We start from the raw sequence: 125564 nt of genomic DNA, 5'->3' as shown, positions 1-125564 counted from the left end.
TTGTATTCATGCCATGTTATTTTACATTTCAGAGAGTCAGCAAGTTTGTTTTGCATTTACATTTTTCTAATTTCATCTTCCATCACTGAGTTTTGTTGGTGAAAACCTATTTTTATGTAGATTACAATGTGACACTGAATGAAACACGTGAGGACTCTGCTGCTTCTGGATCTGCTTTTCATTTATTAAAATACAAAAAGCTTTCCTGGAAAGATACATAATAAAGAATTATTTTTTGTCAATAAACGATGATGTGTATCTGATGAATTGCTGTATATAAAGTCATTTCTTTCAATTGAGTTGTTATTTTTGTCTGTAGAGATGACTGCAGGGCATGAGTTCACGAGCATCAAAGTTTTTCTTTTTAGTTACTTAAGTGAATATTTAAGCTTAAAATTCAAAAACACTTTTTCAGAATGTGCAGAAATAAAAAAAAATTGTACAAATATGAAACAAATATCTATGAAGAAAACAACCTAAGGATACTACTTTTTTTTTTCATTTGTTGTCCGTACCTTTTTAAGTTGCACCCTGTCTGATTTACAACTTTTATCTGACTATAAAAAGATTTTTCCATGACTTCTCAGTGAGAACTAATGATTTGTGATCAGATTTTTTTAAAACCCTTTCATTATTTTATTCAAAAACACAACAACCTGTCATGTTTTTGCACGATGGGTAAAGTGAATAGTTGTCATGTGTTCAAAACTGTCACCGTCATCAACAGATTTTGAAAAAAAAAAACTAATCAAAACTCTGACTGAATCACCAAGAACCCTTATCATCAGAAGTAACCAGAGATAAGTGTAGAGGTTGAAACATCATACATATATTAAAAGCCCAATATTTACTCAACCATCCAGAAATGTTTATTTTATACAGTAAAAAGTACAACCTTGGTTTTTACAATATTTTAAATATGTTTCTGTTTCAGTCATGTTGCTACAACATCCTTACCTCTGTTTTTTTTTCGTAATGACAGACAAAGGGCTTCACAGTTTTCCTTTTTTTACATAACCCCCTTATTTATTCCTTTTGGTTGGCATAATGAATGAAGATCCCTTTAAGTCTGACTGGACTTTAAATGAGGTTAAAAGGTATTAGAGCAGGTTTTAGGATGATAAAGAGCTGTTGAAGGGCTTTGTGGTACATGTAACCTCTGCTCAGGGAAAACAATTAATGCAGCTTCTGCTTTCTGTTCCTTTGTTTTGTACAAAGCTAAACTGTACCTAAATGGTCCTGTGCTCCGCTCGAAGAGTGTCAGTGTGAGTGTTCTGAGTTGGATATGTTCTGCACAGATGGAGCTGAATCCAGTCCCAGCAGAGTGCCCAGGTAGGACTGTTCCCGGGGATCCAGCATCTGATCGGGCCTCACAGGGTGCACGATGTTGGCTGGCTGCGGGGTGAGAGTGTACTTCTCTAAGAAGGCCAGGTCGGAGGACGCCTGGTAGCTGGAGCTCTGCTGCTGTCCCTGAGCCTGCATGCTCGCAGAGCTGTGAGTAGTGGCTCTGTGAGCATTCAGGTTAACTGGTGCACCCCCCGCCATCTGGACAGGAACCAAAGTTACGGGCACACACACACTGGCATGAGAAGGGGAGCTCAGCGCTGACTTTGCTTCCGCACTGTATGACTTTGAGGGTTCTTCAAAGGGGACAGAGACTATTTTGACCTCTCTGATGGTGTGCACGTGATCCACATGGTACTTGAGCTTATCTTTTCTCTTGAAGGTGGCACTACAGTGTGGACAGTTAAACGGGCGAGCGTCTGAGTGAATCACCATGTGCTTCGTCAACGTCTTCTTGATGCGAAAGGTCTGGTTGCACTCAGGACACCTGTGGGGTTTCTCACCTGTCACATGAACATAAGAGACTGTTAGCCTGAGAGGATCAAAACACCTCTATTAAAAACTCAGTGGCTGTTTTCCAAAAGGCCTACTTCACTGCAGTGATACTGATGTGGTGGATATTTAGTTTGTAGTAGGTGAAAAACAACAAAGTCTGTAGTATGCCATATATTCTGGATGATCCTGGAAAATATGCATCGGGCCAGTCTACCTCACATACTTTATCCTACAATCCATGGCGTTAATGTTGTTTGCCTTCTTATGAATAATTGTTCATAACAAGACCCTGAAATCTCCCCCTAAGTTTGTTGTTTTTATGCATGAATTTAAAATATTCTTTACACTGTTGGAAATATTAAAAGGACCAAAAAACACACACAAAAAAAATAAATATATACAACACTTAAAAGAATTCCTCACTGAAGTATAATAACTATGCTCCACCACTGATTGAGCTAAATAAAATGCTCCATCTGGCAATCTCTTTGCATATTTATAACTTAAATATTGAGATGTACCCATGGTTTGTTTTGTATATTTATAATTCCTTGCTCCCCAACAGAACAGTCATATTACATACTGCGTTTAAAAGCAGTGGGCAGTATGCAGTGTCTGTACCTACTGCATTTATGTATAGTGTTTAGTAGACGGTTTGGAAAACAGCTACTGACTCAGGTCCATCATCATGGAGCCTGTAAATGTCCATCAGCAGAAAAATAAAGGTAACAAGTGTACCAACAGGCAATGATAGGAGCAGAAATAAGTGAATGACTAGTTAAGAAACTCAACACTGATGGTCTATCAGTGAGTCCCTGAGTCTATCCACCTTTTGTAACCTTTTATCCTGTCTCCACTGATCATATCTAGCAACTATTGTTTCAGTTATACCCAGATTATTAAACAGAGTGTCAACATGGTCTCCTGAGATTAAGGGTGAGCGGCATCTTATGAAATCTAAAACAGAGTTTAAAATTCTTTTTCTAATCAACAAAGCTCTTAAAAGTAATGAACTATCCTATCTTAAATAGTTCATAATGCCTTTTATTCACTGTGTCCTCAGTGTGCAGGCCTGCTCATTGTACTAACAGTCTCTTAAAGAAGTATAGTAGGTGGACTCTTCAGCTATCAGGCACAATGCTTGAACCCCATCTATACTCACCGTTGCTGAGTCTGGCATACTTTTTGAAATCGATACAATAATAATGTTCATATTTCACTTAGCTACAAGCACCAGCAGCAAAACAAGCCCTGAGAGCTTCTTCTGCACCAAGTCCTGCAAGTAGGATCCTCCTTTTTTGGCGCTGAGTTTTTTAAGTCATTACACTTGGGCTGAAATGTTTCACTTCCTACCCATACTGCCTAGCATCTATAACACAGTAAGGGAGGGGCATGGCAAATTTCTAAATGATCACAACACTTGAGATCCCTGAGTGTCCCACACACCAACAGATCTGTCTTCTCTCCCTAGTCTCAAGCTGAAAACGAAAAGCAAAAAGGGGCTCCACTGGCATGCAGCCCCGGCTCTGTTTGTTTCCTTACCAGAGTGAGTCCTGAAGTGCATTTCCAGGCTGGACTTTCCTTTAAACTCTTTCTTGCAAACCTCACACTGATGAACAGCAGTTTTGTATCTATGACAAAGAAATCACCATTAGCAGAGACAAAAACCAAGATCACTGACAAGTGAAAAGGTATTTAGCAGGACATGAAACCCCTTCAATGACAGAAAAATGATGACCTCACTTTTGCCAAACTTTCTCTCCCAAATGAATGCTCTTGTAGTGGACCGTCAGATGATCGTGGCGCCTAAAGCACTTGCCACACTCTTCACACTGGTGTGCTTTCTCACCTGTAAGAAACAGGCCAAGATGAGAACAAACTGACAAACATTCAAGATGACTTACTGTGCTTTACAGTGACAGGAAACAAACTGAAGGAAACTTGAGGGCTCAATCCCAAACCGCCCCCAACAGACTCTCCCTTCACACTAACCCTCCGCTCTGTTCACCACATTGAGTGCCGTCCCACACCACGTAGTGCAGAGGGGGAGTGAATCGTTCAGCCCTTAAAAAGCGAGCCGGCATCGATGCACACTTTCAGCGACTTTAACAGTAAGTGCATCAGCGTAATGGAGGAGAAAACGATATATAAATATAAGGGCTGCATGTATCAAATATTTTCCTCACACCTTTGTCACACTGAGAGATGATCACAAAAAGCGTGGTTTAAAAAGATTACACACAACAAGCAAATCTTACTCTATGCTGACGTTCGATTTGATCGTGCAGCCCTGGCACCTGAAAATGTGAGCACAGCTGGCAGCATTGATTGGAAACACCAGATGGTAATAGGACTGAAAGACATGGAATCACTTAAAATTATGAGAAGTATACTGTAGCTCCTGTCATTGTAATGGCTTCTGATTTTATCATTTTAAAATAGAAAAAAAAGGAGTCAGCTAGTGCAGCTCCAAACTGAGAATGATTCTCATTTCACTCACACAGGAGGCAGGGGAGCGGGTATCTGCCCTATCTCAATGAAATCCATGTGTTTCACTGTTATCTCTGTGTCAATCTAAGCGTCATTTTGGAAACATGCAGCTGATATCAGTGCTGTGCAGCAACCCTAGTGACTCGCAATCTGTGCCACAGAGCAACAGCCATACACAGGGAGCTTCTTTCTGTTTTCGCGGCAACAAGGTTTTCCGTTTTCCTATGTAGTGAAGAGGGCCTCCCATTCCTGCCCATCATATGGATAATCCCCTCCTTCATTTAAAGTGCGGAATGACATTCGGTAGTGAAGGGGTAGTGTGTAGGGGGGTGGTTTGGGATTTAGCCTACTACAACAGAGGACATGAGAGTAAACATAAGAGTAAACATGACAGTACTGTACCAGAGTGTATTTTCTGATGTTTGGTCAGGTGATCATGGCGTATGAAGGTTTTCCCACATTCGTCGCACTCGTAGCGCTTATCGTCATGGTGGACTCGGAGGTGAAGTCTGTCCAAAGATTGATATAATCCAAAGTTTGATCATTGTGAGTAACTTTTCGCTGGCCATACTTTTTCCCAGCACTTTTTCGGACTGGATCGGACTCACCTGTAGGAGCTGCCGTGACGGAAACTCTGGCCACAGATGCTGCAGAGGTGAGGCTTCTCCCCACTGTGGATCCTCATGTGCTCCCTCAGTGTTGTCCTATAAGAGGAACAAAACAGCCTCTCAATAAAGCAACACAACAGTACATTACAGTGTAAAATACTGCACATTACATACTTATAAATACAACTTGACAAAGCAGCACAGGAAACTAAGACGTACCGCTCTCTAACAGATTTCCCACAAACGAAGCAGGTCCACTTTCTCTTGCCTCCATGTGTGCACTCAATGTGTCTCTTCCTGTTACCTGTGTCATTAAACTGACGACCACAAATCTCACAAGGAAAGGGACCTGACAACATACAGAATGCACATGATTTCAGAAAACTCAAAGGCTGCTGACAAATAACAACAGTGACGCCACCTTTTCATTGATTGCCGACTGTTTTCATCTGGTGAATTCAATATTTTAAGGAAGGAATTTTGGTTTTCCACTATAAGTACTAGCTTTGTGGGATTAGCCTTCCACAATGCAAAGAAAGCTGAATTAGATCTTTTTCTACTTACACATGTATAGGACAAAATAAGCAAATCAGCCAAGTTGATGAACTACATTGTCCACAGTGTTTGCCAAACTGACACAAACTGAGAGTTCCTAAGGGGAGCTGTAAAAATGTATCTCTCCTGGCCATTTCTTACCTAAGTGGTACTTTTCTTGGTGCTTCAGCCTCGCAAACCTGGACTTAAAGTATTCGTCACAGAAGGAGCATTTGAACGGTCGGTCCTGGGTGTGCAGGATCATGTGCTCCTGCAGATGAGGCCTTCGGCTGAAGATCTTCAGACAAATCTGTGTCAGAGCGTTGAAAAGTTCAAGACTGTCCACCTCATTTCAAAAAACTTGCTCTGTCACTCAGAAAGGGTTTGAATATTTTGTACAACGATGATCATTCACCAACACTCAAGATGGAAGACATTTCTTACAGCACATTTCCAGCCCTCGCTCTTCCTCTTCCTCTTGGTAAGGAACTCTTGGATGTGATCTGGATGAAACCTGACATGACAGTGAGAGAGATGAACAGGTCATTACAATTATGCAACAAAATATTTCTGAAGACCCCAAATGGGTTTCTTCACTGATCTCTCCTCAGTTTTGTAAATCTATTACCAGTATTCATTCAATCATTTTCTACCACTTATCCTCCTATAACCAGTATTCTGTGACAATATAAGTAGACTAAAAAAAATCGATCTCAATCGATAAACAAAGACCTCACCTCCTGACATGTTTGGCGAGGGTTTTCTTGCTTGCATGGAGTTTGCTACAGAAGGGACATTTGTGCTCCTTCTTCTGGAAGGGGGCGTCGCTGGCGTGCTTCTTCTTGTGAACGGTCAGGTTTGACTTAGTGGAGTAACGCTGGAGGCAGATGTCGCACTGGAATGGTTTCTCTCCTGTGTGTACTCTGGTATGACTCTCATACTTCCCTAATGAAATGTACATAGGTTATAATATTGTGTCAGAAGTTAACAAACATGTCAGTACTTGAGGTTAAAAAAACCTGAGGAGTGAGAGGACAGAGGAAATTAGGAGGAGTGTATTCTACAAAACAAAGACAAACTCAGCTTTAAGTGAATGTCTCTGACACAGGTTACAGGTGACAGACCAAAGGAAAAAAAACTAATTCTATTAATTTTTACTTTTTGTTTAAATTCGTAATCAATAATTGATAAGTGAGTAGTTCAACAACCATTGGTCATAGTTGTTACTCTGTTTTTTGAAGTTTCAAAAAGATCACTGAAAAATAAAAGATAAACCAGATTAATAACAAACAGGATTTTTCAGTTCAACATCCAAAACTTGTATATCTGTCCATCTATAACACCACTTAATGACTTCCATCAGTGGTTCTCACCTGCACGGTCAAAGGTCTTGTCACATTTAGGGCACTTAAGAGTCTTCTTGCTAGAGGTCTGAATGATGACAGGAGCCAGACCCTCAGGGTACACCGGACCCTGACTGGAGCTTCCTGCTGTTGACGCTCTAACCCCCACCTCTTGAGTGGCTTGGCTCTCTGCTCTTTCTACAGCTGAACCTTGCTGCACTGAAATCTCATCTGCTGAGAAAGTATCATCAGCGTTCCTGTGAACGACCACCTCCTCACTCATGTCCCCTTCTTCTTCCCCTCCCCCCTCGTCCACGACATCTCCAGTAATTGTTTTAGGCATGTCCAGTTTGGGCACTTGGTCCTCCACAACTGTTTCACCCAATGCTATAACTCGTTCCTCATTTTGAACCTCTGTTGGTTCAGCCCTCTGTTTTCCCTCAGGAGTGTCCTTCACTTTGTCTTTCTGGTACTTTGTGGGTGTTCTCCTCCTTCGAGCCGATCTCCGTGTGGTAGCAATCTTCTGTCCAGCCATCCTCTCTGGCTCATTCGGGCCTTCCTGTGCTATAACGGTGTGACTTTCATCCAAGTTGTCCAGCAAAGAGTTTTCAGTGCTGAAGTGCTGACCTGGGGGACTCTGAATATCTGTGACATCTGCTGGTGAGTCACTTGGGGTCACTTCCACCTCAGGAGAGACTCTTACCTCACTTTGTTCCTGGGTCACTTGAGTTGGGTGGTTGTACCCTTCCTCACACAGCAGCTTCAGTATGTCCATCATGTCCAGGAATCGAGCTGCTTCTAGTAAAGCCGGAAGGTCCTTTTCAGCCACTGCACACTCAGAAGTGTACAACAAACCAAGCAGGTGCTGGAAAATAGAGTTCTCCACATGATCTAGAGTCACCTGTGCTGTTGCAGGGTTCTTGGAAAGTTCTGCATGGAAGTAGCTGCTCCCGTGGGCCAACACCACCTTATGGGCATTGTAAAGTGTCCCACCCACAGACACGGACACATCACAGAACCTCTGTCGACTTCTGTCCTCGTCCAAGAACTTGAGGAGGTTGTAACCATGTCGCTGCATGGACAGTTTTCTTGTTTGTGAAGTGGATTCTGGGAGATTTTCAGAGGTTGGTGGTGGGGTATTTGAAGCCGGGATGGTGCCTGGCCCTGGTGCACACTCATCGCTGGCACTGAACTGCTTGCTGCGTTTGGTGCGTAGGAGATTACACTGCTTCCTCTTCATGGTGTCTGTTTGGCTACTACAAATATCTGATGAATGAAACAGAGAGAGCAAAAAGCTCAAATGAACAAGCCCTTAGTTGGCTTTCATTGAGGTTTAATAGAACTGTGGTAATCAAGAGGGTTTGGAAATACATGAGCTGGTTAATGTGTCCTAGTTTCAAATCCCAATAATAGCAGTAAAAGCATTAAACTAAACTGGACAGATGGTGTAGAAAAGTTATCATGCAAAGGGAATACAGAGCATGATACAATGTTAAATGTACAACTGCTTCTATTTACGACTTTTGTGTAGGATAAATGGTTTAAAAACACAACAATAACAAAGATATCAAAGCTGCACCGGTTATCATAACTGCTCTTTTAAGCTAGTAACCGTGTTGGTATGCCTGACGTTTCTTCAACATCGCTCTCCACCTCAAGGACCCCCACCATCATGTTCCCTGTCTGACGGGTGGCCCCCCTCCGAGGAGAATGTTGACAAACGACCCTCAATGCTACTCAGGATAATAACGTTTATAATGAGACGTCGTCTTGAAAATCTTACCTCAGACATACGTGAAGGGTTTCGACAGCAACCTACATTTCATCAGACATGAGTAATGCGTTTTATTCACGAAGGAACATCAATTTCCTACATATTCGTTACGCCACCCCTCATCCCTATACCAGTAATGTCGGACACCGTAATAAACCGTTCGCCCATTGGCTGCTTTAGCTTATGTCCTTTCCGTCTATTGAATGGTGTGTACGAGCAAGACACGAACTCAGAAGGAAAATTAGTTCAGAGATAAGACAGAAACGTAAGCGTTTTTACTGTAAATCGCTCCTGTAACCCACGAAATAACAAACTTAACAAGAGTTCTCGTCCTATAGTCGTCTCCAAAGGTTCACGCGAGATTTCATGCATCCAGGGTATTATGGGTAATGTAGGATTAGCGCCCCTAACAAAATGTCATGCCTTACCTAGTTTTTACGTGATATTTACTAATTATTTTTTATTGTCATTGAGTTCAAACCAAAGCACCGTGGTGGATGCTAATCTCCTTGAAACGCGAATCACAATTACAGGAAAGAGAAAATGTTTTCAATGGTTTTCTTCCTTTCTTTTGAATAAAAAAAATGTTGGCCTACATTTCACCTTCGTGACAAAGTAAATCTTCTAGGATACAAAATATATGCAATTGAAGAAAATACTTAAAAACGCTTAAATCAGCACAAATTATTTGATAATATGATATTGGCATTAAAAATCGAATTCTGATTAAGGCTACAGTTGAAGTTATGCTGAGCTTAGCATTTCAAGCGCCTATTGATATATCAATCATGGGCTTACAAAAGTCAAGGGCAGCAATTCAGGACCTCAACTTAGCTCAGTTAATAAAGTCGAGTTAAAGTTTATTTTACTAATATTGTATCATGGCCCTATATGCAATAGCAAAAACACAGGTAGTGCTTTTTACTACAACTAGCACTAAAGTAACAGTCTGTCCATGTGCGCAACTTGAATGCCCACATGGACATGAAGAGAAATTACTAGTGGGGACAAGAGTGACGTTTTAATGACAGAGATAGTTAATGGATTAGAATCATTGACCTAAGTTTTCTTTTTAAGTCTGGGCTTTAGTCCAGCTCGGCAGGAATTCAACTGGGCAACTGTTGTAGTGCACGTGTGCCTGAATGTGCACCCATGTATTTAAAGTCAATGCCATTTTTTAAGAAACTGTTGCTTATTCTTCAAATGACTCAAGTTGTAGACAAGGGACAGTACGTTTTAGTTCAGGTTGGGTATGTCATCACATCCTTATTTTTATTTTTTATTCAGGTGGGCTTTGTCACTTACATAAGAGTACAACTGAGGTCTGTCTAGTGAAGGTGTTTGGACTTGCTCAAATTAGCCTACTGGATGAACTCTCCCTTCCCGAACACATTTAATGTGTAAGACATTGTAAGTGCATTAGCTTAATCCCTCCTATCTCTCTTGCAGTGCTTGAAGAAGTTCAGTTAAGGCATGCATGCACAGTGGAGAAGAGCCTAAGATGGAGCTGCACACGCATCGATTTCCCATCTGCCTTTGACTTTACATGAAGATACTGCCAAACATCTCAATATTTGGAAAACTTGTCAAGGACAATGTTGAAATTCAGCTTGCGCGTTTGGGTGCTATGGTGGCTCTGTGCAGGTAATTTTATGTTGCATTATTTTTTATTTGGGTCGTATCTCTGCTAGCTGGAACTGTTTTGCCTATTTCACTACTTTGTACACCACTGTAACACATATTTACTTTCAGATTGTGTCTTTTAAGCCTCATAATTGCCACATTATTTTTACAATCAATGTATCATGAAATGGTCTGAATGTGTTAGTATTGCTGCCTTGAATTCTGGCCACTTTAGATTCAGCCAAACTTTAAAATAAGTCATCTTCTATAGTTTTCTATTTTTTGTTTTGTATCATCTCACATGTTATTGACCTTGTGTTGTACTCCAGAGAAGTATAAATTTGTCTTTGTTGTTTTGGATTGTTTTAAGAAGTGTTGGTTTTAATTTGTCTCACCAGGTGCACTCTCAAAGACTTTAACAGGATGTGAACAGCAGCCCTGCCAAAATGGTGGTGTGTGTGAGAGTCACGATGGAGGTTTCCAATGCCTTTGCTCCAAACAGAGCCTAAATGGTCGTTTGTACGGAGGAGAGAACTGCACAATTGCACTCTCAGGCTGCGACAACAACCAGTGTGAAAACGGAGGAATATGTTCTCCCTTACTTGTCAACAATCAGCACAATTACACGTGCTTCTGCCTTGCTGGCTTTACAGGCTCTCGTTGCCAGACCGCCACCACTTTCTCATTTGAGTCCAGAGGCTACATGTACATAGAAACTCAGCTTCTGGACCCAGAGGCTCCTCTAAATGTGACATTCAGCTTCAGGACAGCAAGATCAGTTGGCACACTTTGGCAGCACAGAGTGGATGACCTGCTCCTCAGAATCGAGTTAAAAGATGGACGTCTGAGCCTCCGCAGCCTCAGAGGTCAAGGCCCCAGCATCCTGGTTCAGGAGCTGCCAGAGAACTTGTCAGACAGCAAGTGGCACACAGTAGAAGCATCTCTGGGTGGCGAGGTCAGCCTCATCAAACTGCTCTGCACAGAAGGGAGCTGCACCAGAGAATTCAGCACTGATGTCCCGCTGCTAGAGCAAGCCTCAGCCCTCCCTGATCCAGGAACGGTTCGTCAAGGCCTCTTCATAGGTGTAGTTGGGAGGAATTGGGGTTTGAGCAGTGCAGAGGATGAAGAAGAAAACCCTCCTGCTTTTCTAGGTTGCTTTAGGGATGTGTTTGTAGGTTCACATCTGGTTTTGCCCGTGGTTCCACCTGAAGAGTCAGATGCCCAGGCAAATATCACTGTGGGCTGCAGCGACAAAGACAAGTGCGATGAAAGTCCGTGTCAGAATCGAGGGCGCTGTGTGAGCCAGGGCTGGAGGAGCTACACGTGTGAGTGCCAGAGGCCATATGAGGGACAAAACTGTGGTGAAGGTAAGGAAACACACTTATATTCACACCTAAACACCACTGCATGTTATTGCTTCTTTCACCTGGTGAAAACCCTGATCCCACAACAACCAAAATTACTTGTATAGTTAGGATTTAGTCACTGTGACTGTGTGATGAATAATTTTCAAAGGGTGACTTTTTCCTTAACAATACCTCAAGATTGTTGGCTGGCTTTTGTATCTTCTATAAATGCACCATTTAAATTACACAACTAATAACAAAATCACAGCAAAAAAAAACACAAAAGTCAAGTCAAGATCAACCCTTGTCACTTCAATCATGGAATCCAAAAAGAGAGAGCCTCCCTGCAGGACGTTAAAGTTAGTCAGTAGACATGAAAGAAGCTTACAGAGCTGGTGGAAATAGCGCAGTTATATAATTAGGAGGCATCCAGCAACACCTGGGCTGAGGATTAGAAAAACGTGTGTTTTAGTAGCTCAGCTGAAGCTCCTTTACTTTGAAAAATCAGGAGTCACGCTAAGCAGAGTTCCTTGGACCGCAGGTGCCCTAAACTGCCTTCTCTTTGAGAGTGAACACACAACACAGTGCATAACGCCACCTGACAGTCAGGACATGCTGCTTTGTCAGGACTGGTGACTCCTATTGCGTAGTGCATAGCTTAGCCTAACTTGACAGGGAAACATGTCTGTTTACCTTCAAATTTAAAAAAATACACCCGTCAGCACCTTCTAGTCTTATACACGAACATTGATGGGGTTGTGTCATTGTCATGTTTGATGGTCCACCAGGGGTCTAGATGTTATTTGGAAAAACTAAAAATATCGAACTGTTTATTACCGCCTGTAAAAATGTTGGCTGCTTAATTTTTTTTCCTCCTGTACAGAGCCAAAAATAGCTTCTTTTTGTTATGCTAAGCTAACCTTGTGCTAGCTATAGTTTTAAGGTATAAGGGCAGAAGCATGCATTGTGGCACTCTCCTCTGCTAACTCTGAAGATATTGTTAGCCTCGTAGCATAGTTGCCTAAAAAAAATTATAATAAAATAAACCAAATATATAAACAATCAAAATAAAACTGGCATAGAAATCAGATTATTAAGAGTGATAAATAAAAAAAATACATAAGACCGTGTTTTTTTTTCTTCTTTTCTGAAATTTTTAAAATGAGGCTAATGATACGTAATATGCACATTTCCCTTATTTTCATGACAGTATATTACTAATGAATTTATGTATCAAGGTTGTGTTTATGTTTTAACTACATTTGACTATCATGACCACTGACCGCGCATGAATACACATCATTTCACAAAAAGTGGTGCTAAAATAGCACCTGTTTCAAGAACACTTAATGTTGGTGACATTTTTTGGAGCCTGCCAAACATAATACACATTAAACTTACTATCAAAAGACTGCACTTTACAGTCTGACAGCATCTTGTTTGCCTTAATCTAAACACCAACAGCTATGAAAGATCTTTACTCTTCGTGTACGCCGCGAGGGCTGCTCTTACTAACAGTTGTTTACTAAATTTGTAAACAACTCAATCATTATCTTCAAATTTTGCGGAAGAAAATAAGAGCTCGTGAAAAAAATCAACATTAAAAAAAATCATGTATTGAAGTCATTTGGTTCAGGTGTATCGTGATTCAAAGGTATGGCCTTTGTACTGTTACATGGAGGAGGCAGGCTGTATGACTAATGCTGCAGTCAGTCAGAAGAGAAGGTCTTATTATTTTGGCTTCATTTTTGGTGGTCTGTTAATTTTTTTTCCCCTCCTGGTGTCCACACAGAGTACGTCACTGCAAGATTTGGAAACAAAGACCAGGAGAGTTACGCCCTCTTCTCATTAGACGATGTCCCGGGTGACTCTGTGACTGTTTCCATGTTTATTCGCACCAGACAGACCAGTGGCATGCTCCTCATCATGTCTAACACCACCAGCCAGTACCTCCGTCTGTGGCTGCAAGATGGCAAGGTCCAAGTTCAAGTCAACAACTTTGAGACCTTTACCGGCCGGGCTTCGGTCAATGATGGCCATTTTCATCTAGTGACTGTGAAGCTGGAAAACAAGGAGGCCATCCTGTTCCAGTCTGCCCAGATCCAGGGCTCCATGCCCATACGGCCTGTCCATGCTCATCATGGGGATCTGGTTTTCGTTGGGGGGCTGCCCGACTCCAGGGCCTCTGCCTCGTTTGGTGGCTACTTCAAAGGATGTGTCCAGGACCTGAGAGTAAACAGCAAACGACTGCAGTTTTACCCAATTGCATCTTTTGTGGAATCTTACAGCCTGGAGCAACTCATCAATGTTGCCCAAGGGTGCAGCAGTGATAACGCCTGTGCTGTGAGTGACATCAGTGCCGTCCTGACCAGGGATTTGTCTTAAGTGACATTTTCCAGCTGCACTAAAAACATTGTAAAACTGACAACTTTTTCTCTTCCACAGATTAACCCTTGTCTAAACGGAGGAGTATGCTACTCCATGTGGGACGATTTCATCTGTAACTGCCCCCCAAACACTGCAGGGCGACGCTGCCAGGAGGTGAAATGGTGTGAACTGTCGCCCTGTCCAGCAGCTGCTGTTTGTCGACCTCGATCCCAGGGCTTTGAGTGTGAGTGTCCTGAGATGATCACTATTCGAAGCCAAGAAAGAACATTAACCTAAAAGTACTTGACTGTGTGATTCAGGCGTCTCAGACCTCTTAAAAATGTGTTATTGTAATGTCATTACAGCCATCATTGTTGTTCCTATCCAAAACTCAAAGCACTGCAAGAAAAAGACTTCACAGTAAATATGCTGGCCTTCTTATGTAGTGTCTTATTTCTGCTGAGGGTTTGTATCTACTTAAGGGAACTCTCAGTGGTGGGGAGTCCCTTTAGGACACTCTGCTGAGGCACTGATTAATTACAGGTTGGCTGATTACAGGAGGGAACAGAGTTAAAGCAGGGATCTTACATGGGATTCCTCTAAGACATGCTAAGCCCAGGTCAGATTAAGTCCACCGCCACATGCCTGCAGAAGTTCAAGACGACAAGTCTTCCTGGAAAAAAAAAAAAAAAACATGTTCAGTTGGACAAGTTATGGTCATTTTTATTGTTTGCGTTTTTCATTTTCTTGTCTGGTTTTGAGTTGATATAAGCTTGGTTAGTGAATACAAAGTGTCATAATCAGCCATTTTATATTAAGAATTAAGTAAAATTTATGATAACGCATGCTGGAGGTTGTTTGGAAATTTCAATCTAAATTCCACTAAACAGGCAGTTCAAATTATTAAACACTTGCTAAGATTTAAATTCTTATATTCAGACTCATATATATATACATAAATATATATATATATATATATATATATATATATATATATATATATATATATATATATATATATATATATATATATATTCTTTTATTTGTAGTTTGTTTACTTGTTTCTAATCTCTAATCAAGAGGAGAGCAGAGCGTGTAGCTTCGCAAAACATGTAAATATGGGTGACACCTACAAACAAAGCAGCATCAAGATCAGCATCTTTATTTTCCATTTGTTTTTGGGCAAAAAAGTTTGATTCAAGTATTAAACAAAGGTAAGAACGTCTGCCAACATGACAAATGGACAAAATAAGGCAATTATGAGGCTTCTGATAAAAACACTGAGTAGTTTATCAATACACAGATCAATCATATTTGCCAGATTTGGCTAAAATATGATACTAACACCAAATTAAGAGCTGTTTGGGAGCCACAACAGCCAGCTCTTCGTTGGGAGCTGGGCTAAATGAACCAGCTCTCTTAAAAAAAATAAACTTCCCATCAGTGCCCGTTAGAATTAGTCCATGTGTGATATTTGACATTTGATACCTTGAAGTTTTTTGGATGAGACAAGAGACTGTGTCTCTTATTAGGACAATTTCACTCAAGAATATGTCAAAAGCAGTCTCTATTTCAGTTTTTGTGGTGTTTTTTTACTTTTTGAGTTTATAAAGTCTTAATATGAATGAAACTGTCTGACCTAAAGATTAAGTGTTGTGCACTTGATGTTGCTGATCTCATTGACACAGACAGGTGCTGTTACTATAATGGGTACTACACTTTGGTACTAGTGTAGATTAAACACAAAATGAAACTGTAAAAAGTAACTCGAAGTTTGAGTTCATCCAAGATCTTTCTTGTCTCTCCTCCAGGTTTGTCCAATGTGACTTTCCGGACAGGAAGCAGCGTTTTGCAATACCGAAGCAATGGGAGGATCAAGCAAAGTCTCAGGAGCGTCTCTCTCAGTTTTCGGACAAGACAGAACGCTGCCACCTTGCTGCACGCGCAAAAAGACTCAGACTACCTCACCATATCCCTCCAAGACTCTAATGTGGTCATGGAGCTCCAGGCTGACAAGTCTAGCAAGACCACAATTCAAAGCCAAGGCCCCATCAATGATGGAGAGTGGCACACTGTGGAGCTCAGCATGGAGAAACCGTTAACCTCAGCCTCCAGGTGGGTCATGGTTATAGATGGAGACAAGGAAGAGCTCAGTGTGTCTGAAACAGCTGCAGGGAACCTGGACTTTCTGAAGCGAGGGGCAAACATCTTTCTGGGAGGACTCGGCTTGGATGCTGGACTCAGCATGTCTGGATGTCTGGGCACAGTTGAGATTGGGGGTCTTCCTCTTCCCTTTCACTCGGACACAGAGCTGAACCTACCCAGACCTCAAGAGGATCAGTTTGTGAGGGTCAACGCAAACGCCGCCCCACATCATGGCTGCTGGGGATCCAATGTGTGTCTCCCAAACCCTTGTACCAACGAGGGTGTGTGTGAAGACATATTTGACCTTCATCACTGCAAGTGTCCTTCAGAGTGGACAGGACCGTTGTGTCAAGACCCAACAGATGCCTGCATCTCCAGCCCATGTGTCAACGGCAACTGCACCAGCCTACAAGGTGGATTCAAGTGTGTGTGTGAGCTGGGGTACAGCGGTGACCTGTGTGAAACGGAGGTTGATATGTGTGAAGACAGCAGTTGCAGTGAAGGAGCCACATGCATCAAAGGACTAACAAGCTACGCATGTCTCTGTCCTCAGAATATGACCGGCCAATACTGCGAGTGAGTTCTTAGTAAATTAACATCTTTTTAACAATAAACCAGCAGCATCAAAAACATCTGGAGAGTAGGAGGCCCTGAATTGTACTGATCTGCAAACTGGTGTCTTCCACAGGGAGAAAATTCCTGACATTCCCTGGTACATCGAGGCGAGCCCGTGAGTACTTTTTTAATCTGTCTCTATACAAATCAATTATTCCAACAGGTGAAAAAAGGTGTGAACGTTTATCACTCATCAAAACCTACACAGCTGAATACGGTTAAAATAGTGTTTTCTGACCCTGCCTGAACATGGTCTGTGTTTTTCTGGGTGGTCAGACTTCCTCAGCTGCCTACATCAACATGCGCAGGAACAAGATGGGCCTACAGCTGCTATAATGGTGGGAACTGCTCAGACACAGACGACACCTGTTACTGCCTGCCTGGTTTCACTGGACTGTGGTAAGAAACACTTCACGATACTTATTACTCCTTGCTTTCCGCAGGTCATGAACCTGATGTTTATTGGCAAAGGGGATCAGCCCCAAAGAGCCCCACTTGGGGTTATAAGAAATACAGGATTCATAAATTGTCTGAAGACAATTTTAAAATTTGGAACAATTTGTTATTTTTAAAAGTAAGAAATATCTCAGTTGTTTTTTTTAAGGAAAACTTACCAAAATGAGAATAGATAGGAGCCGCTATGGTCAATATTCTTAGATAGTCCTTGTATCAAGTTTCAGATTTAAAAAGTTTTGCTTTGGCAAACTAAAGAAAGCCTACATTTTATTGTCCTTTAGTTTGTACATTTTTAGTCTTCAATGTTGTTTATGAAATGCATATTAGGAAGCTGTCAAAAGAAGAAATAATGAACTAGCTATTAATGACAGAAATCTTTAAGCAGTTAAAGAGAATATTTTAGCTGCACTTCATAAACTGAAATCTAAGTGTTTGTGTATTATTTTTAATTGAAAAGAGTCTCATTAGACTTTATATAAGCCACACTCACCTGACAATTCCAGAAAAAATCTCTTAATTCAAATTTATAAAAAGTTTTATTGGAAAGACAAAAAAATCATACCTGAACAGCTCAATAATTTATAACAGAAAATCTCCCAAAGAGGTGAGTTTAAGGTTGTCAAGTTTCTTGAATTCATCCATTCTCAGTAAAGGAAACTTAACAAGTACATTTTTTTCATACCTCATTGCCAGTTTTTATTTTACTTTTTACTTTTTACTTTTTACAAGCAATGTGGAAGCAATTTTTTTTGTTTTAATATATTGAAATGAGACATTTTGTGAACTTGACATGTGCATTTAGCTCATACGTGTAATAATAAATTACTTCATAAAAATGAGATGGTTTAAATTGCTTAGATTTCAGTTTTTGCAGTGTGTAGTTGACAGAACAGACTGAATATTGGGCTAAAATTCATGAGGTGGCTGAAAGCATCTCTCAGTGCCCTGTTGTTTCTGAAAGTGAGGAGGACTCCACTGCCCCCTTCTGGCCAAAAATGTGCTACTGAAGTTAAAGTTTTGAGCTGAAACTTTGAGTTGATAAGTGTGCAATAAAACACCGTTAACAGGTGTCCCGGAGTAATCATAATCATCATTCACCCTTGTAGTTTAACCAAAGTACATCTTAGTGATGGAAAAATGATTTCAAAACTTTTTTCTTTTAGTTTTACAATCTGTCCTTTACCTTCCAGGTGTGAGCGTGATGTGGACGAATGCGCCTCGGCGCCGTGTATGCACGGAGGCTTCTGTATAAACTACGTCAACAGTTTTGAGTGTGTGTGTGAGATGAATTACTCAGGGGTCCACTGCCAAATAGACGTCAGTGATTTCTATTTATACCTCTTCTTGGGCCTGTGGCAGAACCTCTTCCAGCTGGTGTCCTACCTTGTGATACGCCTGGACGATGAGCCAGAAATTGAATGGGCATTCCATGAGAACGAATAGACCTCTCCTACGATGAATAGACCGTTCATATGTTACATCCGATACAAACTGTAAGGCTAAACTTGGCACCTGAAGGTCAAACGCGGCCACTTCTGAAAAATGAATGCATGGACTTTATATTATAGCAGGGATCTCCAACTCCTACCCTGGAGGGCCGGGAGGCTGCAGGTTTTCTTTCCGACCAAAAACTCCACCAGCTGATTTCACTGATTACCTCACCTTCAAACGGGGAGCAGGGACTAATCAGTGAAATCAGCTGGGTAGGAGTTGGAGATCCCTGCTTTATAGGGACGAGAGAGACACTCCATCTACTCCACTGTTTTGTCTTTCGATTGGTATGAATCACTTTAATGATTTTCCCTGACATTAGGAGGAAACACATTAAGGTACATTGTGTAAAATGGGGATATCTAGCAGACAGACTATAGACTAAAATGCTAGCTCACCTGATATGTTCCACAAGCAATGGTGGCCTTTGAGGACGAGAAGCTGCTGCTTAACTTTTTAATTTAACTCAAATTCTTTTGCACACAACCACTCTTTTTCATCTTTTAAAAACAAAAACGGCATGTAGCCCTTACTTTGACTCATATATAACTTTATTCTACAGAAAAAGAAATTTGTCACAGCAAATTTCTGCTAATGTTGACTTAACACGACAGACTGTACCTTCAGTAGATTTATGGTCTGAGTTGGAGGCCTCTGGTCATTGAGGTGGATCTTACAGGTATGTATCTACTAGAAATTAAATAGCACCTCAATTACAAGAACAGAGCTCTAGCTTCATTCAGAGCCAAACGACTGTGTTTCAAAACTCGGACGATCAGAAAATGGAGTTCAATTCAATAAACATTTTATTGAATTCCTTCACTAGATCTAAAGAAACAGGGGCTAGTTTTAATAAAGAAACACAAACATATTTTATTGTACTCAGTGTTCTGACAAGGTCAGAAATGTGTCTGTTGTGAACAAACTTGTGAAACAGTGAAAACTGCATCATAGCATTACATGAAATTTGTTTCTACCTGGTTCTTGTACTGAAATGAGCTCAGCGGAGAGCCTTTGTGCCTTATGTTTCCACTTTTTCTCCAGAGCACTGCGTTCTAATCAGTGAATGTTTTGTAACTGTTCAGGGATTCAGTATTATATAATTATATAAAGTTATATCTTGGGTATTTATAAATATGTGTTTAGGAAGCTGTGTAATTGGAAATATGTTTGTAACAAATATAAAAAGATAAAGTCTGCTCTTCATACATCTTATTTTGAACCTGATCAGTACAGCTATTTAATGAATAAATTCTTAAATCATTTGTGAAGTTTACTCGATTTTCATTCTGATTTCTGTAATTTGCAAACTTTCCAACCTTAAATAACCCATCTTCCTTACAATGATCACACAGGGTCCATTCAGTCATCTGATGAACTTATCTGAATGACGCAAAAGTGAGCTTCACATGTGCTAATAAAGTAAAGAGAAAATGGAAAAACTTCAACACACACAGTATGAGCTCAGATCATATGTGACAGGAGCTACATTCACGGCCCTGTACACATGCGGACTCCAGTCAACAAAGCTGTTTTAATATAACTCTTATACAAGGACTGTGAAGAGTCAGTGCACCTGATAAAGACTGACATACTCCTAACAAGGTCCTTCAGTGTCACCCACAGTGCATTTCACAGTACAGTAGAGCTGCTTGCACCAACTAGCGGTCTCCTTCCTGGACCAGAGCAGCACATGTCAGCAGTTCATACTAACACACAGCTTTGTGCGTTATTTGTCAGCCTTGTTCGTGCAGCTTACATTCACAGAGCTCTTTGTAGATCCTTTTGCGAATTTTTGGTATGTCCTTCTGAGAAAACTGCACAGCTTTGTCCAGGGCAAGACATCTGGAATACTGAAAAGGAGAAAAAAGTACAGTGTGAAAATGTATGACAAAGCAATTCAAATCCCCAGATCTGAGAATAACTGTGTGAAAATACAAAAGCATGATGGTACCTCCAAGACAAAAACTCCACAGTCGTTCTCATTGGACTGTAGCGGAACTTTCTGGAAAGGACAGCAGGGGGAGTCGAGAGACAGTCAGTGAGTGTGTCAGGTGCTCTTGTTGTCCATCAATAACAGGTCATCATAGAAATACATTTGTAGAAAGTACCTCATCAGAAGACACCGCCCAGCCTTTTTCAAACGCTGTTTGTTTTCTCTCCTTTGCTTCTGTCATTAAGTATTTCAGGATGTTCTGATCAAAGCATAAAGAAAAACATGGTTTTAATGAGCTTCATGTGGAATTAAAGTCCCTTCAATACATGCATGGTACTGCTCAACATTTCTTGCTATTGTAAAAAGTAGGAGTAGGATGCAATGAGTGTAAAAGCACACATCGACACTTTAAGCTAAGGACACCCTGGAAAAAAAAAAGTTCTTTTCACATCGGGATGAGACAGTGTGCAGACACATATGCTATGACCACGGTACAGTTCCTGCAATTTAGTTTTAATAGTCTAATAACATCAGTTGTGCTGAGCAGAGTTTATTTATGATCTGTCTTATAAAGTCAGCACATTGTATTTGTCTTGTAGGAAACGTCCTTGTACATGTTTTCATCAAAACACAGTAACACTCCTTCTGCTCTTAATTGTAAATAACCAAAAACACACACCAAAAACCTGACAGAGCATTTTGAGCTGTGAGATCACACCCAAGAATTAACTAAACATAAATAGTCCAAGTGTGAGGGATTCCTCAGAACAAATGAGGACAATGCTGGAATGATATTCAAATCTGCTTTTACCCTTGCAATCTTCTGAAGTGCATGCCCTGTGGAGTCATACATGCAGATCTTCTTTCGGACAAGGTCAGCTGTCACCAAGCACCAGTGTACTTCCAGGTGGATTGGCACCAAAAGCAAATTCTTCGAAAACAAATCCACCTGTGCAAGAATGATGAGGTTGAAGCCCAAAACTCTGCTCTGACTTGGAGTTTAATTCTACGTTTTAATCTGCACATGAAATAAGAATCTCTGTTAAAAAAACTATTAGTGGTAGAAGTGATCATATATCATGTTGTGGACCTGACCTGCTTCGTCCATCTCTTTACACCATCATATCCTTTTGTCATGAGCTGCCTGTGGAAGAAGCTGTTGAGGAAATGCACCTAAGAGAGAAGAAAATAAACTTATAAAAAAAAAACATCAAAAAAGAAATTACAGTTGTGTGTGTGTTTTTATCATGTCGGATCGTGATGAACAACCTGTAAATTAATATAAACCTGAGCCCAACAGCATTTATACCTTGTGATGGGCAGATTCCATAATCAGTTCACCGTACATGTTCATCACCTTCAAATGAAACAAAAATATGTGAGATTATTTTTCTACTCAAGAATACTGAAACAATATCATTTAAGTGAAAGGTGGAAGTTAACCTGGTCATTAAGCCAGTTTTGATCTGCCAGTGTGGACAAGTCATCCAGGGTCAGTGAGTGTTTTTTGTAGACCACCCTAAAGGAGGGAGCAGGTTTCCGAAGTACTGCAGATCTATATTTGGCCACCTCTGAGAATATAAAATCTCTCCTGCACAGAAAGAAAAACGAAATCCCAGTGATTGGTCCTGATAAAAGCATCACACACACACACACACTTAGGGGGACCTTTCACATTGAGACCTCCGACAGCACAGACCTCCACCAAGGATACTGTGATTGTCACCAACACTTTGGTCCTACTTTAATGTTATACTCCCCTTGAGCAGACTGTCTGCTACAATTTGGTGTTAGTTGCAGGTTTGTATGATAATTTGTTACCTGGCAGTGTTGAAAATGATGATGACCCAGTACATGTTTCATATTCCAGATCTTAGTATCCAGAATATTTCTAGGATCTGGAACAAACTTTTACATCTGTCAGAAATTATGGTGACCTTGTCTTGTGTTGTTTTGCAAAGCAATCTGACCATTTATGGTGGAGATATATACACATATGGTGAAAACGGCCCTATCTCACAATGATAAAGAATCCTTTAGGGAAAAAAGTCCTGGATCCAGACGGTAATCTGAATCACCCCCAAAATTCAATCACCTCTTCCTTATCTCATTTTGAACAGTTCCTGAAAATTTCATCAAGATCTGTTGGTCAATTTTTGAGTTACAAACAAACAAAAAAACAAATAAACAAACAAACAGACAAACTCCCAAAAACATAACCTCCTTGGTGGAGGTTATGATATGGTACTGACATTTAGTATCGGTCCCCAACAGTACCAATTTTCAGTACTTTTGTTTTTGTTTTTGTTTATGTGGTAATGAATAATTTTTTTAATAACAAAACCTCAAAGTTTTTTTAATCTAACATATTTATTTCTCAATATATAAACTTGCAATGCTGTGTTCATCTGTGTTAATGGCTACTGATCTCTCCATGGAAAATCACCCACTCTTCCACTCCATCACAGTCACAAGGATGCAGTTGGGTACCAAACATATGGTACAATTACAGTACCACTACACACTAAACTAAAACCTCCACTTTTTGTGTCACTAAGTCTTCATCAAACAAACAGAGCAAACATCTTTTATAATGGTTGACAAAAAAAGATATACCTGTCAGTGAAGTCAGTGCTGTGCCTCTGCCTCAGATGAGTCAATACTTCTTTCGTTTGCAGTGGGATAAAACTGCCATACATGCTGTAGAAGTCATCAAGAAATCCTGGAAAAACATTGAACACTGTTAATCTCTAGTGGTACGGACAAAACAGATCACTAGGAGACAAAAATAAGAGGAAAATTGTCAGATAAAAACATCTACCATGGATTTCTTTGGTCAGAATTTTAGGGCTGACATCAGCTTGAGAGGACGTTCTCTTTCTGGAGGTAATCTTCTCGTTTGCTTTGGTGTTTGTGGTCCGATCCTGACATGGAGTAACAGGTGTCATCTGTCCTAATGGGCTGTCGATTTCAGACCTCCGAGGTGACACCACTGTTTTTATGTCTTTTAAATTTGTTGTTGAGGGTGAAAGAGGTTTGACAGCATGGGGCTCTTCTAAAGAATCAGTCCTTTTAATCGGCTCTAACAAAGTGTCTTCTTTTTGAGGAGGCACAGTTTCACCGACGTTACCTGAGGAAGCATTAGTGTCCATCAGCAGGTTCTGTGAGGAGCTCAGGAGAGGGGGTGTCTCTGTTGGACTGATGGATTCAGACTGGCTGAGCAGAAAATTCTTTTCTCTGAGTGGCTCCTCCGACTCTCCGTTACCACACACACGACTCGAGGTTCCAACCTCTGCATTATTCATATGTGGTGTGTGAAATGCTAGAGCTTTTATTTTGCTTTTCAATGATTGTGTCTTTACACTGCGGCAGGAGCCAGGGCTTGCACAAGCTTGTTTTTTTGTTCTATGGACCCGCGAATTGCACTTAACTTTCCACCTCCTCCACATCCAGAGTTGTAATTTAAAGTACAAGCGCCTTTTAGCTCGCCTGGAGAGGTGAGAAACCCCCTTAATGGAAGACATTAATCGCTTCTTTTTTTCGAGGCGTTTTGCTCGGCCCTGGTCGCTCTTTGTCCGATGCATGTGGGAGCGTCTGATTTGACTGATGGATGTAGGGTCACATGGGGGCATGGGTTTGAGGGTTTTCTTGCAGCTGCTGAAAATGCAGGTCCAAATGAGGCATTCACTCTGCACTCATACTGAATCTGGATTTTAGTTAGTTTTCTTCAGAAAACATGAAAAGACTCACTTTTCAGGTCATAGCCCACCTTCTCCGGACTATGAATCTGTTACCTCAGATCGGAAGCTGCACCCCAAGTTAGTCGAGTCACAGTATCTGATGCTGATGGATATAACGTCTGCACTATGACATGATTTTATAGCTTTCTCAGCTTCTCAGTCTTGTTTTACTCCACCTCTGGTGGTTTCTTCTGTGGAGTACTGAATAGTCCAAACATCTGCAGCAAAACAGAATTGATGTGTTATCACATGTATGGTTAACATTTTGATTCAAACAGTTTAAAAGCAACACATATTTTTTCACACAAAATTTGGATGGATGACTCGTCTACCTTGTGGATGAAAAAGGAGGACTAGCTTAAGTGTGTAGATGTTTCTGGAGGAGCAAGTTTCTTCTACTGTTCTCTTCAAGCTTTGTTTTAAAAAATAAATAAATAACTCCGTATTGAAGGTTACTGGGTATACATTCCATCATCAGGTGATAAAATAGGTAAAGACTCTGGCTAGTTAGATTAGGAACCTGTTATCAAAGTGTTTCGTTATAAGTATAACACTGAAAAAGCCACAGTGGAGAAAAATATGAACCTTTAGTCTCATTTAATTTTCCTTTCAGTTTTTGAGAGATAAATGTTAAAAATCGAAGGTAATAATTGCTGGATGAGTGGATCATCTCATAACCTCATTAACCAACGTTAGTATAAACCAATCGAACTCTGTGACAACCATTTTCACTCGTGTTTGAGTAGAAGTTAACCACTCTCAGATGTGTAAATCATACATCTGATAAAAGCTTTTCCCTGCAGTTTAGAGACCACAGAACCAGTGAGCCAGTGTAATACACGGGTAAGGTTTGATATGAATGTTTGGTTTTCTCCGGGCTTTAGATCACATACAGCTTAAAGTTCCTGCATTTTTACGGGTTATATTCCTGGCACGTGTTTCCAAGCAGACAGTTCTGGAGACAGAGCGACCATAGCGTGTTTTACAGTCACCAACTGTGGGTAACAAATGGAGAGGAGATAGACTTACCGTTTCTGTGTTGTTTTCTCAATGGAACTCCGCAGTGGGATTAATAAATGGATAGAAAAATGTCAAAGTACTGTGTTATCATTCCCTTTCTCCCATTGTATATCTTACTTTTTGGTTTAAGCCACGATATTCAGCCCGTTTGACTCTCAACCGAGCATCTAAACACACAACCAAATACTCTGCACGTAAAGAGGCGCATGTTGATGGCGTCGCTAAAGCGCAGACCAATCAGAGTGAACCATGAAATACTTGTTGATTCCGGACAAATTCAGCGCGTCTCTTTGTTAAACGACCCTCTAGAGGGGACTAAAGGTGAAACAGAAACGGTCTCACTCTTGTATACTATCCAATTCACAACTCGTGATTTAAAATGAGATTATCGACACTAGAATCGCTGAAAAGCAATTTTTCAGAATCCATGGACGACACCGGCAAATCCAGTTTTCGGCAGTCCCTAACATTACGCCAGCCGGCAATAGATAAGCAGCAACATTTGGGGCTTCTTCTTGAAGAAAACCATGTCTTGGATTTATTTTGTTGTATTGACGGACACTGAAGTTGGACGATCTAAAGGGGAACGACAAGATGCTCTTCTGTTCGTCAAAATTAATGTGTCTTACTTTTGAACTTAACTATAAGCTACGCACTTACATGAACCTGTGTTATTCGTTTACTGCTCCATTAATCCATAATGAGTAGTCATTTTCGTTTTGTCCTCTTATTCTATTACTCATTCTTTTGTGACCTTGGGATCCAGGATTTTGTCCTTTTAAAAAAAATAAACGTTGTGAGGCAGCCAACAACAACAACAACAAATAATAATAATAACAATAATAAAAATAATAATAATTATAATTATAATAATTAAAATTATAATAATTAAAATTTATATATATATATATATATATATATATATATATATATATATATATATATATATATATATAATGTGTGTCTGTGTCTTCAAGGAAACACAGGAAACATTTATTTTTACACATTTAAAACACAAGTTACACAGCCAGCTGTAGTTTTCTCCTGTTTTTTTATTTATGTATTTGTTTGTATGTATTTTGTCCAAACAAGCAGGAGCTTTGAGATCAGTCCCACCTTTACTCAGGTTGGCTCCCACAACACAACAAAAGCTTTCAAAGTCAACCTTCTTAAGAGGACACTTTTAACCTTTTGAAACAAAAATCAAGTTTAGTTAAATTTAAAAAATAAATAGAGAAAAATAACAACAACAACTAAATAAACAATAATATAATCTTCATGGTGCATGAGCAAGAGGACTTTTCACCTCTGTAGTTGCTCAAGTATCAAAATGTATCCAAAATATTTTACAGCATAGCAAGACAGATAGTTGACAATAGCAAAAAAGTACAGGATTTTTCTATAATAGTTTGTCTGTATTGTTTATTTAATCTTGTATATCAAATGTCTCATGCCATTATCCTGGAATACAATAAAAAATAAAATTTGTCTTTAATTATCTGGAGATACAACTTATTTTAATGAAATGAAAAAAAAATGTATCGGGAAATCCAGGATACAAAGCAACACTTATTTAGGCCTGTTTATATGTTTTTGTTGTAATATTGCAACTGTAGGAATATGACTGTATCACTAAGTGTCACATGGAAGAATCAGTTCATAAACCTAAAATTGAATGTATACTTAGGTCTGTCATACAATCCAAAATGGACCTAATAGGTTTAGTATCTGCATATGCATAATGCAAAACATACTGTAGCACAGATGCAGAAACATCAAGTGTCATTTTTTTTTATGTTCACTTGCAAATATGGCTCACAGGAGAAAAGGGAGAAATGCGTTCAGACAATTTTCCACACACCATGAAATTGTTTGAAGTCATCTGTGGATGTATAGACACATTAATTACCAGAAGAAGAAAAAAAAACAGAGAAAAGATCATTCTTTGAAATTAAGGAAACAGAAACACATACAATATATTTCAGTGTTGTCTCCTCAGGGAGCTGTTGACCTGGAGCAACATTTGCGTAATGTGCTGAAAGTCTAACAATAAGTAAATATATGAGCAGCTGCAGCAATGTCCCAGTTCTAACTATGCCCCCCTGTTTGTAAACATTCTCTTTCCACAAAGTCTCATTGAGCAAGTTGTGAATCCTTGCTAGCACTGGAGTTCTGCTCGCATGTGGAGCGAGACAGCTTTTAGACATGTTTATACACAAAGTTTAACACTTTCAGTGAAGTGTCTAGTTTCAGATTTATCTATTTCACTTGATAAAACACAGACAGTTGACATGCTTCAGCCTGAGTCACTACTGTGAACCACCAGTACTTTAATCCAGAAAGTTCTCTCCATGGTGGCCTTTGTCTGCATACATTTGCTTTGGCAACAGAGAACAACCTACGCGTGACACAGGAGTCAGTGGGGACGATCATGGTGTTTGACTTGGCTCCGTTTTCATGTTTGAGGTACCATTTATATACACCTCATACTGCTGGAGCACGTCCTCTCCTTCATACCTTTACCAGCTCTGGTTCTTCTTGCATGTGCATTTCTTGCAGACATGAATCTCCTGGGCTTCTCTGTGGTACTGGTTCTGCTGGTGGGTGCGTGGGCTCAGGTCAATGTTCTGCAACCCGAGTGCGATTCCCCTGAGGCAGAGGAGGCTGCTCTGGTGGCTCGGGACTACATCAATGCCCAGCACAATCGCGGCTACAAATACGATCTGAACAGGATTGAGGACATCAAAGTCTATACCACAGTAAGTCAGCTGGTCTGGGGTCTGCGTAGATCCAGGATTAGACATTTGTGGTGGAAGTTACCCCTTTTTGTTCCTTGTTTTTCATTTTTGAGCTGGTAACTTGGGAAGCAAAATATAAGAAAATCATTGTTTGCAAAACACAACCATAGAATTTAAAGTATAAAAATGTGAGATGTGATAAAATTGGCTGTTTTAAATTAAAAAAAAAAGAGAGAGTGAAGAAGAACAGAACAGAAATCAATCAGCCATGCTTGAAAATATGTTAAAATTTCACATTTATGAGGATTTATTAACTTGTTTTTGGTTTGTGTATTCTAAATGATACAGCTTAGAGCAGAACTTTGCACATCTGATGTAAAAAAACAAAACAAAAAAAAACAAAGGGGATACTTACTTTTTTCTTAGCCCATGGGAGAGAGCACATATGTCCTGGAAATTGAGCTGCTGGAGACAGAGTGCCATGTACTGGATCCTACACCTCTTGCCAACTGCACAGTCAGACCCAAAGTGCTGACGGTAAGATGTTACAACATAAGGCTCTTTTGGCCAACCTTAGAGGCTGTTCTTACACTTGAACTGTAACTTTGTGTCTCCTCAGGCAATAGAAGGAGACTGTGATGTGGTCCTGAAGAAGGTTGGGGGAGCTCTGGCTGTAACAGCATTCAAATGTAAAACAGAAGGTAAAACTTTCTCATTTGACACCTGTCAAAAACACACACCTGCTCTCCCACCATACATGAGCATACTTGCATGTGTCTGTCTTTTGTGAAATATAGGATCAACAGAGGACTTGTGTGTGGGCTGTCCGACCCTCCTTCCCCTCAATCAGACTGATGCAGTGGACTTTGTCCATGCCTCTTTGGTCACTGTTAACAATATCACTGTAAACGCAACATACGTTCTTCACGAGATTGGGCGGATGTCAACACAGGTTGATTTTGAGTATAGTTTGATTATCTTAAAGTTTTTGTGCACAAACACAATACAACTTGTGTATGAGAACATCTACCAATCACAACCCTTGTTTCAGGTGGTGTCTGGTGGGGCAATCTTTTTGGCAGAATATGTTATAGTTGAGGCCAATTGTACTGATGGTCTCTGCCTACCCTTGCAAGGTGCTATGGCTGTAAGTATACTAAGTATTAGGTTTGAGCAAAAAAAAAAAAAAAAAAAGGAAAATTAAATTACAAAGAGATTCTCATACTCCCAACTGTTGGGCTTTCTTTAAAACTGTATTTTTTTTTCCTCAACAAGACACGTGGTATCTGTTATGCCAAGGGTGTACCTGCTGACCACACAGTCGACTGTAGGATGTTTGCTTTTCAGGTAAAATGATCCATTAAAAACAATGAAATTTTGCTTTAAAATACGTCATTTACTTAAATACATTACTGGAGTTTTTTTTTAACTATGCATTACTTTGTAAACCCTTCTAGATGACTAGTGGCAACAACACGGCAACTGCACATCCAGCTGTGCTACCAGTGGTCCATGAACCCAGACAGCCGCGCAATGGCAGTCAGACAAGTCTAGGATTCCACAAACTGCCAACTATCCACAACCCTGAACGGAACACCTATCTGTCAGATGAATCAGAAGAAGACTCAGAAGAAGTTGTACCTGTAGACCCTGCAGCTGCTGGCACCCCTGCCCTTCCTGCCCCAGATGCTGATTTACATCTTCCAGATGCTTCTCCTCCAGATGCCGCTGCTCCTCTTCAAAATGCCACTGCTCCTCTTCCAGATGATGCTCATCCTCCAGTTGCTGCTCCTCTTGCAACTGATGACAGCTCCTCTGCCTCAGATGATCCCCGAAGCAAGGAGCACCCTCCTATGTTTAAGAGAGATCTTGTTGCTGCATCTGCTGCTGCATCTCCAGTTGATCAAATTGTTCTCAAACCAATATGCCCAGGGAGGGTCAGGCTCTTTTAAGTGGTCATGTCCTACACACATTTTGTTACTGCATCTTAGACCTACTCTGGTACAGTACAGGTTTAACTTGTGACTGAAACGGTAACATGAGCGTGTCCTGTAATAGGAAGATGTAACCACTGTAAGACTCCTAAAACAAAATCACTTATCTAAAACTTAAAACTGCATCATATGTCAGCAAACTGCATTGCAAAAAAGTTACATTTATAAAAAATAAAGTATTAGAAAAACAATCATGTTGGTGCTGTTAAATAAATCTTAAGATTCCACTTTGGATGTTTTTTATGTCGTGTTTTATCCTTTAAAGCAGGGATCTCAAACTCATGCCATGGAGGGCCAAGAGGCTGCAGGTTTTCTTTCCAACCAAAAACTCCACCAGTTGATTTCACTGATTACCTCTCCTTTAAGTAGAGAGCAGGGGCTAATCAGTGAAATCAGCTGGTGGAGTTTTTGGTTGGAAAGAAAACCTGCAGCATCTTGGCCCTCCATGGCACGAGTTTGAGATCCCTGCTTTAAATGTTCTGCAAAACTTCTGCTTCACTTAATTCACACAAGTCTGAGGGACAGAGTTACCTTAGTTATTTTTCAACAGTGATGAGCGTAAACTGATAGCCTGTACACACAAAAACACTAGAGCCAATTCCATTCACTCACACATGCCATATCAGAGGAATTGCAAAACAGTGCTTTTTTTTCCCAATTGTGTTGACTCACACCAAGGACATTCTTGTGAACTCATTGAGATTTCCACTAATAGATTTCCCATGAACTCAAAAGAAGAGTGTCCCTGTGAAACCGCCATGTACAACACCCAACAATTAATTTAAACAGATAATTCAGATTAAACTTGACATTAAAACTTGTTTCTTCACATCAAATATAATCTTAACAAAGTAACTTCCTAAATCTGTCTCTTTCTTATCAAGACCAGTTTTAATGAATGGGTAATTCTGAGTGGTATTTACTTTAATGGGTCAATGTTCAGGAAGTAGCAGTTCATGGGAATGCAAAACAAGCAAGACAAATAAGTCCGACAAGGGCATTGCCCCTTTGATTCTACACAGCGTAAAGCCAGTACCAAGTTTATACCCGTCAACTTTGAAACAGGTCAACCTGAGGTTAAAAAAGTTCTTCATCCTTGACACTTCGGTCCAGACAGGATAGATCAAAACAATATTGTGCTTGCCCATTCATACCACCAAAATGCAACCTCAGGCGCGAAAAAGATCCAAAATCTGTTTGAAGGAGATACTTAAAGCAATAAAAGGCAAAAAGCAATGCTCAATTTCAATATTTTTAATCACACTGAAGACCCCTTATCTCTGTGTTCCGCCATCTTCTTCACTGGGTTGGTAAAATCCTGCAAGAAGCAAACATTAGTTAAATGTTTGTATGGTATGAGAAACATTTAAAAGTTATGACTACATACCATTTTGTGGTTCATCAGCAGCAGGACTCCACTGCTGAAATGCTTCTGGGTGAACAAAAGGAGGAACATTTTGACCTGAGCTATCAGGGGCCATTGGTTTCGAGAAGTCAGGGAACTGAGGCTTCAAATCATCTGTACCGGACGAGGGATCCTGAGGTAAAGGCACAAAATGAGGGCCAGTTGGGGCAGAGATGTGCCACAAGGAGCCTGATTCATCACCATTTCTCGTCATGTCGTTCATATTTTCAGGTGACGGATTGGACATTCCTTCTCCAAGCCATTCAGGTTGTTGTGGGTTTTGGGGATGCTGCGGTTTATAACTTTGATGGTGTGCATCATGAATGAGGTCTGTGGAAGGCAGAGGAGATCTGTTGAAGCCATTAGACTCCCTGCCTGGTGGGCCGTGCGGGAGAAGCACAAAACTCTGGGGTTCAGGATTAGCATTATTCGCTGGCTGATGATTGGGTTCTTGTAGGGTTCTGACTGAAGGTTGTGGTGGCAAGGAATGGCTGTGATCAGTAAATCCTTGAGAATTTTGTAAAAGGTATCGAAGGAGCTTATTACGGTTAGGATCACCTATAACTTGAGGGAGTTTTGCTCCGGAGTCACTGGATTTGATGTCAGATGGCCTTTGTTCCTTGGATACTATTTCAGCACTGGTCACTGGGTGTTGAAAGACCTGATTGACTTGACCCTTACCCAGAGCCTGTGATTGAGAGGGTACAATGTAATGAGCTGGTAGTTGGCTTTGTGGAAACTTCAGACCCTCATGCTGTGGTAGATATGCTGGATAAGGGTGCACTGGATGAGGTACAATGTAAATCTGTTTTTGAGTTGTTGGCTTGCTAGGGTCACTTCCTTTCAAGGCATCTGGTGGCTGATGAAACTGATGATTCCCCTTCACAGATAGGGACTGAGATGAAACAGATGTGGAAGATGGAGGAGCTTCAGGTGATGTGTCAGTTGACTTCTGAGGAAAGGGAGCTGAAACCAAGCCTTGGTCAGACCCAGAGTAAAACACTGAGGGGAGAAATGGCAGACCTGAATAGAACTGAGGAGTCTCTTTTGCAGGTAAGATATGGTGGAGGTGTTGATGAAAAGCAATTTGAACACAGCAGCTAGACAACCCAGATGGACAGTATTGGGGACAATACACAGGTGGCTTATGAAGTGGGGTTTGTGGGTCTGTGCCTCCTTTACTTGGCTTTTGATTGTCAGGAGTGCTGGGCAAGGAGCTGGCCTGATGATGGTCCTTTATGGAAGTATCAGGGGGTAATGTTACATACTCAGGGTACTGTGGCTGCTGAGGATTTTTGACAGTTGAGATGTTGTCATCTGTACCCGCACCAGGCTTTGGATGTTCACTCTTAGAAGAGGAAGGCTTTGAGACAGCAGTTAGCTGATCTGAGGGCCCTGGTTGGGAGTAGAAAGGGTAACTGTAGGGGTATCCATAGGGATAGTGGTAGGGGTAGAATGGCTTGTATTGAGGTAAATGGGGCCCTTCAGGCTTCTGAGGCTCTTTCTGGTGCAGGGGTTCTTTCGGTCCTGTAGCTGGTTGTTTCCCAAAGTCTGGCTTAGGGTAAAGTGGATACTGATAAACTGCAAACTGGTTTTCATGGCTCTGAGTGAGTGCAGGCTTAGATGGCTGTGAAGTTTCTGCAGCACCTGCAGGCTTTTCAGCTGGTGGATTTTTAGTTTGAGGCTGGTGGAAAAAGTAGGGGTGGTAGAATGATGGGTAAACTGGACTTTGATGCACTTGAGGCTGTGCAGGTTTTTCAGCAGCCAGTTGGTGGTCATGCAACTGTTGGTGCACCTGGCTTTGTGGGGCTTCAGGCTGTGAAGGTTTTTGAACAGTAGCTGGCTTTTTAGCTGGTGGTTCTTCATGGTCTTGTTTAGGGAAAAATGGCCACTGCACTTGGCCTTTAGGGGCTTCAGGCTGCGGGGCTTGTTGGGGCTTCACAGCAGCAGGATTTTTAGAATCTTGCCCAGGGTGGAAATGGTATGGATAAAGGTAGAATTGCTGGTGCCCTTGGCCCTGAGGGGTCTCTGGCTGTTGTGGCTTTGCAGCACTGGTAGGATGTTTTTCGGTTGCTGTCACAGGGTAAGAGGGGAAATTGTAGGAGACTGCTTTGTTTTCAGACTCTGATTGAGAATAGAATGGGTAGAGATAGAAAGGATATGGCTGATTTACCTGACCCTTTGGGGCAGCAGGTTTTGATGGTTTTTGAGCTGCAGCTGGCTTTTCAGGTTCTTGCTGGGAGACAAATGATTGTTGAATTTGGCCCTTAGGGGCTTGAGGCTGTGAGGGTTTTGAAGCAGGTGGGGGCAGGGGATAGTAGGGATACTGGTAGGACAGCTGCTGATCTTGGCCTTTGGGAGCCACTGGCTGTTTGACAGGGGGGTCAACTGGATGCTGAGCAGGTGGAGGCAGGGGATAGTAGGGATACTGGTAGGACAGCTGCTGATCTTGGCCTTTGGGGGCCACTGGCTGTTTGACAGGGGGGTCAACTGGATGCTGAGCAGGTGGAGGCAGGGGATAGTAGGGATACTGGTAGGACAGCTGCTGATCTTGGCCTTTGGGGGCCGCTGGCTGTTTGACAGGGGGATCAACTGGATGCTGAGCAGGTGGAGGCAGGGGATAGTAGGGATACTGGTAGGACAGCTGCTGATCTTGGCCTTTGGGGGCCACTGGCTGTTTGACAGGGGGGTCAACTGGATGCTGAGCAGGTGGAGGCAGGGGATAGTAGGGATACTGGTAGGACAGCTGCTGATCTTGGCCTTTGGGGGCCACTGGCTGTTTGACAGGGGGATCAACTGGATGCTGAGCAGGTGGAGGCAGGGGATAGTAGGGATACTGGTAGAACAGCTGCTGATCTTGGCCTTTGGGGGCCGCTGGCTGTTTGACAGGGGGATCAACTGGATGCTGAGCAGGTGGAGGCAGGGGATAGTAGGGATACTGGTAGAACAGCTGCTGATCTTGGCCTTTGGGGGCCACTGGCTGTTTTACAGAGGGGTCAACTGGCTGCTGAGGTTTTCCAACATTTTTCCCTGTTTCAGGAGGAGAAACAGGCTTTTCTGCAGGTTTAGAATCTGGTTTACCAGGTATGACGTAATTGGGGTATGAGGGAAAGTAAGAATGTTGATCAATGATTTGTGGGGCTTGATTTTCCTTTGACTGGGCTGGAGGATGCATCCCTTTGCTTGGCACTTTTTGTTGCGGATCCTTCACTGAATATTTTGTTTGTTCAGTCCCAGCCGGTGGCAATGACGGGCAGGAAATTTTTATTTCTCCATCTCCAGCCAGCTCCAGTGTGTACATTCCATCCTAGAGCACAGTATATCGGGAGTTATGATCTTTTTTTCTTGTAAGAGAAGGAAATTCAGAGTTTGAGCAAGTTGTTCCATACCACTTCCTGTAGGCAGGGTGCAAAGTGAACAGAGATGACCACGCCTTCAGGATGTGCGACAACACCAAAGCGACAGGTTGATGAGGCAGTCATAAGGGGCTTCCAGTCACCAGATACTGTAAGGAAACACAAAAGGAGCGTATTAAAATATGTGCTGAATACTCAATGGCATTACTCTTACATAAGACAGTTAAACAAGTGTTACATGGGTATTTAAACTTACAAGACTGTAAAATGCACAGTGTGTCATTGCTTTGATAACGTTTGTTTCTGAACAGGAACATTTCTTACACTTCACTTTTATTTTGTCAGTAGACATGGTCCATTCTGTTTTCACTATCATGCCCTCGGCATGGCAGGTAACCAGTGGAGGGTTAGGTGAAGACTGCCTCATCAAAGGGCACGACATCCTCACTGGTAAACCCCACCAGCGCAATGGCAGGACATAAGTGTCCTCCTGGAATCAAGAGAAATGTTTACAAAAGATGTTTGTGTTTGTTTTTCTCAAACACACATTCCTGTCAGAACAGAGGATCTCACCTGAAGGGAGACAAAGCAGCCATCGTAAGGGGCCACTAAAACCAAGTCTTTCCTTGTTGACTGGATGGAGTAGCCACAGCTCTGCGGTAGCTTGTTTAGGGGCAGAGGAGACAGGCGACTTCCTGAAGTGAATGAGACAAACTTGAGTTTTCTTCATGCACAAAGCTACTAAGCTTAGGTCAGTTATTGTGTTATACTGGGAGCTTACCCCTGTCCACAAACAACAAAGATCCAGGATAAGAAGCGGCATCTTGAACCTGAAGCTTCATGGAGTCTTTGGTACATTCAACCTTTGGTTCCATTTTAAGGAGTTGTTCCACGGCTGAGTTGTCTTGCTTCTGCTCTGAAAAGCTATTAATCTGTCCTTTATGCTGAGTGGACCCCTCCCAACCTTCAAAGATAGTTTAATATATGTTCAACGAAGCAAACTGTCCCCACACAGATATAGTTAAGCTCAAATAGTCATATCTACACATTTTTCTGGTGAAAACAAATTTCAGCTTTACATACCCATGTCTGCCAGGTAATCCTTGTCAACTCCTGGTAAATTCTTCATGGGCTCAGTTTCACCAACTCCAACAACTTGGCTCTTATTTTTACCTATCAAGAGTCTTCCATGGTGCAGCTCAGGACTTCTCATTTGAATATGGGCAAGTGTATGATTTCCCATCGATTTATCCAATGCTTTTAACTTTGTCAGTCCTCTGCCATGACAAAAAGAAGTTGAGACTAGAAACAGTCCTACACATATTACAATGTTTGTACGCAAGTACAGTATCGCAGGCTCTTCACACGCCATTAAAAGAACAAAAAGAAGGACTGCACAAGCTGAATGCTTTAGCAGTGACCTGCAAAACACCAAAAATGCTCCACAAGGACTGAACCCTACGCTTAGTTTGATTACAGCTCATCAACACCTGGTCACAGCAAGTGTTGCCATTTATGCAATTAGGGGTGGAGCATCATTTTGAGGCAGCGACTGCCAGTTTGACTTACTAGGGTTCTTTGTCACTTGTTAGGCCTCCAGTCACATGTTTCGATTGTGATTTTATCAGTATCTCTTATATGTGTTCTCTGAATGCAACAAGAATATTTTTTCCTGATCCTTTGTGATAAAAAAAAAGCTTGATAATTTAATTTTGTTAACAGTGTTATTTCAGACATTAAATGCTAAATCATCTTTGGGTGATTTTGGGATATGTTGTTTACATGCATCATTTGGGTCTTGGTCTACCAGCCTTTGCTCCCACTGGCACATGTCGTGTAGTGCTACAAAGAGAGATGTAAGACATGGTTTCCACATAGACTTGAGCTGCAAATGCTGCAATAGCTGGCAGAATGCACATTTCCATCAATTGTAGATTGTCAAGAAATACTTCAGTGAATCAGTGTGCATTATAACATTTTTTAACCCTACATCAAAAACTTCTGCCCAATAAATAAAATAAACTACATTCAGTAGCTGTAAATGTTATTGCTTCCTAAAAATGTGAACAATCAAAATATTTGGCTCAACAGTTTGTGGGGGTCAGTCTAAGGATGCTGTGTAGCAGTTTTTCTGGTGGGGAAATACTTTGTGACTCCTTTTAATTCAAAGACTGTGAAAAATTCAATCAACTTCTGCTTAACTTGGTGTAAATTGCAAAGTTATTGATAGTAGAGATTACAAAGTTGCAGTCTTTTCACAGCAACAACACTGCCACCTACAGGATGAATGGCCAAAAAGCAAGTCATGATAGTTTGGCCATGAACTGGACCTGTTAGGAAAGGTTTGGCAAAGGTTTTTAATGCATGAAGGAGCAGGTGTCCTTGTCCTTGGAGGAGACATTGGCCAAATTTATACCAATTGGTATGACAGTAAGGCAAAAGAATAACAAATGGAGAATTTAAAACAGCAAAAAACAGTGTATGGTTTATTTTATACATGATAATATAAAATAGAGTTAAATTTCTAAATTTTATTAGACACTGAAAGGTTTGATCCACTGTGTATTATCTGAGAGAAATTTCATCTTATGCCTTGAAAATGTCCATTTTATTACAAAAGACTGGTTAAATTGTTGGACAGTACCATAGTAAGGAGATTTCTTTTGAGATCTGCGGCTTTATAGTAGGTCTTTTCTTCATTTAGCAGGAAAACAAGCATACTCCTGTGACTCAGATGGAAGGTTGGCTTACGCCAATCTAAAACTTCCAATAATTTCATCAGAGAGAGGTGGATAACTCAAGAACAGTGAAGTCCAAGTCAATCTTTGTTGAGATTGCAGAGTACAGTTACTCCGGAAAGATGTCCCAGATGATTCAGTAGCACACAAAGTTTAAGCTGAAAACATGACTTGAATACAATCTCAATCCAACCACTTTTGTTCTCCCAAGACAACACAGACATGTTGATTTGTAATCCGGTTGGAATAACTTTTATTTAACCTGGCTTAAACAAGATGTCTTGTCAATTCATGGCATTTGAATTTTTTTTTTTTGTTGCAGAAGGAATTCCCAACTTAAAAAAGACAACATTTTTCAAACAGATTTTTTTTTCTGATGTTTAATTCTGTACATATTCCACAAAGTCTGGAGATTACTGATGCCAAAATTTCCCTTCGGGGAGTGCCATTAAAAGTTACTTCTTGCCTGGGCAGCAGTTAAAAATCCAACTCAGAGTAGCAACAGATCAGATCGATTTTATGGCACAGAATACACAGTTATTCTCAGAAAATTTTCACAAGACAACTTACAAATGTTCTTATTCCAACCAACACCATTTTCAATATGTTTAGTGTACACAGCATCATTTTTTTTTTCTTTTAAATATACTTCTAAGTACCGTACTATGACAATTTGTGATTACACCTTTGATGACTAAAGCACAAGGCAAATAATTTCCAAGGTGTTGGAGGCCAACAGCCTGGGTTTACAGTCAAAATGCATTCATACTGTAGTAAAACAACATTGCTGTTTGGTTGGTTAATGGATATGAAGTTAGCAACAAATTGATTAGTGATAAAAAGTTTAAGTAGTGCCGAAGTCTAAGGAAGCAGTTACATGTTTTACAGTCATCTGAAGTTGTCGTTATGGTTTACAGTCAACCGGCGATGCCAACAATCAGAATAAGCTGAAGTAGTTCTGATCATCCTCTTGTATTGACAGTTGGTCCAAAGGGGAGGCAGGGTGTAGGGGGAGGGGGGTCACTCCACATACAACATCAGTGTGGTGATTTTCAGAAGCCTATACAAGCCGATGGAGCCGTCAAAGAGGTGCTATGTCCAATGAGACTCCTGGATGTGTCCAAGTTCCATGACAACAACAACTTGATGCTGACCTTAAACAACACTCAAACATCAGCCCATCACCACATCAGTAACTTTTAAAGAACACATTCAGGTACGAGGGCAAAAGCCTGTGATGACAGGAAAAGAAAAGAAATAAAGTAGGGGAGGGAGGGTGGAGGATTGATGCACATACAGGACTAACTTTGTCAGAGGAATTTTTTTTTCTTTTCTTTTGAAATGGAGGCTTGAAAATGATGAGCTCAGAAGATGGTTTTGGCTGGAATATTATGCAAGGACTGGGTGGGGTGGGGCTAAACACAGTATGCATGCAACTTTTAAATGCCCACATGCTGATGAAAATGCAACCTCAAGACTGGCATCTTTTAATAATGCTCACAAAGCATATCTATGCAAACTGTCACCACCATTACATGTGTACTTCCCCTTTAATTATTAACCACTGAATGTTACACAAGGAGAGTCGAATTCCGTGTTTCAGTTTTATTACACTGTGCAAAACAATTTTTGCACGCTGTTGGTTAATAAACATTTTAATGAACATGCCATTAATTTAGTGCTTACACTGAAGTACAATGTCAAAGTGGGGAAGGTTTATAAAGTATAAGAGAGATGGGGGATTGAGTTGAAAAATAATGGCTGTGTATAAAAGTAGACAGGGCAGGAAGTAACACTGTATGCCATCTAGTCCTGGAAGAAGTGTCAACACAATGCGGTGAGTGGGAGCGAGCGGATAAGTTGATGGATGGGTGGAGAGGTTGCTCAATATCCAGACTTCCTCAGGTACTCAGCCATTATATGTGCTTTCTTGTTAAGAGTCCCACCATGGACTGCTTCCTTTCCCATGACTACAACCAATACTGGAGCACAAGGAAAAAAAGAGAAATGAACAAAACTGAAGAGTCTCCCCCTCCAACAGGAGGAGGGGACAAAGGTGACACAGTATCTTACCACTCTTCATTGCTATTAAAGTTTCCAAGACATTTGACTGCTTGCAGGAGAAATCTTAACAGCAATATTTTCTTTTCTCTTCTTTTTTGTCCCTCGTTAATCTAAGTGAGCTCGAAAAAACATTAAAACCCTGAATCCCTCAAATATTTTGCCATTGAGTAAGCCTTCTTATTCAATCCGCCTCCATGGACCCCTTCTTTGCCCATTACAAGAACCAAAACTGAAAGAGAAGAGATAGAAAAGGGAACGTTAAGAAAAGTAAACAAAAAGGTAGAAGGAACGGCATTCCAAGTAGGAAATGTTTTTGCTGCTCAAGAATATTCAAGCATGTGCCATTGAGGGCAGACTGTCTGACCAAGAATCAGAAGGACAGTGCCCACACATTTCTGAGCCCATAACGTGACACTGACACGGCGATGGAGGACTACCAAACCATGAGAGGTCAGACTTTAAGAGAATGTAATTTTGCTGAAACAGTTAGGAAATCTCTGGTCGTTCATTAGCACATGTTTGGATATCACTTTTAAAAGCTGATTTTTTCAATAAAGCAAGTTATAAAATCAGAGCACTACATAGGTAGGAACATCACCTTGGAACCTTTGATTTTAGTAGCCAACCAGATTTGAAGTAATATTAAGAGTCGAAGGAAGTGAGCATTTATTTACGAGGAAACAAAGAAAAGATGGGCTCATTCTTTTTTGATAAGACAGTCATTTAAGAAACATGCAGGAGATATTTAAGTGTGCATAATTTTACAAACGCCTATGTGTTAACGCTAAAATCTCCAAGTGCAAAAAATTCTTTATGCTGTCAAAGCTTTGAGTGCATTACAGGAGGAAAGGAAACAGTGGTGGAAAAGTGAAAGGAAACAGAGTTTGGTTTTGATTGCAATCAGTGTTCCCCACATAAAACCACTGCTAAAGATTTGTACCAATTTCAGTTTGTACCACTTTAAGTTTGAAGTGGGAGCTGTTAAAGCTAACATTAGCTCTCAACATCCCCACATATGAAGTGGCTTGGGAATACAGCAGTTTTGAGGAAAAAATTAAGAGTTTTTAAATGTTGGAGAGCAGATCATCTCCACTGATGAGAAACACTGAGGCAACATCAGACACTGAGGACCACAAAGGCAAACAGACTAAAGTAGGCAAACCCCTGTTTGTGTCGTTTACTTAACTCTCAGTATAAAAGAAAATATGTTTGTCATTTCAACTGCATCGAAAAGCTTTGCCTTTACAGCACTCTAGTGAGCACTGTTTAGAAATTAGTCTGTAAGTCAAAAAAGCCCACTATTTAGAAAAAATAATATTTAACTTTTTGCTGGTTCTTGCTTCTTAACTGACACCATGTTACTTTTTTGTTATTTATTGAGGTACCTTCAGAATTTAAAGGTTTTGGACAGCAGGCTGGAAGATTTTCTCTAATTATGATTTTGTAATACTGATGATCATACTATGTGTTGTAAGGACCCCCTCAAAAATGAGATGATGCATTTCAAGGGGTTATCCTTGAAAATAAACAAAGACATAACCTTTGGCTCTGGATATTATAATTGATTGCAGTTTTTAGGTTACTTATTTGGAGTATTCTATTTCATCTCAACTTAAATTTAGCTTATATACAGGGAGTACATTGCAAAGAATTCGGCTGTGGACATTGTTTTGAGGGGAAATGCAGTTAGTGCTAATTGTAGGATGAATTTGCAAAATTTCAAAAGTTGTACTACTTTGTTAGTAAAACATTAAAGTAATAGATCTCATCCTTCCTGTTGATCCAAGAGGGCATCCCGTGCAGTTGTTTCGTCTGACCAACAGCCCAAATATGAGATATGAATCATGTATGAAAAAGAAAGCATTTTGTGTTCTTATTACAGAAGCAAGAACCAGAGAGTATCTTCAACTTGCACTTTCACAAATCACTACTCTCATAATTAAAAAGAAAACCCTAAAAACATTTCAACAGCTGCACTGATGTTACCTTTTTTAATCCATACATTTACCTTTTCCAGCTCTTCCCACAGAGATATTGTATGTAGGTTCTCCTCCTTGGCTCTTCGTCCTGATGTCCATCGTCCAGTCCCCTTCATCCTGCAGGCTGTCTCTGAGGACCGAACACTTCTTTGAGCCCAGAGTTAGACCACTGGTGTAAAAGGTCTCTCTGTCCTTACCCACAAGGACATCGATTTCTTGAGACTAAGAAACACATGGCACAAGAATGTCAGTTGGGTGTATTAAAAGTTAGGTTGACAGATGATAAAAAAATTATTCAAAGCTGAACTTGACTCAAGTAAATTTAAGAAAGAGAAGTGTGAAGAAGAAGGCACTCCGTTTATCACCTAAACAATGCAGTGTGCAAGGATGTTGGGGAAAATCAATCTTTCCATTTGTTGGGATACAGTAATGTCAGGTTTTTAAAATGCTTCAAAAGTTCAGTCACATCATAAGAAAATAAAGAATAACTAGAGCTGAAGGAGTAAATTTATTCATAAATTAGCCCTTAAGCCTACAATACAGTGTATAGATTGAGTTGCAGTACAAAGATGGGGGGGGACAAAAGTTTTTGTCCAGATCTTAAATGTTAGACTGATGCTGCTTTGTCTGTCATAAATAACCCAATCTGAGTCAGATACCCTTTATTATAACGTAGGGAAGTATTCATCTATAAGTCATTCCAGCCTCATTTTCACCATGTCGTAATTCCATCGAAATGGTGAATTTAAAAGCCTACCCCAAAACTCTGCCTACATACTGCTGCATCCCTGCTAGTGACGGATCAGTATATTAGAGTGACAACGGAACTATTGTGCAGCAGCTCCATTCCAAACACTGCTTCAACTGCTACCCCGGCTCATGCTGCATATTAAATTAAGATTTCTCGTTGCATTCTGTTATCATCAGGAGTGTGTGTATGCGGAAGACGGAGATCTCTTCAGTTAATGGAATAGATTACATTAATTCCTGGATATAAACACATCATATCCCTTGTCTGCAGTGACTGGCGGAATTCAAGCGACGTTTCTGCAGCGGACTAGCTCTCAGCCATCTTTTCTGAATTAACACGAAATTGTTCCTTTCAGATACATACAAAAATGCATGTTTGAAAATGCGGTTTAACCGCTTGCTTTGATAATCTGAAAGTTTAACTAAAGATTGACCCACACTTCCCTGGCGTTAGCCTTTTTGACCACAGGCAGCCGGTAAAGCAGCAGCTTAACGTTAGCCAATCTAACCGGCCGAGCACACAAAAGCATGCACGTTTTCTTCAGACAACGTCCACTCTGATTGGAAATTAAACCCTGTCCGTTCACCCTACATTTCTAATTATGAGATTTCCAGGCAAAAGAGTTGCCTAATTTCTTTCTGGTACGTGAAAGTCATAATGTGTGCGGTCTTGTCTGACCCACACGCGGTCTAATCCCGCAATGTTTCCGAGACAGGCCACTGATACATTAGCTAGCCCACTAAGCTAGCACAAAACCGTTAGCCTGCTAGTCACTCTGCGAGGTAACGGTTTTGCCTTTATTCAGTCTGCCGAGCGTCTGAGTGAATGAGAAATATCAAAACGGTCATAATGTGACATAATCTCCCTTCAGTTACCTCTCTCTGGCTTCTTACCGTGATATTGTTGAAGGTACCACCGGCATGTGCTGCCCAAACATATTTGGCGTCCGTATACCCAACAATGGCGCTATCCTGACAGCTGCCATCGGCCATCAGGTTTTCCACGTAGCTTTGCCAAGACATGTTCAAGAAATTGATGCTTTACAGAAATTCCTACAGTTTTGAGAGAAAGGCTACGAATCGGGAGACAGTCAATTCGGAGAGAAGCCAACAGACGAATTTAGTGTCTCCAATATAACCCACACTTCGACGTTCACCGACGTCAAGGCTGGGGCAGCAAAGAAAGCCAGGGCAGTGAGGCAGCGGCTGGGTGTAGTCCGTATCAGATCACTCCGCACAATGAGCGCCCTCCCCGGCGCTTTTATGGCAGCAGGCGGCGGAATAAAGAGGAACTCCACAGCTCAGCCAAAAGTCAACTGTCTGAGGGAATGCCGGGTGCACAGGATGGAGGATGGGGGTTTACTTATTAAACACTTTTGTCATTTATTTTCTCATTCATAGGAAGTATTTATATAATGTAGGAAACACAATGGGTTGCAGTGTACAGTGAGTGTAGCTAATATGAGGTACACGTGGCTTATCCTAAAATAAGCCTAAAAAAATTCGAGAAACCACTTTCACGCTGCGTTTTATATTCCAATGGGCCAGCATGTCTCCCTGAATATAAATTAAATGTATTTCAATGACACCTACAGCAATCATGGTGCTTTGTTTGGAGGTCTAAGCCAAATTGTCTTCAAAACTTGATTAATGACCTAAAAAATGTATAGGTGATTGAACATCTCGTAAAAAAAAATCATAAAATGACAATAGTTCAATAAAAGGTTGTAACCTTAAACTCGTATTGTGCCAAAACTCTGATTGCAGAATACATTCTGTAATGATTGTGCACAGAAATGCACATCTCCAAATCTTAGAACAAAATTCTGATGAGTCAACAATGCTTTCTATTCAACTCAATATTTTATTTGTCACTTTGCTTCCAACAGTGTATCGTCTAAAGATTTTCTTTTGGTCCAGAGAAATATTAAAGGTGTGTTTTCCGTCTTGTAAGAATACATATAAAAATGAAATTAAAAACTAATTGATTCAAGGTTTCAATCGTAATCTGTGCTTAAAGAACTCTGAATACCCAGCAAATGGAACACACAAGGGTGCCATTTGAGGAAGAGAAGTTGAAACAATTCAGAGGACTCATGGCTGACTGGAAAAAGAAAAATGTTAAAACAATTTTTGTTGTAAAGGGCAGCAAGGTTACTTTAAATGGCGCTAATGCACGTGAAGTCCCTCTGGCATCTTTCTTTCTTTTTTTGGTAACCCAGTTCTTCATTCTGCTCTTTATTTGCTAATGGCATGTTAACGACCACAAAAGCCAAGCCACAAGATCAGTGTTCGGAATAAAAGTAGTATAATAAAAGTATATTCAAAACTTAATGTTATTGGAAAACAGGTACAATGGGGGTGAAGGAGGTTTAGATCACACTCCAAAGAAGTGCATGAACTAAGCCTTTGAAAGTTCAGATACAAACACTACCCAAGTAATAATAATAGAAATTAAATAATTGAAATATTGATAACAACATGTTTCATGGAAATATTTTACATTTATTTTTCATGTATAAACCATATAATATTCATTCTTTGATTATATTACTATATCAAATTGAAGCCAGAATCTTTCTTTATGTTCTCCTCCTTGGAGAGCAATAATAATTTTGTAATGACTCATTTACTGTTAGGATTTGCATTAGCAGTAAACATGCTGGCACATCATTTGCATAAAACAATGGTATTAAGGCAGGTGAACCAGCTTAAATGGTGGAAAGTTCAAGGTTCATGCAAAATAACCAAAAAAGGAGACAGAAGCACGCCGGCTTAGGAGTTAAAATACCACTCTTTGGCCACGAGGGGCAGTGTCTCCCATGGTTTTAATACTCCAGCCTGGTCTTACGTGTGACTCTGGTGCAGGGTTATAAAAAAAAAAAAGGCCTTCAGTCTGCTGTTCAGTGACTTTAATTATTCTTTTAGAAAGAAGACCGAAGCAGGATGTGTGTCAGATTGACTGACTCACTAGACTGAGAATGTGTAATCTTTAGGTAAAGATGTCAAATATCAACAATCTATGACATATTCCCTGAAACTTTTTACATCTTTGCTAGTAGACTTATATACCCTTTATGTCTGGGTGAATGATACTGAGGTCCAGGGAAAAGGGGTACCTTAAGCATTTTTTCACTTTACTGTTCTTCACCCCGACTGTCACCTCATAGCAATTTTTGTATTGAAGTAAATATCAAATATGTCCTTATGATGAAGTATGATGAGCTTGCGCTGGGTTTAAAGCTGTCACTGCCTGTCAAACAGACATACAAGGAAAGGGAATACAAAAAAAGACTCCAGGTTTCCTGGAGGAAATACCAGAGTGCTTTTGCAGGGTTTGAGTTTACCCAATAAAATTACTCAAGTTTACACCCAGAGATCTCTTCCACGCCTTACTTTTATAAGGCATGCAATTTCTCAAGCAAAGGTCAGAAAATGTCACTGAAGTTTATATAAAAACCTAGAAAGAGGTAGAGAGATAAGATGCATTCAGGTACCTCCCATTACAGTGTGGCTTATTCGGTTTCAAAATACACTCGGCCACTGGTCACAAAGACAATAAAAGAGTTTCATTCATTTATTTAGACATTGGCATTGTGTTGACTGCTGTGTTTTGGGAGAAGCTGTGGCTTTCTGAGCAGAAGCTAACAACACAGCAACAGTCACATTATTGATGTTTAAAAAATAATAATAATTCCACTGTGCAATTGAAATTAAGTTGGAATATGTCTTCATTTATTCAGTAATTAATTTATCCATTTGTTCAACTTGTAATGTTTGAAACAAAAAATGAATCTAAATACGAACACATTTGGTTAACTTATGGTGCAGAACTAAGATGAATTAATGGCAACAAAACAGAGTAAAGAAAACTCAGAAAAAAATCATTGTACATTTATAAACACAAGACATTTCCTATTTATTTTGAAAGGTCTCTGACTTAAATGCACATTTATTATTTCTTTTGTCGTGTTTTGCAGTGAGATTAGTAGGTCACCGGTACGAAATGTTTTCACTTTTCCCGAAAAAATGTTTTTGTCAATAACATCCTGTTTGCTCGTCATAGTACTAATATTTCAGACGGTACCTTGAAAGCATCATAAGGGGGAATTCTCAGACGCACCGTACGTAAACATCCTTGCGCACGTTACCTACCCACGATGCAGCGCGGTTGCATACAACATAGCCATCTTGTCAAGAGTGACTGACTGAGGGAAGTAACTGTTGGCGCTGTTAGGAGACAAATTCCCTGAAAATCGGAGAAATTCAGGAGGTTTTTCTTCCTTCGACTGAAAAACGAGGGTCGCTACCTGTTGACTGTGAGCTGGGAAAGTGTGCGGGCTCAAAGGACTGCTTTCGGGAAGATGTCTCACATACTTGTTCCGACGTAGGGGGAGTGTGCAGCAGCCAGTTGGCTTTACTTGCTAGCTAGCTCGGTGAGTGGAGGGCTGTGGGCCCTCCTCAGCCTGAAGTAGCTCCCGAAGCTGGGCGACACACTCTGCAAAAACGAGCGCTTGACAACCGGGACACCAGCGGGCCGGTCCGGGGGGACCCAAAGCTGAAAGAACAGGCTGCTGGTAAAGGTGTATAAAGCCGCATTGCTGGGCAAGACGAAGTGTGGCGTTGCGTTATGAGTCCATGAAACGCAACAGGAGACCGAGAGAGGAAGAGGGATGGCGTAGATTCATCTCGATCACATTTAGCTAGTCAAAGGGTTGTGTTTAATATGATTTGAGCTGATAAAAGCTGCGTCTCTTTCTGACGGAGGATAAACAGAACCGTACGGGACTTGGAATCAGGCTGTCAATATGTCGAAAATGCCGGCTAAGAAAAAGAGCTGTTTCCAGATCACCAGTGTGACTCAGGCCCAGGTGGCGGCTATAGGTGCCACGGATGACACGGAGAGTCTGGAGGACCCAGACGAGTCCCGGACGGAAGACGTGTCGTCGGAAATATACGACATGTCTCGCGCTGAGTACGAGCCCGCGTGCGACAGAAGTTCATCCGAAGAAGCCCTGAATAATGTCGGAGAGCCAGAGGCGACCAGTGCTGTGGCCCCATCTCACATACCTCAACCCGGCCTGTTGCCCGCGCTGTCCAGTAATCCTATCGGAGAGATTCGTAAAGTGGGAGGGTCGGGCTCAACTCAAGCCGGTCAGCAGACGCAGGGGATCGGCGTTACAAGTGGTCTACCCCTCTCCTCTCAGCCCGGGGCAGCGCAGCAGCAGTCTGGTGTGTCAGTAAACACATCCCAAGCTGCTGCAGCCACCAGCAGTGCAGCACCCTCCCCTGCCACCTCCACGGTGAGTTGTACTTCACGCTTCAGGGTCATCAAACTCGATCATGGTACCGGAGAACCCTTCAGAAGAGGCAGGTGGACGTGTACAGAGTTTTATGAGAAGGACTCTGAAAGCTCTGCTGTGAGTAGGACTGTAGATAGTATCAGGCATGCTAACGCAGCAGCAGCGGACTCTAGTGCAGACAGAGACAGTGGTCTCGGGCTCACAGGAGGATCTGTGGTTGCCCCGGCAACTTTCTCAGGTCAGGGCTTGGTTTCTACGGCTGATACTTCTCTCTCATCATCCCGCATGCAGTCAGTGGATACACTATCCCAGCAGCAGCAGCTCCACCAACAGAACTTTGGTGCCCGGCAGCAGGGCGTGAGTGGGTCAACCACACAGAGTGTTTTCTCCAGCAGCAAGCCCACAGTGCTGCCCACTCTGCAGACAGTAGGTCTTCAGCCTCCTACCCCCCAGAGCATGCTGCCTGTTGGACAAAATGGCCTGCCACAGTCTGGTGTGACCTTACAGAAGTCCCCTATCATGCCCCCCTCTGTCCAGCCCGTCACTTACCCTCCTCCTCCTCAGCAGCAGCAGCCTTTAGGCCACCACCTGAGCAGCCAGACGTCTGGGCTGCCACAGAACCAGACGGAGTACTATCAGCAGCAGCAGTCCATTCTTGGTCAGGCCCTCCCAGTGACCAGTCTGCCTGCAGGGCCCTCTTCAGTTTTGTCTCGAGCCTCTGGGGGTTTGCCCGTGCTGAGTCAGATCGGGGATGCTGCGGGGGTAGGAGGTGGATCTGTACCTACAGGTCAGCTCGCCCCGGGTCTTTTGCAGCAGCAGCAGACTGGAGGAATGGGAGGTATGGGGGGTTCCATACTGGTTGGTGGATCCACGTATGCAGCCACTGGACAACCTCAACCCCTCGGCCTCCACCCTGCAACCTCTGGTGTCCAAAATGTGCCTGCCATCGCAGTGAGCTCCAGTGTGCCCACCACTGTGCCCGCTGCTGTGCCCAGTGCCTCCAGTGCAGCCATGCCAAATGTGACAGCCTCCAGTTTGCCTCCAGGTCAGAATCCTCTTAGCAAGACTCCAGTGGGTGTGGGAGCCCAAGGCCTCTCAGGAGCTGGTTTTGGACTTGCAGAGGGTGGTGGAGGGAAACCAGAGGGTCTTGTCAATGCACAGTCTCCTGTCATCTCTGGAAAGGACGCAGCGAAACCCCTCATGCCTGAGAGCCTGCAGCTCGCCACGCCAACAGTCAACAGCCTGTTTGGAATCCACATACCTGTCGATGGGGAGATGGACAGGTAACAATCTTCAGATCTTAATGTGAAGTGTTAAATCTGCTCTAACCATGCCTCTGCAGCATTTTTGTATGAAACAACAACAAAAATCTGCTGTGTGAGTCTGTGTAAATGAGCCTGATTCAGGGGGAGAAGTTCATTACAGTCTGCATTTTTGACAATTTTCTGTGACCACAACAAAGTTTGGGTGCAGCAGCAGCAGCAGCAGCAGCAGCAGCAGCTGCGTGTTTACGTGTCGGTCATTTGGTTTGTCAGATGGACAAACAGGCTTTATTTTCAGAGGAGGTATGGCAGGGAGGGGGCTGTGTGGAGGAAGAGTTATGTGGCACACAGGAAGGAAATTTACTGTTTGTTGTTTCTCATTAGACCCTAAAGAAGCAAGTGGAGTGTAGCAAAGTTCAGAGGAGAACACCCATGGACTGCATTGCACAAGTGCACACACTTGTTAGACTCACACACGCCTGAAATGCTGTCACTGTGTGTGTAAGGGTGTGTATTTGAGTTGTGTGTTTGGAGGCCCTTTGTAAGCTTCACCTTCTAGGACAGAGTCAGAGAGCTGCTAACATCAAAGATGTGCTGCTACTGCGCACAGAGTTAGCCGCTGTGTGTTAGCGTCAGCCTGGCCAACGTGCTCCAGGTCTGACCTTTTCATGTGTCAGTTCCTGCTCTGGAAAAGACAAACAATTAAGAATGTTTGATTTTTGTGTCGCCACATTTATGGTATGATGGTTTTTATTCACACCATCAGGCTTCTCTAAAGAGAGTTTTCACAGAGGAATGAATCTAAAAAACAAGACGCTGTCAAAGTCAAATAGACCTGACCCACAGCAGATGTCATGATGTTTCTACAGTGACGTGTGGTTTTTCTCCTGAGATCATTGAATTGATGTAACATTGTGGTTGTTTGTTTGTAAACATCATTACAAGACTGTTTTCTTGCACACGTGCCTTACAGTCATTCATGTTATGGGAAAAGTCATGGCTCGTTTCCTTCCAGAAGTGAGCCTTCCCTCAGTGTTTGGGTTAAGAGATTTGTTTCACCTCTAGTAGATGGCACGCATGAGCGGAAATGATGCAGGGCCTGATCTCTCTCCAGTGCTCTCTCTGTGGTTTCCATTTACCCTCTTACATAAAGATCAGACAGGAGCTGCAATCTGCTCAACACTGGCACTGCATTTTCAAAAAGTGTGACGTGGACAAATAACTTCTGCAACAACGTGTTTGTTTTTTTCTCATTTTTATACTTCCTTTCCCATCATTAGAAAGCCAAACTAGATGGCTTAACTCTCATCAAGTGGGATGAGTGTCAGAAAAGTATCAGCACCCTCACCCATCACATTGGAAGTGTCACTTTTAAGGCCCTGTAAGGACTTACTAAGTGATCTTGAAAAAGTCTCACCTCTGGATATATGACTGATCATAATGCACAAATTAACCCTGTGAAGCCTGACCCATCAAAGAAGCCAGAAAATTCTTAACATTTGGAACTGAGATGTTAAACAACCGTTTTAACAAAATCAACAAAAATATTTTTTTAATATTTTTCTTTTTGCTATATTTTTGTATTAACTGGGTGTTACAGGACCTTTTTGGGTAAAAAGTTTTTAGCAAAGTTTTTAAGTATTGCAGAAAATACTTATTTTGAAAAATGAAAAACAACTTTATATTTTTTCTTACCTCAACTTCTTCAAATATTAGCAATGAATTCCCTGAAGAATAAAAGTGTGGGGATGATCTCATGAGAGTAGCCATTTTGAAAAGGGGCAAAATACAACTTCAGCTTTCTGTCATGGTATGATAACCCTCAATGGGGTAGAATTCATGTATCAAGTCATATTCAAGAGGTTTTTAATGAAATGATTTATCAAGTTGATGAGTTGGAGGTCTTTGAAACTCATGTATTAAAATGCATGAAACATTTGGTGCTATAAGTAGGGATGCACGATATTGGATTTTTGCAGATATCCGATATGCCGATATATCGAAACCCCTTTTGGCTGATACTGATACAGATACCAATAATCACAAGTTTGTTTGTTTTTTTCACTGTAAAGAAAGCTAAGTCTATCCTGTACTGGAACTTATATGTTACTCTAATTGAGACTTATTTGTTTAAGAAAAACACATAAAACAAGACAAAAAACATTTGATTTTACCATAAATAAGAAATGTATTATTTTTACAAACTCAAGACATTCAGTATTGAAATACAGAAAAATATTTTCTTTAGATCACATGAACTTTAAATGTACAATGCTTTTTAATAACCAAGTTGCATTTGAGGCCATTTGAAATAATAATAATCCTAACTGAATAGCACCTTATTGGCTCTGCATATTGGCAGAAATTTTCATATCTGCCGATACCAATAAACGTGTTTTTAAGCTTTTATCAGCCGATACCGATATTGTGCCGATAATATCATGCATCCCTAGTTATAAGGTTAAAATGAGACTATCAGCACCAAAAAAGGTTATTTCTAAGTTCTGTTTCTTACTGTCTGCTTCAGGTGATTGAAGTCTCTATAGCTGCGTTTCCACCAAGCAGACCGGTTCGGTTCGTCTCGGTATGGCGCTTTTTGTGGCGTTCCCACTGACTCATCCCGGGACTGATCCCTAAAAACCGAGACGAGCCAACCTGCTTTTTTTGCCAGACTGAACCGATCCGCTCTCGGAAGGTGGAGCAACACACTGCAGACCGTTGATTGGTCAAAAGAATCGTCACTTAACCAGACAGCGGCTGCATTTCTCCTGGTGGCACACAGTCTTCTCTGAAACGAAGCTTGATTGCACTTTGTATCAAAGAGCTACATGTCTATCACAGAGAGGACATACTGCATACTGAAATACTGCATGTCTACCATCTATGCTCTTTGTTTACTGTGTCGCGTTATTCTTCTCTGGATTTAATTGCGGGGTATACTGCTACGGCGTAGCGCTATTGTTTAACAGCTGCGGCTTCCGGCATCCGGCTTACACGCCGCCTTCCACGAGAGGGCACAGTTTTCTGTGGAAACGCAAACGGGATCAGGCTGTTCAAAACCGTCCCAAACGGGACTGAACCGACCCGAATGGAAACGCAGCTTATGACAACACCACAACAGCTGACAGAGTTTAGCAGTGAGCAGATCTGTGTTTTTCTCTGCTGAAAAAAGATTTCTTGGGTTTATTTTGTAGTAATGCTGAAAACTGGAGCTAAGCTGTCAAAAAAGAAAGAAAATGTACAGAAGACTAGAGGAAAGCTGAGCGGGAGAGTGATACAGTACAGGCGAATGGCTGAAACACGGGTTAAACTGTTTGTGATAGTGTTCATTCCAACCCAGTCAGCAGTTATTCTGCAGTGGTCTGTTCAAACTTAAGAGTCTGTCAATAAATGAAGAGTGAGGTTACATTAGCTCTGCTTGGTGAGGTTGGAGTTGGTAGATGGTAGATGAGCTCTGGTAGGACCGAACCAGGATTCGCTTATGTTACATGTTACAGACACGTCCCAGAGCGCTGGACTGTAACACTAAAAATAGCCTGGTACTAAACTGCACAACAGACTGAGCTAACAACCTTTGCTTGTTGTCGCATTTCTAAGAATTGCACTATGTAAGGAAAAAAAAAAAAACGACATTGCCTCATTACTTTGTATCCTGTTAAAAAAATATCTTGAAAACAGAAAAGTAGTGAAAATATCTGCTAAGAGTCACATCCTTATGGCAGTGGATCCAAGTGCTCATGGGAAACAGTTTTATCCCGCACAGCCCCTTTAGAATAAGTCATTATTCATTGATCCGGCCCAGTATTGTTCTTCCTCTTTCTTTTATTTTGGAGAGGATTGTGCTCCATGGTGCAGTTTGCACAAGGCTGTGGAGGATGTGGACTGTTTGTGTGTATAGGTGTTCAGTAAGTCTGACTGCAGGCCTTTTTTCTTTCTTCATTTGTTTCCATTTTAGCAAATCAACACCATATAAAGAGTTGAAGCTGATTAAACCAGCGACTGTTTTTCTTAAAGCCATAGAAGTACCACCAAATTTCTCAGGATCTCTTAGATGCTGATAAAAAACATGAAGGTGGAGTTTTTTATTCTTTTAGTCAAGATAATTTGAGATTTCTTTTTTTATCAATTGTGGTCAGGGGGCATGAAGTGCTGTTATTGCCTGCGTGACTTGTGTCACAGCTACTGCTGCAGCTTCCACTGTTCTTTATGCAGATAAGCAGGTCAAATCAATAGTTCAAATACTTAAAATACTGTTGTCTTAACAACAAGGGCCAACATGTGTCCTTTCACCTTTTGCTGTACTTTTGTTTCACATCACTCTGACTCTCCCCCTTTAAGCACCCCCGCAAACACCTTTCTCACATGGGAGAGATTATGGAAGACTTTTTTTTCATCCCTTTGGAAGGAGCCAAAACTGTTAAGCAGGCAGTGTTTAAACAACAAATGTAAGCCTTTGATTGAGATAATTCAACATTCTCTTAAATTAACATACTTCTTACGTGATTCTAGTTTCATTCATGAAGTTTATGAAAAGTTTGCGTCACATTTTGCTTGTTGAAAACATTCAGATTGTTGAGGATGAAACAAACTTTGAGCGGTGTGTTTTTGGAGTACCCATGTATTCCTCGCGAGGGCCCAGCTTGCTGGGTGATAAGGGCTGGGGACTCTTACGACAGCTAAGCATTATCAGACATTGAGCAGTAGTCTTTCCACTGTGCCCCCATTCAGCCGATAAGATGCCTGACAGTGGGGTGTGTCGACCAACTGTGCTCTGTGTCACGTAATGCTCCTTTTCTTTTGCAATACAGTGAGATTCTCCATGGAGCACCTTGGGATGGGGTTGAACACACACACACACTTCAGAGCCTGCTGCTTTGGTACACTCCTCTAGAGCTGAAACGATTCCTCGACTGATTCCTCGAATGATTCGAGGTACTCGATTACAAAAATTGCTCGAGTAATTTTCTCCGCCTCAAGGAATTGTTTAATTTTAAAAATGATCAAAGAGTGGTATTTCAAATAGAGCTGAGGCCATATTAAGAGAGGTTTCAGACACCTCAAGCTACCTCTTATACAAAATAGCAACTAGCAACAAATCTAGCTTCTTTTCTGGAGTTTGGAGACTAATGGGTCATTCTACGAAACAGGTGCCATTTGGGGCCGCAACATTTGATTAGATGTACAAGGCACAAAAAATGTGTCGAAGTGTGTTTACAGATTTTGGAGCTACCAAAGCAAGTGCCCAAATTGACATGCTGTATCAGGAAAATTATATTTCTTAAAAAAAAAATAATAATAATTTGAAAAATAACTGCTCTTTAATTAAACAAAAATGTATTTTATCCAATTGCTCGATTAATCAATGGGATTTTCAGTAGAATACTCGAATTCTAAAATGTTCGATAGCTGCAGCCCTACACTCCTCCTTTAGTCACGCTGAACCAATCCCCCAGAGCCCCAGCTGACATTTGCCTCAAAGTTTTAATTTGTGGTGCAGTATCTGTGCGGGTGCTGCTCTGTACCTGCTGCCCCACAGATTGAGTGACAGATGAGGCATGACAGCTGTTCATGTGCAGATGAAGTGCTGAATGACATTCCTGTGCAGCAGCAACTGTGGTATGCTCTGAAGAGGTGGAGGAAGCTGCAGCAGAGTGAAACTTGTTGTGCCTCACTTCAGCAGGCATTTTAGCTATGCTCGAGTCGATACACCCCCAACCACCCTCCCTCCCCCTCCACTCGTTTTTCGTCTCTTGCTTAATTTCTACATTTCCACTACGCTGTTTATTTTGCTTTTTACTACCCCACGACAGAAGCACTCCCATGTGTCCTCAAATTGACTTCTTCAGTAGCTATTATCTATAATCCTGGTTCCACAGACAGATATTACACGTACAAACACCCACACAGTGTTTTGACACTGCTTGCACAACCTGAAAACCTCTCTCGGCCATTTGGAAGGCGCTCGTGTTTGTCCCTGTCCTCCTCCACCCTGCAGTTTCCTCTGTTAGTAATTAAAGCAGAATAGTGGAGATATAGACGGCGAGGTTGAAGATGTTGTTCTCATACTCCGATTATGATTCGTTCAGCTTAATGTTTCCCAGATGGCCTCAAAGACTGAAGGCGTATATCAACATTTCTTGATTGTAGTAATGTCTTTCCTACACTTACTCATAGACGCTCTATTAAGAAGTATTTACATAAATGTGTGGCATCTTGTGTGTGTGTGTGTGTGTGTGTGTGTGTGTGTGTGTGTGTGTGTGTGTGTGTGTGTGTGTGTGTGTGTGTGTGTAACTGAACTCCTGCTGGGGAGGTTTGGTTTATTGTCCTCGTGTTGGGAGCTTATGTAAAATCAGACTCCTCAGGAGGTAAAGTGAGGGGAGGGGAGTCCTGGCCAGCGTTACTGCCACTGTGAATCGAGCGCCTGTGTCTGTGTGGGTGGATGATGGGTGTGTCTTTAAAAAGGGGATGGGTTGCACAAGTATCCATGTTGGGGTGGGCGCTGCTCACTGAGGAACTGAGCCATTACTTCTGGACTAATTCGCCATACACGTTTCACAGCGTATTCATTACCAGTCACTGTGGAAGTGGTGGGTGCATATGTGAGATAGAGACACAGAGACCAAATGTTCCACAGGGTTTTTCCCTCTCCTCTGTGACCTCTGCTTTACTGCTGTATCCTGTTTTCGGTCCCAGTCCCTCACACTGTTCTCCACCTTCTATTCATCTAATATTGCTCGGCGCTCCACCAGCTTCCGCACTGGGGCTCTTTGGTCGTATCATATGACATTTGGTGGGCAGTGGGCACATTTCTATCCAGCTACAAAGAGCTGAGCAGGAGTACTGTCAGTGTTTGTGAAGAAGCAGTTTTGCTATCTACAAATGCACACTGAGTGACCCCTCTATATGCACATATTATAGTAGCGCAGCTAGGCCTGTCACGGTAATAAATAAATCGATTAACCAAACGATAAATAAAAACGTCCTCGGTAAGTTTGCCAGCCTCGATAAACTGACACGTGCATGCATGTTTGTTTTCCTCCTCTCTTTCGACCAAAGAGGCTGAATGAGAAGATGGCTCATTACGTCTATCTTTCCTAACATCGGGGTGCATAGGTTCTATAGCAGATTTAGCGGATTTATAGCGGAGTGAGCATCTGTCAAAAATGCGATCTTTGGGGTGAAGACGGGGCTGCTCGCGCATACACACGGAGAGAGCTGAAGCGAGCGTCCTGAGGGGTAAGGAGGAAACACACGCTAATATGAGTGATGGCACGAAAGATACGCTTCTTCAGCCGCCTGCCACAGTCCCAGTGTGGGAATATTTTTTTTTTTTATCAGAAAGAACAAAGTGTGAGCTCATGAACACCAACAAGCTGATATGTCGCATTTGTTTGAAAATAGTGGCGACGAAGAAGAAGAAGGGGAGGTGCAGCGGAGCCTTGTTCTTTGACAATCTGCTCTTACTGAGGCTTTTGGTCTGCAAAGTAAATAGAAATAAAAGCGCCAAATGGTGGGCGCTCAAAGACAGCTACATTGCCAAAGAAATGCAGCCCTTCATTACGGTTGAAAGCCAGAAATGTTAAAAATGTTTAACAGACAGTACGGATTGACTGGGAAAAAGTACATGTCACAAACAATTCCGGAACTGTATAAACTCCCTTTTATTTAGGCTATAGTTTTTATTGTTTTTTTTTTGAGTTTCTTTTTTTCTTTAGAGACGGGGTCTATGTTTTATTGTTTTTGATTAGTGTTAATTTTTTTCATTGACATGTATTTTTTTCTAAAAGAGAGTCCATTTCATTTTCATTGTATCTTTTTTCTCTTTCTTGTTTGTTAAATTTATTATATTTCTTGTTTAATTTATTTTATTTAAAAGATCCTGACCTTTCAATTACAGTTAAATACTCTCAGGAAATTCAACTTTCTTGCTTTTGATATGGTGTACTCACTTTATTATCCGATTTATCATAATTGCATCAATGAAAAATTGGGAAAAAAAAAAAAATATTGACAATAATATCATTTATCAGCAAAAATATTTGGAAAATTATCGTCTAGCAAAATTTGTTATCGTGACAGGCCTATACATTTTCAACTAGTTTTCAGGTAGACTAGACCGGCAGCTCTCAAACTTTTTCAGCCCTAAGACCCCCCTTAAAGTGGTGACTCCCAGCTGTTGAAATACATAAATAGGCCGTTTCAAAATTAAGGACAAATTGACAAAATGAAAGGCCTAAGACCCTTAACTAAGCTTATTGATATAAAAGTAGACTGCCTCTGTGTACACATCTGTGACTTTCCTCAATTAGTCTTCCACTGATCTCATCATTACCCTGTCTGTGATGCCTCAGAGGTCTGTGGCAACAAGGAAATGTGTTAACAGATCAAATTAGGGATGGATACCTTTCACATTTGAAATGATTTCGTACCAATGCCCGGTACCTGGCAGTCCGTATTGGTGCTCAAGAGTATTTTTGTGTGTGTTTATGTGGTACTGAAAATCAATTTGTTTAATTATGAAATCCCAAAGTTTTTCAATTTAACATATTTATTCTTCAATATTTGAAGATAAACTTGCAATGCTGTGTTCATGTCCAGCATGGAAAATCACCTACTCTTCCACTCCCTCGCAGTCAGATACATTTAGGTATTGTTTGATTTTACGTGAATCGGTACTACAGACAGAATTCCGTCTGTACCTATGAAAGTACCTAATTCGGTACCCGTCCCCTGATCAAACATCGTCTGTTTGCATGGTTATATATCAAATTCAACCTTTAGTTTTGTTTGGATGTTACAACTATGGACGAAATATGCAGCTGTAAAGGGTTTTGGATTTTGCAAGGCATTTTGCAACCCCCCGACCTTGGAACCACTGAAGTAGACCACTATGACATGCCCTGCAGACAGCTCTGAGGGTACAGTGACCCGTGTCAAGAAATAAACTTTAAATGACAATTTTTTGTTTTTTCCTAAATTTCCATTCTTAAAAAAAGCACAGTTATACTTGATCTGAAATCATTTACACCAATAGCGCATTGGTGTAAATTGGTTAAAAATGTAGCCTGAGTAATGTATGAACAGCATATACCAACATGTATCCACTCTTCAACAGCTCCTTTTCAGCCTTTAAGGTCTGTTTGTCAGTAACACGCTTGTTAATCTCTCGCTGTTCTGCTGTTGTGAATTTCTTTAACCTCGTGTTCCTTTTCTGTTTCTGTGTACACTTGTCAAGTGGTTCATCCAGTGTGACCCCGGCCTCCTTTCAGCCTCTGAGCTGTTTTCAAAAAGAAAGACTTATTGTTCAGGTTGGACTCACAATACTAGTCGGTATATCTGTAGGCTTTTCTTCACTCGTCACCTCAGGTACCTCAGGTATGGAGGAGGCCCTTCTGTTCTAACAGGCGGAGAAGCATCAGCAGCTAAAAGTTTCTGATGGTTGTTTAACTGGGGATGTGCTGCACAGCGCTGCAGATAAGCTTAGCTGAGAATATGCACGTTATCTTGTTTTTGGGAAGTGGAACTCAAGTGACTTACAGTGTTACCGACACTCCCTATTCTGGCTTTTTACCAGCTGGGCAGAAAATAATTTGGCTAAAAATATTTTGTAATTGTTGATTTTCTTTTTAATTATTGAATTATTTTTTACAGAATACTTCAGCATTCAGATGTTTGTCTCCACATTACTGTTCTGAACAATCTGTTGTCTGTAACTTTTACTATCAACATGCAAACCTTTGTTTGTAAACTCCAGAGCCCACAGAGTGAGGCCAGGGGTCGTGCTGCGCTGATAAGCATTTGGTGAAATGCAAAAAAATGCAGCACGTCTGTCTCCAATGTGACAAGGCTGTGAAAAACTTTCTGCTCATCTGGCTTTTCATTTTATAAAATGTGGTTCAGCTTCTAAGGACAGTCCAGAGAAGGGTCTGTCTTCTTTTTTCATTCCAAGTCACCAGCGTCCTCATCAAACATGATGCCTTCAGTACCCACAGTTCCTCTCTGCCACCTCTGAGTCCTTCCAGAACAGGAGGTGTTAAGCTACAGGGGCTGGTTTAGCTGTTAGCTGCTAGCCACAGATAGAGATAAGGAGCCGGTCTGTTTGACTAACTTCTTCCAAATTGACCCCAAAGTATGGTGTTATGATCTATATTTGCAGTTTTTCGCCTGATCTGACTCGGGCTCAGGTGACATCACTCGGGGCACATTTTTCTCAGCTGCTCTTGAAGATTTTAAGAGCGTACTTTGTTCCCTCAGCAGGACTCTGTCTCTCTCTGGGACCTGCTGAACCACTCTTTGGTGTGAAATTAGTGGGCCTTTTCTTGAGCAAACTGTGGCATTGAAAACACTCACAAATAACCTCTTGTTATAGTTTACTTTCCCTCTCTTGCTTGACCAGTTTGTCTCATATCTCCTGAGTTTTCATGGGTTGGGAAGTTGGCTGCTTGATTGGTGCTTGTTGTTCCTGGCTCTTGATATTTTGATGCTCTTAGCAGTGTTTGCTTGTTGCCTGAATTCAATCCTCTTCAAAATTAAGCTGCCCTTGTTTCTGCCTGACACTGTATGTAGAAGGGACCTCTGAGGATTTATGACCTGGATTAATCAATTGACCACTTGTATGTTTCTGTGATTGTCACAGGGCAAGGATGCTTCTGTCTTGGCGCTAACTATGAAGTTAGCATCAAACTCACGATGGCTTCAGCCGGCTGTACTGTAATCACTGAGTGGCTCTGGCTCCTCTGTGCTTCATCTCCCCGCTGAAAGAACTCCCATAGGGCAGCTGAAATCTAAATAGTCCTGACCTACTTCTGCTCAGAGGCAGATGATGGATGGTGCAGAGAACCTGAAGCCTCCTGAACACCAACACTGAGCACTTTCATCACATTCTTTCTACCTTTATTTGCTCCCCCAATTACCCTACCTGTCTGTCTGCTGCCAACTGCAACTTGACCTCCTCCAGCTTAGTCCTCCAGCAGGTTAAAGTCACACTAAAGCTTTGTTCAGCAGAGAGGCATGGAAGAGTTTACTCTGTAACTGGCTTTGCAATCTTACCACTAACCACTCCTGTGGAAGAAAAGTCACATGGCGCCGACCTGTAGAAACGCCTCTACAAAACCTCAGCAGAAAAAGTTAAATCTACTCTCGCACTTTCCTCTTTTACCTCTTCTTGCACTTTTACTCCCACTCCCGTCTTGTCACTTAAGGCCACTGTGGGATTCCTCGTGCCCAACGAGTTAGCAGGGTTATTAAGAGGTTCAGCGCTGTGAAACTCAACCTTTGATGCAGCTTCTGGTTTGCAGTGCAGGCACGCTGAAGGAAAAACCATGTGTCATGCTCCAGCTAGATGTGTGACATCAGCCTGCAAGAATGCTCCAAAAGGTTATTTCTGGCTGCTGCCAGGTCAGATTGTAGCTCTGGGGCAGTTGGTGCGAAGCATGAGTCGCTTTGTTTCAAGTTTTGCGCGAGATAGAGATGGTCCAAAGCAGAAGGAGATTTTTGCCCTTTTGCCTACATTTCTTCTCTTGATTCTCGGGGTTTATGAGGGAGACGGCACTTTCACCACTGAGCACATCGACTGGCTGCTTCACAAAGACTCGCTTTCATAGATGGATATTGCCATGTTACATTTGAGGGCTACAAAAAGAGTCTTTGAGAGTGGAGCATGTGCTACTTGAAAACAGGGAGTGATGATTCCTCCACTTCTTACCTCAAACATGAAGAGGTCGCTGGACTCCAAGTCATCTGACCTCCATGATTACAGACCAGAACTGTCTCCTTCATAGCTTTCAGCCTTAGCCGTAGTGAAAATAATAAAAGTAGGGTGTTTTTTTCTCATTCTGAGGAGGCGTGTGCTCGGCTCACCATACGTGAGCACATGTGTTGGTTTTTCTTGCACCATATCCGACAAAAGTAAAATTAAGCAGAGGCATAGGAGGGGGGTTTGTGAGAGTGTTTGGCCGTGAGGTAATGTGACAAAGCGAGTTTGTGCCAGAGATTTCTAGGAAAGGAGCTCTGGCTGCTATTATATTCACACACATGCTGTAAATCAACTCATCATCCCCCTGTGTGGTGTGTGTGTGCTTATGTCAGTGTGCATTTACATTTATGTGAATGTGGGAGTGAGGAGGTAACTTCTTAGAGGCACGAGCCTGGAGTAGATTAAATATGTGTGTGTGTGTGTGTGTGTGTGTGTGTGTGTGTGTGTGTGTGTGTGTGTGTGTGTGTGTCTAGGGGTCAGTGGGGGATTTCCTTTCCCCTTCCCCGAATATACATCCCTTGGCACAGAACAAAGTGTGCTTGTAGTTAATCACCAGTAACTCAGGAGGTGGTTTCAGTGTTAAGTTGCTTAAACCCTATAAATAAACTCTTAATATCTCCACAACTGATCCGGTTTTCACTTTCTCTGCTGAAATCAAGAGGCAAAGTTGCCCTTTTCACCCTGTGTTTTTGGTTTAAAGGAAAAAAAACTGAGCCTGATGGCTGCCGTACTGCCGTAGGTGAATGGCTCGAGGGAGGCCCCCAGTTTACGAGGTTGTCCCCACCGTTGAACATACATTCCTGCATCGAGGTCAAGACTCCCTCTTCTACTTTCCTCTGCGTGTATGTCCCATATGTTTCATGGAAGGCTTTAAATCCTCCTCCCAACTGAACTGCACAATATGTACGAAGGGGGTTTTTGTTAGGGGAAATTAAATTGCGTAGGAAAACATTTCTAGGAATCAAACCTTGGTCTGCTTTAACTGTTTCAGCTCCTCCATCTTTCAGTCTCCTCTCTTCTTTCTCTCCCTCAATGTGGTTACTGCAGGAATCCCTCCAAGGCTTTCTACCAGGCCTTCCAGTCTGGCAGCAGATTAAGAGACTCAAAGGCCCACAGTGATAGGTACAGTACGTTACTGGATTGGCCTGGACGGGCCTGCAGTGTGAGACAACGTGTGTGCAGTGTTGAGTCGCAGCAAGCTTTGCTTCCTCCACGTGCATGGATTGAGTTTGGAAACAATGGAAACAAAGCGCTGTAGCAGCAACCGCGGGATTGGCTGATAGATTTATCAACGACATCTCCGTCTGTCTCTTAAATTTCTCACAGCTAATTTTTTTTATGCATCTGGTGCTTTCTTTAACATGCTCTCTGTGCATCTCTCAAAGGCTCTGGTTGGTTTGTGGTGTCACGTTTATAACCTGGATCGATATCACGCTACTTAACAGCTTCACTGCTGACATTTTCTTGGGTTGATACAAATAATGTGACAGAATACAGTCGAGCAAGCTACAAGAGAGGTCAGACAGAAACAGATCTAACAACATGACTCATGGGATGTGATTATTTACTGACAATAAATCTCTTTGTTAAGTTTCCTTGACGGATTCAAACACTGTGTCTAAAAATGTCAAAAATTGTGAAAAATGGAAGTAAGAATCACAGAATAATTCACTGATTATCCAATAAATGATCAAGAATAACAATAATACAAAAAATAAAATCATGAAACAGGAATTCCTTGATACTTGATAAATAACAGGACTGTAAAAAAAGTGATATAAACAATGATATTTAATCAGCACTACCACCAGGAGTCATTAAGTAGTGATAGTTGAGTTCAAGTCAGTGTTTGGTTCATACTCTTAAAAATTAACTCTGGTTGCTTCATTTCTTACTCTTAGTGATACATTACTTTGCTCTAACTTCTCACACGACCGGTTGATTTACTTTTGGAATACTTAATAACATCACCTGAAATGTATTGTCACTTGATTACTGATCAGTAGGGGTGGGAGAAAAAATCGGAAATCAATACATTGAGAGTTTTTGTTTGACAATTTCAAAATCAGGATTCTTTGTCAAAAAACCATTTTTTTAAATCAAATTCTTCATTTCAGTCTTTGTTTATAAACTGGATTGGAAAAAAGTGGTAACTTTTTTCCAGCAGAGGGTGAAATGTTTCTCTCTGACTCACCTGATGTGCATTTTATGGGAAAACATGGCTCCTAATTTAGTCTGTAGACATTATCATCATTTAACTTTTTCCCTATAGTCTGGTGTTAAAAAATTAAATTAAAAATCATAAATATTGAAGAATCACAATTCAAATTGTATCGGCACCCCAAAAATCGCAATAGAATCAAATGGCGAGAATAGCATGTTGTCCCAGCACTACTGATCAGCTATATGATCCAAAATGCTGAACATGTCATCATCCGCATAAAACCTTGTAAAGAGACTGGGGGCAGTATTTCCTCCATGACATGTGCCGCTTCAAGCCTTTCTATCCCTTTTATCCTTGAAAATCAAGCCTTGACTGCTCGATTGTGTTGGCCTTGTTCTCTTATCTGAAACATAAATTAGGATCTGGAGGTCTTTATCCACCAGTTTTGTGTCAGCATGTCACCTCGGAAGTTGTTTCTGGACGGCTACGGTTTACACTTGACATCAAGCACACATCCTCTTGTGCGTCAAATTTAAAGGGGACATATCATGTTGATCCGTGATTTAATACTTACATATAAAAAAATAAAGTTGAAAACAAGACCTTACACCCCCTGAATTTTCAAAAAATGAGATATTGTATTTTTTCTGATATCCTAAAACGAGATTTGATGGCTTTGAAAATAGGTCATTGACATTTGGCTGCGAGATTTCGACCGTTGTGACGACACAAGGATCCTTTCTTTTTATTGGAGTAATCTGATAAAGCAGCTCCTCCTCTGTGATGTCAGTTAGTCACACAACCGCCACCGAGGGATACACCCACCAAGAGCAGAGTATAAACGTATAAACTATACATGTTCCAGTACCGGTTTGACTCACCGCACTGAAGCGTCCTGAGATGTTCTGTGTCGAGCAGGATTTTCTTCCTCCTGAGCTGCAGAACCGTCCGGGTCTGACTCGGGGTCCAATACAAAAGGACGTATCCTACACTCTGCCATTTTATCAATGCCTTACGGTGAAGTTTTGGCAAACAGCAAACTCGCTCAGTCTGCCCCATCCAATGTGGCGATTTTGTAAATACTGCCATGCTGCAAAAAGCCGACCCCTGGCTCTACCCCCTCCGCTCTCTGATAGAACCAACCAATCAGAGCACAAAGGGTTGTGACGTTGCGAGGTTTATTCATTCTTCTGTCCTAGCCTCCCAACATAGCAACGAAATTAGCAAAAAATGCTGTGTGAACGACAAATGTAATCCAGTTACTTGTTTCCCTCATGCTGCTCAAATATGAAGAAAAATCTGGTGACTCAACGTATCATTTGAAACTAATATCAATTTTATGCACCTCTGATTGGAACATTATATTATATGAGTTAAGTCTATTATATTTGAAAATATATTAATTTCTTTTTTTTCAGGCTTTTTGTATCTCTATTCATGTAGTTTGTCAATTGTCCACTTGGGCTAGCTCTGGAAGTACTGGAAACCACATAAACACCACACCCCCCAAAAATGGAAAAATCCACTTTCACAGCATGAATAAACATGTCTAAAGCCTGGTACAGAAAATATGTCTCCTGTCTGGATAGCTTATTTCTCTGACAGCTCACATCATACGGAGGGTGGATTTTTCCTAATCGGAAGTTTGGAAGATATTATGATCATGGGTTTAACCAGTCAGAGCTTAGCTCAGCTGATTTAGAAATGGGGGCCCCATAGCTTTTAGTGTGGGGGCTCAAAGCCCGCACCATTTCCAATATGGCTACCACTGACAATTTCCTTCAAAGCTCTGTTTCAGATACGGATGGTTGACTTCGCTGAGACTCCATCCATTTCTTATTTGGTCTATGGGAGTGACGTGCTGCATGTGTGCCATAGGTTGGATTTGAACCCGCCCTCTCGAGGGCTAGGGCTCCAAGTTCCCAGCACAATAATAATTTGCTGAATCCAGTTCTGTCTCACCTTTATTGAAAAATGTGCAACATCGTCCAAAATTAAGTTAATAAATTCCGTTTCTGAAGCCACAAATATTCAGGCTCAGAGTTCACACGGATGTGTATGATGAGAAGAAACCAATAAAATTAGAAGTCAGTGCGTATTTTTAAGACATCTATAAAAACAGCTCGATGGGAGACTGCAAATCTTCAAAATGTAGTAAAATCTAGACATTTGGTCGCAGTTAGATACATTAGTTAACCAATAAAGCCCAATGCAACGATGGAAGTTTAAACAGAGTTGGCAGATAAAGACTGTAGCGTTTAAGCTAATGATCTGCTTTACAAGCATTTCCGCCTGATACTCTGAAATGTTTGTCTTTCTTTTTATACTCTATCTTTGATCAGACTGTACCTCTGCAGCAAAAACCTGTCGCCTCATCTCATTGTTAAAAAGGCACTGTGGATGGAAAAAGAACCAATATTCAATGATTTAGATATTTGGAAATAAATTATCTCTTCAACTAATACTGGTCGTTGTTTAAAATCTTTCCACACAGATGAGGTGACTGGCGATGAAGCACACAGTAACACCAAGCTCTAAAAGGAGCTCTGAACAGGCTCATTTAGTGATTATTTATCCTCCTTATGGGTCTTCACTTCCTGGTGAGTGATCAGGTAAATCTAATGGTTTACTGACATCATGATCACCTGACTGCTCCAGCTGACTGCAGATGATTTTTTACTTTTTTAAAAATGGCCAAGCCTTTAAAAACAATACCAAATACTTTTAACAGACTGCTCTTTGGGCCTCTGAAGTGGCTGGAGGCAGCTGCAGTGTTTCTGTTTTTGTATTTTCTCCACTGCTGCAGTCTCTACTGAGTCACAGTTGTGGTGAAGGGACTTTAATTCACAGCTGCAGTTTGAATTCATCCCCGAGCCATCAGGTTGATACATGCTGGTGTTAAATGTGGGCTATTAATACAGAAACCTGGTGACACAAATAAGCACCTGACAGTGTGAAGTGACAAAGTGCATCAGTAATTTTTTTAGCAGGCCTTTTAACAAAAACGAAAAAGGGAAGCACATCAAACCATATTTTAGTGACAGGAAATGAAAGTGGTTGTTTAGAGAAATATATAGCTGACGCACCATCACCAGTCACTCAAGAACCAAACACATACACGAACACACACACACACACACACACACACACACACACACACACACACACACACACACACACACAGTATCCTTCAGTTCTCCATGTTTTGGATTATAGAAGCTAACAGGTAGATCTGTCTGAGTGTTGTCTTACAGGCCAACTTTGTTTTACGCCCCCTCACTGTCAGTGTTGTGCTTCTACAATTCTCCCTCTTTAATCTGATTTTCCCTCTCATAAAAAGAAGCAGTACACTAAGATGGCACAAACACAAGCACTGTAATGAACCCCATGCCTCACTCCTTTTTTTTCTGAGCAGAGCTGTTGTGGATACACTGCTCTGCTAAAGGCTGCCTTTGTTTCCATGGGAGCGAGGAGAACCACATCTTTGTTTGAGACTGTGTTTGGTTCATCTTGGCTCACGGACGGTTCATTTGATTTAGATTTAAGCGGCATCATGTCTTGGACAAACTCTGTGAAGTTAAAAGAGGGTGTTGCCAGAGTGAAAATGTGTCCAAAGTATTTTTTGACAATTCAGATTGATTGATACTTTAACACGATGTGATTGTTTGTAACTCCACTAATGGAAACCGTTTGGGAGGAATAATTTCAGATTTTACAGATTTCAAATATGCCAAAATTTTCCAATTTATTTTGGCTGAAATCAGTAAACAACATGTTTTTTCCCCTGTTGTAAGGAACACCAAGCCACCCTGAACTAGAGTTGAACTGTACTCTTGTTGTAGCAGTTAAAAAAAAAACCAGACATTAAAGGGATAGTTAAGGTTTTTTGAAATGGGGTTGTATGAGCTCTATGTGACCACTAAGGACATTAGATACAGTAGAAAGTTGTCTCCTCTCCCTCAGTAAGACACAAACTGTAATCGATGGTGACGAGGAAATAGACGCTAACAGGGACAGACCGTACCAGATTCAAAGGCTATTTTCTCTACCTACAAGAACTAAAATCAAAAAGTAATACCACAGTTTAAGAGTACAATACATAAAATATTTTTTAAGTGCATTAAGTCTTCGGAAATATAAACATTTATCTGGACCTAACTAACTGGTCATGTATCCTTCCGCGCAGCGCTAGTGCGCTCCGTCCCCCCTCCTCCTTTCAGCTGTAGGGAATGTAAACAAGCTATGCTTCGGGCGCCGGTTGTAGCCTCGTGTAAGTTTGATCAAGTATCGTAATTCTTTTGTTTATACTCTTAAGGATTGTAAGGCAGCGTAGAAAATTCAAAATGAGTGACTATGACAGCGACGATGAAGTTCCATTCACTTTGGAACCAAAAGGATACCTGCATGAACCAAAGTAGCTACACAGAAGAGGAGCTGCTACAGATGGCGACTGAAAGGAATACAGAGGAAACATCTGCGCCTATTTCCTCGTCACCATAGATTACAGTCTGTGTCTTACTGAGGGAGAGGAGACAACTTTCTACTGTATCTAATGTCCTTAGTGGTCACATAGAGCTCATACAACCCCACTTCAAAAAAACAGAACTATCCCTTTAACAAGAAAAAACAACATAATTTAAAAATGTAGAAATTCAGAAATTTGTGTTTATTACTTTAGTCGAAGCACTGAGGAGTGAGGCTAAACATACCGTCAGAACTGACGTGCTGCTGAGGAATTACCTCTCAAGTTTTCCTAAGGTTAAATACTTTGGCTTTTTATCAAAATACTTGCAAAAGTAAGGAGGGCCTTTGTTTGTGCACAGTGGTAATAAGCTTAAAATATCAGAATATTAGCTTGTGAGCCCCAAGATGCTAAGCTTAATTCTTTCCTCACAGAGCTGCTTGAGTAGCTGCAGACTCTGACTTGTTTTAAAACATTTTTTAGAAGATGTTGTCTGAGCTAGGATCTACAGGATATTTAAATTTCTGCATATGAGAAAAATCTGCTTTGTGGATAACATTGTACAATGCCATGATGATAAGTGTGGTAAGGAAAAAAAAAGGTTGGATGCGATCAACAGCTTTGTCTCTCTCTGCTGCTCTAAAACTTCACTCACTTATCAGAGGGTTGCAAGTAGGGATGGGTACCGAATTTGGCACTCTTATAGGTACCAACCAAATTCTGTCAAAAGCACCGGGTACGGGTACATGTAAAACCAAATGGTACCATGTTTAGGTACCTAAATGCATCCCTTGTGACTGAGGGAGAGTAAGAGTAGGTGAATTTCCATGCTGGACATGAACACAGCATTGCAAGGTTATATATTTGAAGCAGAAATACGTTAAACTGAAAAAATATGTACTTTATTGCTGAACAAATTGATATTTTTTACCACATAAACACAAAAAAAGTATAAAAAATTGGTACTGTTGAGTACCTGATAACTGTTAATATTCTGCTCGATAGGGTTGTTACTGATAAGGACATCAATGTTTTTATGCTTTTCATAGTTTGTGCACACCCAGGGCTCCAGACTAACTCCTTTGTGTTGGTAACACTGGTGTGCCTAAATTTTTTCAGGTGCAACAGCGCAAAACCGACCTGATTATTACTTCTTGGCGCAGAAATGCAGCTGGGAGAGGCTACACCTGTCATGGCATACAGCATGTTCTTCAAACATTTTTTTTTTTAAATTTCGTTACAAAACCACTTCTGTATGCTCTATTACCCACCATATTCTGACCACACTCCCGACGGTAACCGCAGTGCACTGCGTTCCGTCCTTTGTCGTACCTCAGTCAGGTAAGGTGTTTCAACCAGTCCAATCTAAAGTAATAAACTTTGGGCTTTTTAGTTTGAGTCTCAGGGCCGGCTTCTGTCTCAGACTCAGTTTTCTCCTCTGGATCTGAGTCTGATAGTATCACTGAAGGACCGGGACTTGTTGTCATCTTCATGAAAAAATTCCACTTTCTTTTTCGTTTCAGTAAGGCTGCGCTCAGGTCGCTCACAGTTTTTAAACACACATAACTTAAAGCACAGCCAATCAGAGGCAAGGACCCACCCTCGCTCTGCCTCTTATGGTGGTTTAGACCACAATATGATCCTTCCATGTGTGTTCAATCACAGGAGAACAGAGGGATGATGGGCATGCGAAAGAAGTATGTTGTCACCTGGGCAGGGTCAGGTGTGGCGCTGTGACAGAGAAAAAGTGCGAGTCTTACTCTTAAAACTTTTCTGGAGCCCTGTAAGTAAGGCTAGGAAGAAGTAGTATCCAAAATGCATCTGTTAATATTCTAAACTTCTGAAATAATGTTTGTTTATATGCATGAAACAAAGAGCAGTTCTGACTCTTTGGATGTCATTAAAGGGTTTTTTTTTTTTTTTTTGACGATGTCAGGATTGATGAAATAGTGTTCTTTTCATGTTCAGGTCTTCATCCAGTTACTGGGCAGTCAAACTGATCACACTCACTGGACTAACATTAGAGTTTATATGTCAGTGTGTTGAAACTGTGATGTGTGCGGGCATCACATCCTGCAGATCAGGTGGGGATACTGTGTCAAATGCCTCGTCAGCTGGTGAAATCCTTGGTTCAATACATCTTTTTTTATGATGACAACCTTTCAGGTGTCTTCAAAGATTCATTGTGTTCACTTGAGGACCTGAGAAAACCTCTGGCTCATGATTTACAAGTTAAAACTTTTTGCCGTGTTGTCATCTTGCTGCAGCTGGGCATGTTCCACATGTTGGTGTGTAACGACACATCTCATACCAATCGGGTATATAATGTATGAAACCTGTATCACGCATACCAAAGTGACACACCGACCTCTATACAATAGGTTAAACACACATGCTCTCATGAAGGGTTTTTTCTCTTGTACCGCAGAAAATTCAGACTTTTTCTCAGGTGTGTATTAGAAATGTTCTCATCAAGGTGATAGAAATCTTGCAGTTTATTGAAGTTCAGACACAGCTTTCTTGTTATAGTCTCGTAGTTTCTTCAAATTCTGTTGTATTCTGGGTTTCAAACTAAATTTCATCAGTAAATCCCTCGTAAGAGTTTTCTTTTCACGTCATGTCGTGCCAGCAACTCTGACACATACTCAGATGTAACTCTTGGACTTCCTCCTTGATTCTCTGCTGGCTCACAGCCAGTGCACCTCCACATGCACAGCTGTGTAATGTAACAAAACGCAAACAGTGGCAGTTGTCTTGGATATAATTAAATGTAGGCACACATGATCCAAGTGTGAAAAGACGAGCTCTGGATACTTCTGGTGTTGACTTTTTCACAGTAAGCCGGCCCTGCAGGTCTGCATCGGCGAAGCAGAAAGGAAGAAAAGTAAAGATAGATTTGAAAAGCTGAAATCCTGACGTGTAATTAAAGGTTTTCACACATGACAAGTGACTTGTGTGATCATCTTGTGCACCTGTTGTCCTTGGGCAAGCTATTACGCTTAAGCTCTAAACTTGTCCCATCATGCCTCAGGTTGAGTCAAATAGACTTTGCGTTGTTTTTTACTAAGTTTCTGACAGAAATCTACTGAACTTAAAGTTGCCGGCAGTTGTGCCAGAGGCGAGGAATGACAACTATCCTATGTGTAGATGAGTTATTTACCCTCCCCGAGTGTAAACTTCTCTGCCTCTAATGGGCTTTTTATTGACACTTGTGTTTTTCACCAGCTGGAGCTTATAAATGTCAGTCATGTCAGTGCTCAAGTCAAAATTTACAGAGGCTCTGCTTACGTAATCAGTGGCGGTGTAGGTTCAAATCCTTGTTAGCATAATGTTGGATGTGAGCCCAGCCCTCAGGCCTCCTGGGCTTGACCTCAGTGGTTGCATACTGTTTGCTTTGTAATGCTGGAAAAACAGAGACGCAGGCTTAACTGAGCATCAAACATGTTTTGTATTGAAGTCAGGCGCTCGAACGGTTTCTTGGCTTTGACTCCAGATCCAGAGGCTTAAACAAGATCATGTGTGTCAGGAGCGCTGCTTTAACCAGACACATTTGCTGCCGAGCTCTCAAACATACTTACTCATGTTCTGGCTCACAAAATCTCCCTCCTGTGCCAGTGCTTCCTGGAAGTTGTTCTTGGGGTACCACATGCTGTCCTGAAATGCTTCGACTTGTTATTCCCTCTCGCTGTAGTTTAATAACATTTGCAGGTTGGGTAAAGAGACGCTGCCTAAAACATCACACTGTAACAAAACTATCTTACCAAAGAAGAAAAACTAATGGTCCAAATCTGGTTTCCAGTCAGTGTGTAAATCTATTTGAAAGACTCTGGCAAGTCTGGTTGTGTTTTCCAGTCTCTATAGTTACAAACCCATCACTGCTCTGTCCCATGTCCCAGTGATAGCGGGTGTTTTGAGTTTTTCCTCTCTTCTAATTCCCAGCAGTGTCAGTCGAGCTCATTGTGAAGCCATCAAGAAGAAAATTCTCAATAAAACACAGCAGACCTGCTGCTTTAATGGAAGAGGGATTATCCAGAGCCAACAGGGCCGGTGTGGAGTTCAGCCGTCAAGCTGACCACTAACCTCTGAGAAAGAGATGCTAACTGGAGTTTAGATGATTTAATAAGCTCTTGCGAGTTGAAGTCAACACAGCATCTTTGGATTTGTTCTGGTCCGTCGAATCAGAGAAAATCAAACTGCATTATGGGAAAACATCAGGGCGTTTTTCACTTCTCACTAAAAGTTTTGGCCCAGTTTCTCCCTCAAATGTAATTTCATCCCCCAAACTTCAACTTTGGTCTGTTACTCCTCAGAATCCAGGGAGCGTCTGCCTGGTGTCAAAATCTACAAACTCTCCTGTGTGTCTGAAGAACAGCTGCATTAGCAACGTCTTCACATCGGCACTCGTTTTTAATTTTTTCCATCTGGCTCATCCCTGCTTTTTCTTTCAAACTGTCATTAGTTACAAACCAGACTTTGACTTTGAAAGTCCCACACATCTGATGGTGATGTCTTCATCATTCTCTCTGATACATTCACTCACAGTGAGCTGTCTCACTAACAGTTGATCAGAATAGTTATTCAAATGAGATTTAAAAAAAAATCAAAGACTGAGCTTAACAGTTGTGCATAATCTAAATAAAATGTTAACAAGTCACAGAGAGTACAATGTTTACATCAAAGCTCTTGTGAGGACTTTTTAAATAGTTATGAAACTAAATGAGATTAATATCTCTTTAAAGCCTAAAAAAACAAATGACCACTAAAACAAGACGTTGACTGTTTCTTTTATTTCTGTTTCAGTTATTTTTAATGTCCCGTGGGGGCAGGTGTTAGATCTCATAATTAACTAGTGCTGTTATTATAGCCATAATAGTTGAAGAAGGCAGGTTGAAATCACGTTACACCAAAGACTGTAATAAAGAAAGACTGATTTGTCCACATGAGGGCACCAAAATCAACTTTAACTGAAAGTTCCAAACAGCAGCTTTAATGTGTTATACGACAAAACGGCCAAATCCAAGCACTTTTCCTTAAATGTTATTGACACTAAAGGATTTTCTTTTCTATTGTGAGGTATCACTAATATACCTTTTTAAAAGTTTTGTTACCTTCGCCAAGAAGGTTATGTTTTTGGGAGGGTTTGTCTGTTTGTCTGTGAACAACATAACACAAAAAGTAACAAACGGATCTTGATGAAATTTTCAAAAGTCAAAGTGGGATAAGAAAGAAGTGATCTGGATCACCGTCTGGATCCAGGATTTTCTTTTAAAGGATTCTTTATCATTGTGAGATAGGGCTGTTTTCACCATATATGTATATTACTCCACCATAAATGGTCGGATTGCTTTGCAAAACAATACAAGACAAGGTCACCATAATTTCTGACAGATGTAAAAGTATGATCCAGATCCTGGAAATATTCTGGATACTAAGATCTGGAATATGAAATATGAGCTGGGTCATCGTGACTTTCAACACTGTCAGGAAACAAATTATCGTACAAACCTGCAACTAACACCACATTGTAGCAAACAGTCTGCTAAAAGGGAGTATAACATTAAAGTAGGACTAATCACAACATGCTTGGCTAAGGTCTGCACTCATAGAGTGATTTTCTAGTTATTTATTTATTTATTTATTTATTGATGCAAGCCAAGGCCAGTAGACACTTAGAAAAACTTAAATTAACCTTGAAAAGTGTGTTTCCAAATTTTTTCGCAGTCTAGTTTTGGGTGATGGTTTAAAGTGTCAATGTGTTGTACCCACACAGGTTGGCCGAGCTTGTTTTTGTCAGTGCTGTCTGAACCCACAATGAAGCAATGAGGGCGTAGCCTTGAGAGTCCATCTGAGTCTGGACTTAATAGAGTGAGAGATTCCTCTGGGCACAGGCCTAATGAAAACTCAAGTTAGAGAGCAAAACTCTAACAGGCCCGTGTGACGCTTCCTCTAATTAAACACACATTTACGGGGTGAAGTTGAGGTTGATGTTTTTATTACCTCACAGCGTTTGGTTATGTAACTACTCATAGGGGGTCATGTAACATACTCTGTAAGCTGGAGAGATTTATTGAGAAAGTACTGACAGAAAAAGTGAAGTTTATAATTTATTTCTATAGGTGTTTATTGTGTTTCTGTCTTCAGAATTGATTGACACCATGTACATCCAAGTTGGCGCGTGTCCTTCTTTGTTCATTGTGAATGTGTTTGCATGTAGCTCCTTCAAGACGCTGTCATACCTGACGGATCAAAGGCGCTGTTCTATAGGACAAAGGATGTGAGTGACAGTGTTTCATAGCAGCAGAGGTATGGGGAACATTCCTTCCCCTTGTCCAACTTGCCGATAACGATCTGCTGAGAGCTTCCTCCAGCCTCACACACATAGATTGGAGGGTGTTGAGAAAAAGAACATTGTGTCCTCAAAGGGGAGTCTTTGCCAACCTGGTGTCTACCTTCAGGTGTCTTCCCACCACATGGTGGCACTGGTCCCCTGTGAAAAGAAATCCATGCTTTCCTATCAACATTTGTTGCAGGTGGAAACCTTTATTTTTGTCATCTCCAAGGGCGACACTGAGTTTTCAGGCCAAGAAGTTAATTTACCTATCACGATTGAGGCAGCAGAAAATCCAGATTGATGGACTAGTTTACCACTGCATTTAATATTTTACATACATTTGTTAATGACTATTTTACATCATGTCAGACTTTTAACTAATGTACACCTAATGTGACGTTTATCTGTTGGAAGCATAACAGCGGCCTCTGGTGGACAAACCGTTAAGTGCTGGCTCTAATCACTGTTAGTATGAGGAGCCTTTCTGAAACTGAACTTTCCCAAGTCATTTATACCTGAGTCATGTAGCTGTGTTTAACACATTCAATTAAGATAGCTTTTGATGTCTTTTTTAGTTATTTCGTTCGATGTTTTTTTCATATAAAGCATTAATTTATTAACGTTATTTTACAACCTGCTAACTACAAAGTCCTCCTTTGTGTAATAAGCAGTGTAAGATTTTTTGTCATGACTGGGCCTTCTTGCATGTCTAGTGTTTCATCAGTCGGACCCTCATTATACAATCTATGGTCGGACCATGGAGCAGGCGGAGCTGCAGTGTCTCCCCGCCTCCTCCTGTCAGCCTTTCTGACTCCTCCAGCCCTCGCTTCATATTTCATTATACCAAATGTGGTCACAGTAACTGGACTGAACCGCCTGCGGTCCACACCGGTGGCCTCTTTTCCCACCGGTGTAGCCCCAGCAGCGGTCTGCGCCATGCCCTGCACGTTCTCCTACAAACCGCGGTGCTGCCCCGCGGGCCCGACCCGGCGTGACGGGACCTGCGCTCCGATGCTGCTGTCCTGCCGGACCCGCTGCAGGTAACGGGAGGCGCGTACGTAGCGGGAACTCGATTATGAACCTGACTGATTATGTTCTTCGAAGTGGCGTATCAGAAACAATCTTTTTTAAGCAGTTTATCAAAGTTGTGCATTTTCAAGTTTGAACCACTGATTGTTTTGCCTGGTATCTTTGATTAATATGTCTTTATTTCTGGATGGAAAGTCTCAGTTTTCAGGGTCTAACAGCGCTTAAATTATTCTGTAATGAGTGCCAAAAAGTATGTTAGTAAGTCAGCAGTGCTCCTGGTGCCTGCTGCTTTGTCTGCCATGCACAGCTGCAATAGTGATCATCTGGGTTTGATGAACTGGGTCAGAATGAGGTCATCCTGGCTGTGCGTTCCTATATGTTAGAGGAGAGAGTGTGAAGGTTTTTATCAGTAACATGATCTCACCTGCTGTGGTTTCTGCTTGTCACACCTTCACTGAGGATTCACCTCAACTCTGCTCAGTTTCCTGCACTTTTCCCTCCCTCTCCTGCTCACACACTAGCCTGACCTAGTTAGGTGTTAGATTTTTCATGGTATACGACCTGGAGTGATGGCAGGTCATTTTATATGATCCGTTCCTGATCCCCTGCTGGGCTGATGTCGGCTGTTTGATTAATTCATCACACAGCTGTGTTTTCTGCTTCCCTCCCTCTTATGTGCTTTTATTTAATCCAATACTGGTGTCCAGTGAAGGGTCCTGCTCTGTACACACTGACCAGCATTTCTCCTTTTACCTTTTTTTAGGGAAGTGGGGAAGAAGAAAAATGACAGCTGGGGAGGTCTTGGATCCTGAAAGCAATGAGACTAATTCAAACATCTGTGTTTTCTTATTCACAGAGCCTCGGGAACAAATGTTGCTGCCATTGATAATAAAATAGAGCAGGCAATGGTAAGTAATCTATTTAGCACTGATCATAAACTAGAGTCACATTTTTCATGTAGCTTGTATAAATCAGGTATTTATTTGCAGAGATAGATGGTGACTTCAGGGAGCAGATGTTAAACACATAAATATTACTGTGCTTTGCTACTTGATTCAAGTTGTACGGGTTTATTTTTGTTGCTAAGCATTTTTAATTATGCAGAATGAGTATTTTAGCCGTATGAACTGATTTTCTGCATGCCATTTATAAGCACATCAATCGTCCTCTTTTCTCCTGCAGGACCTGGTGAAAAGCCATCTGATGTATGCAGTGCGTGAGGAGGTGGAGGTGTTAAAGGAGCAGATCAAGGAGCTGTACGAGAGGAACTCTGTGCTGGAGAGGGAGAACGCCGTCTTGAAGTCTCTGGCCAACAGCGAGCAGCTGTCTCAGCTGCCCTCCCAACCGGCTGCCAGCTCCAGCAGCATGCCTCCCCAGCAAGGACTCAGCCAGCCCCCGCCACAGGCCCAGCCTCTGCTTCAAGTCCAGCCCCCGCCTCAACCGCAGCCTCAGCCTCAGCAGTCCCACCCCCAGCTCCAGCACCACCCCAAACCCCAGCAACTCCAGACGCAGCCTCAGCTCGATCCTGGCCAACAGCAACAGCAACAGCAACTGCAACCCAACGTCACCTCCGCTTGAAGTGCATCTGCCCTGCTTCCCCTAGGGCATGAAAAAAGAAGAGCATCTTCTCTGCAACCTATTACAACTTAGTGTATGTGAAATTAAAAAGAAGAAAAAACTCTCTGTCTTCTTAGCCACCAGCTTGACCACAAAGTACAGCTTGTATGTGTGTGAGTGTGAGTGTTTGAGTGTAGGGAAAGAAAGCAGGCATGACTGTGAAATGTAAGTGTGTATGCATCTGTACTGTGGGCCTTTCCAGTGTTAATGCAATCATCAGAGAGCGAGAGAGAAAGACTTGGCCAGAGAATGAGGAGGAGGAGGAGTGTGTGGAGACTGGATTGTGTCAGAAAAGGGTCAGGAGGTTTTTCCATCTTGGCTGTTATCCCAGACCGGCTGACTGCTGGGTCCCAGCTCGTGGACGGGATGTGACGCTGACCTGAGACCTGCTCATACTGAGGGCGTGGAAAGGGAGGGGTTCGCCTCACATAAGGGACAAACAGGAGTGATTGTCAAAACAGAGAGTGATTATTTTTTTAAACGTGAGACAAATGAGGGGGTGAAGGGGTATTTTTAGCCTTGCTGTTTATCTTGTATTGAAAGAAGTGGGAGAGATTGAGTCTGTTGTGTTTTTTTTGTCGTTTGTTTTTTTCTCGGGGCGCCACACTGCTGCCGTTACTTTTTACATCAAGTTTAATCCTTGCATCAGTCTTCTTGAGTTCTACTGTTAAGTGTTTTATTTATTACAGGGCTGCTATTTTCACACATGAACAATTTCATGACACCTGTTTAACAGTAGCCCGGCGGATCGTTTCCTGTTTCCTTTTACAGTGTTTCAACATTTTGGCCATACTTCCAAGAGGCAACGCTTTGGATTAGTTGAAAAAGTAGGCACAAATAAATTCTGACAAATACTTAACACTAACTCAAATTTTACTCTCAAATTGCCAATTCCTAGTTCAAGTTCCAGGATGAATGTACATTTTTGTATAAAGTATTAAGAGCCTTCGATGGGTGACTCCATCTATGACATCAAATCTTAACGTGTGCCTGCAGTCGGCATCTGGTGAAGATTCAACTCTTTAATCAAAAAGTGAATTAGTGTTGCCATACCCCTCCTTCTTTTTCCTCCATTGTTTTCCCAAGGGGGGAGGGGGGCAGGAGGGGAAAGCTGTGAAATCCTTCAACCTACTTTGTAACCAAAGATGCAAAGCTGTGTAAATTGATTATTTTTAAATGCACACTCATGTATTTTTTTTTCTTGTTTGTTTTGTTACTTCCTCCTTCACATTTTTTGTTGCTGTTCAGCATGTTTTGCATGATCTGTAATCTTCAAACCACTTTCTTACCTCATTTTTATTCAGCACTCTTATTGTAAGATAGTCTGTGAACAGTGTAAATGGGCGAGGGGGGGGAACAATGCAGAGCAGAGTGGGCAGAGAGAAAAATAACCTAGTGTTACTGACACTAGTCACAGAAAAATGAAGTGAGCCATGTTTTGTTCATTTAAATGGTGTTTGAATTTCATATGCCAATAGTTTTGTTACATTGCAAATTTTAATGTATTTAAATAAAAGCAATATTCAGATTCCAAACTCTGTCTGCTTCTTTCTAAAGGGGTCATTTCCCAGATCTAGAGACATGAATCCTTTTGGTTAACAGCAAACTTAACATTAAACACTGAAATTCAGATGACTAACTTATTTTCTACAGAGGCAGGCGGCTCTGTGAGTTTCACTTTTACAGGCATTGCAAACGTTCTGAGAGAAATTCATTTATTGAAACAAACATTACAAAATAATTCGCAAAAATATCAAAAAAGTTCTTCTTCACATTCATCCCACTGAAGATAATCCACAGCAGTCTTCTCTTAGAAACAAATACTTCTCAGAGGCCCGTTCAAGTAGTGTCAACAGTTCAGAGTCCACAGCTTTCCTTCCCACTTCTGGACGTTCACAATACAAACAACTGTGTACAATGATATGAATGAGGAACGCTGACCTATTTTAAACCGTTTCCTCTTTCACACTTTAGGTCTTGCGTCGTTGCAGATTGGACTTATTCATCCCTGTGTTGCTCTCCTTTCCTGTAGTAAAGTCAATCAGTGTGTCTCACTTCCTGTCCGTCACAAAGGTGAAGTTCATTGTGTGGCTGAGCAGGACTAACAGCTGCAGAGCTGCTTAGTGTTTACAGATCGTCGTCTTCTTATCCGCTAACCCACAGTGACAAACCTGCTGCCTTTACTGCTGTGTGCCGTGGCGGTGCGCCGATCCTTAAGGATGCGGAATCGCTCATTCAAAGTCATCGATGTTTGCTAAGGAGGTAAAAACCAGAGACATGCTTAAATAAGGGGACAGACGTGTTGATTATCCATCAATAAAAATCAAATCAAATAACTACAAGAATGGTCATACCGGTTTCCCGACACTGTTGATGTCAAACTGTAGGGGAACTCCTTTGGGTATCTTCTTTTCAACCGTTTCTGTCTTAGCAGGAGCTGAACTGGGAGCAGGAGGGTGTAGTGTCCAAGCAGAGGGAGGCCTACAAGAAAACCACAGTTACTCATTTTAACCCAGAGCAGCCTCATGTGATGAGACATTAAATGTTAGTCATGACTAAAATCATACACCTCTCTTTTATGAAACAGAGTGAGCCACTACAACAGCCCCCCTAACAAACACAAATCCAATGCTGATGTGTTAATACTGTGCAGAATTAGTGAGACTTACTCAGGCTGAGTCCTGGCTGTGGGGTTGTCAATTGAAATGGTTAGGATTCCACTGCTGGTTGTTGATGTGCGCCATCTAGTGGAGAAACAGAGAGGTGTCACATCATCGCAATGAACGGTGAGTGGCAAACAATGGTCTTCTTTCCTCTCCAAATGATTCACATCCTCAGCTTATTTCCTCTTCCTCACACACGTGCACACACAAGAGAGGAACACACCGGACGAAACAGACTCAGGGAGGTCAAAGGAAACTCACTGTCGAGTTCTCACTGGAGGAGAGCGAGGATTGGGCTTTTGCACCTGGGCCTGTACCTGTTGACATGAAACAAACAGAAAGCAGTGCTGACATCAGGGTTGAGTTAAGTCTTGGTTTACTCCATCTGCTAATAGAAAACCCATTAGACAAATACAGGGCATTTAACAACAGTCAATAACACACAACTATCCTGTACCTTCAGTCCTCTGCGGAAAAGAAATGTGGCCTGGCGAGCTTCTCTCTGAGTCTGCTGGACAGTTGGCAGTGGTCTGCACAAGTACAAGCAGCATTAAAATCCACAAACACACACCAAAGTTAACCTCATACAGTGTTCATTTAGGTCAGTCCTTTAGACCTGTTTAAAATCTAACACTCTCTCTGTAACACTTTTTTAGAAAAGGATATCATGAGAATTAAAAGTAAAACTGTGGCTTCAGGTTTCTGTGACACCTCAGCAGATCTAGTCATCTTCCAGAAAAGATACAATAAGTACTCCATACACAAGTATATACTTTTTGCCCTCACCGTCTCTGTAGCTGAAATGGTCTTCTGACCGATGTTACATTCTGGCCTCTCTGGGGATCAGGCTGCCTGTACGGCCTCCTCTGTACCTCTGGCTTCCTGTACGGAGCATCGGGGCGCTGAATGAAGGGCTTTGTCTTCTGTCTTGTTCTCTGAAAGACAGTTTAGTTGAAGAAAACAAACTTCCAAAGGGCATGGTATAATACATGGTTCTATAAAACTATGTCAAAGAGCCAGCTGTTTCGCTACATTCACCAGATTTGAGAAACCCATCGGTTAACATGCATTTCTCAGTAAAAGGAAATGTGAAACAACCTGATAAGTTGGGGCGCTGGTGCTAAGATATTCAAATCAAAAATTTTCTTCACTGTTTCAACAGCTATTTTCATTTTTAGCTTACTTCTTTGGAGAGATTTGGAAAAACTGACTCATTTCAGAGTATGATGTGTCTGAATATCCTGTAAGTGAAGCACAGCTTAAAAGGAACACACCATGGTCTAATTAAAAAAGGGGGAAAAAAACGGTTTTAGAAGATGAGATGTGGAGATTCTTATCAAGCCCCTTAGCTTTGATGAAAAAGAGCTTCTGAACTGACAGCAAACAGCACAGACACGTTACTTATGTTTGGAGCAGATAACCAGAGGGGATGCCAGTTAGCAGCAACTGGAAGAAGCATCTGATGTCTTTTAAAGATGATGAGACCTTTTTTCTTTCTTTTTTTTGCATTAGCAGATGTTGTTTATTGGGTTGGAACACGGGAAGAAAATGGTCCTGGAGTTAAAGTGTGTAAAATTTTGTTTTTGTAATCATTGTAATCCTGCTCGAGAAGTGATCAATAGCAACAGCACTCAGTGGCCTTCATTTATAAATATTTCATGGGAACATGTGCAGATCTGGGTGCAGAAACGAACTTACAGCACCGTTATTGTGTTATTTATCAAACTTATAACACAGACTGAGGAGTGAGTGGAGCTCTGACTGATCTGCATTAGTTAAACCCAGAAATGATGAAGGGACAGACCAACCTGCACCTGAATCTGATGTAGATAATGAAATATTTTTAGTATGCAGGACCACAAACTGGTTGACATATTTAATTTCATTAACTTTATTTGTAGTCCTTTAAAAAAGAGCATTTACACATGGGTAAACCAGAGTGATGATGTAAATATACAGCAAACATCTGTTATGATTTGTCATTATAAAAATATAGGTTGACTGATTAATATACCCCCAAACGAGACAATCGGTTGCTCATGTAAATGTCTTCGTTACTAAATAGTCTGCTTCTTCACACACATTTCACATCTAAATGATGATGCTGATTTTAGGAGTGAAACAGTAATCTTCATGATAAATCCTATAATCAATACATTTTCCTAAAAAAAAACCCACACTGAAAGTTTGATTCAGTGTCCTCTGAATCTTCTTTGAAGTGACTCCTCCGTGGACCTGGGAGTGTTTTTAATCCCTGCAAACTGGCTCTCTAATTGATGGATATATTTTACAGAGATTGATAGAATAAGAGTGAAATGTTGGATAAGGTTAGGTGTCATATCTAATTCAACTATCAAAATTTTAATCTATGATGTGTCTGTCTCTCGGAAAATGCTTTGCACAAGCTAACAACACAGTGGGTGTTATGCTGAATATATGCTTTGTTCCTCTTAGATACTTTGTAATCAATAATTTATGAGAATTTACCTAATGACTTATAAAAATCTAAGCTTCTAACTAGGGCTGAACAATTTATCGTTTTCAGATCGAAATTGCAATTTTAGACAATGCAATTTTGAGATCGCCAAAGCAGCAATTTTTTTCAGCGCTCCTGACTGACTCAGGATCTGTTGTGTCAAGTATTATACACATTCTCTTTTACAAATTTGTAGACAATCTATATGTTAAAAGTGCTGGTAAGCAGGTCAACAACACAAAGCCTCTGTTTAGGACTAGAAGTTGGTGAAAAAAGATTATTTATTATCACTATTGATGATTAAAAAATCATGAATTGCAATATCTGCCAGAAAAATTAGATATTTTCCTAAAATCGTTTAGCCCTACATGTGAATATCCCAAAGCTTGATTTGAAGAAAATCGTGAATCAAATTGAAATCACAATATCTGCCAGAAAAATCGCAATTCAATCTTTTCTTAAAATCGTTCAGCCCTACTTCTAACATGCTTTTCTACATCACACTGTAACTAAAAACTGTCACAAATGACATTGAAGCTAAAAAGCACAACATCATCATCAGTGTTGTTTTTTCTGCTAAAACCAAAGTTGTGTGAGTTAAAAAAAAAACAGTCCAGTACACCTTAACAAAAGCAATGAGGTGCTTTTATTCCATCAGCCACTGCCTTTTTTTTTTTTTTACATCTATTTTCAGCTTGTATTCAAAGAAAGCAGGCTTCATCTGCACACCAGCGCTGCACGCAACACGGTCAAAAGGGAGAAACAAAGCTATAAAGCTCAGACTTTCTACCATATGCTCTGTTATTCTGATCAAATCACACCCCTGCTGCTGCCAGCATTTTACATCATGGGTGGCTAATATCTGTCTCCAGATTGATATGTACTCCTGTAATTCTTTCATTACCTGGTTTACTGCTGCTCTGTTGAGTGTCCCCACTCTCTTGAGCAGGGCAGTCGGCCTCCTGGCTGCCAGTCCTGTGATAACCCCCTGACCTCTCCGTCGATTAGGCAGTGGGGGGACCATCCGGTTTCTCAATTTAGCTCCCCCTCCACGGGGCACGCCACCTCCTGACAGATAAAATTAGCAACACAACACATGTTCAGACGTGTCTGGACAGGTGAACATGCAAAGCCGACAAATCAAACAACACGAAGCGAAGAAGTGTTAGCATACACACCTCCTCTCTGGACTGGAGCAGCAGCCCGGGATGAAACTGCTCTTCCTTGATTTAGACGGCCTTTCTTCTTTACTGGTCGACGGGTTATAGTGGCCTGCCTTCTGTTTAACTGCTGCTCTTTCTTGTTCAAACGAATGATGTCATCTGTTAACAAACACACGAGCAATGACGGACAAATTCGACCTCATGCTCAAATGAGATATATAAGTCCACCACTGACAGCCTCCCACCAGTTTGTAGCTAACATGAGCTAGTGCTCTATTTTAGTAACGTTTATGTTAGCCAGTCAACACCTTACCTAACGACATGTCCACTTTATCGGGAACTGCTGCTTTTCTTCCCCGCCCTGCTGTAAACTCGTCTTTGTTCATACTTGCAGAAACACGAAAATAATTCGGAGTGACACAAAAATACGACAACAGTTGTAAACCGTGTACGCTCTTGATTAGGCTACGCTACAACCAACACACGAAGCTCCTTTCAACGTAAACGGCGCGGCGCATGCCCCGTGAAGGCTTGCTTTGCATTGTGGGGAACGTAGTTCGTAAGGCCAAGAACAGCATTACAAAACCACAACACCAGCGTGTTCATGTAACTGCTTGTGTAATGGAAATGCGGTGACTAGACCGGCTTCTTCGTCGACTGACTCTTACGGAACAGCTATTCCTTCACCCGTTGTATGTTGCAGTGCATCTGGAGGAGGTGAGTTTACTTTTCAGAGCGACATTTCCTTTTAATGATTTAGTTCGTGTGCGCCGCCGTGTTTCATGGCATTTCATTCCTGTTTTGTGTTCTCTGCAATAACTAACCAGTTTAACCAACACGCGTTTAATTTAATGTGTAGGTCTTTCATGTATGGGCTGTTTTGCCGACGTGGTTTGGTAACTTTCACACACTGTTTAACCTGCAGCTCATCTTCATCCTCGGCACCAAGGCAGCTTTTGAGACTTCTGTCCCACAGCAGTCAAAGATCCACCTCAGTTAACCTCTACCCGACGGAGTCATTTGCCAATTGCATCATCATGTCAGACAAAAAACGCAAGGCACCAGGAGCTGCTTCTAAAATACCCGAAGCCAAGCAGCAGAAGCTAACAACAGTGAAGGAGGAGAAGCAGGATAGAGATGAGGGGTGGCTGCAGGAGCATCTAAAACAGCAGAGGACTGAGAATAAGGATATGAAATTCAACAAGAAACGCCGTCGTTTTGTGTCTGATGCTGAGAAGATCAAGCAGGGCTCAGAGGGTGTCCTGTACTGGATGTCAAGAGACCAGAGAATACAAGGTGAAAACTTCAAAGATCCTCTAGCTGTACCCTGAGAGACATGTTTAAGCGTGTACTTCAGCTTGCTGTGTCTTAACTGTTATTGTGTTTTTTACTTGTGTGTTTCAGATAATTGGGCACTGATCCATGCTCAGCACCTCGCAGTGAAGGAGAACCTTCCTTTGCACATTTGTTTCTGCTTGGTTGTCCCTAAATCAGAGCTCTCTACTCTCAGGCACTACAGCTTTATGCTGAAAGGTCTCAAAGAAGTCGCAAAGGTATTGACATGCAATTTCCTATTTGAATGGATTCCATGTAAATCCATTCTTTAAGGACTTTTAAGTGGATTAAGATTCGTATTGATCAAAAATAGTATAGCTGACTTAACTGACTCCTCTGTCTTGATAGGAATGTAAAAAATTGGATATCCAGTTCCACTTGCTGCACGGTCCACCAGGGGACGTTCTTCCTGGCTTTGTCTCTGATCGTGGCCTGGGGGCTGTGGTAACAGACTTTTCTCCTCTGAGGGAGCCGCTGCAGTGGTTGAAGGATGTCAAAAAAAAGCTTTCCAAAGACATTCCCCTCATTCAGGTAAGAACTCTGTTAGCATAATTTCCTGAGCGCTGTCCAAGTGCCCTTGAGCAAGACCCCCAACTCCTCAGTGTCGTGTGTCGCTTAGGACAAAAGTATCTGCTGAGTGAAATTATAAAATTGTAAATTGTTGTAGTTTTCCTCATCTCATTACTTCCCCCCCCAAAAAAACATAAAAACAGTGTGCTTTCCTTTTTGTGTGAGCATTTCTGTGGTATTTTCTGTTTCATATGTAAACAAACCCACCTTCTCTTTATAGGTTGATGCACACAATATTGTTACTTGCTGGGAAGCTTCACCCAAACTTGAGTATGCTGCCAGAACTATCAGGGGAAAGATCACCAAGCTTTTGCCAGAATACCTCACTGATTTTCCTCTGGTGGGGAAACATCCCTGCACGGCTACAAGAACAGCCAAAGTAAGTGCTTCAGAGAAAACAACTCATTGTGGGCTGGGAAAAGAAGTCTTATATTTATGCTTTTATTCCACCGTGAAGGACCTTTGGATTAGTCAAGATGACACAATCATAGCACTCCTAAAGCATCATTGCTTTGAAAGTGCTCACTCCTTGACAAAGTGAGCTTTCATTGAGCTTACTGATGTGAAGTCTGGAGAACATACTGCTGCAATAAAGCACATTTCTCTTGACCTTCACTTACCTCACTCCTCTTCCATTATTTATTGATGTGAGAGTATAAACAGTCGACCTTTTTGACAGCCCAAAACTTAAGATTTCCTCCCCAGCACTGGATATTAAAGTTGCAGTGCTCTGTATCTTCGTTGCAGTGTCATGATTGATATTCAGCTCAGTTTGAGCTTCATGATAACATAAACCAGGTGAAAAGCTCACAAACGCTCTTCACCTTTTTGAAGTTTTTTTTCTCTAGTGAATATTTTAGCACATCACAGTCAGCTGGGATCTCTGCTGAATTTTTCTCTCTCCTTCAAACTCTACCTCACAGCCCATAGACTGGGATGAGACCTTGGCCTCCCTGAAGGTTGACAGAACAGTGGGAGAGACGGAGTGGGCAAAGCCAGGCACCAAGGCTGGGGTGGCCATGTTGGAGTCCTTCATTGATGTTCGCCTCAAACTGTTTGACAGTCAGCGTAACGACCCAAATGCCATGGCCCTCAGCCAGCTCTCTCCCTGGATCCGCTTTGGTTAGTAGTACGCTAACAAAGAAACTGGATGCAGACTAACCCTTAACATTAACTCTTTCCCAAATTTCAGTCCAAACTATCTGTCAGACCTTGTCTGGATTTTGTGTGTTGAAAGATTTTCCAACATAGCTCACATTTAACTGAAAAAGTAAGTAAAATGTGTGTTAGGCTCAATGAATGGAGGCTATCGTCCTGGGCCTGTATGAACGTTCAGTCATTAAACAACCAGACCATTAGTCCTTACATTCTGTATTGAAACGGCCTGTTTGGCTGCATTGTTTGCTGCATGCATGACTGCAAATAATCAGTCAGTTGACTGATTACACCATGAAAGCAACTCAGGTGCAGATTACATCATAATTAAGGGAAACATCCTGGAAAACCTCAGCCTACAAATTCAAACTGCGCATATCTACCACTCACACAGCAATAAACCTGATGAGTGGTAACGGTGTGACTAAGAGAAGATCAACAAAAACATTTTTAGCCAGAGAAATGGAGATTTTACTACAAGAATACACAAACAGCTGCACAGTGGGAAAACTTCAATAATAAAATCAGTAATATGAAAGCCGCTTTGCGAAACTAATGTTGCAGCAATGCCCTGGTACCTTGAAAGATGAAACTGACTGATGAAAGTTAGATTGAGTCTGTGTTTTTGATTATGCTGGGGGTTTTTTATACTGACTAACTACAATGGACTGAAAGTTTACTAGGATTAAATTCATTGTATGTGCACACATACTCGGCAAATACAGTTTACTCTGATTTTAGATGATAAAAAAACACTTGTTTAAATTGTGTTGTATTTCTGCCCCCCATACCTTTTATTGTTGTTCTTCAACCACCATCTTATCCTCTCACCAGGTCACCTGTCAGCTCAACGCGTGGCCCTGCAGGTTCAGCAGAGTGGGAGGAAGAAAGGTCTATCAGTCGCCTCCTTCATTGAGGAGCTGGTGGTGCGCAGGGAGCTGACTGACAACTTCTGCTTCTACAACGAAAAATACGACCGCGTGGAGGGTCAGTTCATAACTCATCTGAGAACATCCTGTTCACTGCATGGAAAGATTTTTATTCGTGTTCATGTTTCCTCTTGTTACTGTGACATACTGTTGTACTTAATATGTGTATGTGTGTCTTTGTGTGCGTGTGTGTGTGTGGTCACAGGTGCGTATGAGTGGGCTCAGAAAACCTTGAAAGATCACGCCAAAGACAAAAGGCCGTATCTCTATTCACGTGAACAGCTGGAGACAGCAAAGACTCACGATAATCTGTGGAATGCAGCTCAGGTAAAAGATTTCATCTTCACACAGCAGCTCTTAGAGTTCACATATTTTTTTGAAAAGAATTGATGAAAATTTAATTCCTGGTGTTAGAAGATATAAATGAGTATTCAACTTTATTCATCCGTTCCCCCTGGTCTGTCTTGAGCTTAATTTCTTACCACTGTTTGTTTAATACCTTTACCAGAAACAGATGGTCACTGAAGGAAAGATGCATGGTTTCCTGAGGATGTACTGGGCCAAAAAGATCCTGGAGTGGACTCCTTCACCAGAGGAGGCGCTCTCAATCGCTCTGTACCTAAACGACCGCTACGAGCTGGACGGCCAGGACCCCAATGGCTTTGTTGGTGAGGACACGGTTCACATCTGTGCACGGATGATGCTGATAAACTGAGTTATGTTTTCTCAAACATGCACTTTCCTCCTCCTGTAGGGTGCATGTGGTCTATCTGTGGCATCCATGACCAGGGCTGGGCAGAGAGAGCTGTTTTCGGGAAGATCCGCTACATGAACTACAAAGGATGCCTCCGGAAATTTGATGTTGCCCGCTTTGAGAGGAAGTACTGTTCCAAAAAAGTTTAACGGGAAAATTCTTTAGTAGGATGGGAGTTAAATGTCTTTTTATATATTTTTTTTCAGGGAGCTTTCAAAAAATCGCTCTCAGTGTGGGACGCCTTATTCTTGTACTGAATTGCTTGTTAAACTTTCAGTTTGTTGTTGCTTGGGCTTTTTCTTTTCTTGAATGTTCAACCATGTTTACACCTTTAAGTACTGTAAGCTTATACTCTGTGTTTTTAGTGATGTGCTGTAACTCTTAATCTGGGACTTTATTCCAAGCAGACGATGCTTTGTCTTTACTTATTGCTGTTTACATCATTTATACCATTTTTAACATGTGCTGTTGACTTCTGCTGTTTCATATAAACTAATAAAAGTTGTTGTTTTTTTAACTTTTTGTTCCATTTCTTTACAGTTGATTATGACAATTAATGTTTTTTATTCATTTTATTCACGATTTCATAAAGATTAATTTCAAAATCTAATTTGTTTCTGTTGCTGTTTTTCTTACAGACAAGAGAAACAAACTCTGAAATAAGTAATTAGCCTTTGACAAATGATAGATGTGTATATTGTTAATCAACAATTTGTATGGGAGGGAAGCAAGTTACAGCTTTAAAAAAAAGCAACACAAAAACCTTAGTGGGTTCAAGCAACGTGCCTCTGATCAAAGTCTTATATAAATCAAGGCTATTCCAAATATTTGATTTTATGTCTTCCCACTATATATATCAATTCTACAACTATAGGTATGACCCCTTATCATGTAGATGCACTACCATATGTTAAAAGTAATCAAGAAGTGGAATAGCTGTAATGCTCATAATGGGTGCTGTTGAAGGAGGACTGAAAAATTTAATAAGATTCAAAAACTGAGCAGCTTTGAGTCTGCAAGTTTTAAATGTTGATTAAGAAGAAATGCCATTTTTTAAATCGCTTCAATTATTAAACAGAAGAAATTGTACACAGTGCAACAGTCTTATTGTATTATGAATGCACTGCGGCAGTGCCGGGAGCGACCACTAGGAGGGGCCTCTTCTCTTTTGTTTTCTTGTATCATAGTGTTATACATGTATGATCAGGTACGGTGTTCCTAACCTATGTTCCTGACCCACCGAGTTTTCAACATGTTGGTGGAGGTTGTAAAGTGCAGTCCAAGTCTTCATGTTTGGAGACTTAACTTGTTACAGTGGAGACCTGGCTACATGTTAAAATTTTCGTAAAATAAAACTGAAGTTGGGAAAGTCCCTCACGGTCCGTTTTCTGCCTAATGCTGAGCTGCTATCCCGGATTAGCATTTAGCTCCACACACCTGCACCAACTACGTTACAACAGTATGACTGACAGTTCCTGTTCAAATCAAAATGACCTGACCCCAGTGTGTCCCCAGTGATGCCCATAAGTAAGGAATAAACCATTCACCATTCATGCATTCATCAAATCAGCTGTGCACCCATCCCTCCATTTGTCCTTCTTTCCATTCGTCCATTCATTCAAAATTCTATTCATCCTCCAGTCTCCATTCATTCTTCCATCTGTTGATCCAATCATCTATCCATCCAGTGGCTGGATCTTATCTTTAATGTCATTAGGAAGAAAGCAGGACTTACCCTGGGCAGGTCACCAGCCCATCCCAGCACTAACGCAGAGAATAACATGGCAGAGAAGTTCAAGTTCATGCTTCTACTCATCACAGTTTTTTGTTTATTTTTTTTTTTTTCCTTGATTCACGTACCTTTTACTACAGTATTCCCACCCGTTGACTCAATATTTAATGTCACTACAAAATGAAAAAAAAAAGTTTTTAATTGATACAACTTTTTTGGGTGTATTTATAAAAAAAGGGGGGAAAGTTCAATTTCAAAGTAGTTAATGCTGCTACAAAAGAGGAATGACTGTTATTTTCCATTGTGCATAATTTTCCTGGAGAAAGAGGGCAACACAACCAAGAAAACAATAACAACAAAGGGTAATTAAGAAGAACATGAAACTATAATAAAAAAGAATAGAAAAGGTTAAAATGTGTATGCAAATGTTTAAGCACAAGTCAGCTGCTTCTGTGAGTTAAAAATAAATAACAACAGTATAAACGAGCTCATTATATCAGCATAAACCTTTGACAAATTAATAAAAAGAGTTTAATAAGAGAAAAAAACGTATGATACTGAATGAGGAAAAAAAGGATGAAACAGTAGCACTTACTCCTGTTTGCAGGACCAAGGTTACATCACTCTTGCAAAGGTTTTTTTTTTTCTTACACAAGAGGTAATTAAGCACAGAAACCTATGCCTCTGAACATAACGAACTACACTTCCATTTCAAGGGATTAAAAAGACAAAACCCCCTTTAGGTGAACATGAACTCAATACAAATCCTTGTATAATAATAAAGAACTTTTAGTGCACTGTGAGATCCTCCGTTGTTTATTTCAGGGGCAAAAGAGATGTAAAGGTCTCCTGGGAGCTTTCTTTGTGTAAATTAGCTGAAACTATTTTTTTTTTTTTTTTTTTAGACACAGCTATGGCGCTGCAGCATGATATATTGAACAGGAACATACTGGTCTCTGTGTCACAGGTTAAAGTTGTTTTAGAGGGCAAAGACCCCTATGAGCTGATGTGCTGTAGAAGTAGTTTGAAGGTATAGTTTTAATGAAGTGATGCACTGCAGTGAGTGACCTCTGGAGACACTTTTATTTACCATGAGAAGATAAAACAAGAGGGAGTCCCACTAACTAAGGTTGCTGTCATTACCAGTGAAAACAAGGAGGATGTGTTTGACATGCTCACCATAGACCACTGGTGTTAAACTGTGAGTCTACCAGGAGTCACAGAGATTGGTAACAGGCCAGTACTGGGAGAAATACCAGCTGCCACGGGAAAGCAACTGAGTTATGGTTTGATGAGAACCGGTGGAGAACTGTGTGGGTGTTGTGGTAAAAGGGTGGTGTTGACCAGTAATTTAACCCACGTTCACATCAGCGGTTAGCAGAGCTGACATTAACACAGAGAAGATATGGATGAGTTATAGAGGGTATGAGACGATATGAATGAGTATCTCTGTGTTTGTCACCCAATAAGTGTTGCCATCTGTACTTCTACATGACGTTATGGTCTCTGTGTGGTGTTAGTCTGCAACAGTTTTGACTTTGTAATCTGTTTCTTCAGATGTTGATTCAATGAGCAAATCAGTGATATATATATATATATATATATATATATATATATATATATATATATATATATATATATATATATATATATATATATATATATATATATACATATATTTATATACATATAACAGTTTATGACAGCAATAAAAAAAATCAAAGTGGGTCAAGTGCTGAGATTTCAAACATTTGTTATACCCCCAGAGCAAACCAGATAGTTTCACTGGAATCCATAAAGCAGTAAAGCATTAAACCTGGTACACTCAGGATATGACAGGGAAGCCCATATATGGGCGGTGTTCTGCAACATCTCCAAACAGATGTGCCATCATGTTTTATGTACACTAAAGTATTGTTGTATCAAATGCTTAAAACAGGAATACAAATGTTTCCCTTTAACAGCATCACATCAACACTGAGTCAGGAGGGTGTTACTGGTAGTCATCAAGGTTTATTTATTTATTTATTTATTACTTTTATTATGGGTACAACCACTGGCTCGAAATGAGCAGTCCAATATGGTCAAAAACTTCAAAGGAAGAAGAAGAAGTAACCTTAGGGTTTGAAAAAGAAGGCCAGGGTGGAAGAGAAATGAAACATGATTCAAAAAACACTAGACAAAGTCGAGCAGTGTTGGGCCAATATTTACACCATATTTTGTTAGAATATAGGTATATTGAAAATATGAGCTGGGGCTGCATTGTGGTGCAACAGTTAGTGCTGCAGCCTCACAGCAAGAAGGTCACTAGTTCGGTTCCCAGCTTTCTGTGTGGAGTTTGCATGTTCTCCCTGTGCATGCGTGGGTTTTCTCCGGGTACTCCAGCTTCCTCCCACAGTCCAAAAACATGCTCAGCAGGTTAATTGGTCACTATAAATTGTCCGTAGGTGTGAGTGTGTGAGTGAATGGTTGTCTATCTCCGTGTCAGCCCTGTGATTGACTGGCAACCAGTCCAGGGTGTACCCCGCCTCTCGCCCAATGACAGCTGGGATAGGCTCCAGCCACTTGCAATCCTGAACAGGATAAAGAGGTTCAGAAAAAGAATGAATGAATGAATTAATTAAATGCCCCCTTTTTCTTCTACTTTTTTTTTCTTTTTTTTTTTTTTTGCTTTAGGATAAGACAAAGACATGGAACTTAAGCCCATTTAGAAAAAACTCCAGGGCCTGTCAGGAAAGTCAGACATCTTCTCATTTGGGCAAGACTTGTAAGTTTAATAACTTTTAAAGCAAAGAGTTATTGAAAAAGAAATCAGGTTCTTGTGAATTAAATTGTCTGAAGTCACACAGTTCAGTTTAATTCAAAGCATTCCTGTCTCCTCCTCTTCCCACTTAACATGCTACAATCCCCTGGTCATAAACATGCACTGAGTCACTTGATAAATTAAAGTATGAAGGAAATATTGATATTTATATATGAACAACTAATCATGACCTCAAAACTAATAGAAATATAAAACTTTGCCAGAATGAAGAGAGGGGATTATTTTTATTTTAATCGCATTTAGATCTAGAGGAAATGTGGAACATGCTGAAACTGAGCTCAGTTCAGTTAATGATCAAAATGAAACACACCATATCTTTCATTTGAGCTTTAATCAAACAACATCTTCATTGTATGTACATCATTCTGGAAAGTCAAACAGTATCATTTGAGAGCCAGTGATCAGACCCCACTCGTGAATAAATACCATTAACTGGAGGATTCAGACCCCTGAACGAGTCAATTTACAGAGCCGTTTGGTAAACAGTGAATTGTCACTGTAATAGAAGAAGTGGGTAGACTGCTGTTCATTAGTGCTGGTGTGGCCCGCTGATTACTCTGTCATTATCATGTCATTTGATTGTATCCACCAGTAATCTCGCCTTCTTTTTCTGTCCTCCTCCAGCTCAATTTCATTCATGATTGAATTTCTTTTGTCAGAGCCGCAGTGACATCATCTTTAAGCCATCATCATCATCATTGTTTTTACTGGTTAACTTCATTAAGGCTGAGATTCTTTTCTTCCTATGAAGAGAGAGATTCATTTGAACTCACATCTTTTTAGCTCAGCTCCATGATGTCCTTAAGCTGATGGTCCTGTAGGAGTCAGAACATGGAAACAGGAACAAAAACACTTAGCAGCAGTACTAATGAGAGAAATACATCTGCAGGCACATCTCGTTGTCTCGTTGTGTACAATTCAGTATATTAATATGTACAATTCAAGGGAATAGATTGGTTAAAAAAAAATCATGTTTTGATTATGTAACAGAGAGTACTACCTAATATTCAAGGTATTGATGAGAGCTGATGTATATTTTTATGTCAGAATTATAATTTCTTTTTTTAAAGAAATGTGTTTGAGACAAACCTTGATAAAGGATCACAGGGGCGGACAGAAAGAATGAGAAAAAAAACATTTAAAAAAGGCAAGAATTGAAAAGATAATTGGCCAGAAATTAAAAAAATAAAAAAAAACAAAAGAAACAAACAAAAACTATATTGTATTCTAACTAAATCACCAATCTAGGACCATAAATACATAGAGAATGAACTACATTTACTCGATTGATTAACACATTTAAGAAAAATTAAGTCATTGAAGAATAATATTGAGGATATAAAAGAAAATCATCGTAGGTGCATGAGAAGAAAAATGTAGATTTGGGGATATATTTATAAAGAAAACTTGTCATAGAAATAAGAAAACAAGCAGGAAAATGACTTCACAAGACATCATTTCTATTCATTTTTTCAAGAGGCTTTAATTAAACAAGTTTGAATTTGACAAGTATGTAGTAGTACCAGGGGGCTCACACAACACATCACAGCAAAAAGGTCACCAGTTCAAATCCCCACCTTGGCCTTGTGGAGTTTGCATGTTCTCTCTGTGCATGCGTGGGTTGTCTCTGGGTACTCCAGCTTCCTCCCACAGTCCAAAAACATGCTCATCGGGTTAATTGATCACTCTAAATTGTCCCTAGGCGTGAGCGTGTGAGTGAATAGTTGTCTGTCTATGTGTCAGCCCTGTGATTGACTGGCGACCAGTCCAGGGTGTACCCCACCTCTCGCCTAATGACAGCTGGGATAGCCACCCACGACCCTGAACAGGATAAAGAGGTGTAGAAAATGAACGAATGAATGAAGTTGTACCATTATGTTGTTAGAGTTTTAACATGAAATGGGGAAAAATGTGTCTTGAACAGTCTATTTAGTGAGCAGTGTAGTTTGCTAAAATGTGGTGCTGGTTTGTTCAAAGATTGATTTTTCCATTATTTAGGAATTTTGTAAAACTTCACAAGACGCCTCATCCTAGTCCAGGCAAAAAGCTACTTTAGTATTTCCTGACAAAGTCATACAACTGCTAACTGTAGACTTCTTCAACAACATGGCCACAATCCACAGTTGTAACAATTAATTTAAAATAAGAGTAATAAAAAAAACATTGTCCGAAATTAAAGTCAGTTTGATATCTCAAGCAATAACCATTTCTAATCTGTAATGGAGCTGTTTATTGCAAATAGTATTATACAACACAGTGTGATTTGCTTTGTTACGATTTTCAATTTCATCTAACATCATAGTTTTTGCTTATCTGATCAGTTTATGAGAGACCAACAGCAGACATGTATCCATACATCCATATTCAATATTTGCTTTCCCTGTGGTCAGACTTCTGCAAATTCAAAGATTTTTTGTTTATGTTCATGCGTTTTTCTTAAATCTGTACCCAAACTCTTTTCAGTAGAGCCTTCTCAGCATCAATCCCTCACTAAACCTCATTTGGTTTTTGTACAATATGGGGATATGGAAATAACCACGCCGTCAGTATTACAGGAAACGAAACACGTAAATCAAAAAGATGCATGTCCCTTTATTACGACAAGACACACGGAATCTTTCAGTGTAATTAATAAATGCAGATTCTCACGTTTCCTCTTCTGCTTTCCTTCACCAGCTTTTATTTTCACTTCTGATCTCTTCACAGTCTGTTTAATTTTTCCCAAACAGATGCCACTGCACATTTTTCATGTCAACAAGTCAGTGTTGGCTGTACAGCATCAAACAGAGGAGTGAGGAAATGTGACGGCCCACTTTACACAGTACATACACACAGTACATATACACACAGTACATATACACACAGTGAGTACATTCAGCTGGTTAAAATAAGAAACAATAATTAAATCAGAAAGGTGTGCATTTCATTAGATGCTTACATTAACCTCAGAGGTTGTTCACTTTGTTAAATTTTTTTTTTCTTTTTTTTTTGTTTCTTCTGGTTGTATTGCTTGTATCTCTAAACAGGGGTTCACTGTAGCTTCCTGCAGCAGGGACATTGGACACAGTATTGTACAACATGCAGGTCTACTTATTTTTGGATGAGCATCTTCATAAAGTTTGTCATAGTGCCTTCATTTAGTTATCATTGTCCTGACACATGTTAATAACAGTGATGCAGTGAGTCCAACATACAGAAGCATTTCTATATATTAGAACATCACGGAAAGGTTGATTCAATTCAGCTGTTCATTTCAAATAGTTTAACATATTATATAGATTGAGAACATACAGAGTGAAATATTTTAAGCATTTTCCCCTTCCATTTGTGATGAACAAAAGAAAAATCATTAACTCGTTCAATTAAATTATGGTGAAAAGGGTCATTATTGTATTCAAATGGTGCCACACTCTAATTAACAAATTTACTGGAAACCCCTGCAAAGGTTCCCTGGGCCTTTAAATGGTCTCTTAGTCTGGTTCTACAGGGGAAACAGTCATGAGAAGGCTGCTGACTGGACAGTCTCTGACTCCCTCTATGAGAAGCATAAGACACAAAAGGTTATTACAAAAGAGGGAACTTCACATGGAGTGGGCTGAGGCTGGATTCAGAGCATCAAGAGTCACCACACACAGGTGGATCTAGTTATTTAGCTACAACTGTCATATCCCTTGTGTTAAGCCACTCTTTTAACCAGAGACAACATCAGAACCATCTGTCTTGGTTGTACCTGGACTAAGAAGAAAAAGAACTGGACTATTGCTTTTGGTGGTCCAAAGTCCTCTCCTCTCCTCAGTTGACGGTCACATTTCGACACATTTGTGAATCAAGGACCCGGAGTCTGGAGGAAGAGTGGAAAGGCACAGAATCCAGGAGTGTTGAAGTCCAGAGTTAAGTTTTTACAGTCAGTGATGGATTGGAGGGGCCACGTCATCTGCTGCTGTTGGTCTAATGTGTTTTTTGAGGTCCAGAGTCAACACAGCTGCTCATCAAGAAGTTTTAGAGCACTTTCTTGCTTCCTTCGGCTGACAAATTTATGGCTGATTTCACTCCATGTCACACTGCATTGATGCTGTTACTCATGCAAAAAAAGCCTCAACCAAGTACTGAGTTCATTGAAATGAACACAATTTTCAGAAGGCAAACATTTTTGTACAAAAAGAAATATTTTTTAATATTCCAACATGAAATGCTAAATTTGAGGTTTGTGTTTTCTGTAAGCCATAGTTATCACAGTTAAAAGAAAATAAATGCTTGAAATATTCCACCCTGTGTGTACTGAAACTATGTCATATATCAATTTCACTTTTTTGAACAACTAAAATAAACTTTCAAAGGATAATTTAATTAATTCAGATGTACCTGTATAGTGCTCACGGTTCTTTGACTTAATTAAGCCCGAGTTGTTTTTAAACTACTCATATTTTCACTCAGAGTGCTGCGCTGGGTCATCCGTATGCTGGAGTGTGTTGACCATCTCTTGGAGCAGCAGATGTGGCTGAACATCTCTCTGAACCTGGTAGACATGAGGTTGTAGAGGATGGGGTTAACAGCAGAGCTCAGGTAGAAGAAGACTCCAGAGATGATGTGGAATTGGCCAAAAATACGGTTATGCTCCTTATCAGAGGTGTTCATGTAGCTCCACATCAAGCGATCAGTGTGGAAGGGAGCCCAGCAGAGGGAGAACACCAGCACCAGCACACCTGGACCAGCCAGACGGAGATTTTTGGTCAATAAAAGGAAACAACAAAACAAAAATTACATTATTTTCTGTTCCTTCTATCTTTCATATCTTTTGCAGCTTTATAAGGACATAATTGAAATGATACCAACCGAGCATTTTGGTGACCTGCATGTTACGCTTGCTTAGTTTCTCTTTGTGGGATTTGGATAGACTTCCCCTTGGACCCGCCGCAGTATTCGCCCTCTCCCTGTGCAGCCGCAGGCCGATAAGAAGGTAAAGGATGCTGATGATCAACACAGGGAGCAGGAAAAAGAGCAGCGTGGAAATCAGGATGATCAAATTGTACATGGGCTTGACCACTTCTGGGGATGGAGATGCAAAACAGGAGGATAAACAAAAGATTAGATCAAGATCCCAGATCAACAATGGATGTGAAAGCAATATATCAACCTGCAAATTAAGAGATACTAATCATGATAACTAACATCTGAACTGGACTGAAATGTGTCCACCACTACAACATGGGTGTGTCACAACTTTTTAAACATGTTCTCATTGTCTAGAGGTTCCACCCAATTTAGTTATCCTTGATCTGCGAATCTGACTGATGTACGACAGATGACAGTTCGTAACGATGGATTAAAACAAACTAATTATAAAATTTACATTGTCCCCAGATAAGGAATCCTACTGACTCTAAGTCTAATTATTCACTTGTGCAAGAAAATACTCTAATATCTGTGTTCAATTATTTACCTTAAATGTATAAATGAAATTAATTTTCCTTGAAATTTAGAGATGAATTGAGTAACAAAATTGGTCATGCTGCCCAGAGGATGAATTAAAACCACTGTATTTACATCACTGTTTAATCCTGTGCTTTGATCAGGCCAATCTTTATTTACTCGTTTGACTTTGTGGTTGATAAAAGCGCTGTACCATAGCAAACATGCAACACTTTTTACATTAGCATGTTAGCACTTCTGTCTGAGCATGTAGCATGGTTGTTGACAAGGGTGGACTTACCATTAGGCAAACACAGGCAGCTGACGAGGGTCATGAGGTTTCCAAGGACCCCTTAAACGTCTCAGAAAACCTAAATATTTTTAAAAACGATTTAACGTTTTTAATTTTGTTTTAGTCTTAATTAATTTAAAAATAAGTCAAATGCTCAATATATCACGACTGACTGCTCCCCCCACCCTTCTCATAGAATGGACCATTCCATGCAACTGCGCACGTGCAGGTTTGATTCAGGGAGACCGTCGCAAAACAAACTTTGTGGCGCGGTATTGAGAAAAATGAAGCATAAAATGGAGACGAGGAGTAGGCAACAGAAAAGTAAACCGTTTTTATCAAAACTACCAAAGGTGTCAACCTTTTTCACAGATAGTTAAAGTGGTTACTTGACAACAGCAAGAGCCAGACGCTCTTGTCAGCAGCAGCTCTGCTGTCAGTGTCAGCTGAAGAGGATGCAGTTGATGAAGTGGAGAGTGACACGAGTATCGCCTTTCATCACAAAGATGTGAGTATTAAAGTGGTTGAAATGATAAAGTATATTAAATGTTGTTTAATTTTCTTATCGATTAAAGGAAAAGCTTTGAGATGTCTCACTTGATAGATAATATCTAATCCTCAAGAAAGATTTTAAGGACTTGATCTAGTTCAGGAAACAGAGGAAATTTCTTAAATTCAAACTTTTATATGATTATAAACATTAATATTAAAAATCTTTTTAAACGTGGTTATGTTACAAGTAACTAGAGCTGTCATTTAACTGTTAGTACAGATTTCAAAATAAGAGCAAAGTTGCCTTATTGACATATTCACCTTTTATCAAAATGGAACTGAGGTACAGAGCTTGAAAATGCAGTTAGTTATGTTATGGCACAAGATTAACTCTGCTTTATGTGTTGATTCTCAGAATAAGTCGGTCATCTTGATGCTTCCCACATTGAAAACCTTGTGTTGAGGCGAGAATAAATTGTCAATTCAAGACCCTAGTGGCTGGGTCCGCCTTAGGCCCCCAAATGTCTAAACATGGCCTTAACTGTAGACCTGTTAAAGCAGTTAAATGGTATAAAAAATGTTTACATACTGCACACTGCAGACTGGGGAAACTTTCGCCCAAACAAAGGAGGCAGCTCCTCGATGCCCTGTCTACTGGTGTTTGGCACAGCACACAGCATGGACACCACCCACAGAATCAGGATCACCCTCTTGACGTGAGCACCTGTAGTCATGTGTTTGACTTTGAGGGGATGAACCACTGCTATGTAGCGCTCCACGCTGAGTGCCGTGACGTTGAGGATCGATGCGAAGCAGACAGCCTCAAACAGGAAGGTTTTGAAGTAGCAGCCTACTTCCCCCATCAGGAAGGGGTAGTTCTGCCACATCTCGTAGAGCTCCAGCGGCATCCCCAGCAGCAGCACCAGCAGGTCAGACACTGCCAGGCTCAGCAGGTAGTAGTTTGTAGGCGTCTGCATCACCCTGTAGCGCAAGATTACTGTGCAAGTCAGGGAGTTTCCCAGTACACCCACCAAGAAGATAACTAGGTATGTGACACAGATGGGGAGAAATTCAGGGGACCTCCGTGACCCGATCTCGCTTATCAGGTATGCCTCTTCACTCCAGCACAACACCTCAAGCTGTTTTACAGTAGCATTAGCCTGAACCCAGGAGATATTCATCCCACATGCTACAGCAACCTCAGGGCAGCCGGGGCCACTGAAAACTGTAGAACTGGATGAGAAAAAAGCCTCGATGGAGCAGTTCAATTCGGACATGTTGAATAGTGAGAATGTTGAACAGGACCAAGACCTGATGAAAAGAAAATACAGACAAGGAGATTTTCTAATGAGTTACGCTGCGTATTTGGACAGGAGGCCTAGATCTACAAGCTTCATCATCACTAGCCTGGTTTACGCCCAGGATTCCAACACTTTTCCAAGGTTTTCACCTAGAGCTGAATTTAAAACACAACAGGTATTTTTCATCAGTGAAGATAAAAAAACAGATATTTCAAATTGAAAAACTGCATAATTGGTGCACATCAGAGGGGATAGTTGGGATTGCAGTGCTTAGCTCAGAACATAACATTTGGCAGTGATGATTAAGTTAGCAAGCAGAGTTTTTTCCTCCTCAAATAATTCAGTTATTGTATAATCTTTTCTCCTAACGACTTGCAGTTTACACTGGAGTGTACAGACCAAGACACTTGATAACCAGGGCTTTGCTTGGTTAAAATAACAAACTGGCCATGAACAGAATTTGATGTTTGTTCTTCACTTCTCAGCGAGAACAAAAGATGTGAACAGTGCACATAAAAGATAGCTGTCATTACATGAGACTGTGTTTAAAGCGAGTGTTTTTCTGGGATAAAGACTCAGTTTCCCATGAGTACTAGCACCCACTGGCAAAAGGACATGACTCTAACCAAGGTACGTGTTTTAAATAAGTTTGAAATAAATTAAATTAATGGTTGTCTTTTATTGACTAACTATTTATTGTTATGTAGGACTTTTTGAACGTGAAAACAAGCAAACTTTGTAGACTTAGTTTGTAGTGTAGTTCAGTAGCCACCTATATTCAGCAAGGTGCTTTGAGATGTGTTCTACTTGTAATTTTAGTGAATCCTGGTTATGTCCTACCAGTGCTCATCTACCAACTCCAACATCACCAAGCAGAGCTAACGTAACCTTACTCTTCATTGTATTGATAGACTCTCAAGTTTGAACAGACCACTGCAGAATAACTGCTGACTGTGGGCTGGAATCATAGAATGTATAAAACATGGACGTAGTCTCCTCAATGTCACCCTTCTGTTTCTGATAAAGAAAATGAAGCACATCGGCTATCACAGCCTTATTAGTAGGGTCAAGGGCTTCGTGTACAGCTCTAGGTCGCCTGTTGGTCTGATCTGATTGGGCAAGCTTGCGATCTTAATTTCCTCTGAAAAGCAGAGTTAGAAAAAAATTCACCCCCCCGTACAGTGGGTGCCGTTAGTAAAATTAGTGACTCAGACAGGAGACGTTTTTTGAACCAGGCTGTAAAAAGGTTAATTTCTGCTTTGAAAACTGCTTTTTTGGGGGGGGCTTAGTGTGTATGTGAATTCCGCTACTTCTGGAGCCAGCCTGAAGCAGACACTCGAGAAACTGCAGATTTTAGCACTTCTGCATTGTCTCATTTTCTTAGACTAGAGGTTGCAGGTTGGTTGGCATGAACATTATCATAAACAGTTTAGCCCTGGTTTTAGCCTGTGCTCTTTAACTCCCCTATTTAATTTTCTTCTGCTCTTCTGTCCTCTTTCTTTTTGCCAGTCTTGCTGCGATGTCTACCATTACTACAAAATAAATCCAAGAAATCATTTTCAACAGAGAAAAACACAGGTCTCTCTTCTCATTGTTAAATTTTGTCAACCTGAGGTGTTGTCATAGAGACTTTGACGTGCTGAAATAACAGCACTCGTTCCCTTATAAATTTACAAATTTATGGTCTTTATTTCAATACTCTAATCTTACATATATATAATTTTTTGTTTTAAGGTGGCTCTATTACTCCATTTTGCATAGCTTTACTGATAGCACTCGTTGCTGTTGGGTCTAAGGCATAGACTATATATTGAATAGACTTCATCTCAGTGACATCACCCATCTGTTTCTAAAACAGAGTTTTCAAGCAAATTGTCAACAGAAGCCATATTGGAAATGGGGCGAGCTTTAACCCTCATTGCTTACAGTTATAGGGCAGCCTCCTGTCAACCAGCTGAGCTGTGCCTCTGGTTGGGTAAGCTCACGATTGTAATATCCTCCTGCCGAGTTTTACATATATAGATAGTACAGTGTGTGCCGTCAGAGAAATTAGTGATTCAGATTGGAGGCATTTATAAACAATCCTGTCAATGTGGTTATTTTATACTGTAAAAATCCTCTTCAATCTTTTTGTATGTGGTTTTTGGTAATTCTGAAGCAAGTCTCAAGCAGACACTCGAAGAACTGCAGATTTTAACTTTTCTACATTGCTCAATACTTTTAGACAGGATGTGAATGCTGTGACGTTATTAGAAACCCATGAATTGAAAGTAAAGTCAGATGATGAACAGTAAAAATATAAAATGTAAAAACGAAGACAGTTGAACCTATAACCTGTTAGGCACTAAAAAGCTTCAAAACATCAGAATTGTGACTATTTTCCAGCAGCACTTTTGCCAGTCTCAATTATCAAAGTAGCCACACGAAATGAGATTAATTTTCTGAAAAAAGCAGCCAGATGATCATTATGGAAAGTGTAATTAAAATTTGCAGCTCAACCTCTAGACACAGCTCAGGTAAAAGTTTTAAAATGTTATATCTGCACCGTATCTCTCCATAAAATGTGTCGTTGAGGAAAATGATGCCATCCCTAAATGGGAATTTATGCTCATCACAGATCAAGCTCCAGGGAATCTTTTGTTTATATTCCCACAGTGGATTTATTTTATTCACTTCACATGCCATGAATTTTAAAGATACATATCTGTAAGGAACAAAACAATCACACACACCTGTGGGTTTTGTGCTCCCCTGAGGTTTTATCCTCTTCTCACTCACAAGATGAAGAACATTTGAAGAAATCTGGGAGGATGTGTGGTCATCCCATATCCCTGCATGAAGATGAGAGTTTTTCCAACACTTTGCTCTGACGGCTCTGTGGCTCCAGTGCGTCACTGCTCCTGGACTTCCCGTATTTAAGCACTGGCGCTCCCTCCCTCCCTCTGTCTCTCTTCCCTCCTTACTGGACCATGTTGTTAGCTACTTCTTCCCTCTCCCTGTCCAACTTAGACCTTTTGTTCATAGTTTTTCATACATGTGTGCACACACAAATGAAGCGTCACACCTCTATCATCTTCTTGTATAAACCTACTCAGACTCTTGTCATCCTGCCTTCTATTACTGTCACCATGCACATGCATCGTATAAACACACTGTGAAGATTAAAGTCAGGATTGCTTTGTCCCAGGGAACCCTTGGACTCTGTTTGTGTGTGTGGGTGTGTGCGTGTGTTTTACAGGGATATAAAATATACATACATAAACTGTAACCTGTATAAATCACTATCCTTGTGTTCCAAGGAAGACACAAAGCAAGCTTCCAATAATTAATCATGGAGGAGCTGTGAAATAAAAAAAAATCTCTTTTTTTTATCAATTAATTAATTAATTTTTATTGTCAAATTCAACATTTACATCAAGAGTTTCTCAGAGGAGATGCAATAAATCATAACAACAGTGGATACAACACATGCACCCTTAAAGCACTCATGTTCCTCAGAGGTTAGATCCCTTGGACTTTCTTTTAAAGTGATGTGCAATGGCAACGTTTATATGGCTTGAATTTGAATTTGTTTCAGATATTTCATGGTGTCCTGATTCAGAATCTTAGTGATACTACCTTCTTTTGATGCTTTGAGTAAGATGTTTTGAGAACTTGACGGAGGAATGTCTTTCAATGTGTTTAGACATTTGCATCCTCTTCCACTCATCTGAAGGTCCTCATCAAAAGTAGAGGATTGGGATAAGTCTAAACCATTTATAATCCATTTATCATGTCCTCTTAAATTATACTTGAACTCATGAGAAATTTCTCTTAGTCTTGAAGTGGTCAAAGTACCTCACACAGAGAAACTTTGCTGGGAAAATGTAAACACATACTTTCTCTCTCCATCTTTGTGCAATTAATCACTTACAATGAGGCTCAGTTAAAGGCATTAAAATAACTTGCATCTTTTATAACTAATATGTTCCTGTCAGCCCAGCCCGATGTTTGGAAACAGAGTAGCGTCAAAGCATTGAAAATTAAAACAGTATTAAATTCTGCACAAACAATGTAGAAACAAGGCGGCTTTCAGGTGGCTGGGGGCCAACCATGTCTCAAGGTCTACTGTCAAATGGCCCTCAGCTCCCATCTTAAAATGTGTTAATCATGGTGCAGATATCAATCACATTCTAAATAATGTGTACATTTACATTTGATGTTAAGAGCACAAACAAAACTTAATAAGGACCCAAGTAAAGATCAGAACAATGAAGCAAAAAATGGTGAATAAAAAGTCTATAGAATGCAGACTAAGAAAAATTTGGGGCTAAAACATTATTTTTTTGCAGGTCAAAATAAGCTTGAAAACTTTAGAGTAATGACAGAGCTTGTCTGTGTTCAGTTTTTGCATTTGCCCCTGGTGGCGCTTTAACTACGCTATGGACTCACAGCAGTGAACACAGCTTCACTGAACAGAGGTACGAAGGTACAAAATTGTTTCTAACCACTTATAAGAAATCAGCTACAGTGGTAAACAACTTTAAAAAAGGAAGGAAACTAAGCAAATGTCTTAAAAAAAAAAACAAACAAACTAGAAAAGCACTCAGAGCACAGACCTCCTCCAATCATTTTGTGATTGTTACCAACACTTTAGTCCTACTTTAATGTTATACTCCCTTGCAGCAGACTATCTGCTACAATTTGGTGTTAGTTGCAGATTTGTACGATAATTTGTTTCCTGATGGAGTTGAAAATTATGATGAGCCAGCACATATTTCATATTCCAGATCTTAGTATCCAGAATATTGCTAGGATCTGGATCGTACTTTTATATTCGTCAGAAATTATGGTGACCTTGTCTTGTATTGTTTTGCAAAGCAATCCGACCATTTATCGTGGAGTTATATACAGTGAAAACAGCCCTATCTCACAATTATAAAGAATCCTTTAAAAAAATCCTGGATCCAGACGGTGATCCATATCATCGCCAAAATTTAATCACTTCTTCCTTATCCCATTTTGAACATTTCCTGAAAATTTCATTAAGATCAGTTTGTTAATTTTTTAATTATGATGTACACAGACAAACAAACAAACAAGCAAACAGACAAAACAACAGTTGGACAGACAAACTCTCCCAAAAACACAACCTCCTTGGCAGAGGTAGAACTGCTGAGTAAATCTAACTTTCACTGACCTGGCAGGGTCAGGGCAAAGAGGTGGAGTTAAGTTGGGCTTTGAGCCTCCTAACAGCTTAGGCTAGGTTAAGGCTGCCCGCCTGTCAGTCCAGACAGCTGTGTCTCTGACTGTGCAAAAGTTATTATCCTGATGTCTTCTCACCAACTTAACGACTTCTTGGACTGCAGCTCAGAGCACTTCAGCACTTGTCCAAAAACGACCCAAAAGCATTTCCTATGAAATCTCACAGGAACGTTTGATGGACTGCAGCTGTCAGGACTAAATTTACTGTGAACCACACACACATTATTTCAGACCATGATCTGAGACATGACTGCGGTGTGAAAGAGGATGTGGTAGCATCAATCAGCTGCATCAAAAACATGTTAGACTAGTGAAAAAACATTGACGTGGTTATGAAGATTACAAAATGACGGTACAAACAACTAGTATGTGTTTGATTTCTATTTTTTGTTTAAATAATGGATTAAAACTCTCCAAAGTGTGCTGCAATTTCAGAAGAATCAGGATATACTCATAGGCTGTTAATGTATGGAGAGAAGCTTTGATTTCCTGTGATTCATCAGAGTCAGTCTCAGCAATGTGAGTCATCATTTGTGTTTCTGAAGACTTGAAAGTAGAATAATCTTATTTAAATACATAAGACTCTGATGAGTATGTTTTTCCCAAGCCAAAGCCTAATTAAAGAAGTCACATTTTTAAACACGGGGGGATCTGAGGAAATATTTGATGAATTGAGGGTTGTTGAGCTCACAGATCAGTCCATGGAGAGTCATCCTGCTCGGCTTATTTGCAGTATGGGTACAGAGGATTCCTGTGTGCTATAAATCATCAGCGGGGCCTCTGTCAGATGGCAGAAGATTCACCGTTTGGTACTCTGCACACGCCTGTCTGACTCTGCCTCGTACCCACAGCCTCATCATACACGTATCCCCCGCTCAGTCTCCCCTGTGTCCTCTGCTGCGGTGTCTAATTCAATCACCGCTTTTAATCCCAACGCAGGAGCTCAGATACTTACCAAGCATAAAAGTGACATGTCCTCACCGGTGACTCCATTTAGTCCAGCGTTAATTAGTCTTCTGTGTCAGACTAAGTGAGGTGTTAAGCTCTGAGCGTGAATAAAGTCCCCCAGTACATGCCAGGTCAGCATTTTCATCTTTACATGTGAACCAAACTCTCTGTAAAAAACTAACATGGAGATAATTAATTGGGGGTTTTCTTTTCTCCCTAAACTGTGAACACAGACGTTGATTTCTCTCTCTAAAAACTGGTTTGCCAGCCTTTTTTTTCAATCCTATTCTTTTTACTGCCTTGATGAATAAGATGTGTCTAAGTAACAATGCAGTGCGACTGCTGAGGACAATCGTCTTAGCATTTATTACCCTGAAGAAACTGAAGAGGGTAACGCATCATATTCATGTTGGCAGGTTAATAGAGGAGCAAACAGCAGCTGACACCAACTCACAGTATGATTTTCCCTCCTTGCCAGTTTCTTCAAATCAGATGCTTCACAGAAGAATAGATATCACCAGAACTGATGTCAGGCCACATTATGGGCTCCACCCTCATCCTGATACAAAGACAAAAAAAACAGTGTTACTTAGTGTTCTGTTGTATTCAAAGTTTGTCAAAAACGGGCTCGTCCAAAGTCCAGCCCAGGGGCTTGTCACAGCCTGATGTCCGTTTGTCATGATGTAAACACAGAGGGTGAAGAGACAAAACAAGAAGAAGCAAGACTAGATCAGGGTTATGAAACGGTGCAGAAAATGCAAAAAGTGATGCACAAAAAGTTTGATGTGCAGGGACAGTAACAGTTGGTGCTAGAAATATTGATTTCAGGTCAAATTAGTCTTGAAATAAAATGCAGATCATGATTGTGCCATAAAAAGTCATTGCATCAAATGTTTTTTCCACATTGCTCACACATTCTGCAGAGCATTTTTCTGGAGAAACAGAGTTTTCTAATGTTTACGTGGCTCACAACATCTCAGAGAACTGAAGTTGTATCATCGAGTAGCAAGTTTCACGAATCTGTGACAACAGCATGAATGTATCTGATTCTCTTTAGATATGGATTTGTTTTAAGATAAACCGTAAATCATTTTGTAACAATGGGCTGCACCAGTGGTTAGCAATGCAGTCTCACAGCCAAAAGGTTCCTGGTTAGAATCCTCAACTCGATGGGATACATCCCTGTGTGGAGGTTGAGTGTTCTCCGGGTACCCCCACCTCCTCCCTCTGTTAAAAACATGCTCATCAGGTTGTGCTTGTATGCTGAGGTGTTTTTTTTCCCAATCTCAAACTATGCCCTCCTCTTAGAGAGCATAGTGTGGATTTGGCCCTTTTTTTGTCCTCCATTCATCTCTTCTATTCCCTTTTCTCACCCGAGTGGGGTCGCTGTGCACCCTGGAATTTAGTCAAATAGTTAATTAAAGTTACAGTTTAAGTGTGCAATTTCCGTGTGTTACCACGTTCCTGTGTGATAAACAACCCACAACAGACTGAAGCGACAAGAATTTTTTTTTCTCTTAAACAATTACATAAGGTGAAATGTCAAAGGACAGACCCTTTTTATTAAAATACTCCTGAAACACAAGGTGGCCCATAAATGCTGTTGCCCTCTCACTCACGGTTTCAATAATTGTTTTTACAGCAAATTGTTCTCTTAATCTGCACTGTTAACCCAGAAATGTCTGCTAGTCTTTAAAGCAAGGCTAAATTAAACAAAAAAAAAAAAAACTTTTGTTGGATTACTTTAACTGTTTAAGTGCATTTTACCATTAGACATTAATTTATGTTGTGGTGGCTTTGAGTAACCGTGAGTGAGAAGGGAACAGAGTGGGTATGAGACACTGCTGAACATTGAGTGGTTATACAGGGGAACAGACTGTCAGATAGTCCTCCATGGTGCAGACCGATGGACTGGATGTCTGTGCTCTGTGTGTCACTGTGGAGCCCTGTCAGTTAACTTTGAATTAACGTCAGACAGTAATGTTTGGTGCATGATGGGGCACGGCAGAAGCCCATCTAGTGTTGAGCACAGACACAGGGGCACAAAAATGCCATGTCATGTGGGGCATAAAGTAGTCTGTCCATGCCATGCAGCACACAGACAGCCACTCCGCACCTTGTGGCACACCGGATTGTGGTTTAACACCGTAATTTTAACATCGGGGGATTTGCTGTGTGATTGACGCTAGTTGGAGGGGCCCCCTGTGAATTTTTGCCAAGCGCCCCAAGGAATTCGGGAATCACCTCTGTGTATAGATATTAAATCACAATCCTCCACTTCCATAGCCACTGTGATCACATCTTATCAGCTTCAACAATCTAATCAAAGACCTTTTACTGAATCAGTGATTAACAGCGTTCGTATCACCTGAGGCGGAGTGTCAGTCAGACTTAAATCAATGACGAGCAGAAAAGAGACCAAGTATTGACCCCATTTTCAGATATCAATCATCTAGGTAAACATGAGCTTTCTTGGAAACCTTCAAAATGTGTGCTGCCAAATCCGGAGGCTCATTCAATGTCTGATAACTGCTGATGGATTAAGATTGTTTCTGCTTTTGCTTTACCTTTAGACCCAGAGGCTATGTCAACCTTTCACACACAGCATATGATTTTAGTCTAGTGTTTTGCTCTCTCACTTGTTCATAATGTGCTCTTCAGCAGTATGAGAGGAAGTACTCCATTCATCTCGTCCGAATTCTTGTTCTTATTCACCCACACATCTAAACATCTCCACCTCTCCTTTTTCAGCTATAGTTTCTAGACGTTTATTAAACCACCTGAGCTGATCCAATGACTTGCAGACGTTTGTGTTTTTAAAGAAAAGAAAGGTACTTTTTTGGGGTATCATTTTCTTCACATTCATACAAAAAATGAGCTGATCAGATTCACTAAAGGACGGAGCAGCTGTTTTACTCCTCTCCTCTCTGAATGCAGCCTTCTTCAAAAATTTCTGACTATTAAAAGAACTTATATTTTCCATCTTGCATGAGATTTTGCATAAAAGCCTTTTTTTATGCTTGCAGCACCTATTTTCAATAAAACCAGTAAGGTTCAGTAAGGTTCAGTGTTTTCAGTGCGCAGCCTCCTACCTGTAAAAACACCTTTGGTCAGCTGTCTGTTTTTGAGGTAAAAGAAGCGGGATTATGCCTTCTTTTCAGACAACTACAGAGTGCCCACCTGTCAATCAAGTCAGCCTCGCCCTTATATGTGCAAAACTTGTAAGTTTAATAACTTCAAGAATAACAGGTTGTTTTTTGTTTTTAAGTCAGTCTTTGTTTGTGCTGATACAAGAATAAGATATTCAGACAGTTTTTTTTAACCAGGCTGTAAACATGTTAATTAATGCTGTCATTATTTGCTTTTTTTATACTTGGTGTTTGTATTTGGTTTTAGTGATCTTCAGGCTTCAAGTGAAACCTCTCAGAACTGCAGTTGTCAGTACTCCTGGCCAGTCTCCATATTTTTTTTCAGACCAGGGTTTGCTGCTTGGGGGAGACAAACATTGAGACAGTTTTCTAACTTCAATCTTTAATGTTTCTTAGTGTAGGTGACTGCTGTTACACAGTCCCGCTTGTTTCTCTCTTTATATAGGAATACAAAAGCAATGTGTAATAGAAATGATTTGCCAGAAACAATGATTAAAAAAAGCTTTTTTGCATAGTCCCATTCCATTTTATCCCATTTTCCGCCGCTTATCCAGGTCGCGGGGGCAGCAGTACCCTGGAGTAGACCTTACCAGGAAGGCTGTGAGGAGTGTGAGCCCCTGTAGTTGGAACACACCCTCTGGTCCTCCTTCTTAAAAAAGGGGAAACAACCACCATCCACTGTCCTGATGTCCATGCAATGTTGCAGAGACGTGTCAGCCAAGACAGTCCTGAAACATCCAGAGCCTTGAGAAACTCAGGACAGATCTCGTCCACCCCTGGGGTTTTGCCGCGGCGGAGTTGTTTAACTGCCTCAGCCACTTCAGCCACAGTGATGGACGGGCCCAACCCCAAGTCCTCTGGCTCTGTTTCCTCGACTGAATACATGTTGGTGGAATTAAGGAGATTCTGGAAGTATTCCTTCCACCGCCCAACGATACTCTCAGTTCAGGTCAACAGCTCCCAGTTCCCACTAAACAGTGTGGACAGAGGGCCCCTTTCCCCTCCTGAGCCGTTGGATAGTTCAATTTCTTTGGGGTCAACTGAAAATCTTTTTCCATGGCCTCACCGAACTTCTCCCATGCCAGAGTTTTTGCCTCAGTGACCGCAAGAGCCGCGCAGTGTTTAGCCTGCTGATACCTGCCAGCTGCTTCCGGACTCCCACAAGCCAATCATACCCTGTAAGACTCCTTCTTCAGCTTGACGGCACCCTTCACCTCTGGTGTCCACCAACAGGTTCAGGGATTACCACCGCGACAAGCACCAGCCTCCTTGCACCCACAACTCTAGACAGCCGCCTCAGCAATGGCACTGCTGAACAAGGTCCATTTGGATTCCATGTTCCCGGTCACCCCTGGGACACAGTCGAAGCTCTGCTGGAGGTGTGAGGTGACCTGGTGCCAGGTGCACTTATGAACAACTTTATGTTTGAACATGGTGTTAGTTATAGACAAACTGTGACACGCACAGATGTCAAACAACTGAACACCACTCTGGTTCAGATCAGGCAAGCTGTTCCTCCCAATCACGTCCCTATAAGTCACGCTACCATTACCCACGTGAATGTTGAAGTCCCCGAGTAGGACAATGGAGTCCCCAATGGGGGTGTTTTCCAGTACCTGCCCGGGAACTCCAAAAAGGGTGGGTACTCAGAGCTGCTGTTAGGTGTGTAAGCACAAACAACAGTCAGGACCCATTCTCCAACCCGAAGGTGCAAAGAAGCAACCCTTTCGTCCATCATGATCCCGATTGTGGGTTGTTCACATGGCTTTCTACGCTGATTACACATCATCCAAATTTTTACATTTAATTATTGAGGGATACAGCCAAAACATTTCTGTAGGTAGACATACATGTAGGAATGCAATTTTGTATGGTTTATTGCACTTTTTTTAAGCAATGTATTTGATTATTCTGGACCTAAGTTTTTTTTACATTTTTTAAAAGTTTGGGGTATAAGTGTTGTATTGATATAAAGCAAAATTTTTAAACAAAAAATGATACAGCATGCAAAAGTATAAGAATTTGCTCTGGCAGACTTGGTATGGCAAGTCATGAAGGGTAAAACAAGCTAAAATTGTAAATGTGTTTGTTGAAGGTCACACTTCGTTCATCTGATTCAGCAGGACTGTTACTTTGCAGAAACATTCATAGGGCCGAAGACAGGGTGAGACTGTTGTTTTATGACTCAGTAGCTAAAATTAAAACTTACTGTACTCAACAGACTTTGAAGGCTAAAAATTAAGATAATTCTCATACCTTGGTAACATTCAGGGGCAGATAAAGACTGCTAAAACTGTCTTCAAAACCCTCATTGTGCTGGGCTTATTGTGGTGCTGCATCCACATTATTTTCTCAAAGATTTATTTTTACCTTTATCTGGAAAACTCTTTAAATACCCCTGAAGCAGCACTTACCCATGATGTCATGCTGGACCCTTGGCGCTCTTGATTCCTTGGAAAAAAGCTGTAACGTGTAACAACAGCTGTCCTGGTTTCTGAAAAACAAAATTAAAGCGAGGTTTCAACTTGACAGAGGGAGCGTGCACATTGGAGTATAAATTGTAAATTTATTCTGCGCTGACAGATGGCTGGTCTGACACTGCACAATATGTTGAATTTACATAGATTTGCAACAGGTATTTAAATGTACGATTTAAAATGAAGCCTGTCCATCTTCAAAACAGACAACACTGCGTGTCAGTCAACGAGGTTATTTTGTATGGCCTCACATGAACTTGGAGTCATCTGTGGTTAGACGTACAGTGGATTGAGAGCTTCAGCTTTTCACACATCTCCTGTCTCCTCCTCTCCCTCTCTGCATCTCCTAACTGTGTAATCCAGCCTCGAGTTGATCCCCTCTTTTGCAGAGGTTGTAAGACTTCCTGTCAGTGCCACAGACTGTATAAAGGAGCTGCAGTGACACTCTGTTGTGGTATACTTCTTCTCCAAACTTGGATACACACTGTTTACAGATCTAACCACAGTTTACAGAAGAGTGTGTTGCAGAAGTGCCAGTGATGATGCTCTGTTACGGCACTTCAAACACTGACGAAAGGTACTTCAGGACATTCTTCAGAAAGCTTTGTCAAACATGTCACATAAATAAGATCAGACGCTCTCTGTTTACTGATCTGGTGTGTTTCTGCTCCCACTTTTTGCCAGCACGGGGAGACGTCTGCACACTTTCTCACCCATGCTGCACGATCAGCAGAGCGGAGTGTGTGATCATGAGCTGAAGTGATGGCATGGTATAAAACTTTTGTTTGATAATGAACCCTGGGGTTTCTGGTGTTACAGTTCTGCAGTCTGTCTTTGGATTACATGACGACCAGTGTTGGGAATAACGGCATCAAAACTAACAGCGTTACTAACTTTTTCCAGTAACAGGTAATCTAATTAATTACTATTTCAAATGTTATAATACTGTTACTGTTACCAACAGTGAAATGAGGTGCGTTACTTTATATCTGACCTGGCTTGCTCTGTCAGGCACAATAGGGGAGCTGCAAATAAACTGTGGGGAAAAGTGGAAAGACACATAAGTAATAATAAGTGTAATCATGTTGACACATTTTTAACAAAGAGCTGATGCTTAAGTAGAGTTTTCAGCAACAAATACCACACAGCTACATGTGTTAGGCTGTGTGACCTGCAGTCAGAGAGGATCTCTTGCAGTGTCTTTGGATCAAACCAACTGGGGGGAGAGGGGTGGAAGCTTTTCGAGGTTTGAATGTAAGGCACAAGAAGACGACTTGTTTTGACTTAAAAAAATATTGGATATGACAGGACCAGATTAAAAAATAAGGGGTTGATCGGGAGGAATTAGAATTTGGACGTGGAGCAAGAGACAGGGTAAAAAGCGACAGAATTCCTTCTCAATCAGGAGTGTTGGCAGGTGTTCGACTTGGCTTGCTAGGCGAGACGCAGGACAGGAGCAGCAAATTTAATCTGCTCAGGTCCCAAGTGGTCTGCTGGGTTAAAACTGGTGTTTTCAGGATGAGAGAACAGGCATTAGATCAATGTCATTATTAGGATATAAGTAAACAGACACCACCTTGACATTATAGAAATAGAAAAATAGAAATAGAAAATACTTTATTTATCCCCGAGTGGAAATTCAGGAGTCACTGCAGCAATCAAGAAATCAAAAGTAAGAAAGTGTATAGAAAGTGCAAAAAGGTCCACAAGAAAATAGATGACGACAGCTCGTCCACCACTCTCCAGGACAGCCAGTCTCCACCTCCACAGGGTCCAGGACTGAGCTTCTTCAGCAGTCTGTTCAGTCTCTGTCTCCTGGATCCTGTCTGCTCACAGCAGGTGAAGCTCTTCCAATGTGGCGCCAGCGACCGATGTCAGCTCCTTCAGCCACGTCCGTGAACAGCATGATGCCACTCTGCCCTCCGGCAGCCCCCCTGTTGCTGGGTTAGCACGGCTAGCTCGTCCATCCCACCAGAGATAGATCCCACGTTCCCAACAACGATGGATGGAAGGTCCACGTCACCTCCCAGCTCACACCCGAGAACCAGCACGTGGTTCTCACCTCCTTCTCCTCAGCTCGAGGGAAATCATCAAGCCTTACACTAGTTAGCATTGATATGCTACAGACTGCTAACAGCTAATTTCACATAAAAACAATGCAGCCATGGTTACATGGAGGATCTCCAGACAAACACAGGAGAAAAGTAGTAAAAATATCACTGAAGACACAAAAAGTTTGGTGTCCATGACCAACAAATGAGCCATACAAAGTAATGATCCACTCTAAATACAAAGATGATGAAAAAGAGACGAAAACAATACAAGAAACTGACAAAGAAGAGAGAGCTGCTGCTACAGGCAGCTATTTGGGCAGCGCCTAGCAATAATATATATATATATATATATATATATATATATATATATATATATATATATATATAAATATATATATATATATATATAAATATATATATCTGTGTGTGTGTGTGTGTGTGTGTGTGTGTGTGTGTGTGTAAAAGATAAAAATGTACATGTGAATATAAAGCACCAAAGCAAAACCTGCCCAAAAACTGAATTATTTTGCAAATTGAAGTTTTTTTTTTTTTTTTTAAGTAACACAATAATTACTTTCCCTGGTAACTGATTACATTTATGGGTAAGTAATTCTGTTACCAGTCTAATTACTTATATGGGAAAGTAACATGTAACTAAAACTTATTACTTTTTAAAAGTAATTTGCCTAACACTGATGACAACAGAGCAGCCTGGATGGACATCACTGACACACAAATTCAGGTGTGCTTATTAATTATAATACCTACACACGGTTCAGTACATTGTCCATTGTAGGAGGAGCCATTGATCATGCATATCAAATCAGGATTTGCCCAGTACACTGTAAACCTGGATAAGTTGAGTTTACTTCAAAAATGCTTGTAAACATGGAAAAATATGAGTAATAAAACAAGTTAATTCAACTCAACATCCTAAAATGTTATGATTATTATGGAAAACTATTCTACTGAATTTCTTTAATCAAATAAACCTGATACTTATTTTGTCAAATTAAAAGTTTAAGTAATGTAAAGAAAAATGTTACATATCACTGTAAAATATAATAAGTTGACCTTACTCAAAACTGAAAGATGTGATATTAATAAACTTGCCTTATTAATTAAGTAAATGTCACAATAAAAAATTGAAGCAGATCTGAAAAACTAAATTAAATAACATTTTGAAGAACAGCTGGGTCTGATATCCACAGTGTTTCCTCCTCACTCATGGTTACAAACGCCATCACAACAAGAATCAGCTCTAATTTCATTACTTTGGTAACGGTGAGTGAGGAGTGAAGGCAGTAGATATAAGATCCTGCTGTACATTGTAATATTGTTCTTTAGGGGACACAGGTTGTCTGAGCCCCACAGTACTGAATGGTGGTTTGTGCTCCACGGCACAGGGTCTTGTACCAACTGACTTTTGCAGTGTGCGTCTAATGGTTAATGTATTTATATATATAAAAAAAATGACTGGACCATCATGCTATGTAGACCCATTTTCAAATATGTGTAAAAAGATATATTTATTTATATTTGACACAGTCAGACCACACCACATAGAGCATAGACAGCTGATTAATGCCACAAGGAGCACAGACAGCTGGTCTATGCTGTGATGCACAGACAAACAGTCTGTGTCACATGGAGCCTCTGCAACTGCTGCACGTCTAGAAGTTCTGCAGGGTCTCATATCGACTGCGTCTCCTCCTCACTCACGGTTACAAAACACAGTCACAAATTAATTATGTTAAGTTGTTCTTACTTAAAACACTAACAAAAGTTAAATCTACACGGAAATCATCATTTACGACTCTGAAAACTCAGACATTTGAGTAAAATGAACATACAAACAAAATTTAAGTTTTCATAGTTTAATCCAATGGAGTAATTTGAACTTTGGGGTTTACTGTGTGGTACTCTTGGAGGCAGCCTCAAGTAGACGCTGTTGGAATTGCAGGTGCCACAAGTTCATTTTTTTGCAATGATATAAGAAATAACTAAACAAGAAGTTTACGGGAGACACTGCAGAGACATATTAAATCAGTCATGTTTGAGGAAAGAGGCTGAAGGAACGTTCCTCCAAAAAAGGAAAAACAAATCCCCCCTCATCAACTCACAGGTCTTGTTATTGTTGGCTGACCGCTGAAAGCGGCCAACACACTGACAAATAAAGTGTAAAAACCTGCTCCTCTGTCAAGAAGTATACAGTCATCCAGAGACTGTGTGCTTTTCACAAACATAACTCCAGACGTGTGTCGTCAGTTCTCCGCATTTTATGGTAAAAGCGAATTTAATGACGCGAGCTTCAAATGTGTTTTATAAACAACTGATGACTCCTCCAGTCTTTTTTGTTTTTGTGAATGACATGGTTTAACAGATTAAGTTATTATACCTGTAGCGCCTGCTAAGCCTCAGTGAGAGCATGAACTGCACATATGGCTATAAATGATTATCTGGTCATTTTAAGCGCATCCCCCTTTCATGTCACATTTATCCATTTACAAATATATTCACACACCGATGGAAGAAGCTGTGTAATACTTCCAATCAGAAACACACACAGAAAATAATTGTCTCAAGAATAGACGTTTTCACACAGCAGGTGTTAGAGATTGAACCAATGATAACTGCTTAAGAAGAGCAGACACTTCACCTCTGGGCCACCGCAAACTCTGAGCATGTTGATAGACTCTGAGCCAATCATGTCAAATTTATTCATTTGTGACCAAACGTGTAAAAGCTGTAGGCTACTTTGAGGCACTACATTTTTTTATTGTCTTTGCTGGACTTCCTCACGAACCCAAACACTAATATTCTGAAAGCTTGTTTTTATTGTGAGGCTGTCAAACCACCAGAGGACTCAAAGTCTGTGAATTTCTTTTACGTTTTAGTTTCTTTAAAAGCCCTCAAAACCTCTGAATGGAATGAAAAAGTTATATCATACATTAAAGGAGCTGTGAGGAGTTTGAAAGTGATCTTGAAAAAGTCTCCCTTCTAGATATATGTCTGATCATAGTCCACACTTGTGACAAATGAGATTATCAACGCCAATATTGCTGGTTACAGGTTATTTTAAATTGCTATTTCTTAGCTTCCAGGCCAACCAGGACCAAATGGATTTACAGCACATCTAGGTCTTTATGACAACGGGACGCCGGCCGACAAAGTTCAGTATTGAGAAGAGATAAAACACAGAGATCTGTGTTTTTCTCTGCTAAAAACAATTTCTGTGATTAATTTTGTAGCGATTGTGGACACTGGAGCCAAACTGCTAGACAGAAAAATGGGGGTAAACTGTTTGTGATTATGTTCATTCCAACCCACAGTCAGCAGTTATTCTGCAGTGTTCTGTTCAAACTTGAGAGTCTATCAATAAAATGAAGAGTGAGGTTACGTTAGCTCTGTTTGGTAGATGACTGACAGGACATAGCTAACCTGGATTTACAAATGTTACACATTACAGACATGTGTTAGAGACTGGGCTGTCATTTGCGCAAAATATAAACAACTACTAAACTACTTACAAACTGACAGTATTTACTTGTTGTCACGTTAGCCAACAGATACGTTGGAGCACCGGGCTAACATATAGCCAGCTACTTCAACAATTGCTTGACGTCACGTTTCAAACTGTAGCATAATGTAACTGTACTGTCACGTCCCTTACCTCGGCGCCTTGTATCCAGTAAAAAGTTGACCTGAACAAAGAAAATTTGTTTTGATCTGATCTCCGTTTGATTCCAAAACAAACGCACGCCTCGCTAAAAGTAATTTATGATAGTGTGTGTGAAACTCTGGGCCAGAAAGTGGCGAGGGAACAGATCCTTCTCATAGTATCTTTTAAGGGAACAATCCTACAATGCATTATGGAAGGTTAGGGGTGACTTTAGATAACAGTGCTTAAAAACTTCATTAGACCACCACCCAGCGTAAGGTGTATGACACCACTGTCTTAAAATTAACAGTAAATAGCTGACTACCAAAACACACACAATGGTTAACCCACCAGTTCCATTTGCACCATGTGCAAAATCTTAAATCAAAATTATACATTCAATGCTAAAATGTAACTATTATTGTTTTCCATGAATGCTCAACTGTGCTGTTTTACAAAAAGCAGAAAAAAGTAAAGCACATTATATTTTTTTTGACTGATAAATTACAGTTATTTATTTACGAAACAGAGAAATGTTTTTAAGAGGTTGTTTCGAGTAATTTCTGACTTCTTAGAGAATTCCAGTTTTCTGACTCTGATTTAGTTGTAAAAACACAAAAATCAGTTTGGAACTCCTTACTTCTGTTCAAGATGGTGAAACGAGTCCGAGTCAAAACATTTCATGATGCTGGGTGGTTTTCTCATTTTTATGACAGGTGGTCTAATAAATTTGTTAAGCACTGTTTACTAATTTCCCATTCTCCAGCAGATCTTGAAACAACATACCAACAAAACTCAACTTTCGGAGACTCATAGAAGTCATTCATTTAGATATTCTGCTTCCACACATAGATTATTTATCCTTGTAAATTTTTGTAATCAACCACATTGATTTATGATCAGTCTGATTAAAAAGTAAAAATGTAGTTGGTCCTTAATAACAAAGTCGTTGTCACTGGAGAACGTCAATTTAAAAAACAAGGTCATAATATTACAAGACCAGATTCTTAATCTTACAAGACAAAGTCATACTGCCATGAAAACATCTGAGGAAGTCATAACTGCTTTTGATCTTGCCCTTCAAAGGGCTCCCTAATATTTTTTTATCTGTTTTTTTTCCCTTTTTTTTGTCACTCAGTATGACAACCTTGATCTTGTACAGAGCAAAAAAAACACATAACGGTATACAAAAAAAAAATAAAACCTTCATCATTGGACAAAGTGTCATAGTAAAGTTTCTGCACAACCTAAAAAAAAAAACAGAGAAGACTCAGGGCCTTGCTCAGAAAACTTCAGCAGGGCCCATGAAGCCTCCTGGTACCTTGACCAGTCCCAGCTTCCATACTTTACCCTGTACCTGGTTTTGGACCAGAAACCCTCTGGTTCCCTGACCACTCTTACAGACAGTGGTTTCTTTCTGTTATTTGTACTTCAAAGTTGGATGATATTAAGAGCACACTCAAAAATCAAGTGGGTTTATTATGCTGTGTCCCTGTTGACAGCACACTTTGTCATTCATTTGTCATTTTCTAGTGTGAATGGCCTCCATTAAAAACCTGCTCAGAATAAGTAGTGTGGCGTTCAGATGTTGCACTTATTGTTTCTGCCACTAGGAGGAGCTCCTGTGTCATGAGTAACTAATCCTCCACCGTAGAGATGAAGAACATATCTGCTGAAGCCTACAGCAGGTTGCGTCATGATGTAATATTCCCTGTGTCCTGATGCCAGATAAATCTCAGTTTGTGTAGCAGTCCTCTCGCTTTTCTCGCTCCGTGTCACCTCCGAAAGCAGGTGAGGAAGCGAGGGAGGAGAGCTCGGAGGGGGCAGACCGTCACAAGTGCTCTTCATCATCACAGCTATACCTTCAAATTTGGCTGTGCCATCGTTTCTGCTACAGAGAAGTTTTTTTCAGACCAAATTCTCGCAGGGGTTTGGTCCTGCTAATCCGCTCAAACATGAAATAAACCTTACTCAAGGGGTTTTACACACACACACACACACACACACACACACACACACACACACACACACACAACCACACACACACACACACACACACACACACACACACACACACACACACACACTAGTCAAACAGAGTTATCCTGACCTCATTATGAAAAGGTTTCAGTGAGTCTCTGACCCTCAGATTGGCTCTGTGGCTTTTGTACTCTGAGCTGATACCCATAAGGTTTTTCTCAGTGCGTCTCCAGAAGATTTAATGGCAGTTTGATGCACTGAATAAATGAAACTGTTATTTGGGGATACGAAAAAAGGAACCTCTTAATTAGGTATCCAGTGATAGATTATTGATGAACTGTATTGGGACAGCAGAACAAGAAAAGCAAAACAGATGTCAGTATTTTACCACATCAGACCGTCGTTGTCAGCATGTTAGCAAAGAGCTGCGAGGGCAAATATCTTCACAAATGATACACTGATGTAAGGAGGAACAGGACAGAACTGATGTCAGACTTGTGAGCTGTGAGAGACGGGTGACATTGCTTATCTACATGTAATCGATAGACTGTTTTTACATATGGACGTAGTGTAAATGATGTCACCCATCTGTTTCTGATACAGAGTTTTACAGCCTGTCTTCACAGGTGCCATGTTTGAAACGCTGAACTCGACCAAGCTTCATCGAAGTCTGGATGAGGTTTGAGCCTTTAGCCGACTTGCAGACACCTACAGGATGCCTGCATTTCAGTCAAGCCAGCTAATCCCTTGCATGGGGAAAACTCACAAGTTACGTAATTTCAAAAACTATGAACAAAAATATCCTGATAGAAATAAGCTGTTCAAAGCTGTTCAGACACACACAGGTTTTTTTTTTTTTTGTAGGTTTTACAAATCACACCTGGCATTTAACACTCTTTAACACTCAACGTTTCAGTGCTGCTCCATGTGGAGAACAATGAATTTATCAGAGTTTTGGTTTTTAGTTTTGATAACAGCTGCTGGCTGTTGGAACCACTGGGACTGGACTGTGAATTAAATGTGGCAAACATTCAAAACAAGGTGATGACAGAGGCCACAAATGTAAGGGTGTCATCAGTCACCTTAACTTTAAACGATACTTCTTTGGGAGATTGCAGGGTGAAGTAATTTTACTTGATCATTTTGGGAAATGTCTTAAAAGGATGTAATTCGTTTTATTTGTTATTTTTGTTACATCGTAGTCTTGAGTCTTGAGTACCACATCTTGTCTTCTGGTATTTCCTATTTGTGTCTTTTTATCAATGTGTCTTGATCAAGTCTACACAGTTTCCTCTTTTATTTTGTAGGTCTTGTCCCCTGTGGGTCTGGTTTTACCTCCTGGCTGCTTCCCTCCTCTTTAGCTGCGTTTCCACCAAGCAGACCGGTTCTCTTCGTCTCGGTATGGCGTGCATTTTGTGGCGTTTCCACTGACTTATCCTGCAACAGATTCCCAAATAACTGAGACGAGCTGTCCCACTTTTTGGGACCCTTTTGTATGGGTGCCACACTGAACCAATCCACTCTTGGAAGGTGGAGCAACAACACCGCAGACTGTTGATTGGTCACAAGAATTGTCACTTACCCCGTGACGGCGGCTGTATTTCTCCTGGCCGCACACAGACTTCTCTCAAACAATCCGTACCAAACTGTACTGAATTGAACCGGACTGCTTGGTGAAAACACAGCTTTTGAATACCCTAATAAGTTTTACTTATGTCTTGTGTCATACCTGTGTCTGATTACCTTGTGTTTCCTCTCTTCTGTGTCACTGCACTGAGTTTAATCAGAGCTTTTTCCTGTGTCTTCCATCTGCGATCTTCTGTTTTTGTTGTGTGGATTTTGCTTTTAACAGCTTTAGTTTCCCTCAGCTGGACTTTCAGTGGTATTTATTGGATTTTGTTTGTGGACTCTTGAAGATAAGTTTTCTCATTTTTTTCCTTTCCTGGTCCTGGTTGTGAATAGGTGGATGGGATTTTGCGTCTAAACTAAACTTCTGATAGTTGCAAAGACCAGAGAAGTGCTATATAAGAGCAGTGTATATAAATAGTTATTTATAATGCCCTGAAACAATGACAGTATTTATGCTGAGTGCATCAGTCGAGCTGGTGTTCTGGGCACTTTAAAACACTTAAAGCATTATTTGGGGATATGAGGTAGGTTTCTTCTGAAATCTTAAGGGTGGTACCAAAACAAGCTCTCTTGCTCTGACAACATGAATTGAGAAAGAAGTAGTGAGACACAGTCAGTCTGGAGAGCATTATTTGATGGCCTACTTGAGATATACCCTGGAATCTTGAACTGATGGCCTCAACGATTTATTCAGTAGATTTTCCAAACCAGCAGCCTAACACAGGGTGCATGGTGTTCCCACCTGAGCTCATCCAGATTTTACCCAAGTATTAAGATGGTGATAGTTAGAAAATTTCCAGGTAAATTCCTGTAAAATTATTATTATTATTATTATTATTATTATTATTATTATTATTATTATTATTATTATAAATAATAATAATAATAATACTAGCCTAATTAATATTGATACTAATAATTATAATACTAAATAATAATAATAATACTAATAATAATAATAATAACTAGAAATCGTCAAAATCCCATGTTTGCGTGCTAATAGCGAAGTTTGTGTTCAGAATTCACGATAGTCATAAGAGACTTTTTTGTTCATGTGAGCATGCTTGTTACACCCACCAAATTTCAGGGCTGTAGCTTAAAGCAGACCAAGGGGCTGCAGTTTTAAGCCCCTAGGGGGCGCGAGGGGGGGTGAATTTTTGTGCAGACATTGCAGTTATCCGATTTTTGGCGAGCCTGAATTTTGTGGCTAGGTGGATTTTCCTTTTTTCAAGTGAAAGGCACGCAATTTTGCATTATTTTGGCGGAAAGAAAGAATCGGAATAATAATAATAATAATGATAATAATAATAATAATAATAATAATCCTAACGGTTACAAGAGGGCCTCGCCCCGGTTCCCGGGGGCTCGGGCCCTAATAATAATAAACAAATGGTTGGTTTGTGTTTATGCAAACAGCTCAACTGGGAAATTCTGGAAGTTTTCTGGAAGTTTGTCACAGTGACAAACTTCAGCAAATCATTTCAAGCTCAAATTCGATAAAACTGTTCCTCATATGTGTCAAGATCAGGAATGCTAGTGCACCACTAGGGAAATGTTATCACACAGTTTAAATCACATCCAGTCCAATATGCAGAGTACAGAGAAACTCAACTGAGTGAAGTAGACCCGATAAAGAGAATACGAACAGCCTAAAACACTCCAGCGTTTAAATTATTAAAATGTTTCTGCACTTACTTGGAACAACCACCTCTGGCCCTTTATTACCAACATAAAATATATGAGCGAGTACGAAGAGCAGAAGAAGATTATATTTGGGGCTGTTTGTGAACCTGCTAATTAAGGGTCTGAAGTTTGAACAGAAAAGGTCAGTGAACATTTTGCACAGGTTGAAGTAGCCTGGGGAGGAAACGTGAGTGGCCTCTGCAGCTATCTGCTCAGCCGGCCTGATAATTTTAGCGCTCGAGTAGAACCTGAAGAGGAGGATGCTGCTGCCGGAGTCAAATCATTTTACAAGTTGTGCAGGGTGAGGAAACACTCTGTTAAAGTGTGGACCTTTTAAGCTAGAGTGACTGCCAAACCAACGAGGACTCACTGGAGCTGCAGACAGTTTTCACTGAGCAAGATGCAAAAACATCTGACCCCAATTATTCCACCTGTGGGGGGAGGTGGAAGAACCACTTGTCAAAGAATATTACATGTGATGAAGGGGTCAGAAGTGCTTCAGGCCTCCTGGCTACTGAACATTAGCATGTGTTAATAACAGTAGTAGAAAAGGCTCTTAGTGTCACGTTTCTCTACTAGAACATTAATTATAAGATAGAAGCTCTTGCATGAGCACAATTTATTCAGTGGACAAACTGTAATCTGATACATCAAAAGAGCACGGCCTCACATAGAGTATCTCATTCTGAAACCTTTTTTTATGAGACGGTTAGTTATTTGATAATATGAAATGTGTTGGGCAGAAGAATGTGATTAAAGATTATCATGTGCAACAGCAGCAGTGCCCCATTCCTCGTACATGGTTCAAATAATTTGTGCTAAAGTCCTTTAAGCCTGATTCAAATGACGGGATGATTGAAGGCAGGTTAAGTCTGTTCCTCCCAAAAACTGCATAAAACATGGATGTAGTCTCTGTGACGTTAACTGTCTGTTTCTGACACTGTGAAATGAAGCCAATCCACGGATGCAGCCACCTGCAGCATTGCGTTGGTACGTTGGAGAGACTTGAGAGCCGTGCACCTGACTTGGCATGTTAGCACGAGCTAATTACGGGTATTTGACACATACCTGGTTTGTAGAAAGCCTTATCGTGTTGCTCTTCATTCGGAGCTGATCTCCAAGTTCCCGAAAGTGAGTGAAAGTCGAGCCAAGCTTCATCCTCATTTATAAAAAAAAAGCTCTATCTATTTGGCATTTCGTTTCACTTTAGTTGTGTCTTTCTTCCTCTGTGCTACGTCCACTATCATAACCGTGTGTGTAGCTTTTTCCACTCGCTAATTAACACGCAAATTCACTTGCGCACTGGGCGCTCTTTGATTGGCTGATGTAACCATGCCTACTCTCCACCCAGAAATGTCCCGATACAACCAAAACATGAACAAACAGGCAGAGGAGAAGGTTCGAGGCAGACTTTGACATTGATAGAATGTAAATCCTTTACCTTTTGTTTTTTTTTATCTTTTTTAATCTTGACGTTTCATTGACGTTCCCTTTCCTTTAGTGATTGGTTCTTAGCCTTTTAAATTTCTATATTTTTATCCTCACATTTCTCTTTTACCTTTCTTTGACTTATTCTCCTTTATTTCTTTTTACTGCTTGTTTTTACTACGTAAAGTACTTTGTAATTTTTTTTTTTTAAATGCTATGCAAATAAAGTTTACCATTATTATTATTATTATTATTATTATTATTATTATTATTATTATTATTATTATTATTATTTGTAGTAGTAGTAGTAGTAGTAGTAGTAGTAGTAGTAGTAGTAGTATGTATAGAGCCTGTAGGATTTTTCCAATAAATGTTGACATTTTATTTTTTAGAGAAATCCTGCAGCTGCTACCTTTCAACTTTACAAGACAAAAATATAAATGCAACACTTTTATTTTTTCTTCCATTTTCTGTGAGCTGAACTTAAAGACCTCAGACTTTTTTATGGACATAAATTTCTCTCATACATTATTCACAAATTTGTCTAAATCTGTGTTAGTGAGAACTTCTCCTTTGCAGAGATAATCCATCCACCTCACAGGTGTGGCATATTAAGATGCTGATTAGACTGCACGATTATTGCACAGGTGTGCCTTAGGCCCAACACAATTAAAGGACACTCTAAAATGTGCAGTTTTATCATACGGCACAATGCAACAGAGCTGTTTTTTGTGGAGTGAATGTTCATTTCTCTACCATAAGCTGTCTCCAAAGGCATTTCAGGGAATTTGGCAGCACATTACAACCGCAGACCATGTGTAACCACACCGGCCCAGGGCCTCCACGTCCAGCATCCTCACCTCCGAGATCATCAGAGAGCAGCCACCCAGACAGCTGCTGCAACAATCAGTTTGCATGACCAAAGAATTTCTGCACAAACTATCAGAAATCATCTCAGAAAAGCTCCTCTGTATGGTAATTGTCTTCATTGGGGTCTCGACCTGACTGCAGTTCACTGTCATGACTGACTTGAGTGGGCAAATGTTCACTTCTGATGGTGTCTGGCAGTTTAGAGAGGTGCTCCCTTCATGGATGGGTTTTTGTTTTGACTGTACAGGGTAGACATTGTGTGTGGTAGTGTTGTGCGAGTAATGAACGATTCTTTCAATACTTGAGAATCACTTTACTGACTCGTGAATCATGATTTAACCTCCCTGCTGACCCATTTAGTGACTCAGAACAAAGCTCAAGAAAGCCCAGCTCAGTCTAAGCACAAGAGAATCACTCATTAGTTCACCTTACAGTTCAACCCAGGACACACGTAGGACCACCCCTCATTTCAATAACATTTCCTTCTGTGTTTCATGCTGACAGTATCTGCAACATAACATAATTTAATACGAGAGCAGAGGGCTTCTATTTACTGTATTATTGATGTTTAATTCTATTTCCACATTTCTTTTTGTATCTATTTTTACTTTTATCTTTTTATTTACTAACTTATTTATATAAATATTTTTTTCACTGACATTTTCACTATTATTTATCTTTGGCAGTTTGGGTCCTCCATAGTTAACATCCCAGTTCTTGCATTGCCAGCAAACTTAATGCACATGTCACCCATTGGTCAGACAGTGTGTTCCAGTTCCTGCCAGTATCCAGAAACTTGAAGAGAAGTGTTCTGAACATTAAAAAAACATCATAAAAACGTACATTAGAAATCTTATCGGACTGAAGACAAATCTGGGCCATTTGGACAAAAATACGTAGTCATTATATGATAATATGAATGATAAATATGGCTGCAGAATAATTAATTTCATGTAGTGTTTACTTTTTGTAATAGGTTTTGTTCATGATTTGCAAAGGTAGATACATAATCTTCTTAAGCAGTTATATTACTTAAGCAGTTGACATAAAAATAACATGCGCTACGTGATAC

The 125564-nt window shown here is 40.7% G+C and overlaps 10 protein-coding genes across 13 annotated transcripts; 4 read left to right on the top strand and 6 right to left on the bottom strand.

Moving 5' to 3' along the window:
• Positions 1 to 252: 252 nt before the first annotated feature.
• Positions 253 to 8928, bottom strand: zbtb41 (zinc finger and BTB domain containing 41). The gene is made up of 11 exons (XM_074689504.1): positions 8598 to 8928; positions 6845 to 8080; positions 6209 to 6416; positions 5916 to 5985; positions 5634 to 5781; positions 5157 to 5286; positions 4938 to 5033; positions 4732 to 4838; positions 3583 to 3688; positions 3382 to 3470; positions 253 to 1847 (listed from the first exon to the last, which is right to left on the bottom strand). The coding sequence occupies exons 2-11, from the start codon at positions 8052 to 8054 to the stop codon at positions 1261 to 1263; spliced, it is 2751 nt and encodes a 916-aa protein (XP_074545605.1). The 5' UTR covers positions 8055 to 8080; positions 8598 to 8928; the 3' UTR covers positions 253 to 1260.
• A 1255-nt stretch (positions 8929 to 10183) lies between these two features.
• Positions 10184 to 18583, top strand: LOC141804484 (protein crumbs homolog 1-like). The gene is made up of 8 exons (XM_074688932.1): positions 10184 to 10232; positions 10610 to 11578; positions 13350 to 13900; positions 14003 to 14168; positions 15736 to 16645; positions 16758 to 16799; positions 16961 to 17083; positions 18331 to 18583. The coding sequence occupies exons 1-8, from the start codon at positions 10184 to 10186 to the stop codon at positions 18581 to 18583; spliced, it is 3063 nt and encodes a 1020-aa protein (XP_074545033.1).
• A 398-nt stretch (positions 18584 to 18981) lies between these two features.
• LOC141804485 (sentrin-specific protease 5-like) lies at positions 18982 to 25535 on the bottom strand. Its single transcript, XM_074688933.1, has 10 exons — positions 25337 to 25535; positions 23389 to 24525; positions 23184 to 23289; positions 22011 to 22158; positions 21877 to 21924; positions 21663 to 21740; positions 21379 to 21516; positions 20743 to 20826; positions 20586 to 20636; positions 18982 to 20484 (listed from the first exon to the last, which is right to left on the bottom strand). The coding sequence occupies exons 2-10, from the start codon at positions 24197 to 24199 to the stop codon at positions 20368 to 20370; spliced, it is 1581 nt and encodes a 526-aa protein (XP_074545034.1). The 5' UTR covers positions 24200 to 24525; positions 25337 to 25535; the 3' UTR covers positions 18982 to 20367.
• Positions 25534 to 30153, top strand: LOC141804486 (alpha-2-HS-glycoprotein-like). Of its 3 annotated transcripts, none has more exons than XM_074688934.1 (8): positions 25534 to 25648; positions 27887 to 28086; positions 28492 to 28602; positions 28685 to 28766; positions 28863 to 29017; positions 29117 to 29212; positions 29341 to 29412; positions 29523 to 30153. In XM_074688934.1, exons 1-8 carry the CDS (start codon positions 25534 to 25536, stop codon positions 30015 to 30017), a joined length of 1326 nt encoding a protein of 441 aa, XP_074545035.1. In that variant the 3' UTR covers positions 30018 to 30153. The 3 variants fall into 3 exon arrangements, with proteins under 3 accessions (XP_074545035.1, XP_074545036.1, XP_074545038.1); XM_074688935.1 differs by lacking the exon at positions 25534 to 25648 and adding an exon at positions 26307 to 27786; XM_074688937.1 differs by lacking the exon at positions 25534 to 25648 and adding an exon at positions 26307 to 27793.
• A 1128-nt stretch (positions 30154 to 31281) lies between these two features.
• On the bottom strand, positions 31282 to 36318 carry LOC141804719 (uncharacterized). Its single transcript, XM_074689326.1, has 7 exons — positions 35904 to 36318; positions 35602 to 35784; positions 35394 to 35515; positions 35145 to 35310; positions 34854 to 34969; positions 31447 to 34771; positions 31282 to 31377 (listed from the first exon to the last, which is right to left on the bottom strand). Exons 1-7 carry the CDS (start codon positions 36190 to 36192, stop codon positions 31334 to 31336), a joined length of 4245 nt encoding a protein of 1414 aa, XP_074545427.1. The 5' UTR covers positions 36193 to 36318; the 3' UTR covers positions 31282 to 31333.
• Positions 36319 to 37427: 1109 nt separating this feature from the next.
• LOC141804594 (profilin-2-like) lies at positions 37428 to 43591 on the bottom strand. 2 transcript variants are annotated; one of them, XM_074689109.1, is made up of 3 exons: positions 43246 to 43591; positions 41631 to 41823; positions 37428 to 39540 (listed from the first exon to the last, which is right to left on the bottom strand). In XM_074689109.1, exons 1-3 carry the CDS (start codon positions 43372 to 43374, stop codon positions 39443 to 39445), a joined length of 420 nt encoding a protein of 139 aa, XP_074545210.1. In that variant the 5' UTR covers positions 43375 to 43591; the 3' UTR covers positions 37428 to 39442. The 2 variants fall into 2 exon arrangements, with proteins under 2 accessions (XP_074545210.1, XP_074545209.1); XM_074689108.1 differs by having other exon boundaries at positions 37428 to 39851; positions 43246 to 43589.
• Positions 43592 to 46497: 2906 nt separating this feature from the next.
• LOC141803900 (TSC22 domain family protein 2-like) lies at positions 46498 to 77803 on the top strand. The gene is made up of 3 exons (XM_074687972.1): positions 46498 to 48937; positions 75514 to 75565; positions 75840 to 77803. The coding sequence occupies exons 1-3, from the start codon at positions 47160 to 47162 to the stop codon at positions 76233 to 76235; spliced, it is 2226 nt and encodes a 741-aa protein (XP_074544073.1). The 5' UTR covers positions 46498 to 47159; the 3' UTR covers positions 76236 to 77803.
• A 224-nt stretch (positions 77804 to 78027) lies between these two features.
• Positions 78028 to 83076, bottom strand: LOC141803903 (UAP56-interacting factor-like). The gene is made up of 9 exons (XM_074687975.1): positions 82890 to 83076; positions 82592 to 82735; positions 82318 to 82481; positions 79724 to 79872; positions 79395 to 79467; positions 79199 to 79254; positions 78944 to 79018; positions 78629 to 78755; positions 78028 to 78528 (listed from the first exon to the last, which is right to left on the bottom strand). The coding sequence occupies exons 1-9, from the start codon at positions 82960 to 82962 to the stop codon at positions 78427 to 78429; spliced, it is 963 nt and encodes a 320-aa protein (XP_074544076.1). The 5' UTR covers positions 82963 to 83076; the 3' UTR covers positions 78028 to 78426.
• Positions 83077 to 83126: 50 nt separating this feature from the next.
• Positions 83127 to 87806, top strand: cpdp (CPD photolyase). The gene is made up of 10 exons (XM_074687973.1): positions 83127 to 83293; positions 83502 to 83872; positions 83981 to 84129; positions 84260 to 84442; positions 84702 to 84860; positions 85405 to 85603; positions 86471 to 86623; positions 86771 to 86892; positions 87074 to 87233; positions 87320 to 87806. Exons 1-10 carry the CDS (start codon positions 83271 to 83273, stop codon positions 87466 to 87468), a joined length of 1668 nt encoding a protein of 555 aa, XP_074544074.1. The 5' UTR covers positions 83127 to 83270; the 3' UTR covers positions 87469 to 87806.
• An 8243-nt stretch (positions 87807 to 96049) lies between these two features.
• LOC141803816 (neuromedin-U receptor 1-like) lies at positions 96050 to 99345 on the bottom strand. Its single transcript, XM_074687827.1, has 3 exons — positions 98658 to 99345; positions 96709 to 96921; positions 96050 to 96578 (listed from the first exon to the last, which is right to left on the bottom strand). The coding sequence occupies exons 1-3, from the start codon at positions 99343 to 99345 to the stop codon at positions 96268 to 96270; spliced, it is 1212 nt and encodes a 403-aa protein (XP_074543928.1). The 3' UTR covers positions 96050 to 96267.
• Between the last annotated feature and the right edge of the window lie 26219 nt (positions 99346 to 125564).

The sequence above is a fragment of the Halichoeres trimaculatus genome, unplaced genomic scaffold (assembly GCF_033239565.1).
Source record: "Halichoeres trimaculatus isolate MK-OKI-2021-1 unplaced genomic scaffold, fHalTri1.1 fHalTri1_scaffold_15, whole genome shotgun sequence".
Classification (NCBI taxonomy): Eukaryota; Metazoa; Chordata; class Actinopteri; order Labriformes; family Labridae; genus Halichoeres; species Halichoeres trimaculatus.
This window is presented reverse-complemented; position numbering and strand designations above follow the sequence as displayed.

Coding starts and splice junctions, on each gene's coding strand:
- zbtb41 (XM_074689504.1), bottom strand. CDS start 8,054: ATGAAGAGGAAGCAGTGTAATCTCCTACGCACCAAACGCAGCAAGCAG. Junction 5,034..5,156: donor GGGAAATCTGTTAGAGAGCG/GTACGTCTTAGT, acceptor TTCCTCTTATAG/GACAACACTGAGGGAGCACA. Junction 3,689..4,731: donor ACATCAGAAAATACACTCTG/GTACAGTACTGT, acceptor TGTTTCTTACAG/GTGAGAAAGCACACCAGTGT.
- LOC141804484 (XM_074688932.1), top strand. CDS start 10,184: ATGTTGAAATTCAGCTTGCGCGTTTGGGTGCTATGGTGGCTCTGTGCA. Junction 11,579..13,349: donor GGGACAAAACTGTGGTGAAG/GTAAGGAAACAC, acceptor GTGTCCACACAG/AGTACGTCACTGCAAGATTT. Junction 17,084..18,330: donor CCTGGTTTCACTGGACTGTG/GTAAGAAACACT, acceptor TTTACCTTCCAG/GTGTGAGCGTGATGTGGACG.
- LOC141804485 (XM_074688933.1), bottom strand. CDS start 24,199: ATGCCCCCATGTGACCCTACATCCATCAGTCAAATCAGACGCTCCCAC. Junction 20,827..21,378: donor CACTTCAGAAGATTGCAAGG/GTAAAAGCAGAT, acceptor TGCTTTGATCAG/AACATCCTGAAATACTTAAT. Junction 20,637..20,742: donor GGGCGGTGTCTTCTGATGAG/GTACTTTCTACA, acceptor TGTCCTTTCCAG/AAAGTTCCGCTACAGTCCAA.
- LOC141804486 (XM_074688934.1), top strand. CDS start 25,534: ATGTTGATGGCGTCGCTAAAGCGCAGACCAATCAGAGTGAACCATGAA. Junction 28,603..28,684: donor TCAGACCCAAAGTGCTGACG/GTAAGATGTTAC, acceptor GTGTCTCCTCAG/GCAATAGAAGGAGACTGTGA. Junction 29,018..29,116: donor TTGGGCGGATGTCAACACAG/GTTGATTTTGAG, acceptor CCCTTGTTTCAG/GTGGTGTCTGGTGGGGCAAT.
- LOC141804719 (XM_074689326.1), bottom strand. CDS start 36,192: ATGGCGTGTGAAGAGCCTGCGATACTGTACTTGCGTACAAACATTGTA. Junction 35,311..35,393: donor GCTGCTTTGTCTCCCTTCAG/GTGAGATCCTCT, acceptor TCTTGATTCCAG/GAGGACACTTATGTCCTGCC. Junction 34,970..35,144: donor TGACAAAATAAAAGTGAAGT/GTAAGAAATGTT, acceptor GTTTCCTTACAG/TATCTGGTGACTGGAAGCCC.
- LOC141804594 (XM_074689109.1), bottom strand. CDS start 43,374: ATGTCTTGGCAAAGCTACGTGGAAAACCTGATGGCCGATGGCAGCTGT. Junction 41,824..43,245: donor GTACCTTCAACAATATCACG/GTAAGAAGCCAG, acceptor TGTGTTTCTTAG/TCTCAAGAAATCGATGTCCT. Junction 39,541..41,630: donor TGTGGGAAGAGCTGGAAAAG/GTAAATGTATGG, acceptor CTTGTGCTCCAG/TATTGGTTGTAGTCATGGGA.
- LOC141803900 (XM_074687972.1), top strand. CDS start 47,160: ATGTCGAAAATGCCGGCTAAGAAAAAGAGCTGTTTCCAGATCACCAGT. Junction 48,938..75,513: donor GTCGATGGGGAGATGGACAG/GTAACAATCTTC, acceptor TCTTATTCACAG/AGCCTCGGGAACAAATGTTG. Junction 75,566..75,839: donor ATAAAATAGAGCAGGCAATG/GTAAGTAATCTA, acceptor TTTCTCCTGCAG/GACCTGGTGAAAAGCCATCT.
- LOC141803903 (XM_074687975.1), bottom strand. CDS start 82,962: ATGAACAAAGACGAGTTTACAGCAGGGCGGGGAAGAAAAGCAGCAGTT. Junction 79,873..82,317: donor ACAGAGCAGCAGTAAACCAG/GTAATGAAAGAA, acceptor ACTGTCTTTCAG/AGAACAAGACAGAAGACAAA. Junction 79,255..79,394: donor TTTTCCGCAGAGGACTGAAG/GTACAGGATAGT, acceptor TCATGTCAACAG/GTACAGGCCCAGGTGCAAAA.
- cpdp (XM_074687973.1), top strand. CDS start 83,271: ATGTTGCAGTGCATCTGGAGGAG. Junction 86,624..86,770: donor AAAATACGACCGCGTGGAGG/GTCAGTTCATAA, acceptor GTGTGGTCACAG/GTGCGTATGAGTGGGCTCAG. Junction 87,234..87,319: donor GGACCCCAATGGCTTTGTTG/GTGAGGACACGG, acceptor CTCCTCCTGTAG/GGTGCATGTGGTCTATCTGT.
- LOC141803816 (XM_074687827.1), bottom strand. CDS start 99,345: ATGTCCGAATTGAACTGCTCCATCGAGGCTTTTTTCTCATCCAGTTCT. Junction 96,922..98,657: donor TCCCCAGTCTGCAGTGTGCA/GTATGTAAACAT, acceptor CTCCATCCCCAG/AAGTGGTCAAGCCCATGTAC. Junction 96,579..96,708: donor GCAGGTCACCAAAATGCTCG/GTTGGTATCATT, acceptor TGGCTGGTCCAG/GTGTGCTGGTGCTGGTGTTC.